The 138691-nt window shown below is 35.3% G+C and overlaps 21 protein-coding genes, 1 long non-coding RNA gene and 1 other non-coding gene across 31 annotated transcripts; 9 read left to right on the plus strand and 14 right to left on the minus strand.

The window, feature by feature from the left end:
- Positions 1-352: 352 nt before the first annotated feature.
- Positions 353-6993, minus strand: LOC105951924 (NOL1/NOP2/sun family protein). Of its 2 annotated transcripts, none has more exons than XM_088812214.1 (13): positions 6879-6993; positions 6628-6746; positions 5535-5853; positions 5096-5243; positions 4839-4976; positions 3495-3557; positions 3148-3269; positions 2741-2906; positions 1950-2161; positions 1662-1762; positions 1476-1557; positions 1033-1094; positions 353-739 (listed from the first exon to the last, which is right to left on the minus strand). In XM_088812214.1, exons 1-13 carry the CDS (start codon positions 6957-6959, stop codon positions 625-627), a joined length of 1728 nt encoding a protein of 575 aa, XP_088668340.1. In that variant the 5' UTR covers positions 6960-6993; the 3' UTR covers positions 353-624. The 2 variants fall into 2 exon arrangements, with proteins under 2 accessions (XP_088668340.1, XP_012830858.2); XM_012975404.2 differs by having other exon boundaries at positions 1950-2164.
- A 1022-nt stretch (positions 6994-8015) lies between these two features.
- LOC105951925 (aspartyl protease family protein 2) lies at positions 8016-10371 on the minus strand. The gene has a single exon (XM_012975405.2). The coding sequence runs from the start codon at positions 10019-10021 to the stop codon at positions 8423-8425; it is 1599 nt and encodes a 532-aa protein (XP_012830859.2). The 5' UTR covers positions 10022-10371; the 3' UTR covers positions 8016-8422.
- Positions 10372-12565: 2194 nt separating this feature from the next.
- LOC105951837 (putative glycosyltransferase At3g07620) lies at positions 12566-15812 on the minus strand. Its single transcript, XM_088812024.1, has 4 exons — positions 15408-15812; positions 15086-15315; positions 13742-14093; positions 12566-13602 (listed from the first exon to the last, which is right to left on the minus strand). The coding sequence occupies exons 1-4, from the start codon at positions 15702-15704 to the stop codon at positions 12928-12930; spliced, it is 1554 nt and encodes a 517-aa protein (XP_088668150.1). The 5' UTR covers positions 15705-15812; the 3' UTR covers positions 12566-12927.
- Positions 15813-18254: 2442 nt separating this feature from the next.
- On the plus strand, positions 18255-20416 carry LOC105951926 (period circadian protein). The gene is made up of 4 exons (XM_012975407.2): positions 18255-18414; positions 18519-18618; positions 18931-19320; positions 20038-20416. The coding sequence occupies exons 1-4, from the start codon at positions 18308-18310 to the stop codon at positions 20164-20166; spliced, it is 726 nt and encodes a 241-aa protein (XP_012830861.2). The 5' UTR covers positions 18255-18307; the 3' UTR covers positions 20167-20416.
- Positions 20417-21235: 819 nt separating this feature from the next.
- LOC105951928 (uncharacterized) lies at positions 21236-30503 on the plus strand. 2 transcript variants are annotated; one of them, XM_088812215.1, is made up of 16 exons: positions 21236-21742; positions 22545-23260; positions 24197-25429; positions 25567-25842; positions 25956-26027; positions 26241-26321; positions 26461-26495; positions 26626-26713; positions 26788-26940; positions 27843-28034; positions 28363-28442; positions 28561-28633; positions 28722-28823; positions 28959-29067; positions 29509-29596; positions 29940-30503. In XM_088812215.1, exons 1-16 carry the CDS (start codon positions 21370-21372, stop codon positions 30124-30126), a joined length of 3858 nt encoding a protein of 1285 aa, XP_088668341.1. In that variant the 5' UTR covers positions 21236-21369; the 3' UTR covers positions 30127-30503. The 2 variants fall into 2 exon arrangements, with proteins under 2 accessions (XP_088668341.1, XP_012830863.2); XM_012975409.2 differs by having other exon boundaries at positions 28962-29067.
- A 1986-nt stretch (positions 30504-32489) lies between these two features.
- Positions 32490-36341, plus strand: COL9 (CONSTANS-like 9). Of its 2 annotated transcripts, none has more exons than XM_012975410.2 (5): positions 32490-32831; positions 33619-34274; positions 34443-34661; positions 35107-35417; positions 35740-36341. In XM_012975410.2, exons 2-5 carry the CDS (start codon positions 33714-33716, stop codon positions 35867-35869), a joined length of 1221 nt encoding a protein of 406 aa, XP_012830864.1. In that variant the 5' UTR covers positions 32490-32831; positions 33619-33713; the 3' UTR covers positions 35870-36341. The 2 variants fall into 2 exon arrangements, with proteins under 2 accessions (XP_012830864.1, XP_088668342.1); XM_088812216.1 differs by having other exon boundaries at positions 32605-33004.
- Positions 36342-36535: 194 nt separating this feature from the next.
- LOC105951838 (Rrp15p protein) lies at positions 36536-39374 on the minus strand. Its single transcript, XM_088812217.1, has 8 exons — positions 38720-39374; positions 38537-38638; positions 38350-38434; positions 38209-38228; positions 38041-38101; positions 37667-37746; positions 37441-37548; positions 36536-36960 (listed from the first exon to the last, which is right to left on the minus strand). The coding sequence occupies exons 1-8, from the start codon at positions 39251-39253 to the stop codon at positions 36895-36897; spliced, it is 1056 nt and encodes a 351-aa protein (XP_088668343.1). The 5' UTR covers positions 39254-39374; the 3' UTR covers positions 36536-36894.
- A 3417-nt stretch (positions 39375-42791) lies between these two features.
- On the plus strand, positions 42792-44630 carry XERICO (RING/U-box superfamily protein). 2 transcript variants are annotated; one of them, XM_012975412.2, is made up of 2 exons: positions 42792-43013; positions 43877-44630. In XM_012975412.2, the coding sequence occupies exon 2, from the start codon at positions 43897-43899 to the stop codon at positions 44362-44364; it is 468 nt and encodes a 155-aa protein (XP_012830866.1). In that variant the 5' UTR covers positions 42792-43013; positions 43877-43896; the 3' UTR covers positions 44365-44630. The 2 variants fall into 2 exon arrangements, with proteins under 2 accessions (XP_012830866.1, XP_012830865.1); XM_012975411.2 differs by having other exon boundaries at positions 42794-42985.
- Positions 44631-45616: 986 nt separating this feature from the next.
- LOC105951856 (uncharacterized) lies at positions 45617-46550 on the minus strand. The gene is made up of 2 exons (XR_016029322.1): positions 46349-46550; positions 45617-46045 (listed from the first exon to the last, which is right to left on the minus strand). It is a non-coding gene; the product is annotated as an uncharacterized LOC105951856 (long non-coding RNA).
- Positions 46551-48273: 1723 nt separating this feature from the next.
- On the minus strand, positions 48274-50845 carry LOC105951931 (uncharacterized). The gene is made up of 2 exons (XM_012975413.2): positions 50484-50845; positions 48274-50351 (listed from the first exon to the last, which is right to left on the minus strand). Exon 2 carries the CDS (start codon positions 50321-50323, stop codon positions 48575-48577), a length of 1749 nt encoding a protein of 582 aa, XP_012830867.1. The 5' UTR covers positions 50324-50351; positions 50484-50845; the 3' UTR covers positions 48274-48574.
- Positions 50846-51727: 882 nt separating this feature from the next.
- Positions 51728-51801, plus strand: TRNAI-UAU (transfer RNA isoleucine (anticodon UAU)). Its single transcript has one exon. It is a non-coding gene; the product is annotated as a tRNA-Ile (tRNA).
- Positions 51802-52510: 709 nt separating this feature from the next.
- LOC105951934 (WD repeat-containing protein 26 homolog) lies at positions 52511-56783 on the plus strand. The gene is made up of 5 exons (XM_012975416.2): positions 52511-52718; positions 53060-53930; positions 54915-55016; positions 55455-56084; positions 56391-56783. Exons 2-5 carry the CDS (start codon positions 53157-53159, stop codon positions 56655-56657), a joined length of 1773 nt encoding a protein of 590 aa, XP_012830870.2. The 5' UTR covers positions 52511-52718; positions 53060-53156; the 3' UTR covers positions 56658-56783.
- A 150-nt stretch (positions 56784-56933) lies between these two features.
- On the minus strand, positions 56934-64227 carry VPS34 (vacuolar protein sorting 34). Of its 2 annotated transcripts, XM_012975415.2 has the most exons (18): positions 63887-64222; positions 63532-63631; positions 63338-63434; positions 63080-63238; positions 62777-62986; positions 61881-62059; positions 61175-61322; positions 60568-60663; positions 59875-60010; positions 59659-59780; positions 58994-59188; positions 58718-58888; positions 58491-58628; positions 58252-58406; positions 57865-58008; positions 57555-57702; positions 57301-57466; positions 56934-57208 (listed from the first exon to the last, which is right to left on the minus strand). In XM_012975415.2, exons 1-17 carry the CDS (start codon positions 63996-63998, stop codon positions 57329-57331), a joined length of 2448 nt encoding a protein of 815 aa, XP_012830869.2. In that variant the 5' UTR covers positions 63999-64222; the 3' UTR covers positions 56934-57208; positions 57301-57328. The 2 variants fall into 2 exon arrangements, with proteins under 2 accessions (XP_012830869.2, XP_012830868.2); XM_012975414.2 differs by having other exon boundaries at positions 56934-57466; positions 63887-64227.
- A 998-nt stretch (positions 64228-65225) lies between these two features.
- On the minus strand, positions 65226-67593 carry PDS1 (4-hydroxyphenylpyruvate dioxygenase). The gene is made up of 2 exons (XM_012975417.2): positions 66187-67593; positions 65226-65569 (listed from the first exon to the last, which is right to left on the minus strand). The coding sequence occupies exons 1-2, from the start codon at positions 67497-67499 to the stop codon at positions 65395-65397; spliced, it is 1488 nt and encodes a 495-aa protein (XP_012830871.2). The 5' UTR covers positions 67500-67593; the 3' UTR covers positions 65226-65394.
- A 2127-nt stretch (positions 67594-69720) lies between these two features.
- LOC105951936 (anaphase-promoting complex subunit) lies at positions 69721-79412 on the minus strand. Its single transcript, XM_012975419.2, has 20 exons — positions 79142-79412; positions 78887-79046; positions 78497-78618; positions 77645-77879; positions 76741-76918; positions 76530-76608; positions 76342-76427; positions 75178-75307; positions 74975-75007; positions 74185-74433; positions 73894-73971; positions 73529-73788; positions 72898-72957; positions 72703-72770; positions 71915-72020; positions 71679-71820; positions 71027-71125; positions 70535-70799; positions 70268-70335; positions 69721-70109 (listed from the first exon to the last, which is right to left on the minus strand). The coding sequence occupies exons 1-20, from the start codon at positions 79310-79312 to the stop codon at positions 69936-69938; spliced, it is 2763 nt and encodes a 920-aa protein (XP_012830873.2). The 5' UTR covers positions 79313-79412; the 3' UTR covers positions 69721-69935.
- Positions 79413-80897: 1485 nt separating this feature from the next.
- SWAP70 (Pleckstrin homology (PH) domain-containing protein) lies at positions 80898-85614 on the plus strand. Its single transcript, XM_012975420.2, has 10 exons — positions 80898-81154; positions 81241-81345; positions 82161-82222; positions 82317-82400; positions 82530-82561; positions 82764-82845; positions 83108-83336; positions 83525-83752; positions 83844-84136; positions 84979-85614. Exons 1-10 carry the CDS (start codon positions 81131-81133, stop codon positions 85322-85324), a joined length of 1485 nt encoding a protein of 494 aa, XP_012830874.1. The 5' UTR covers positions 80898-81130; the 3' UTR covers positions 85325-85614.
- A 527-nt stretch (positions 85615-86141) lies between these two features.
- Positions 86142-89867, minus strand: LOC105951938 (centromere protein O). The gene is made up of 12 exons (XM_012975421.2): positions 89534-89867; positions 89244-89292; positions 89100-89148; positions 88915-88985; positions 88705-88763; positions 88485-88589; positions 88139-88196; positions 87578-87714; positions 87440-87496; positions 87250-87347; positions 86740-86939; positions 86142-86644 (listed from the first exon to the last, which is right to left on the minus strand). The coding sequence occupies exons 1-12, from the start codon at positions 89630-89632 to the stop codon at positions 86577-86579; spliced, it is 1050 nt and encodes a 349-aa protein (XP_012830875.1). The 5' UTR covers positions 89633-89867; the 3' UTR covers positions 86142-86576.
- An 800-nt stretch (positions 89868-90667) lies between these two features.
- On the minus strand, positions 90668-93562 carry LOC105951857 (protein JASON). Its single transcript, XM_012975315.2, has 7 exons — positions 93285-93562; positions 93135-93189; positions 92843-92919; positions 91969-92189; positions 91291-91756; positions 91121-91203; positions 90668-90997 (listed from the first exon to the last, which is right to left on the minus strand). The coding sequence occupies exons 1-7, from the start codon at positions 93345-93347 to the stop codon at positions 90886-90888; spliced, it is 1077 nt and encodes a 358-aa protein (XP_012830769.1). The 5' UTR covers positions 93348-93562; the 3' UTR covers positions 90668-90885.
- A 4077-nt stretch (positions 93563-97639) lies between these two features.
- Positions 97640-100848, plus strand: LOC105951858 (uncharacterized). 2 transcript variants are annotated; one of them, XM_012975317.2, is made up of 9 exons: positions 97640-97792; positions 98412-98566; positions 98649-98737; positions 98909-99047; positions 99403-99477; positions 100047-100168; positions 100251-100326; positions 100415-100474; positions 100580-100848. In XM_012975317.2, exons 2-9 carry the CDS (start codon positions 98453-98455, stop codon positions 100706-100708), a joined length of 804 nt encoding a protein of 267 aa, XP_012830771.2. In that variant the 5' UTR covers positions 97640-97792; positions 98412-98452; the 3' UTR covers positions 100709-100848. The 2 variants fall into 2 exon arrangements, with proteins under 2 accessions (XP_012830771.2, XP_088667987.1); XM_088811861.1 differs by having other exon boundaries at positions 97647-97792; positions 98442-98566.
- Positions 100849-101839: 991 nt separating this feature from the next.
- On the plus strand, positions 101840-105691 carry LOC105951940 (BTB/POZ domain and ankyrin repeat-containing protein NPR1). Its single transcript, XM_088811991.1, has 5 exons — positions 101840-102195; positions 102321-103097; positions 103231-103987; positions 104354-104551; positions 105217-105691. Exons 2-5 carry the CDS (start codon positions 102534-102536, stop codon positions 105471-105473), a joined length of 1776 nt encoding a protein of 591 aa, XP_088668117.1. The 5' UTR covers positions 101840-102195; positions 102321-102533; the 3' UTR covers positions 105474-105691.
- A 14384-nt stretch (positions 105692-120075) lies between these two features.
- Positions 120076-121983, minus strand: LOC105951941 (xyloglucan galactosyltransferase XLT2). Its single transcript, XM_012975424.2, has one exon. It carries the CDS (start codon positions 121773-121775, stop codon positions 120315-120317), a length of 1461 nt encoding a protein of 486 aa, XP_012830878.2. The 5' UTR covers positions 121776-121983; the 3' UTR covers positions 120076-120314.
- Positions 121984-124074: 2091 nt separating this feature from the next.
- On the minus strand, positions 124075-131579 carry LOC105951939 (DExH-box ATP-dependent RNA helicase DExH6). The gene is made up of 14 exons (XM_012975422.2): positions 131059-131579; positions 130785-130875; positions 130387-130696; positions 130214-130288; positions 130031-130075; positions 129596-129686; positions 129432-129490; positions 128986-129147; positions 128554-128606; positions 128343-128376; positions 128142-128231; positions 127040-128047; positions 125258-126502; positions 124075-124936 (listed from the first exon to the last, which is right to left on the minus strand). The coding sequence occupies exons 1-14, from the start codon at positions 131240-131242 to the stop codon at positions 124445-124447; spliced, it is 3939 nt and encodes a 1312-aa protein (XP_012830876.2). The 5' UTR covers positions 131243-131579; the 3' UTR covers positions 124075-124444.
- Positions 131580-132277: 698 nt separating this feature from the next.
- On the minus strand, positions 132278-136837 carry LOC105951942 (WD repeat-containing protein 26 homolog). Of its 3 annotated transcripts, none has more exons than XM_012975425.2 (5): positions 136614-136837; positions 134770-135648; positions 134454-134555; positions 132797-133426; positions 132278-132707 (listed from the first exon to the last, which is right to left on the minus strand). In XM_012975425.2, exons 2-5 carry the CDS (start codon positions 135556-135558, stop codon positions 132465-132467), a joined length of 1764 nt encoding a protein of 587 aa, XP_012830879.2. In that variant the 5' UTR covers positions 135559-135648; positions 136614-136837; the 3' UTR covers positions 132278-132464. The 3 variants fall into 3 exon arrangements, with proteins under 3 accessions (XP_012830879.2, XP_012830880.2, XP_088668118.1); XM_012975426.2 differs by having other exon boundaries at positions 136569-136743; XM_088811992.1 differs by lacking the exon at positions 136614-136837 and adding an exon at positions 136451-136542.
- Positions 136838-138691: the final 1854 nt, after the last annotated feature.

A 138691-nucleotide genomic window follows, 5' to 3' on the forward strand; every position in this document is an offset into this window, starting at 1 on the left:
GTGACTGGTGCTTCGATGATATCGACAATGCACAAAATTTCGACTGGCTCGATTTGGTGGAAGAAGAATCTCCACTCTGCAACGATATGTATGGAGGGATATGCATGGAAGATATGAATCAAGTGTTTGACATACAAGACTATTCCCTTTCTCACACTCCAATTGTGTATGATGACATTGGGTACTTGGGCTTGTGGCAAGAGAATTAGGACACACACACACACACACACACACACTATTTAAGGGGTAAGAGAAACGCCCCTTCATTGTAACACTCGTATTTCATATGGTAAGAATGCAAGTCTCGTGATAAGTACTACTTTTGCCGGTAATATAAATATTAAATGATCCATTTCACGAACAGCTTAAACTTTTAGATGAAAGTCGTCATTCAACCGGTCCACTTCGATTGGATACACTTCGATTATTCAAATCTCGATATAATAATGAACTATAAATACAACAACTGCATCAATAAAATCTCGATACAATAATGAACTATAAATACAACAATTGCATCAATAGGTCAATGTACGAGTTATTTCTAGTTTTAATAGAGAGAGAAAAGAATGCTTAGCTCGTTAGGTTTGGGAATATAATCCCGAGGCATGTAACTTTTGTGAGTCAGACATCTTTAGGACCGACATTGAACTTTGCAATAAAAAAGCCCATAGTATCAAGTGGCGACGAAGGATCAAATCTCTGAACGAGGTCTTCTTCACCAGGTCTTAACCATTCCCTGAAAAACGGGACATGGAAATCAGTTACTCGAATTAAAATGGGAGAGGATTTTGACCAAAAACTAATTAAAATGATTATATAAATTGGACAAACATGTATTAATAAAAAAAATGCGTGTCCCATGTCGCGCAATAGAGTCAAACAACCTCCAAAACCTATAGCAGGTATAGCAGGTACATTTGTATTGACGAAATAATGAACATTTAATAGAAATAACTCGATATTTTGATTCAATAGAATGCATTTTGATTCTACAGTGTAAACTGATATAAATTGACAGATAAGACTTACTCCTGGTATCCATCGGAAAATTGACAACTGCCAATAAGGCCAGGTCCCCCGACTTTAGGATGCTGCATGAATTTAACAAACAGATGTGACAATCAATTATGAATACGAGCGTTAACTAACATAATACGTATTTAGTCCGCATGTAAAAACTGTTTCCGAACACGGTGTGACATATTCAACGTGTTTGGTACAAAAATATATAGTGAAGCACCGTCAACATAGACAGAATACAAAGAAGTAGATTTCGAGTAATTACGATGTATGAGAGCTTTTAACTCAGTCACAAAAAGTTGGCATAAAGAAGTACGATTTAATAGAATAAATTCGTGCAGTGTGTGCACAATTGGAACATAACTAACTTGCATCTACCATAACTGAGAGAATTCATTAGAAAACAATATCGATTTTGCTAATTTCTGTAGAAGTTTAAACTTCGAGCTAACCTGTGTTGCCAAGGAGAGAAACTTGTACGTGTCTAATGCGTATCTAACCAACGCTTCATTCTCACCGGGGTTTATTGTACATCTGCAGTTTGAAAACACTAGAAAGTGATAATAATCCACTCACATATGATTGGGCTCACAAGCATAACGAATGCTACTAACTTAGGATGAGATAAGACAGCTTACGTTGAGTACACCAAAACACCACCAGGACGAACAAGCTGAACAGCCTGGTCAAACATCCCCCTTTGATATTTGGCGTTGGCTCGTAATGATTTCATAGTGTCCTACAAACAGAAACAGACTTATGTAATGAATAAATCAGACCCAGATGATATATATAATACAAGTTAGATGCAGCTTGCGTCGACATTATTTGAAAAACAGAGCCTGAAGAATTACAGATGCGTGTAAGCACCATGTAGATGGTAGAAAAGACGAAAAAAAAAGACAGATTAAGCAGATATGCCTTGCCTCTCCAGCAAACAATCGAGGTCTCAGACCAAGAGCAGAACAAGGAGCATCGAGGAGAACCCGATCAAAGCTGTTAGGTAAGAATCCTTTAGACCTTTCAACTCTTCCACCTACAGAATCATGTCGTCCTACTCCATTTTTCATTTTACCAGAGTTTTTCCGGAGCTCAGCTTTACTGGTGCCATTTGCATTCGTTAGTTGCTCACTGCTAGCTACTTTATCCGGTTCAGAGGAGATGTAAAATTAACAGAAGAACGAGAATTAGTCTGCTTTTAAGCATGCATCAAAATAACGGAGTTAATAAAAATAAACAAAGAGGGCTAATATACATATGCTTTGTATAAAATTTCTTCTTTGCCACTGGTATTTCTTCTTTGTATAAAATTTCTTCTTTTCATAATCTGATACACTAATGCATATGCTATAGGTCTCTTCAAGTTAACATACTAAGCAATAGTAGTATTTAAACCGCTCGATGCAGTTTTAGAAATTGAAATATAAACTAAAAGTAGTCCCAACTTTCTGGAAAAGCCCCCTCGTAGTCCATAGAGATTGTTTCGACCGTATTTAAATTGATGATATAATACATAAGGGCCACACTACCAAGAGTCCCGTGATCCTGATATGGAGATTGTTTGTTGAAAAATCTTTTTTCAGTAATCACACTGTTGCTGCATGATATTGCAACAATTCACCAATATTCAGTTTATAGTTGATTAGTATTAGTGGAGTTTGAGATATAAACTCACCACGAGTAAAACTACGAGCTGTATCAGATATTGTATCCATACCTGGTGTTGATGATTCTAATCTTTGAATGCTCTCACTCTCCACACACTCTCGAGCATCCTGGCGATCGGATTCATCGATTTGCCTAACAGATTTGAGTGCATCGAGTTTGTAACAAGTTATACACTTTAAGCCCATCTCAGCCACCAAATTCTGGATGTCAAGCACCTGGCGAGATGTGTCAACAAAGTAATGAATAGATAAACAAAAATAAAAAATAATCAGAAAAGCGACGCTTACACAACGACACAAGAAAAGAAATGCAAGTGAATGCAGGAAGTTCGTATAGATTGCAACAGTAAGAAGACCTGTGTCTGATTCTTTGCATGATATTTCTGTAGTCTTCTTATCTTATAGAACAAATTGATGAAATATAGTAATATCTGAGTTTATTTATCAGAATGTAAACCTTATTGTGAGATCGGTCAGCTGCAATAACCTCTCCTTTGTCCTTCATGAGGATCGCAATTGCAGTGGTTTTCCCTCCAGGAGCTGCGCACATATCTAATATCTTCTCTCCTTCTTGAGGATCTACAAAGAAAGACGGCATAGGGACAAATTAGCAACAAAAATAGATAATCAGATATATTTATGCAAAATCAGTTCAAGACGAAAATTTAATTGATAGTTGTTAGTACATAGTTGAGCGGAATATCAATCTGCATTGAATGGAAAACCACATCGTGAATACAAGACCTAAAAAGATCGCAAATGAATAGTTACAACTAAAACCGACATGGATAGTTCGTTACATACCTAGAGCATGTGCAGTGATGATGCTAGGGAGGTTCTGAAGAAATATGTCCCCCTCGAGTAAATCTGTAATCTCAATGAATCAGTTATGGTAAAATACGACATTCTGACCACATGACCATTACGCAAAAAGAATAAGATTATGAAGTTCCAAGCAGAAAACAATTGCTTATAATGGTAATCATATTTTGCATGGAAAAAACGAAAACTGCTACTTAAATAGGGGCAGTATTAACCAAGGTTGTAAAAATTGGTAATCGGGTCGGAGGCTGTCAGGGACCGATTCACGATTAATCAGTGCGACAGATTAATCGGTAATAAATCCGAAATAAATCGGCTTTTAAAATTTAATATAATATATTTCTAGATATTATTTATAAATATTCAAAACATATATAAAAAGATATTTAAACATAGTTAAATCTCTATCATGTATATATCCTGATAAAATAAAAAAAAATTAACAATAATAAGATAATAATACATAAATATCCTTATAAAATATAAATACGAAGGCAATTTTTTTAAATTTACATTTATTTTTGAACATTCCTTGCATACATTATTAGTTTTTCAACATAACATTTAACATAAACAAATTAAAACATAAAATCATATTTTATTTATTAAAATTCCAACTTTTATTTTGAATTATAAAAAAAAAAAAAAAAAACCCATTTTTGACCGATTTTTGCCACCGAAGTTTGACCCGCCATATAGGTTTGACCGCCTCAAACCGCATCAGACCGCCTAAAACCGCCCCACAGGCAAAAAACCGATTTTTCAAACCTTTACACTAAAATCGTAAAGGTTTTTGACCGCCTCCGCCTCGGCGACCGATTAATCGGCCGCCTCGGCCGATTTTTAGAACACTGGTATTAACAATATGTGCACATGAACAGTTCTTATGAAGTTAATGCCCAATATGAATGTCTCCTTCACTGTTCCTAAGAAAAAAAAAGAATATACGAAGAAGCTCAGAGTGCCCAGACTGAAGGTACAATTTCAATGGTGGTATTCATATATATAAAAGGTGCCAGTAACGCAGCAACACTAATGAAGCTGCAAAACACAAACCGCGCTAATTTTTTCATGCTAATTGTGATACTTGAAACTTCTATATTCTTAGTAAGATTCATCTTTATCTCAATTAATCTTAACTTTCAATGCATTACATTTTATTTTTTTCCATATTTTTCCACGAACCTATTCAAAACCTCTGAAGAAATGTATATAAACTATAGAACTATGTCCTAAACAGCTAAAATGCAAATAAACAAACAACAAGAAGTGCATATATTCAAACACCTAACCAATGTATCCTGTCAAAAAGAATAAAATCTGTACCACGAAATGATGGTAGATTAAATACTCTGTTGGTCATCTCTAAAGCAACTCCATTGGGTTCCCGAAACATCCCAGCTCTCGACATCGTAGTGGTTCCTTGACCAATGTAGAGGCCGTTTCTTTCAAAATAATAAGGATCTACAAAAAAATTAAAAACAGCATCCAAACCAAAGACCGGAGAGATATAGTAAATTGGTCGTAATGAAAGAATATAACATACTACAGAAAGTAAATGCGGTCCAATGGGAATCTATTACCTGTTTCTGATCCCTGTAGTGTAGTTCCACGTGTAAAACCAACTCCCCATCCACCTTCAGTGCCAGGTCGCTCCAGAGCAACTGAAACTGCAACCGGTTCCCCTTTCTCCACATGAGCACTACATGCCAAAACACCAGGAACATACACCTAAACATACAATATCAAATTGGCAAGGCAAAAATTCGCATTTCATTACACTACCACTTCAGAAGAAAGCTACACAGAATAAGTTACTATAGTAAAAACTACATAAACGAGAACAAGAAGTCAAGAACCAAATGGAACTAAGACAAAAAAAAAATGCATTGAGCAGATGGGTCTAATCGAATAGTGGTTCAATACCAGAAAAGTGGGTTGGAGGTCACTTTTTTTTCTTTTGCCACCTCACGTTTTTCAAGAAAAAGTCAGTTCATGGTAAGGCAAAAATTGGATACTTACACGAGCACCACGAAGAACTGCTTCAGCACATTTTCGACTCACAATCACCTCTTTAGGAGGGTTTTCTTCCGTGTACCCGTAGTCAATTGTGTGTGGTCCTGATCCTTGGACGAAAACTACATAGTCCAAATTGGGTATCTTACACTTTGAAATAAAACTATTTTTCTCAAGGCCATTCGATTCTCGAGGAGAACTGGCTCCACCAGCAGGATTACTTTGCCACCCGCTCTCCTGTAGTAAAACCGATAGCTTCTTGATAACAGTATCAGTTGTTGTCTTGAGCGTATTAACCCGTACACAAGAGTAACACGAAGGCCGCCTAAAACAAAACACAAAGAATTAACTTGCAACAAGACGTAACTTGATTGGGGAAACCAGCATTCCCGATTCTTATACAACTACACGCATGGTGATAACCCCAAATCAAATTCTTAGCAACAACATATCAGAAATACAATACTACTATTTTGTAATTGTAATTATTCCATATTAGCCATTGCTCGATGAGGTTTTCATACTGAACAGAGAAACAAGAGAAACGGGATATACCAAGCTCCACAGAGTGACACGACTTCTTCACTAAGACCCCAAATTTTCGGGAAAAACCACAGCAATAACTAATCATTCACATAAATGATAATCTTGTTCTTTCATGCATTCAGTACTATTGCTCTTTCACATATATGCAATTACTGCCTGATATTTTGAAATAATTACCATTGAAACACAATACATTTGAGACAAATTTCCACACATACAAATATGATCATGCAATTTTTCGTTTTTTTTTTTTTTTTTAAGAATAAACGGCCCAAATATACTACTGTGCTTCAGAAAAACGAATATTCCGAAATTACTTTCACCGACAATCAAGCAACAACATGTTTCAATTGAATGCAATTGCACCCAATTTTGCACAAGAAGTTGGGTTTCTGCTCATTAAATCCTCCTCAGAAACCCAATAGCAAAAATTAAAAGTAAATTCGACTACCAATTACCAAAATATTAATACAAGGAAACTGAAAATGTTATGAAATTAACCAATAGAGTAAGCAAAATAATTATTTAAAAAAAAAACAGAGGTGATACATACGTTAGGGCCTCGGAAATTCGAGAAAAACGGTCAGCTCCGTAGGCTTTAACGAAAAATTCTTCCACTTCACTGTTCCAACGCAATGTCGGCTTGTAACAGTATCTTTCCGATGGATCCATCTGTAAATAATAGATACAATCAATCAATCAAACAACACGTACATATACATACATATGCGTATATATAAATATATATATATATATATATATATATATATATAGAGAGAGAGAGAGAGAGAGATGAATGGTTGCCTTGGTGATGGAGGGTTTATGGTGGTGGAGAGTGAGAAAGGTTCTGCTGAGGGTTTTGAGCAAATCCCTCTCTTTCTTCATTCAACTTTTGTCAAACCCCAAACTATTATAATATGCTATATATATATATATATATAATTTGTAATTTCACTATTATTCCTTTTTATTCTCAAAATTAGAAAAATCAAAAATTATAATTTTTTTGAAATTCTAAATGAAAAATGTTGTTCCCGATTTTTGGATCGAAATTGGAATAAATTTTTCGAAATTTTGAAATTGGTGAAATTCGACAAATTTGTTCTAGGTTAAGAAAGATGTCATTTTGATTTATTCATTGGCTAAATATATCATTTTGTGAATTTAATTTTAAACTAAAATATTCTAAAAAAAATAACTAATGAGCTAGACATGATTTCGAATTCGAATTATTTTTTCAATGTTTTGATTTATACAATGTTGTAAAATTGACAAGAACTCTTTTTGTAGCATATATGTTAACCTTCATGTAATCAATATAATTCATCATAAATTGATATATAATATAATAATATATGCTAAATAAATATAAAAATAATTATTTAATGAGTAAATTAAATTAATGGAAAAAATCGGATTTTCCGGATTCCGGTGATTGTTCCGAACATTAAGTCATCTTCATGACCATTCCATTCCGACCTCATGATATATGCTTACACTTTCTTGCCCGTAGATTTTCCGTCCATTAGAAGACCCGGTCAATACGCGTGTGAGGTTTGTGGTCTTGTTCGGAGGCAGATTTTTCAGCTGATGATACCATCTTTTTCGCATCGTACTTTTTTCGTCGTCCCTTAATTCTTCGAACCCTTATTGTCTTTTCGGTTAGGTTTACCAATTCTGTTACAAACAACACATATTTCCACGAGTTTTTTTCGTAAGACAATACATAGTCGAGGGGTAGTTGTAATTATCCAAACATGAGGAATTCTTTTGTAATTTAAGTTTAAGTCAGGACGGTGGCCGTAATTTGACCTCTATATTTTTAATAATTACGTCCACCCCTGCAATTTGTAGATTTCTTACAAATTTCAGGGGCTGAATGTAATTTTTCAAAATTTTGTAATTACACTTAACCTCAGTGTGTAACTACTAACAACACAATGAATGTAATTATCTTGTTTTATAAATTATAATCCTTTACCTCTACTAAATAAACTGTGTTCAAGTATCCCATTGTTCTTTACAGTTTCCCTCCAAACATCCAGAAAAAAGAGGTTTATTGCATTCGCCACCCCTGCATTTTCTCTACTTGTTAAAAAAGTCCCCATATTACCGTTATTAGCCAAAAAACCTCCTATGATTCAATTTTTGCAGCAAACTACCCCTAAAAACTCATTGTTTAGGGGTTGTGTGCTGCAGAAACTGCATTATAAAGGGTCTTTTTGCTAATATTAATAATACACGAGAGCTTTTTAGCAGTTAGATACAACACAAGGGTAACTAAACACAATAAACTCATCCAGAAAAAAAACCTATACACTAATTCAAAAAAAACAAAAAAAAAAACACTACATATCAGCACACTTTGTAGGTGCGAAACCGAGCCTCGACCGTTTCGTATCGTACATGATATGAAAATTCTGCTGCTGATAATTCCCGATAATCGACAAACCCGACCTAGGCGTGCCGAGCATAGCCAAACACACCACATCATCCGGCTCCAATTTGATAAAATAATTCTCCACCGGAAAATTCCACACGGCCCCATCTCCGAACACGATCCCGAACGAGGGCAACTCCAACTCCCCCACCACACCGGACACATTATAACAAGGATCAAGAATCGGGAAATCCTCCACGATTGGATACCCTTTAACCTTCCTCAAAAACCCCTCCTTAATAATTTTATAAGCGGGGTCCGCAAAGTAGCTAAGCGTGGTTCCCGAGTCCACTATAGTCCCTCCGGAACCTTCCGAAGACAAAACCCACATCTCTTCCGGAATGTTCATCGCCTCACCTCCGACAAGAATCGATTTTATCTGCACATAGTAGAACGTATCCACCGGAGCACTCTCTTCCTTTCCGACTATCAATGTAGTGAAATTCAAGAAAGGGTGTTTTAGTAATTTCTCGTCCTCTCCGAAGATCAACTTGCTAGTAACACTAGAGTTGCTATTCCGATCGACTAGGCAATACGAGAACGAGTGGCCGTACAAAGATTGCAGCTGCGAGGAAAAAGACAAAGGGCCTCTACCTAGTCCTAACAAGCCGGACGCACCGTGGAACAAACCTCGATTCCAATGCCCGCATCCGAACATTACATTCTCGACTTTCTTGAATTCGGGTTTGCCATTACTAGGGTTCGTTAGGTTGACGGTGAAGGTCTCGAGCGCGAAATCTCCGGTGGTGTTCGAGCTGTCGCCGTACCAGTAGTAGTAAGGGCACGTTTGGTTAAGCGTTTTGCAGGGGAGTGCCGGGGGCGAGGGGGGAGAGACAAGGTGGCAGCGGGGGTCGCTGCACGTTATGTTCTTGTAAGAATTCGATTTCTCCGGGTTGTAGTGGGGCCCGCTTTGCTCGAAGCAGTCGTGGCAAGGGAGGCATTGTATCCAGTTCAGATCACTGCCGGTGTCGAGGATCAACGAGAAGTGCTTCGGCGGTGTACCGATGAATACATCCATGAAGTACTCGCCGGAGCCGAGGCTAACGCCGGACTCCAGCGTGGCCATGAGCTGGCCGGAGAATTCTCCGGAGGTGGAATTTTCCGGCACGGCGGCGATGGCGTTCCGGTGATCGGCGGTGGTGAATTTGTTGTTGATCTTCTTGTTGAGAATCCTTGATTGGAGAGTGTGGATTCTGGAGAGGTCCTTTGCGGTGGACGCCGCGACGGAATCCGACGGGTTGATTTGTTTTCCGGCGGATCGGTGCTTCAAATTGAGGACTAAATTAGGTTTAACTTTGGGATTTCCGTCGAATTTGATTGGGTCTGAGTTTGAGAAGGTGCAATCCGAAACGGCGCCGTTGAAGGTGGGCATTTCCATGGCGGTGGCGGTGGAGTTTGCTTCTTCGGCGAGGGTTTGAATTCCACCGCCGCCGTTGGCTGAAACGGCGGCGTATGAGAACAAGTAGAAGAAGTAACCCACAGTAAAAATTAAAGCTTTTGACGCCATTGGAGTACAGAAATCGAATCAGCTGGGTTAATATTAATAAATAAAATAAAATAAAAAAATTGAAGAACCCAAAAAATCTGAAGCTAAGGAGAAAGATTCAAGCTTTAGACCTTCAAAGTTGAAACCCAGATCAAAGATTCAATCTTTTTTTCAAATGGGCTACAAAAAAATAAAAATAAAAGTTTCTCTCACTTCTTCTTGAAATTATAGAGAGAGAGAGAGAGGTTGGAAAAATGGGGTGCAGTCGTCAGTGAAGAAGAAGAAGATGTTTGAAACAAAGACTTTTGAATATATTAATATTGCAAATAAATACCTTTTTCAGGTTGCCCAATGCCACCATTGACGCGGTTTCACATAAGAATGCTGTAAGAATTATTTTATTATTTATTCTTTTGTAGTAAGAAAAATATTATTATTAATTCATAATTAATAATAGTAAAAAAAAAAAAAAAAAAAAAAAAAGTGGGAATTTTTAGAATAATTTGACTAAACCCAAGAAAATATTGGAAATTGCAATTTCTTGTTATTTGCTAAAATTAAAAAAAATAAAATAAACTGATTAATTACTTTTTTATTTTTGTTTTGTTTTGCTAATTTAAGGATTTTTTTTATGATACACGTATTGAATTAATTTGGATTTGGACTGTATTATTTTTCTAGTGAATAAATTAATTAGTTAATAAGATGTTTGATTCCGCTTTAAAGAAAGAAAAATGTTTGATTCCTTGTATTAATATTTGTTATTTCATTAATGAGATATTTTTTTTATTTATATATTTTCGATGAATAATTCTAAAAATATCCCAACTATCATGAGATTTTAGCTTTTGGTTGTCTATTACATAAAATATATAGTTAATATGCTCTATTCTTTATGTTTTAATAAAAAATAATAATTCTCTAATAGTTTATAATTAATTAATAAACAATTTCTATATGATGTATGTTGGTCAATAATATTAAAAATGGAAAGAAAAAAAAGGAGTAATAAAATTGGGAATAGGTAGTTAGAAACGAGTCAAAAAACAACAATTATTATTTAATACAATAAATCAACAAATATTATTCAATAGTTAATACAATAAATAAATCAACAATATAGGCATGTTTGGCAAAGATTGAAATTGGATTAGTCAAAGGAGTAGCTGGTTTGCCTAAGACCAATATATTATTTATTTATTTAATTAATTAATTTCAAGTCAAAACACAAAAACTATTTGAGAAACTTCAAATGAAACTTCTTGTAATAAGAAGACCAATGAGTGTAATAACATCATACATAATATGTAGGAAGAATACTTCAACAGTCAACTTAGAGAGAGGTCCATTGGGCCAAAGTCCATTAAGTTTGGTGATTGCAAAAACTTTTGAAAAGTGATTTTGACTTTTTTTTTTTTCAGAAAAACTTCTCTTAAAATAACCAGCAATTCTTCATGTGCGGTGTATGGAGTAGCATTGCTAAAGGGAGTTTTTTTTTTAATTATATGATCATTAAATTGTATTAAAAACAAAATTACACAATATTAAAATAATTGATTATGAAATTTAATTTACTAAAATAACATCAATATTCATACAAAATGAAAATATGAACATTCTTAGTGGATTAGGGTTTTGCTCGCCAATTTGCAAATCTGATTTACTATGAAATCGTCGTTAGAGAAAACATACTGAAAAATAGGAAATGAAAAAAAAATAATAATAAATTTTATAATAATAATAAGGCTGCGGTAATATGCAATACTAATTTCACTTGTGCAAGATCAAATTAAAGAAAAATTCCAAAATATTTTATTATATTAAGATGAAATGACAAATATACCCATAAATTAAATTGGCTTTTTTTTTCTCATGCAAGACCAAATACAAATAATGAGGGGAAAAAAAAATAGATGCGTGAATTAAAAAAACAAACAGCACCCCCTCCTCAAATCCTACATGCGCCCACCTTCTCCGCCGTCAAAGCTCCGCTGCCCAAGCTTCGCCGCCTAAGCTCCGCTGCCCAAGCTCCACCACCTACGCTCACCTTCCTCATTCTGTTCAACCTTACAAAAAAAGAGGAAAAACAAATTAAATTTAAAACGGGTAAAAATCGACATTGACATTTCGAATTTATAGCACAAATTCGACATTTCTAAATGTCGAATTGTATGCCTCAAAATCAACATCTAAATGTCGATTTTTACCCATAAAATTCGACCTGTACTTGTCGAATTCGTTTGCGCGGGATTTTTTTTGGAAAAACGATATTCTAGCTAAATAACCCATAAATGCATACCTTCTTGGGTTCTTCCACCGTAGAATCTTCTATTTTGATGTCTTCTGACTTCATACTTACCATCTTTGTAAGATTTGTTGAGTTTTGATTATTTTGAATGTTTAGGTTTTGTGGGTTTATGAAGGAGGAAGGAGAAAGGTCTTGTGGGTTTTGGAAGATGGAAAAGATGAGAGTTGGTCTTGTGGTCTTGTGATATGGTTTTTTGTGTTTTTGAATTTTTGGTCTTGCACATTTGTAATTTTCTATTTTTTTAACAAGTAAGGATATTATAGTATTTATACTGTGAAAATTTTAATTTGATCTTGCACAAGTAGTTTTAGTCTTGCATATATATGACCCAAAATAATAATCGACACATCTCAAGACACGCACAATTTAACCCTCGAACCGCGCACAATATGACCTAAAACACGGTTATTGAGATGTTACACCATGTGATTATTAACCGTTGATATGGTAATCAAATAACGTGCCACTAACCTGCACACATACATATACATAAGTGTATATGTGATTATGTGTAGATCGACGGTTAATAATCACCCAGTGTATTTCACCGGGTGTGCAGCATCAAAAAAACCCTAAAACACATCCACCACACGTGTGAACAAACACACACACACACAACTTAGAGAGAAGCATGCAGCCTAAGATTCAATCTCCTAAGCCAAACAGAATGAACAATCATATGAAACAAATCAAATCTCTTAGGATTTCCATTCACAACAAAATGCCTCTGCACTTGCTTCACCCTCTTCTGCATCTTCAAATACCTACCCTCCGAAATCCCCATCAGAATATTCTTTATGTTCGGAATATCCTCCACCGCCACCACCACCGCAAACTTCTTCCAATTCAACACGTCGCTAAAAGGCGGCACGTAGCTATCCGATATCAATACAGGCACACACTCCGCGTAAATCGCCTCCACAACCCTCGGGCTCGCCACCTCGTACCCGCTAGGGCAAAGACAAAACTTGCTCGTTTTTAGCATTTTTTCGTACGACATGTTCGATGGTAGCTTTTCGTAGACTTGTATGTCTTTGTCTTGATTTTGATCTCTCCAATGGTGTAACAAGAGGTGTCTGATATGACCGTGGAGACCTCCGGCGAAGAAAGCTAGGGTTTTCCTCTGCGAAGGGGGCGGCCCCCCTAGGAGGCCGGTGATTTCGCCCGTTTTGAGGTTGATTTCGGGTAGGGTTGCGTCTTTGAGAGGGTTGAACCCTTCTGAAGTGTTGGCGTTGCATAGGACTCTTATCGAGTTCTTGAATAGGAGCGGCACGTACGAACTTGTGTGTGGGCCCTACACAAAAGTGGTCGATCGATGAAACCTTTTTCAATCACTAAATTCCGATTTCCGAAATTCCGATCCGATCTATCTGATCAACAAAATTATAATTTCACCGGAATTACGAAAGGAAAAAAAAAAAAAAAAAACTTACCCAATCGTGACAAGAGAGCATGAAATGATCGGCGCCGAGGCTGCGGTTCCAGAAGGGGTGCTTGTGAGAGATGGTGCGAACGTAATCAGCAAGGGTGTTGCCGATGGGGTTCATATCGAGTGCACCGGGCTCATACAAATACTGGACCATCACAACCACACTGAAAGGCATGAAGTACACGTGGGCTTCATCTGGATCGTTGGTTCTATAATGATTCCCAGGCTTTTCCATTTCGTTGATGAACCTTCCCTCACTAGAATATATACTCCTGCATGGGCCGTTGTGGAATATCGGAGCTTCTCCTTCTTCGTACACGTATATCTTGAACACCTTCTCCATTTCTCTGTAGCTCCTGCATGCATGCAAGTACGTACAAAATTAAATATAAATTAAACGAGAAATTACAGTTTCATCCATCAAATTTGCACTGTTTTCAGATTTGATCCCTCATATTGTTCCAATAAATTAACAATTTTTGTTATTTTTCGTCAATTTACCGTTAGTCTGTTAAGTTAGTTAAGGTAGTGATGGGCACACGGGAAATTGAAGGAAGGGACTAAAAATGTTGAAGTTTTGAAACATAAGGGACCAAATGTGAAATCGGTGCAAACTTGATGGGCAAAAACTGTATTTTTTCCATAAATTAAATATAAAATGTAGTGACAAAATAAAAAAATAATATATTCATATTATGGAATAAATAAATTCATAAAAAAATGTAAAAGTCAACCAAACAAGTAGTCACATGAACATAGCGCAATAAATTAAATATCAAATCAATAGGTCAAACTATTGATTTCAATTTTGCTTAATCTAATTTTGCACCCTTGAAATGTAAAATTTTGACACTTTGCACCTTTAAAAAATATTAATAGCACTTTACATTTTCGAAATACAATAAATCATTAATAATATTGCACATTGAGTTAAATATTTAAAATTGAATGAGCGTGATTTCAATTTTTTTGGTCTTTTTATTTCCAAGGTGCAAATGACAAATGAAATTGTTATTTTTCTTCTACCCGCAACATAAATTCAAGCATACAAAATGCAAAAGGAATTAAAAAACAAAATCAATAATGAATTACTGAGAATAAAAACTATAATTTCTTACAAAAATAAAATTTCTCACTAAATTATTCAAGTGGTGGATTCGAGTGGTGGATCTTTTATTGTAATTAGTGAAAATATTTCGTAGAAAATTTTAGAAGAAAATATAATTTTCAAATAATTAACTTGATAACAAAATAGCGAAGGGTTTTTGTTTCTCGTAAAATATTTTTGTGTGAATTAAAATCCCGTTACGATTACAAAAAAGCAGAAACTACTATGTATATAATATACCGATAAAAGGCGTTGGCATTTCGGTAGATTGGCCCCTGAGGCACATAGCCAGAATCGTGTTCGATGTCTGACGAGTTCAAGCTATTGTTTCTAGAAGCTTCTCTAATCAAACGACGAGCGTTCGCCAAAACAGCCTCAACCTTTTCCGATTTACTGTAACTTCTACGTAAACCGCTGTTCACAAACCCCCGCCATTCTGCGCTCGATAAATCGTGTTTACCCTCTTTCTTCTGATCACATATAGTAACAAACAATAATTATCTATTATTATTTTTTCGAAACAAAATAAAATATATAAGATATATAATTATACGAGACTTACTATTTCGTGATGCAATAGAGAGCCACTCAAGACGATAGAATCGGATACGTTAGTGGAAATTCGACTATTTTGATCTTCGATAGTATTATTGCCGAATGAATTACCGAGAGAAAACGAGCTTAAAAACTCGAGGGATTTCCACGAAAACGATGAAGTAATAGATTTTCGAGGACCTAAATTACATGCAATAATTGAGAAGAGGAGCAAAGGGGTTAAAAGTAAGAAAATTAATATGGAAGGAGAAAATGAAAAATATGAAGACCAAGGTAGCTTTCTTGATGATGATGAAGGCCACATCTCTCTAGAGAGAGAGAGAGAGAGAGAGAGAGAGAGAGAGAGAGAGAGAGAGGACTTGAAAATCCTTATAGTTTCTCTCACTAAAAGGAGTATTGATCAAGAAAGTTTGTGTGAATAATGGATAAAAAGAAGTATATAATCGTAGGAAAATTAAAATATAAATAAATTAATTAATTATATGTAACAATATTTATTACTTGGGTGGTGCAACTCATGCAGCTAACCCTAAAAAAAAGCTATGATTCTTTGCTGCATCACAGAATTATTCTCGTGATCGGTTAAATGAAGAAGCAAATATGGAGCAAAAAGGGGTTTTGCAGATATTTATTTATTTATTTATTTATTATTAATAAATAATAATAATAATAATTTTGCATGGGGATCTTCAATTCGTCATGCAGAAGCTAGCTTAGAGCTCAAGTCCACTGATCTTCTTTATTGCTATTTCCATAATTTAGGGCTCATGATCCGATCAATACACAATCAATATTCAATATTATATTATATTTAATTTATGATGAATATATCTACATATTCAAACTATTTTTATTTTTCTTCTTCCATAATCGGTGCTCTAAACCTCGTCCCATGAAATCGATTGAGTTAATTATCATATTATAATATTTAGGTGGTGTTTGCAAAAACTTATTTAAAAACATAAGTTAGTAACCGTGAGTTAAGTTAATATTAAGTGTTATAATTCTAAAAGTTGGATTGGAGGTGTTTGTAAAAAATCTGAAAAATCAATTTTAAATAGAAACAAACATGTACATGAGTGCTTTTAAAATTATAGCTTAAAACAACTTATTTTAAGAGAATCTAAAGTAAAAGTCAGTTTTGCAAACACCTAAAAACAGATTATATGAAAAATGTATTTTAATTAAATTTGGTGTGCATTTACATAGAAGTCCAATTGCTCTTTGGCTCGCCTTATCCCATCTAAATATAATATATAACTGCACTCCGTCAAATAAAATTTTGTGTAATTCTGATGCAGTCCGTCAAATCTACTCCACCCTCACTTCCGTTGCTCCCATCATATCGTCGAAACTATGCCACACAAGCGCACACATAATCACACACTTACATACATGCATAAACAACCACACACATGCATGCATGTACACATACGATTTTTTTTTATTTTTTTTTTTAATCTAACACAAATATTCAAGTTATTATTTGTTCTTAATATAAAATGGTTGCTTGTTATTCCACGTGCAATGCCAATGGACATATGCTTGGAGATTGGAGTTTGGATGATTCGTTAAGGCAACGAAAGTGCTTTTTTTCCTTACTACAAAAGTCAAATGATTAATTTTCCTTAATTATCAACTACTTATCATCCATTATAAGACGTTATTAATTATGCACGTGATTAATACGTAATAGCTAATTAATGCTTGTGAAAATAGCCTCTCTCTATATATTTAGGCTTGTAACTTATTACTCCATATAACTTGAATTAATTTTCGACTAAGCTGGTGTTTGCAAATGATTATTTAAAAACATAAATAAGTGATTGTGAGTTAAGTTGGTTTTAAGTGCTCATTTCTATAAGTTGGGGGTGTTTGCAAATATTCCGAAAAATGAACTTAAATAAAAAAAAACAAATTTTATGGGTGCTTTTAAAAATATAGCTTAAAGTAGATTAATTTAAGAGAAACAAAAACAAAAATTGATTTTGCAAACAACCGAGAACAGATTATGAGCAAAAAAAAAATCTCATAATCACTTTCAAAAATCTTTTGGAAACACCACTTAATTAGTTATTTAGTTAGTAAAAGATGTTCGGTTCGTTGAATGATTATATTTTGTATTTAAATTGTTAAATTCAAATAATATTATATGTGACTTGTTGTAAAAACAATTATTTAGACACTAAAATATCAATTTAAGGATATATAAATGATTACATTTATGTATTTTCATAAATTTAAGGATAAATTAAGCCTATCCTCCAGAGATAATATCAAATTACGAAAAATCTCTTGTATTGAGTAACTACAACCATCTCCTCACCTATTAGTTTTCTTATACGTCCACGCTTATGGTGTTAGATTCAACATAATTTTATAGATTTCGTGGATAATGTACTCTAGTTTGTACTTGTTTGTGCAAAAATGTAAGTTTATGATGCACTACAATTTGATATTTACAAATCGAGAGACGCAGCTTATGATCATCTTTTTGAAAATAGAGCTCGAACGGGGAAAAACGATAACAACCTGAAGAATATTCCACATAGTCTTGAAGATTCTAGTAAATTTGACACCACAAGGGTGAGCGTGTAAGAAGATTCATAATTAAGGGATGGTTGTAACTTGTAATTACCCAAACATGATGGATTTTTTTCGTAATTTGACACTACCTAGGGGGTGACCGTAATTTAGCCTAAATTTAATGAAATAATGATATTTAACAAAAATGACAACTTTTGTAGAAGAAGTCCTTGTAGTTTTTGATTAATTTCACTTTCATCCTCAATTATATTTCAGCAACGAGTTCAGGTTAAAACAATATGCTTTGACCAAAATACCCTTCAGCCATATATTTATTATTAAATTAAATTAAAGCTGATATTTTTACAAAGCATAGAAAAAATGAAGGTCGCCGAGAAAGTGATACTCCTACTCAACGGCGGCGACGCCCTCGCAGCCGCCGTATCCGGCGGTCTCAACCCAAACCCTAACTCAAATTTCCAAACGCTGTGAGTACTATTTGAATTTTCCCCTCATTTGATAACTTTTGTTCTTTATATTTTCCGTTGTATTGAACAGAACACTGTGAATTTTCGATTCATTTTTTTTCCAGAAAGGATTCCTTTGGTTTCCCGTTGGAGAGCTACGGAATCGAAGATCGGAAGGCCTCCGGTGAAATCATTCATTTTATCGATTCCGATGGCCATTATGAGGTAATTAATTGCCGGAGCTGGAAAAATCTTTTGAATTTATTTAAATACCGAGCTATTTTATTTTTCGATTTATTTATAATTTGATTTAAATCTACTATTCATGGCTGCTCAATTGTTCTGAGGGTTATTTTTGAAGAACTGAAGGGATTTATAATAGTAGATTGGTTATTGGTTTAATCTGATATGTGGAAACCTAAAAAAAGGGATTCATAATTTGCTCACTGTTTCGAAGTGTTGCTATTCTTAGTAATTTATCGACAATTGTTTAAGCTTCGATATATTGATATTTCAAACACTCGATATATTTCTCAGGTGTCGATTCTGCTCTTGCAAAGTTATGAACCGCCACTCTTAGCGTGTGCTCTGAACGAAGTTTTGTTGAAATTAGCTGGAAACGATTTATCTACTATGCCAACGCTAATAGCCCCTTTCATCGTGCCAGAATCTAAGCTTAAACAAGAAAACAACTATTCACGGAAAAATGACAAGGGTTCAGTTTATGGCATCAAATTAGGTCACACGACGGATGTAACCGAGGCATTGAGCTCCAGATTGCCAAAATCCCCACCTTTTTCGCAGATTAATCACGAGGGTTTGGCTATGTTGCTTCATTTGGTAAACGTCATTAAGATTCCTACGGTTGTGCTGATTGGCTTAAGTGACCAAAGTGTATCGAATAAAAACTCCAAAGAGGAACTCGAGGTACGTTAATCTTTTCTTTCTTTGAATGTCAGTGTCTTTTGTGGTGCATATTTAAAGTCGTTTATCCTTTAGGCCTCGTTTGGTTCGCACGATAAGATTATGCAATTTTGTGAGAACCCAATTATATATTTGGACCACGAGAGATCCAATGTACAATTCTCAATAACCCTATTGCACTAACCAAACATCAAATATGACCTAATTATTTAATTAATCATGTTATCTTCCCAACCAAATTACGTTTACGGACCTCAAGTTTTACTCTTCTTTTTTTCTTCTCAAATTGTTGCATCCGTGACGCAGCGTATGAGCATATTATAATTTATACATGCTCAAAGTAGCAATTGCCTTAAAAACTAGAATGTGTTATATGTTGCTTTATATAATCCCATTCTCTGCCACATTTGGTGAATTTGTTGGTTGATGTTGTACATCTCGATTCTTGTTTTCTTGAATTGAACAATCTCGTGAAGTAATCAATATTTTTTTTTTACTGGATGTTGAAAGTTAAAACTAACTTGAAATATGTGATGGTACTACTATTACACTATCCGTAAATTGTGGTTGGCCAAGCTTCTGTCTTGTGTATTTTCCGGTAGCAAGTACACCTGCAGATACATTTTGGTTTTACAAAACTGAATTTTTCTTTTCCTTCTTACAGGCGTGTTTTGCGCTTGTCTTTACTTAATTTTGATTCTAACGAGGAATTTTTGTCAGGTAATATGCGAGATAGGAGATCACTTGGCGAGTGTTTCTTCTCTCGTTTTTTCGAAAGAAAAGATGGTTCAAAATCCAACCAAGATTTCAAGGGACGACAAAGAGGCTTGGCGTGCACTGTACGGATGATATCGGCTTTTTACGCAGTTGCAGAAGAATTACGATCTTCTTTCCTTAGTTTTAGTTTTGTTTACGAGACCGTCTTCTTTAGGTCGAAACTTTGTCACTTGTTTTAGTTGCAAATTACTCTGTAACTGCTTTTGTGAAAGTCTTGATAGCTGTGTAGCTCAAGTTGTAATAGAAAATTCTACACTTTATTTGTGCTTCTGAGTTAATCGATCTTACAAATTATATAAACAAAATAATGGTTTGATGAAAATTGTAAGGCTGCACTTGGGTAATTACAAGTGGCCCTTGACTATATATTATTTTACACGTCAATCCTTATAATCTCAAATTTACCTACTAAACAAGGGGGGATTACGTAAGATAATACATAATTTAGGGGAATGGTTGTAATTATTCAAACATAAATGATTTTTTTGTGATTTGACATTACCTTAGGGGTGACCGTAATTTGCCCTTTAATTTAACAATAATTTAATTTAAAATTCTTCCGATAATTATTTTCTCAAATTCAAATCATTTAATCCTAATTATTCCTTAATGCATTAGTAAAAAATAACAAATACAATCTAGGGTAAAGTACGGCCACTCCTGAGTTAAGGTTAACTTACGATAAAAACCTTCATTTTTTAATTGCAACAACCCCTCTCAACTATGAATTTTTTTACATGTCCACCATGGCATTGTCAAATTTAGTGGAATTTTACAGATTATATGAAATATTCTCAAGTTTGTACCCATTTTATCCCATTCGAACCCCACATTTTGAAGCAAGATTATCATAAGATGTGTTTTTTGGCTTTTATATATCAGATTCTGGTGCATCAGGAACTGCATTTTTGCACAAAACGAGTACAAACTAGAGAACGTTTTACGAAATCTAGAATATTATGTTGAATTTGACACCATATGAGTGGACGTGTAAGAAGATTCATAGTTGAGGAGGTGGTTGTAATTATCCAAACAGGGGGTTTTCGTAATTTGACCTTACCTCAGGGGTGGTTGTAATTTACCCTTGAATTAATTGTATGTACCATTTTCATATTTCTATAACATAAGGGGTGGAAAATACAATTTCCAAATGTTCTACATCCGAAAAGCATTCAAAGCAAGAACGGCCATTTTCCCTCCAAAAGAGGCGAGGGGCAATTGTAAAACCCTAGCTCTGAGAAACTCAAAACTCAACGAAATTGCTCGCCAGTTTCCATGGATTCTAAGGAGGAAGCCAACGCCGACGGCCACCGCCACAATATGCCGACCGAAAACTCCGACACCATAGCTCTGCAGAAGAAGCGGGCCCGCAGGGTGAGCTTTGCCGAGATGACGTCGATTCACTTCTTCGACCGCGACGAAGAGTCCAACGGGACTCCATTGGCGCAGACTGCAAAACTCGGCGAAGATTCTCCGGTCCAGTCAGGGCTCTTCAGGCAGCTGGAGCTTGATAAGGAGTTTGAATGCTCCGATGACGGAAATGGCATTGACGAAGATGAAGAGATGGAAATGCAGAGGTCGTTTCTCCGGCCAATTGGGTCGCCTTCTCCGGGCGGGAGCACTTTCGGCTCCGCCTCTTCTAATGACGGCAAGTTAACTAATTTTTCACCTCTAATGGTTCATCGAAATTATTTCGATCAATTTCTCTTGGTTTTTACTTTCAGTCTTCTGTCAACAATATGGTGCAAATTTATGCTACAGTTACTTGTACTAGTTCAGTTGTGCAGTTTGAATTTGACGTACGAGCTGTTTTAGTTATTGTTATAGACGTTTAATATAACTTCAGACTGGTGCTTATTGCATATAATTAGATGTTATAGATGTTTAATATGATTAATCTGCACACTGTAGATTGTTAAATTACCGGTGCAAATTTTATCTACCTCGTTATTGCATATTGGCATTTACCTCTACATGTGATGGTACACAGTAGCAGGCAATTCTAGAGAGGACTAATGCAGAAAGTTTAAAATCTGGAATGTATGAATTGGATATCTCACAGTTGATATGATAGCGAAAATTCTGAAGAACTGGGACTCAATCATTTCTGCCGTGGGACCTAATTTGATGCCAACACTAATAACATTTGCTCTGAACGTATTGATTATATTCTATTTTTAGTTTTGGAGTTTTGCCTCGCCAAAGCCTTACTTCTTATATGGTATTAGTATCTCGTAGTTGCTCAAGTATCAACTGTCAAATGTTTTTAAGACTAAAAAATGAGTTTACTGCTGTAGACATTGAGAATTTTGGTGCCGTAGCAGGACTTTGGTTTCTGATTGTATCTTATTATGAAACTCCTGATACTTTTACGTCCCTTCGTTCTTACAGTTTTTCTTCTTTCGGAAATGTTAATCACTAACATTTTCCTCTGAATTTTCCTCAAGCAGAAGATAATTTCTTCGGCCCTGTATCAGCCAATTTTATAAGGCCCGGCCGATTGTCTGACTCTGCAGCTTCTGATGACAATCATGATGTTACAATGGATTCAACAGCTTTCTCCATGCATTATCGCAGTCTTGCTAGATCAGAGTCCGGATTAGATCTAAAGACACCTACAGGAGGTCCACTCTTCTTTGAAGATAAAACACTAACAAATGCAAATACCATAGGCTCCACGATTGTCGCGTTAGGTAAAAATCATATTGCCAAATCTTCTATGCCTGTCACTGAAGTAAGTGGCAGTCACAACTCCAGTGAAATGAGTATTGTAGGGGAGAACTCTAACAAGTATGACTACGAGAAACTATCACCGGGATTGGTTGCCCTCCTGGCTGAGAGCAGGGACGACTTCCTTAATGCTAGTGTCATTACTTCACCTTCGCCTACACGTAAGGAAAGTGAGGTTCTGCTTTCAGCTGATCAACTGGATAACCTTGTCGATGTAAGTGACTCTGTAAGGAAGGGAACAGGTCTGATTAATTCCCACAATTTGCTGAATGGGGAAGAATCTGCTGCTCACAGTGAATTTGTGGAGGCAAATGGTCCTCATAGAACATTATCTAGTGGTCCTTCTCCTGAAAAAAAATCATCCAATGCATTGGTTGCTGTAAATTCCAACAGAGATAATCACAAACCAAATAGGTCCCCGTCGCAGCTGAGTAAAGTAAGAATTGGTTCCAAAGCACTGCGTATCTAATATTTCTTTGAATTTATGCTCCTTATCTGTATAATCTGGCATTTTGGAAAAAAAATCAGTGCATTATTTGATTTTAGTTTTTTGAAATATCAGTATGCTTATTCCTTTAATGCTTCATTTGTCCCTTTTTTTGTGCTCTCATACGTTCGTGAAGTTCTCTGCTTGAAAGATATTTTAAGACAGAATTGATCGTTTTGACTCCACTTGTTTCTAGCATTTGATGATTGTATACAGTTGTTTTTTTATGTAATTATTTACCATTTTATGTAGTCAAGAAAATAATTATCTTCATCAAATTAATTTTTCATGCGATTGCTCATTCTGCATGTGTAATTGAGATATACTTGGTCATAAAGTTTAACCTATCAATTTCATTATAGACTCTATTTCTCACCATTTAACCATAGTTTAAGATTCTTGAGCTTAAACCAAAACAAGGATAGCTTGACTAGTGGCGAAAAGATTTAGGCACTAGTTACCCTGTTAATAATACTTAATTCTTCACCAATATTTAGCATTCCTAAAATTAGTCTTACAGGAAAAGATTTTATACATTTTCCAATCCTTAAAGAGAACAAAATTGCTATTTATAACTAGTCGTGATAAATATGCTTTGCCTTGTGCCATATGCCATAGTGGGTTGTCTTGATATAATGAATGGGGGCAATTGTGGTTGATCTCTGTGTCAAAAATTATTTCTTTAGATTATCAGCGATTTAATTCTTAAGGGAAATGAATTGTCCCATACACCATCCCCCCCCCCCCCCCCCCCCCCCCAAAAAAAAAAAAAAAAAAGAAAAGAATAAAAGGGAGAGAGAGAGACTGGTATTTTAGAGTACTAATTTCTGGTAATGTCCTTACATAATTTGATCACGAGTTGATAGGTTTAAATTGTTTGTACAGAATGAATCTGACAATTCGTTGGTAGCATCGACATCTTCTCCAGTCAAACTGCAACAGACTCTTCTGACTACTGCTTCTCCAGCTAACTATTGGAAAATGGCAACTCCTTTGCTAGAACACCCTGGTTCCTTAATGAGAAGTGAAACCGTAGAACGTCAAGAGACCGAAACATCCATCCAGAAAAGCATTTCTAAACTGGAATTGCTCGAGAAATCTGCCTTCTCTTCTAGTTACAGGGCTAAAGTTGACAGTTCCACCGTAAAATCTCTGGATTTTTTAAGATCCCCTAATATTGATAGCTTCTTTGGAAAAATTCATAATATTTCTAGAATCAACTTTGTTGAAGATCCAGTTACTGAAGAGAAACTTTTCGGTGTTCATCCGAGTAAGAGTTATGCTTTCAGCATGCATGATGCCAGAGCTGAGGCTCTGAATCACACCAGTGGTGAAAATCATTTGGAAGAACATTTGGGTCAAATTATGGGTGGAAAGTTGCCAAATGAAATGATTCCCAAAAATATCTCTACAGATCAATCAAGACATGGGGGACCTGCTGCTTCACCCTCTAAGATCACATGGTCTGGAAATAAATTGATGGATGGTCTGTTTCCATCCAAACACTCAAATGAAGATGCACCATCAACTGAAACTGAGTCCTTTCTGGCTGAAATTGCTTCAGGTGAAGGTAGAAAAGCAATTGTTACTCCTAAATCCACTTCTCCTGCAGGAAGAATGGTAGAGAAGAAATTATCAGCTTCACCGGGTCTTCTATCTTTCCAATCTAAACCTTTATTGCTAAGGAGTCCACTCAAACAAATTTCAGACTCTGACAAAGGCCATGATTCAACTCCAGAGAGAAATCTTGCTGATACTAACCTCTCAAATGCAATTGACAGGGATGCGGTATCTAAGGGAATGACTGGAGAGTTAAGCTCACCTTTTGTTGAAGCTAACTCCCTCAAAAACTTAACTGAAGTAAATGCAATGGATAAAGCGGAAGTTGATATTTGTAATGGGAAGGAAGTAGTTGGAACCATTGACAACTTCAGTACTCCTACTAAGGAGAAGAAGTTCCAGTTCATGCATTCCACAAATCTGGACGAAGTTAACATAACTAACAGGAACATCTTGAGAATTGAGGACAACGTACCCAGTACAGAATCCAGAGCTATTTCTCATGGTTCTGTTTCTTCACCTGCCTGCAGTAATTTAGAGGAGCCAAGGTTGCAGAAGGTTAGTTATTTTCCAGAGCCGTTTCACACTTTCAAATACTGTGTCTTTTTTATGTATCCGAACCAATCTGATTGCATTTAGAGGCCGAGATGGTTTCTAATTGTGGTTTCTTTTGGTGCTCACTATGGTCATATCAGTGTGCAGTTGAGCCCCCTACAGCCAGCCCTTTAAGGAAAAAGCTTGGTTATAAACAGTCCTCCAGAATATCCTCGCCTAAAACTACTCAGCTGAGTGGTTCTGCGAACAAGAGAAATGTAGAATTGCTGCTGAGGGATACACAACATAGGACTGAAATGGCCATAACACAACGGAGTCCCAAACTTCAGAAAGCTGGGAGTTCTGATGGAGAGACAATATCGTATCCAAATGAAGGTAGAACAGCGCTGGCTGGCCATGAGAAGAAGTGGAGTGATGTATGTTTGATTCAAGTTCTACTTATATGCTGTTGTTTTTTGTCTAGAGGGCTGACTGACACGATAGCCCAACATTTTTTTTGTCTCACTCAATCTTGAATCTGAAATTGCAGAGTTACTCTAAATTCTCAGTGGATATGAAAAGGTTAATTTCTAGATCGGCTGATCAGCTTAATCGTACAATGGTATGCTGCCAGTTTCCAGTCATTTCTTATTCTAATAGTAAAATACATGGAAATCCACTTTATAACTTCTGTAAACTATGATAATAACATAATGGTAGTCTTCTTTATTTTATAAGATGATTTTTTGAATATTTTCTGTAGAACTATAGTTGTCTTGTTTTTGAACTGTATGTTATTTTTGCTACGGTATTATTAATATCTTTCATACTTCAGATTGATGTGCTGGAAGATGTGTTGGTTCATCAGCAGCGGTCAAAAATATATGAGATGCTTCACCTTGGAGTTATGCCCCAGGTCTGCTTGGTCATTGTTAAGTGCTTTTCCTGATGTGATTATACCTATGAAATTTTTGCCTCTGTATATTCTTAACTGCTTTGGTCACTTAATTGCTAGCTGCACCGCTCTGAGTTCATTTATATGTTCCTATTTTCAGAATACAACTGTTCTTCACGATGTCCAACTTGATAAGTAAGTACTTCCTTCTGTAAGCGATTGAAACAAAACGTCTGTTGCATCTGCATGATGTTTCTTTATTCTGGTTCAATGATCTAAACTTGCTTTTAAAAATGGTAGGCCCGCTTACATATTTTTGATGCAGAATAGCTGAAACAAAATCAATGTTGCATCAAGTTGTGTTCGGAAAAGCAAAATTGCAGCTGAAGCATGCGAAGAGGGATAGATTGTTGGTACAGTTTGTCTTTGTTTTAGTATGTATACTTGTGGTTTAGTGTTTGTCACGAGTGTAGTCTATCTGTTGCAGAAAAGATTGCAGCTATTGAACTCTACGACCAAGGAGTCACAAATATTGAAGGAAAATATTGTGTCACAGCGATTGAAGACATCGACTGTTAATGACTTAGTTGATGCTGTTGGTGATCGGTCGTTGGCTGTCAATTCAAAGAAGGGACATGAGGTATTAAGTCAGACTTAATATGCACCTGCAAGATATGCAATTTACTGTTTGTCTTTGGATTTATTTTTTAATCTTATTTGCCGGCATAATTTGCCTCTCTATCTACATTATGCAAAAGAGGAGATTAAGATCGTTTCATTGCAGCACGAAATCTACCATCTTTGTTATGCCTTGCATCATGTTTTTGTATTTTCCGTCCTTGATAAGATAGTTCTGGCCTTCTGGGTGTTAAACCCATTTGTTTCACGCTGCTGCTAGTATTTATCAAGTAACTAGTATGTGCTTGTAGATAGACTTTGGTAAAGTTCAATATTCTCTGTCTTTCTAAATGGGCTGCATTGCAGATTAATTAATTAGTATATGTTTTAAGCCCACTGCACACCGGCCTCTGCATCCAATTGATGCATTATATACGGAAGGAATTGTAAGAAAGAAATCTTCATCACCACATGCAGAATGCCACAGCCAACTTGTGGTGGTATTATCACTTCAATCCGGACACAGCATCTGTGACATAGGCATGTTGTATCCGTAACACAGGGCTGGTTTATTAGCTGGTAAATTCATGGGTTCAATTTAATACAAAAGATGGACTTGCTAGTATGAAAGCCTAAGCTCTGTTTGTTTGGTTTGGTTTCTCTATTTTTGGCCTTAAGTCAAAAGTTCAGATTATACCTGAAAGAGCAGATGTGGCAAGCTCCAAGAGTACTATCTGGGTTTTTGATTGGTGTTATGTGTTTAGTGCTATGAGCTATTAACGTCTAGTTATGACAACTACTTATTTGTGTGTGTAAACATCTAGATACTGTTTTCTATCATATTGTATTGAATGTATTATTGTCAAGATATTTTGTAAATTTTAGAAGCTAAGCTTCGGTGTAACACACAACTTATGATTCCAGGTTTGCCATGAAAAATTGACTGCAATGAGCCAGTCCTTAGAAGCTTTAGATGGAAAGATTTTGCAATTGATAGGAAGTTTTCATGCATGCTGCAAGATGAAAGCTGAACCAAGCTGTGTCGACACTATTGCCTTAGTTAATAAACACTTGATAAAAAGGGCTTCTTTCAGGTTTCTTCGTCAGGATTTGCAGGTTCATACTCTTGCTTACTACCAACTACCAACAGTAATGAATCTAGAAGAAATTGTTTTTTGTTATCTTACTCCTTATAAGCTTATACTGCGTCTTTATGTTTCACATTTTTTCTTGGTGGAAGTGGATTTGGTGTTCGGTTTGATTTGGGGAGACTGCAGCCTTAACAGTATGTAAATCTTTGTGCAAGGATTGATAGCTGATGTTCAGACACTAGCTAAATGTTTGACTGACAATCCCCTTACTGAGTGTGAAACAGAATATGTATAGAACAGTAAAAGATAAGTCTTGTCACTCTTACTGCTAGTGATCTGTTCTCTTTCTCCAGATGTGGGTTGTCCAAAGTGTGAACTCTACGAATGGTCAGCTCAATGTTGTACTCAGCTACCTTGACTTCATTGTTCAGAGGTTTGCATGAAATTTTCACTTTTCGCATATGCTTTTTTAAGCTGCGATGATAAGAAAATTCTCTTTTCTGCTTCCTCTCACCCTTTCAACTCATAAAATTTTACCAATATTGTTACAGTATAAACATTATCGTTGGTACTACATCAAGTGTCGCAACTTCGTTTAAATTGAATGAGACAAACATCATAAAGGTGACTGCTGTAACCTTAACAGGTTTAATTTTATGCTCTTTCAGTTCTCATGATCATACCTTAATGCAAAAGCCTCTATGCTTCGCAGAATTTCCCAAATATGGATGCTTGCACAGCATTTGCTTTTGTGTTTAATGATGAGAGAGCTTGCAAATTTGTTGGTGCTAAAACTTTGGCATGGGAAACCCAAGTAAGTAAAAATTGTGCATCATCATCTCTTTCTGAAATTGAATAGTTGGAATGAGTGGCAGTTTAGAAGCTAGAATGTTAACTTTTTGCATAATATAATTAGTCTCACTTCTGTTCTTTCCTTGTCACTGATCAGCAGATGACCGGTTCGCTTCTCGGTACCTTGGTTGATGTGGTTGAGGAGGTACAATCAGCACAGATAGAGTTCCAAGATCTGACTCAGTCAAGCTTTTGTTCGCCATCCGGTAAGTGTGTTCATTTATATCCCTGCCATTTTTATTTATTTATGATTTGTAGTCTTCTAGGTTCTCGGCTATAACCTAAATTTTTTGTAAAGTGGATTTATGGTAAATGGTAAATGGTAATTGGTAATTTCTTCTCTGCTCAATACATTTTGCGGTCCAAATTTGTGATTTATGTGTATACCACCTGTTGTGTGGTCCTCTTCGACCTTCTATCAATACAAACAAGTATCTTATTTTGACAACTTGAGTTCGATTTGAATCTTTGGTCCCAAAAGATATACGAGCACTTGTTTATTCTTTAATATTTAAAACTCGAATCATGTTCTGTTCTTGAAAAGTGAGTTTATGCACTCATAGACCACATGTTTTAGATGGAAATGAAATTACTGATAAATCAGGTAAATTATGCCTCTAAATCACAATTATAACTTTTGATTGCAGCTGAGAGGCTTGATCTGATGCTTTGTTTCCTTAATTATAACTCGGGGAGGAAGGTGTTCCTCACACTTGACATGTCTTGCTTGAAACGGTTAGCCCTATTCCCTTATTTATTTATTTATTTTTCTGTGATTTATTCACTTGTGTAATGTATTTCAATTAGCTGAAGAATTGTCCCACCTACGGTTTAGTTTATAACTTTAGCGTTTGCCAGTTGGAATATTTGAGCCACGGATAGTAAAGTAGGCTTTGCCTTTTTCTTGAATTCTTACGAGTTAATAAACTCTGTTTGTAACGGTTTTATTTCATGCACTACAATAACTTGCACTGTAGAAACTTCCGATATTAGATTAGCAGTGTTGTTTCTCCCAGGCTACATTCTAGCAAATCCATTTTTCACTAAATTAATTTCTACGTTTTTTTTTTGGCTGCAGCGGAATCTATCCTTCAGAGATCCTTCCAGTTCAACCAGCATCGCCAGCTGGCGGTCGCAATTGTTCATTCTCTAAGCAAATCTTTGATGAAATTAGAGACGCAGCTAAGCGTATCAGACCTGGATACACGAGGATTTTACGGCTCTGCAGGTGCATTTCCCAGGTGGTTCAGTCTTCAACTTCATAAAACGGTAAATAAAAACGTACACGAGAATATATCATCTTGATTTGCTTGAATTGATAGTCGATCTCGTGCTTGTGCAGTTTTCAAATTTGCATTTTGTGTGCCTATTAAAAATTACAGCAAATGTACTAGTTTGCTAGACTTGTTTGTCATTGCAATGTGTTTACTGATGCTAATTATCGTTAGGGACTGCTAATCTGTTTACAATTTAATTCTTTTGCCCTTTATCACGTACTACCTATGTAGCATGGAAACTTCATCTTCTTAACATTTCCGCGTTTCGCTCACGTTTTGTGTCCGACACTCGAGAATACCTGTTGGACACCTTATGGGTCAATTTGCAATTTCTATAAAGTTAGAGACATATTTGAATGGCAAAATTTTTCAAATATTTTTGTTGCTTCCCTAATAAATTACATGATTTAATGATCAGTTGCAAATCGATAATAAAATTTATTCTGAATATGTTTGTATGAAAATATATAAAAATAATTTATACATAAATAAAAACTTGTATATGTTTATATAGTATATTTATAAATACACCCATATATTTATAGTATTTACACGTTTCCCTCAAGCTTCCGTATCCCAATTTTTAGGACATTGCCGTTTTCCCGCGTCAGTTTTCCTGTTTCCGTGTCCCTGCTACATAGCGTACTACAAAAATCTTACTTTGATACCCATCCTTTGTAAGGTGTAATGAATTGACCTCCCTAAACCTATTTAATTACAACCAGATCCCTTTAAATTCTATTAATCTCACAAAAGAAGACTCTTTAATTTCATTTTTAGTGAACTAATGGAGTAATAATTAATGAATATCACATGTCTCGTCGTTGTTTTGTGAAGTAGTTAGTGCTAATAAAAAAAGTGCCTTATCTTAAACTCCATTTCTTATTAAATTGTTAATTGTCAATTTTAGTGATTATAAAACCTTTTCGGCCAAAGAACTCATGCAAATTGCTTCATGCCTTGCCTTCATCTCTTTCCTTGCCCCGCCACGTGTCCGTACTTGACATGTAATTTACAAGTTGATCATAAATTTGGAACCTAATTATTTACGACAAAAATATACTATACTGCATCAATGAAATACAACATGTAAATTTTTACCATTTACATATTACATGTACATGATTAAATGTAAAATTTTCGACCCATAATATTTTTACGTAGATTCATTGATCAACGAACCTATTAAAGTTGGCGATCATGCGAATCCAATCCATATATAATTGGATTAACTCGTTGTCACTTGGTAATATGTTAAAAGTCGGTTGATCGGATAAAAATGATAAATTTTATTTATTTATTATTCATCAATTTTGTTATAGTTGCTTAGTTTTTTTTTTTTTTTTTTTTTTTTTTTTTCAATCTTCTACTTTAATTCTCATTTATCATTGTAGTACTTTTTTTTAAGATATGATGGTCAATACAACCCATGAACCGAATCAACAAACTCGGGTACCAACCACCATCCAACCTCCTTAAATTGGATTGTCAATCGATTTTTTTTATATCTATCAAAGTCGATTGATGGTTAGGATTGGGTTGACATTCGATAATCAACTAACCCCATCCATGAACCACAAGTACGTAATAGATTGTGGAATCTTATATATTTTACTAAAAATGTAAATCACAGCAGGATATTATTTCAGAATCACCAAACGCGAAAGCAATCTGGTAAAGTCTTGATCGGAAGATTGAAGGCCTCATCTAATCAAATCATCGAACAAATCTATAGCTTCTCATCGAACCCTAACCCAGTGATATTTCTTAGTTTCATGCTAGCTAATTGACGGGAATCAGACTTGTTATGACTGGCCGATTTGTTATAAATACGAAACACCGTCGAGGAGGTGAACCATAGTACTCAAATGATCACGTTAATTTTTAAATGTTTGCACATTGTGTATTTTGTGCCCATATTTCGCAAAAAAATCTATTTTCGAGGCAATGTATAAATCGGACGGGTCAGAATTAGCACTCACAGAAGAATTTTAATTTTCTTCACAAGTTACAAAATTAATTCCAATTCAGTTAAAAAAATTGACAATCAAAATTTCGAAAATTGGAATTGCAGAAATTCGAAAAATATAATTATTTAATCACCAAAAATATAAAATACATAATAACATCGATATCCTATTTGTAATTTACATAAAAAAAATGCAATCTTCATAAGTTTTTCAAAAACTTCCAAAATCAAAATCTAATGTACACTCTAATTCTTATCCAAAATATTTAAAACAAAATTTGCAAAAATCTGAAAATGTACAGGTGGAAATCACAAAGACTATTCCAATTTCAACCCATAATTAAGACACAAAAAAGAGTGGGCCCCACCTCACATCCTCTTCGTCTGAAAAAAAAAGAAAAAGGAAAAAAGAAAGAAACTTTCTCTCTCTCCTGCACTTTTTAGCACTTTAATAATTAATATAATATTGAATCTCTCTATCATACCTTAAAAGTTTCAGCCTAACAGATTTCACTTCACCCTCATCTTCTTCGAGCTGCTTAGATAGAGAAAGCTAGAGAGAGAGAGAAGTAGAGAGAGAGAAAAAAGGCCTCTTGTAGGAAAAGTGCCATCTATCTTTCTGTTGTTTGTTAGGGTTTATAAGTTAGATTCGAAAAAGGTGCAGAAAGAAAAGCCCATGTGCTTTTTCTTCTTCCGTCTTCTGAATTTCGGATTGCTGAGTTAGGTAAACACATCACTTGTTGAAAATTCGGTTATTCTTTTTAGCTCTCTTATAATTTAAAAACAAAAAATTATTTTTTATTTTGTGTGTGTTCTTTGGATATGAGTATTTCTGGATTGGAAATGGTCCGGATTTCCCAATTGTCAGCTGCAAATCTGCTAATTTTTCTGTCGATGGTACAATTTTCCATTTTTGTTTGTGAATTACTACTCTCTCTCTATTTTCTATTTATTTTTATGAATTACTAATATCTCTCTCTCTCTCTCTCTCTCTCTCTCTCTCTCTCTCTCTCTCTCTCTCTCTCTCTCTCTCTCTCTCTCTCTCTCTCTCTCTCTCTCTCTCTCTCTCTCTCTCTCTCTCTCTCTCTCTCTCTCTCTCCAATAGAAAAGAAAATGTTTGCAGATAATCTTGGTTGTGTTGAACTAGAACAAGTTGATTTTATTTTGCTTAAATTCTTGACTTGTTGTTTGGATTCTTGATTCCCAACATGGTGGGGACTTGGAGTAACCTTTTCATCTCCTTTTTTATCTGAATGGATTTTAATTTTATTTTTATGACACCTATTTATTTTATGGTGATATATATCAATAAAGAATATGTTCTTGCAAAAATTTTCCTCTAGTAAAAGTAACCTGGCTTTATGTATCATAAAGGGAATATTGCTATCGATATTTGTTATTTACCGAAGCCCCGTTGCCAAGACTCGTATTCCTTTCGTTTCGAATAATGATGGGTAATCTTTTTTAGCATTCTTCTGATAATATTTTTCGTTTGCGCCATTTAACTGCAGAGAATGATACATCTCCCGATAAAGCTGCGGACCATCGTTTAACTTCTTTCTACCCGTTTGAATAAATTATCGGAACTAAAGTTCGAATCGCGATAATGGGTTATCTGTGCGAGTTCTGCGGAGAACAGAGATCCATAGTTTACTGTCAGTCCGATGCAGCGAGTTTATGTTTATCATGTGACCGAAATATCCATTCCGCAAATGCCCTTTCGAAGCGTCACTCGAGGACACTTGTTTGTGAAAGATGCAATTCTCAGCCAGCTTTCGTTAGATGCGTCGAGGAAAAGGTATCTCTTTGCCGCAACTGCGATTGGATGGAACATGGTAATGGTTCGAACGTAAATACTGCGCATAAAAGACAAGCTGTTAATTGTTACACCGGCTGCCCTTCGGCTTCCGAACTTTCGGCGAATTGGTCTTTTCTCTTAGATTCCACGTGCGAGCAGGGAATTAATTTATTGAGCATTACCGATAAAACGCCGCCGATCACTTGTGAAAATTCCGCAGGAAAGAATAACAATAGTCAAGTTTTGGGGGAATCGAATAATGTGGATGCGGATAAATCAACGGAGTGGATGGATTCACTAACTCCTTTGCTTGATCATAGGCTGAATGTGGACCATCGATCTGGATCTACGAGCTCTTCTGCGCCCAAGGTAGCAATCTTTGCGTAAACGTTCGATTGATTAGATTCTTGGGTTTTAATTCGTTTCTGATATTCTAGAACATATGGCTTTTACGATAAATAGCAACTTATTGGTGGTTTATTATTTTCCTCCGTTTTATTTACAGCACATGAAAATACTCTCGTTTTTCACGTGCAGGTTTTCTTATCGGGAGCAAAGGGACCTGCTGTATGCGAGGATGGTGGTTTATATGATGATCTTTGTATGGATGAGGTCGACTTGAATATCGAAAATTATGAAGAACTTTTCGGTGTAGCTTATGATAATCCGGAACTTTTTGGTTACGATGGTATCGATGAAATATTCGGGACAAAAGACATGTCCGGATCCAACTGTCACGGTGCTTATGCTGCTGAGGTATTTCCTCTTAATTAATACCGTTTAACAGTAGAAGATTAACTTTGTTACTATCATGAAGAAATGTAAGGAACATTAATGAAAAGTCGAAAATACAACGATAGTTGCGGATGAACTTTTGCATCTATGAAATATTTTTCCTCGTTGATTTCCGCGCAAGATTGCTTTTAAAATTTTATGCAAATTCTTAATAATTTACGTAGGCACTGTCTTCTTTTCGTGTTCGCTGCTTTCCTAAACACAATTTTCAGTGCTTCAATTGTTGTATAAAGAAGCGTTAAATATTAGTACGGTGGACGACTTGGTATATGATCGAACTTATACTAAAAGATCAATGAATAATACAAACGTATTGGCATTGCTTGTAATATTTTTCATTTGTGCCAGACGTTCGACATATCGGATTATTATTCCACACTCATAAATATTGATTAATACTTGCTAGGGGTCGTCAATTGGAGGGGCAAACGTGATGCAATCAGCTTGCAGTAATGCCGAATCTGCAGATTCATTTGCTAGCTGCAAAACGGAGCCAAACTTGCGTTATTCAAGACAGTTGCATCAAACCCTTTCGTTTTCTGGGATTAATGGTGAAATTGAAATCAACGGTGGAGATTTTCAAGATTGCGGAGTTTCTTCATCAATGGCAATCGCAGGTGAGCCGCCATGGTACCCTCCAGGTCCCGATAGTTCACTGCCTTCCACTAGTAGAACTGACGCCGTAATGCGTTACAGGGAGAAGAAGAAGGCGCGAAAGTAAGTTTCGTTCCTCTCGTTTTATTTTTTTCCTTCCACTAGTAAATTTTTTTTCCGTTTTCCTCTAAAAGTCATCCTTCATTTAAAATTGCTAAAAAAACTCCCATGTTATTAATATTTCCAAAAAACCCCTTATAATGCATTATTCTTTTAGCACATTACCACCAAATACCGAGTCTTGACCCCCTAAATAGTGAGTGTTTAGCGAGGGGCAGTTATAGAAAACACAAGTTTTTGAGAAGCAGTGGGGGGGCCATGGCCCCCCTAGCCGAATGATGGTTTAATGTTTTTTTGTCCTTTCCGTTTACGATTGAAATGACAGATTCGAGAAGAAAGTAAGGTACGAATCTCGAAAGGCGAGAGCGGATGTAAGGAGGCGTGTTAAGGGGCGGTTTGTCAAGGCTGGTGATGCTTACGATTACGATCCTTTAAGCCCAAGCCGAAGCTTCTGAGTTAAAAAAAAAAAGGAAAAGAAAATCTCTTTGCTCAAATTCATCTGAATTTGTCACAGGGGGGGGGGTTAAAATTGCAAAGTCACAGACGTTGGTCGATAACGAAAAAGAGAGAGGTAAGTATTATTCGTGACTGCATTTACCATATGGTGTAAATTATTATTCGTGTATGTGGGGAATAGATACATATATAACTTCCCAATATATTTCTTTCTATTTTCTGCCTTTGTGGGCAAAAAATATCGTGGGACGGCAATTATACTTGGCAACGTAGTAATTACGTCCAGTATAATGTCGGATTACGAGAAAAACGAAAGTATGTGGCAGCATAAATACTCGTGTTCATATGGAAAAAGCTTTGTTATGTAATCTTAGTGACTTGTATTTTTTGTCAAAATTTGTAAGTTGTATCAAATTCATTATGCTACACTCGGTGAAGTACATATTTATGGATGAGTTTTAGATTTGTATATATCGGCACGTACAACGTGTGTCTTTCGAACGAGTTGAAATTTGTTGCTTAATTCATTGACTTTTGTGAGTTGTGACCTAAAGTTAGTTAGCCTAACAAGGGATTCATTACATGACTAAGTGAGTTGTTACCTAAGGTTTGTTAGCCTAACAAGTAGTGAAGAAATAATATGTTAGCATTGTGATTTACAAAAATAATATAAAATAAATAATAAATAAATAAATAAAGTTGACCTTGTGACATTAACATCAAGACAGCTAAAGCTTACTTTGTTTGTTTAGGACAAGAGAACATTAACCAAATTTAACAAAAGTGAAGAAACCTGGTATTTTGATTGAACTGAATATTCATATTTAATAAAACACTGAACATGGATTTTCTTCCCTTAAATCTACATTTGGATAATCAAACGGCGGTCGGGGGTGTAATTTTCTTTACTCCTGGAAGTGTTGAACAAGATCACCCGTAAACCTAGTCAACTCGCTCCAAGTATCAAGAACTCATTTCGCCGTTATATAGAGTAGAAAGAAATTGAAATGTCAAAACGAACGCTTTAATCGTCACCGGACGAAGAATCTGCGTCTGATTGCCTCCCGAATTCGTCTTCAACATTTGTATCCTAAAACCACAAAGAACACAATTTTCACATGATGAAAAGACAAAGAAATTTTAAAGGCAACAAGTGATTGCATCAGCTTTTACTACAATATAAAAACAGCTCTAGTATTTCGAGAAATTCATTTCATTACAGACCCCCCTAGTTTCTCAACTTAATTCAGTCCCCGAGACTGAAATTCATTATCGAAACTCAAATCGTGTCACTATTTTTCAGTCAGCGCACCACTAAAAATACGTATACATGGGATTGCTTGCATTTGGATATTAAGTTTTTGCTTCACCCAAAATAAAACCAAAGATTAAATACCATTTTCCAAGTCCACTCTGAGACGATTTAAATTAGTGAACATGTTCGCATATGTCCATGTCCATCTACAGTTGGATCTCGACAATCATGACTTACCCAAAAAGGTTGATATTTCAGGGACTTCAAAGTAAGACAGTTGAACATATAGGGACTATTAACATAATAAAACGTTACCTGCATCTTATCCCAATCTTTCAACTTGGGGTTCGTTAGCATGTAATTATCACGCAGAGGGGCCCATGCAGGACCTTCACCATCAGCAGAGCCACCGGACGTGCCAACCTACAATTTGTCAAACCAAGATAAATTTCATTGAGATCGCAAGTTCATCATCTCTTAGCACATAAATCATCGGTCGTATAAGCAAATGAACTTTTGGGAGAGCTAAAAAGAACAGAACCTTAACAGCAGTTCCAACGGATCCCGATGGTGTCCTGCCCAACTCCGAGAAGAATGCTTCCTTCCTTCGCTTCTTTAATACTGACATAATATGGAACAGAATCTCAACATATATATATATATATATATATATATATATATATATATATATATATATATATATATATATATATATATATATATATATATAACAAACATGCTCAAAATTGAAAATCATATGGTGTGGAAGAAAAACAAATATATGTCGATAAAAACTTGAAATAAATTTTAAAACGACATATAATTAGTAGCTTCTAGTGGCTCTTATTACACCAAGAACGGAATTGTAGGAAACAGAAATAATTTGATATAAGAAATTAAAAGCTATTGAAATACCCTTCTCATCTTTCGATCTCGATGGATTTAAACCGTTCTTAGCATTCTGAGCCTTATTTACCTGCATGAAACATATAGTAGTTCAAAACAAAAAGCGGGGAAAAAACAGAAGCGATTAAATAGTGTTAATACATCGGATATTGATACAAAGTAGGCACATTAACTTACAGCATTGAAAAGCTTGACCACTGATCATTGTAGACCATCAAACATGCATTACAACAAAACAACAATGAGTCTCCGAAACACGTAAATGCAATTAATTTAAACATGCAGTGCAATTTCATCAACCGAAAAATAATTGTTTACCTCCTTTTGTTGCTATTCCCAATAGAAACTTTTCATGGGCATCCAAATGCTTCGGAACCTCCGCCAAATGCCCCTTCTCTCGTATCTTTCATCAAATGAATAGCAAAATTAAAACCAAAAAACCAACCATCACAGAGGAACAATTATGGAAAAGCAAAAGAGTTGAATAATTACAAAAATCCAATACCAAATGTTTCTCCTTCTTCGCCTCGCCCTTCACTTTCTTCTCCGATTCTTCTTCAGCTAGCTTCTCAGCTACTAGCTTCTTATTGGCAGATAATACCGGGCCCTGCAAACAAATCAAACTTCATAATCAAATTTCCCCTTTTTCAAAAAAATAAAAAATACATTCTTGAGAGATTGATTTTACCAGTATATCTTCATCACCACCACTCTTCTTAACAATTTTCTTAAACGCCAATCTAAAAGCATTAATTCCCTCCGCAAACTTCGTAACACCGGGCTGAATCCCGCCATTTTCGTCTTCCGAAACTTCCTCCGCATCAGCCCCTTGATCCTCTTCCTCCCCATCATCCGAGAACCCACCTTCGAATTCATCGTCCTTCTTCTGAAACTTGTTATAAATAGTCTGCCGGGGAAACTGCCCACGAGGAGGCCGCTCCTCCCCACCGCCGCCGCCTCCTCCGTCCTTTCTATTATATCCAGCTGCGCCGCCGGACTGGCGGCGGCGAGGCTGCTCGTCTTCCTCCTCCTCGCCGGAAGAATTGTAATCCCTAGCCCTCTTCTGAAACATTTTTTGCATTTTTTTGTCAACTCGAACCTTGTTATCGGCACCTTGCGGCATCACTCTCTGCCTTTTCTTCGACATTTTTCCCTTCTTCTTGCCTGAGTTCCTTTTCCTGCCGGAAGTATTGACATCAAACGATTGCTTCGTCTCCGCCATTACACCTCTAACCTCTCGAGTTTCAGAGCAGCGTAAATAATTTCCCCCCAAATCGAAGGTTTTCAGTCGGGATTTAGGGTTTAAGGATTTTGGATTTTCTTAAAAGGGCCGAGCCCATCTATATTTATGGGCTTTATGCACCCCTACACTATTATTTATTTATTTATTGTCAAATTACGAAAAACCCCCTCATGTTTGAGTAATTACAACCACTCGTTAACTATAAATCTTTTTGCACGTCCACCCTTGCGGTTTCAAATTTAGTGGAATCTTTGAGATGATATGGAATATCATCACTTTTCTACCAGTTTTATCCATTTCGATCTCTACATCTTGAAGCAAGATGATCATAATATATGTTTTTTGGCTTGTATATATCAGATACTAGTGCATCAGAAACTGTATTTTTACACAAAACGAGTACAAACTAGTGTACATTCTACGAAATCTAGATTATTATGTTGAATTTGACACCATAAGAGTGGAGATGTAAAAAAATCATAGTTGATGGGTATAGACACGGCCACGGGCCGGTTCGGGCCGGTTCGGGCCGGTTCCGGGCCGGTTCGAACCGGTTCACGGTTCACAATGCCCGGAACCGGAACCGGCCCGTGGAATGGGCGGTTCAGTGGGCTGGGTTGGCCCGCCGGTTCGGGCCGGTTCCGGGTCGGCCCGGAAATTTTGAATTTTTTTTTTTTTTTTGAAATATTTGATGAATAAGTAAATTAAAAGAAGTACTTTTAAATAGAAAAGGGAAAATAAATAAATGAAAAGTCAATTTAGAAGCACAAGTTTGAAATATTTGATGAATAAGTAAATTATAGGAGAAATTGGGGTGTGAGCGTATTTATAGGAAAAATTGGGGGGCAAAAAAAATTCAAAAAAAAACAAATTTGGGGTGTGAGGGTATTTATAGGAAAAATTGGGGGGGGGGGGGGGGAAATTCAAAAAAAAGCAAAAACGGCCGGTTCACCCGGCCGGTTCACTAGCCGTTTTTGCTTTTTTTTTGAATTTTTTTTTTTAATCCGGGTGAACAGCCGGGCCGGCCCGGCGGTTCACGGTTCACCATTTCTGAGAACCGGGCCCGTCCCGTGTAGGACGGGCCGGTTCACTCGGTCAACCGGCCGGTTTGGGCCGTCAACGGGCCGGTTCGGGCCGATTCCGGGCTCAAAACCGGCCCGTGGCCGTGTCTAGATGGGTAGATATAATTATCCAAACAAGATGGATTTTTTCGTAAATTGACCATACATCAGGGGTGATTGTAATTTAACATTTATTTATTTAAAGGCGAATTATGTTTTTCTTACTAATAATTTCGGTAATAATAATTTCTTCAGGTCCCAAATTTAGAATAAATTATATTAAATAATTAGTTTAATAATTTAATATTCTGCTAAATAAATAATATTTTACTAATTGTGATTGTATTAATTTGTAGAGGTATAAGTGCATCTGTGTATGTAATCTCATATTGCTATACATACATTCAACTTGCATATAAAAAAAATAATAATGAAGAGTTTAGGGTTCGTGGTATTGAGTTAGATATTAGTATTACTATATTATTAATTTGTTTTTTTTTTTGTTTTTTTTTTTTTTTTTAATTTTTTTTAAGAAATGGCCTTATGGTCTATGGATGATGGTTATTGGTTACAACTAAAAACACATACCTAAAAAACATCATTATTGACCCATATGAACATTTAAACATGGGCATAAATTATTATTTTATGTACCAATAATTTTATTTTTCAATCAAACGATTAGATATATCAATCAAGTACATTAAAAGCAATTAGTAATACATTAAAATGTATTACTAATTAAACTCTAAATGTAACAAATCAACATCAATCATGAACTTGTTTTCTTAAATGGCTTATTCAGTTGAACAATCTTCTTCGACTTTTCTATGGTTTTCGATAGTTTTTCGGGGAAAGTTTTGACTCGGGTTTTGCTTAAGCTTTTTCTTTACGAATAGTATATAATTTCTCATATTCTTCCTTTTTGAAGATATATTTGTATCGAATAAAATAGATTTTCTTTTAGGAAAATGAAACCTTGTATATACTAATTTTGATTTCCAGATTTGTTATATATTTGCATTATTTCGATTTCGTTTATGTTTTTAAATGTTTCTAGTTCATTGATGACCTGCCAGATTGATATTAAATAGGATTGAACGAGAGGAGATTTTTAGTTTGAAGTTATGAAAATATAGTTTGTGATTGTGGGAACATGGACGTGATACACCTCGTATATATAGCCCTTAGGGCTTGACCTAAACACTATATTAATAACATGTTCTGAATGGAGACATCGAATTTGAATTTAAATATCAGGTTGTGGATCGTCTAAGATAGCACATTGTGTGGATTTTGCCCTAGAATCATTTGACAAATCGAAGCATTCCCGTTAGACCTCTCATTGTTACATTTATGATTATATGTATCTATATGTTTACGATATTTATTTGTTTCCCGTTATTAGGGTTAATCACAACTCCATTCGAATTACAATCGAATAGATAATATTAGTATAATATGATAACATTGCTCAACATCAGGTTTTAGGTTCATGTGGACCGATATCTGAAATTCACTATTCTGCAGAATATGATATTGTTGTACACTTACGACTATTTATACATAAATTTTACACGTATCAACAACCACACACATGTGTGTAATTGCATAAATTAGATAGGGTAATTTTAACTAATAACATTCACCGAGCATAACATCAAACAAATAAACCTTACCACAATTGGCTAAAGGCCAACCCAACCCATATTACTATATTATGTACCTTAAAATTTATGGACAACTTAGTAACAAAGTTACCAACATGTAGAATATCAAAGACATGATCTTGTCTATCATTAATAAATATTTTCTTTGATACCCAAATCTTGGAAAGGATTTGGTTGTTGGGTAATTAAATTAATAGATGGTTAATATATTACATAAGCTTTTAATTAGTACAATCAAATGTTTAACTATATTAAAGATGCATGTTACATACCAAATGTCTAACCATGTTTCTAGGCAAAACACATGGAATTTACACATGGCCAAAAAAAAATAAAAAATGCTTCAAATCCACTCAAATTAATAGTAAAAACATCATTCACATGTCCGAAGTAGTAAAAGAGTAGAAAATCGTTCGCTGAACTACAAAACAACATAAAAGATTAGCGCGACAGTCACCGTTCAGCGCTCGAAAGACAGAAACCGATATTAACTCAAGTTGACTCAACTCGTTTAATCTCAATGTGTTGCAATATTGCTAACTCCTTGCCAAAGCCATTTATTGTTCTAGTTAGGTATTCTCTTTTAATCTTTGTAATAAAACTTTAAAATTAATTTTATATTTATATATATAAATTAAAAAAAAAAAAAAAATTGAGAAAGAAAATTAAACAAAAGCTAAAGTAGTGACAAAAGTAACATGGGGAAGGGGAGGAAAGTGATAATAATTGTGGTGGGGGTCAAGACTCAAAAGAAGTCACTTTCACTAGCAATATAAATGCAAAGTGTGAAACTTTGAGAGAGAGAAAATTGACAGAATTTTAGAGAGAGAAACAACTACAAATTGTACGCCATTGATTGTCAAACAAACAAACACCCCCAAACTCTCAACTCTTCTCCATTATCTCTGCAATTTTAACCTCTTCTGCACAATCTTCACACCCCCAAGAAGATATCAATTTTAGCTCAATCTCATCTTTTTGTAAGTATATATTAGGGTTCTTGATCTTGTAAGTATATATTAGGGTTCTTGATCTTGTATTTTCTGCAAAAGAGAAGCCCTAATTATTCTTTTGCACTTGTTGGTTTTCTGTGGTGTAGCTTATACTATTTTTTGCTTGCATTTTTCTTGGTGGGTTTTCAGTTTTTGAGGTTAATATTGTGTGAAGATTGTCTTTTTTTTTTTTAATTTGATGAAGTTTTATAGTTTATGCTTATTTGCAGTTGTGTTTCTTGATCTTGTTGTAATTACTTAGTGCTTAAGATGGTTGATTAACTTATATCTGCATCTAATTATTCATAGATGGTTCTGAATTTTGTCCTTTCTAACTAAAATTGAGGACTTCCCCACAAATTTATTGGCAAAAATTTGATCTTTGAGCTTTTCTCGAGTCTTTTGAATAAGAAAAAAAGAGTATTTTCTTGGTGAATAACTAAAATTGTGGACGGTGATTGTAATTATCCAAACAAGAGGGATTTTTTCGTCCGTAATTTGCCCAAAAAAGAATAATGATACATGTTGATGTTGTCTTGTCTCTTAGGGTTATTTTATTTTATTTATTTTTTTAAATAAAATGAAAAAAAAGGGTGTTGGATTCCAGAAGTTTCGTTTGAAGCATATCTGTCAATATGTAATAGTGTTTGGTTTGGTTTGATCAATTATTTAGGTGACACTTCATCTTAAAGTGAGCCCCGTGTTTGATGTGTCGTTATACAATTGATTAGATTTCTTTTGCTTGATTGTTTATTCTTATCATCACCTCTTCAAAAGTATATTCTAGGATAATGTAATAATTTCTGGCTATAAAAATTCAATCTTTATGGTTTTTCTTGTATTACTTTATCTAACTCGAAACCCTCCGTTTTTCTTTAGGTTTTCGGTCCTTGAAAGAAATGGCGATTTCGTCTTATCCAACTCCATCAGACGCAGGGGTACTCTGCGTAATTCTTGCAAACACAGCAATATCCATCTCGATTGTCAAAGAAATTCTCCGCTCCATCCTCCACGTAATGGGCATCCACATAGCATCTTCGGAGGAATATTCCGTGGAGCCCACAAACTCGTCCGAATGCCACAGCAGAATCTCATCAGATTCCTACGTGGAGGAGTTCAGAAACCGAACGCCATCAATGAGTTACGCCTCGATTTTCGTGCACGAATGTCCTAAACAAGAATGCTCGATTTGCCTGTCTGAATTCGAACCGAAATCCGAGATTAACCAACTTTCTTGCGGACATGTTTTCCACAAATCGTGCCTCGAGAAGTGGTTGAACTATTGGAACACGACATGCCCACTCTGTCGGAATTTGATGATGCTGCCTCAAGAAGTTGAAGAAGAAGAAGATTCTTGTCCTATGTGAGTATAATCGAACGGAATATTCCATGAGGAAAGTCGAGTTTCGGGTGGTGTGTATAGCATAGTGTGCACATAGTATTCTGTAAAATTGCCTGTTGTATTTTTAGCTGCCAATATATGCGTCCTCTTTGGAGCGACGGGTCAGCTTTTCGACTGATGATATATATCTATATATATCTCTATGCTGTATATATTGTGAAAAAAAGGGCTTTCTGAAAAGTCGATGTACTTTTGAAGTGATTAAATAGCATTATCGTGCTTTAACTTGTACCCTTTTTTTTATGGTGAGTTAATCGAGTGTTTCTCACATCGGTTTAATCTTGTCTGAAATGTATGAATCAAGATCAAAATTTTGTTTACGTGTCCAGAATTTTTGTCCATCTACTCATCAAGAAAATGCAATATACGGTGTTTTTTAGCCAGAATGATCGAAAATCGAAACTCGCTTTTTTGGTATAGTTCAATTTTGACACGACGATTCTTTAGCAGATAGAAGATAAACAGAAAAGGAAGAGTTTTTCTTTCCAGGTGGATAATTCTGCAACCGAAAGCTCTGCTTCTTCGTCACTCAACAGGTTCTCGAATTTATTTCTTGTTTTCCGTTACGTAATTGCATGGATTCTTTTGAATATATTCTAAGGTAGTACTTATATAATCCTTGTTTCGAGGTGAAATCGGATGCGATTCTTGTATATACTGCATGTAGTTTTGTGTAGGATTTTTATGTGGTTATGGAAATTGAGTTGGCTAAAACTAAGTAAAATTGTCATCTTCGAAAAAACTAATCAAACCTCCATTGAGGTTCACTCTCGTATTTGATTCGATCTCGTTTAGCAAACTGCCCCCTAAAAACTTAGTATTTAGGGGGTGAAGTGCAAAAAAAAAAAGCATTATTAGGGTTTTTTTTTAGTAATTAGAGAAAGCACAGGGGTGTTGAATGCAATAAACTCCGGCAAAAATCCGTAACCGATCCAATGTTCGTTCGAGTTATTATAGATCGATAAACTGAGATATCATATCAAAATAATCTATATACAAACACACAATAACTTTTATTACAAACTTCATAGGACTGAGATGTTCATTTGAACTCCGAAAAAAAGTTAAAAAAAAAAGAAAAGAAAAATCGACAAACGGCACCACACAACAAACACACGATATCTAACCGAACACTCCCTCTCTTCACAATCATGCAGGTTCTTGTTTTTCCGTTTTCTTTATATATATATATATATATATATATATATATATATATATATATATAAATTTTACGAGCCGTGGTTATGGTGCCCTGCAATGGTGATCTGTTTGCGCAAGGTGTCGCCGCATGTGCCGTTGGATTTATCCGCCGCCAGCTCAGACAGCTTCGATCCAACGGACATGCTACTGCGCATGAGGTTCGATGAAGAGTTTCTGTGGTGTCTGCACCTGAACGAGCCCGCGTGTGTCGTCGGTGAACATAGGCAGTTGCTTCTGATACTTGCCGCCTTCCTCAGACCCACCGGTGAAGAGGGAATCGAACGCGACGTGGTTTTTGTTTTCGGCACGTTAAAGGATAGATCCGGTACGATGATTCTTGTCGGTTTCTTGAGCTGTTCCTCCATCTTCGATTCTTCTGCCATTTTCGTTTTTTTTTCGTATGGTTCTTGATTAGCAGAAAAATAAAATCTCTGAATAGAAGAAAGCTGGTAGAATCAAGAAATGATCTGTTAGAAGAAATAATTGATTATTTATTTATTTAATTAATTAATTAATTTTTATTTTTGAATTTCAAGAAGATTTATTTGTTTATTATTGGGTAGAATGAATCATTAGATACAAGATAGATACATACATCAAACACATATAAAATCCATGAATTAATTGCTCAAAAACAACAAGAAATCTGGGAAATTTTACAACAAAACAAAAAATATGAAATTAAAAATAACAAAAATAAAATAAAATAAAATAAAAGGAAATATTGAAAGAATTTAAATAATTGTTACCTGGGAAAAAAATTTGTTGACAAGTGGTGAGTTGCAGAAGCTGTCTGAAAACTATGTTAATGCTTTTTGTTTGACATGATGAATTAGTTTTGGGATTTTGGATTGGGAGGTTGTCAGTCTATACAACATGGGACTTGGTTTTTTTGTTATTTATTTATTTTATTTTATATATTTATTTATTTATTTAATATATTTAATTTATTTTATTTATTGACTCTTTCTAGTTTACATTCTGAGGTTGCTGCAAATCCTAACTTTTAGCCACAAAATCTGTTTCTGTTTTGAATTTATTATTGGAAGAGAATGACCTAGCCAAGGGGCACATGTCATTTTGCACTATGCTAATTTATTTATTTAGTAAATTGGAACTAGTGTTAATATAAAAAAAAGTTAATTGAAAAAAAATAATATTGTTTGCAATTTAATAGAAAATAACTAGGTGTTTTATAGTTGTGGAGTATATTCGAATATTTAGTTGGGATTTAAATTTTTAAGAGAAAATTGGCTAAAACTCCCTCCGAAAATAGTTTGTATAGCTAGCAGTCCGCTCGAATTCTGAAATTTGTTAAAAGTCCATTGTGACAACTTACAACTTAGATTGATATACGACTTAGATTGAAAATAGACAACTTAGTTGAATGGTTTAAACTGAAAATAGACGATTTAGATATTAAAATGGACAGCTTGGTCGGACAACGTCGACTGAAAATAGACATTTTTGATGAAAATAACCTTTTTTCAATGACGTTGTGGTGAAAATTAGGCGGTCGGTGGAATAGGACCAATAGAGAGAGGCAGAATAGTGGAAGAAATGTCATTTCGTTTAATGGATATGGTTTTGAGGATGAATAAGTTGGATGACGATAATGTATTTTTGATATAAAACGACAATTTTTTGTCTAAACTCTCTAACTGAGCTGCCTAATGAGCTTTTAGTAAAATACGAGAATATGATTGCCCTGATTCAAAATGGTATTAGTGCTCGGGGGTGTTTAGCAAATTGCCCCATCCTTCTATTAGCAAATTCCATTAAATTGAGTAACAATTTATATTTTGCATTAAATTGCAATGGCAATTTCCAATTGAAGTATTTAATTAGAATAAAATAACTTATTACAATGTCTTGTAAGTAGCTTATCCGATTGTAATAATATTTGGAAAATAATAAAATAGTAATAATAATACGTGCGTACAACTTAAATGAGCCAATAATTATGTATTATTATTATTATTCTTTGATATAAAAAGAAAAAAAAAATTGTACTGCTTTGTCAGTGCAAACACAGAAAGAAAGCTACTTGCATCCATGATCTCATCTCTCTGGAAAATCAAAATCTACTTAAAACAAAAATATCAATGTTGCCCCTACAAAACTAGATATTTCTAATTCCGCCCCTAATAACTTGCTTATTTTCTTTCTTAGGTCTCAAGATTATACTTGCTTGCTTGTTTTTTTTTGAATTTTAAACAGCCCTATTCTTTTGACTAGTTATTGATTGGTGGTATTATTTTCCATCAAATTTGTACTGATTTCATATTTGGTCTCCATATTTACAAAAAACATATTTGATCCCTCATATTTGAAAAAATCAACACTTTTAGTCCTCCTGGTCAATTTCCATTAGGAACAACAGAATCAAGTGCCCACGGCTGCCTTAACTGACGAACTAACGGTAAATGACGGAAATGACCAAAAATATTAAATTAATGAAACATGAGGGACCAAATGTATTTTTTGTGAACACAGGGGACCAAATGTGAAATTTGTGCAAACTGGAAGGATGAAAACTGTAATTTTCCCATTTTTTCTTCTATATACACATATCACATATGTATAGACATCAAGATAACTAAATCCTGTGCCCAGAAAATCATAGCAGCTACAACAAAAAATAACAACATCTAACGAAAACGAAATAAAGGGCGACGAAATATAAACTTTGCTAATGAAAATTCGGATGGTGCAAAGCAAGACCCGATACATCGAAAGTAAAAACTGGCAGCACAATTGGAAATTAGTTCAGTTTATAAAGATACCAAACAAATGAAACAAATCTATCTGTTTCTTTCTAAAACAAAGAGCTTCTTAAATAAAACTTACCATAATCAAAGAAAGAAATAAATAAACTTCTTGAAAAAGCAACACAAACGGGACATAGGGCGGTTACCTCAAACTAGCATCGACGTGTACGGAAGATTACGAAAATGCCCTTTATACGTAAAAAACTAACTGGTAGAAGTGCATGTATTGACCCCATCTTTGCAATCCTTTGTGAGATCATTAAAAGTCTCAATCTGCTTCTTCCCCCTCAAGAAAACTTCGGTGTCGACGGATATCCTCATGTAACCATCAAAGTCAACCCCGACTCCATTGTTCAGCTTAGTCGTCTCGGAATACCAATCACTGTTCGAATCCCACAAATCTTTATACTCATCAAGAAAGTGTAACGAGTACTTATCCTTCAAAGGGTCGAAGAAGGAGATTTCCGGCTCGTTCGTTGCCACGTACACATTCCTCCCATCTTCGATTTTGTACTTCAAAGTCGACAAAAGTGCCTCTGGAGAAGTGTCTTTATCAAGATTCGGCCAAAGCTCCTTGTTACTCGCCTTCTCCCCTCTCTCGATGTGAACGGAATCGAAATCCCAACTCATTCTCGATGCAATAGCCGAAGCAATATCCAACAACCTTCTCGATTTCCACACCATATTCCAAGGCCTTTCCACAGCCGATTCTGCCTCCCCTTCACAAACTCGGTACCAGTAATTATCGGGCTCCACATCTCCAAATTTCCTCACAATCAAAGTGTCGTCCACTTTAGCAAGATTCATCGGGGTGACCCTAAAATCCTCGACGAGGTGGAGATTTAATCCGTTTTTTTTCTGCCATTTGTTCCAATCGGACCAAAACTGCTTCTGATCAAGAACCGATGCCGAGTCCATCAAGTGCTCGAAGTCGAAGTAGTACCTGAAATCTTTGCCTTCCTCATCTTGCCCCGACGAAGTGTACATTTTAGACAAACAAACGCTCAAATCCATAACGAGTGTTCGGTTCAAATACTGCGCCTCCCCCAACATACAAGTGAAACTCCATAGATATTGATGCATGCTCTTGCACCTATCTCCACCGTCCGAGTATATCAAATACTTCCCACGGCCAAACGAGCCCTCCGATTCCACAATCGGAAGAGCATCTTCCACAGTTTCTCCAACATCCGGTAGGGCAATAGGGTTATCATCAACTTTCGTCGGAACCTTCTCGAAAACCTCTTTATCCTTCTCCCTATTCTTTCCCCTCCCTTTCCCCTTTCTCTTTCTAGCTTTCCCACCCGAGTGATACTCACCGATCCCACTTACACTAAGCGTGCAATTATCGGATTTCTCGAGGGTAAAACTCCGATAGTCTTTGTAAAAAGCAGCCGCCTTTCCTTCTTTAGGCCTAAACCTCCACGCCATGTGGCAAGAGCTGTCGTTATCGCCTTGCACGGGCTTTCCGAATCGGTAGAAATGGATATCCTTAAATTTCTCGATCGCTGACCTCATCAAGAGATGGAAAACATCCGGATCACGGCAGTTGATGGGCCCCTCGGTATTGCAAACGGCCCCCTCCTCGAGGGTGGTTTCGGCCCCCTCGCCCCCTTCGGTGGGCAGTGCCGCTGCATCGACATCGGTTATGTTTATGAAGGTGGCGAATGCGGTTTGATTGGAGGCGACGAAATCCTCTCCGGTTTTCACCACTCCGGTGTCGGATTTGAAGGTGGCGTTTGAGTTCGATGTGAGGAAATTTGTCATCTTTGAGGAAGGGTGGAACAATGGGTCTTCTGGTTGGTAAGTGGCGGCTATTATGGTGAAAACCAAAACCCCAACTACGAACATAGTGAAACAGAGGTTTCCGATCAATGCCAAAGCATTCTGGCCTAGGTTTTCTGCCCTGAAACTTCCGTTTCTGGACAGCGAAAACGACGGCCGTCCCAACATTTTCCTTTCTTACTATCCTTAATTAATACTGTAATAAAACCCCCAAAAAAAACAGCAAAAATGGAAATTAGATTACAGAAATTAAAATTAAGCGCAGAAACTATGAAAATAAGCTTCAAATTGAGCGAAATTGGAGTTCAAACAATGGGGGGAGGAAAACCTGGAGCTGAATTAGATCTGATTGGTGTGTGTATATATATATATATATACGAAGATCTGTATGTAGATGCAGGTGGAGACTACGACTTCATGCAGTGAGAGGAGAAGGAAGATCGTCAGCTCAGTGGCATTTTTCTCTCTCTTCGGACTTTGTTTTCAGTGTTCTTCAGTGTAGAGAGAGAGAGAGAGAAGTGGGAGCTTCTAGTATAGAAAATTGGGAAGTAATAATGGCGGAATTATAAGATCTGTTGCTAAAATGCGCCGTCGGTGATGACTGGGTTTTTGACTGCCGGCTATCTCTAACGTACGCACTAGCGGTGCATACTTCTACTAGAGAATAAATATCAATATTTTAATATTATTAATATTAATATTTTAATATTTTTATTGATGTAGATCTGCTACCACCCACCATAAGCTGTGGACTATTATTTTTTGGCCTAGCCTACTTTGACTTTGTCAAAATAATTTAATTAAAATAAAATAAAATTAAATTAATAATTAAAACAATTAAAATAATTCCTTCTAGCAATTTCTACATTCCTTATATAACACTAAGGTAAGATAAAGCTAGCCGGGAAAAGATTAAATAATTTAATAAAATCCAATTATTTTTATTAGAGCTTACGCCGTCCAAAAAAAAAATTCACAAGAAGGCAAAATAAGCCATGTATATATAAACTAACTATGATATACTTCTTGCTTTACTAAAATAAAAACAAAAATTAATTTTCAATTAAAATGGGTAAATATTTTTAAATAAATTATTAGCTAATATTAGTATATTTTATATGATTTCTTATATATACATCTAAAAATGCCATATTTGTTATCTCAAGTTCAAATTAAATGATGTAGCTGCAACTTACCCCTCAAAGTTTTTAATTATTGCACTAAGCACCCCTACAAACACAAAAATAGAGAAAGCCCCTTGAAAAATAAAATTGGTTGTAGTTTACCCCATTTTATATTTTACTCAAGAATATTGTCAAATTTGATTAATTACTAAGGGTTGATTAGTGATTATTTTAATTTTAATATTTAATTTATACATATTTAGTTAAATATAATTGATAATATATATGAATAAAAATATGCTATAAAACTCATAACAATAAAAATAAATTTTAATATTTAATTAAATCATATATCAATAGAGTCAATACTAATGATTTGTTGAACCTACATAAATAAATACCTATGAATATTTTATTAATATAAAAATAAAAGAATAATACATATATTAGTCCCGTAGCTCAGTTGGTTAGAGCGTTGGTCTTATGAGCCGAAGGTCGCGGGTTCGAGCCCCGCCGGGACTAATTAATATTACATTATATATAAATAAAAAAATGCAATGTAAAATAATAAAGTGCTCTTAGATATTAGGTGCACTATGGACCCTAGGTTGTTTTTATTTATTTTTATTTTTTTATGTTACGATTTGTTTCCTTGTGTATTCATAAGGTTTTTACGAGGCCCTCTGTACTTCAACGACAATTATACTATAAATTTCCCTTTTTTGCCAAAAAAATAAAAAAGAAGGGAAAAATAAATAACATGTCCCCTTAATTACATTATATGCAATTGGAAGAATAAGTTGCATTAATAATCCAAAAAAAGATATGAGATACATTACTAGGGCAAACGTGCAAAACTATTTCATACATTTTAAGGGGGCTTTGTTTCATTTATATATTTATAGGGGGTTTAATGTGACAGATTATAATTTCATGGGGTGAAGTGCATTTTGCCAGTTTTACAAATATACAGTTTTCATCCCTCAAGTTTGCACGGATTCCACATTTGGTCCACCCATGTTCACAGAAAACATATTTGGTCCCTTATGTTTCAAAAATTCAACACTTTTAGTCATGTCCGTCAATTTTTCGTTAAAAATAACGGAATCAAGTGTGTGTCCGTCATTGCCTTAACTAACAGACTAATGGTGAATTAACGAAAATGACAAAAAATGTTAAATTATTGGAACACGAGGGACTAAATATGTTTTTGTGAACTTAGGGGACAAATGTGGAATCGGTGCAAATTTTAAGGGGTGAAAAGTATAATATCCCCAATTATATTAATATGGGGCAAATACCCATTTTCCGGGTCGGATCCAAATCCATGATCCATCGGGCACCTTCTGCCATTATATTGAACCTTCCATTAATCCTTTTTCGGCTCTACCGCTTCTTCATCGCGCTTGCTTCAATCGGCGCTCTCAATTCAATTTCATGTGAGTTTGTTTACATACCCTAGTTTGATTTGCTTACCGCCGGAATTTTTATTTGCTCCGATTGGATAATTACCCGTGTTGTTGGATCCTAAACGGAGCCCGGGTAATCGGTTTCCGATTTTCAGTTCTTAAGTTTCTCATTGTAATTTTTTTTTTCAGTGGGTTTTACTTTGTTTGATTGATGCTGCTGGTAAATTCGAATCAGATGACTTATTTCTCACAAATAAAAATTCGATTTTTTTAAGTGAACTAATTAATGGGTTATTTTTTGTTGTTGTTGTTGTTGTCTTTATGCTTGCTGCATTGTTTACATCCGTGTTTTTTGTTTTTTCTATTTACAGAATTTGATACGTGATTTATCGAATATCGAATATTTGCCGAGAAAGATCCTTGATTTGTTGCTGTGGTTTTGAATATATGGGCTGAAGTGAACTTTTCATGGGAGGTTTCGAGGATGATGATGAACCACTGTCGAAACGTGTGAAAGTTATGTCTGGAGAATCGGGAGGTTTTTCCAACGGTTTATCGGGTAGTTTCTCAATGGCTAGGCAGTTATCGTCTCAAGGGGATAACGTTGAGGCCATTGGCTCAAAAGGTGTCGTAAATAAAGCTGAACTTGTTCGAATTCTGGCCGAGGCATTGTACTCTCTTGGCTATTCCGAGACGGGGGCTCGTCTAGAGGAGGAGTCGGGAATTCCGTTGCACACCCCTGTAGTAGATATGTTTATGCGTCAAATTCTAGAAGGTCGATGGGATAAAAGTGTTTCGATGTTGCATGAAATTGGTTTAGACGAAACAATAATCAAGTCGGCATCTTTTATAATATTGGAGCAGAAATTCTTTGATCTTTTGGAGGGAGAAAAAATTATTGATGCTTGGAAGACTCTGAGGACCGAGATTGTTCCTCTTTCAGTAAATGATGAGAGAGTTCGAGTTCTTTCTTCCTTCATTATATGTCCCTCGAGAAATTTATTTGATGGATCTTTTGGTAAAGAGTCGAGACTCGGGTCTCGTAAAAAGTTGCTGGAGGAATTGCGGAAGTTGCTTCCTCCTGCTGTGATGATTCCAGAAAAGAGATTGGTGCATCTTGTTGAACAGGCGGTTCTCTTGCAAAAGGACGCTTGTAAGTTTCATAATTGCGAAGTTGGGAAAATGTCATTGCTCACTGATCATAAGTGTGGATGTGACCATATTCCTTGTCAGACGTCGCAGGTAATATTAATCTTTTTGTTGTTTGCAGTTGTTGGAGAAACTTAAACTGCTTATCGGTACTAAGTACTAACATATAGTAATATCAACACGGTCTTTCATTATACTCCTGAGTACTTAAATATGTAAATGCCATTTTTAACGTTAGTCGGGATTAGTACTAGTGGCTGATAAAGAAGACTAATAAAGAAAGTTACTAGAAACAGAAAATAAAAACAACAAAAAGAGAAACTCAATTTTGTCTAATGCAAAGTTCCGTATTGCTCGTAAAATCTGAACTATGTTAGCATTGTGGGCTTCGTCCCTTTTATTTGCCAAGTAATGTTGTAAACTACGTTGTCTTTTTATGAGTTGTCGGATGGGTTCACAAAAAGGAACTTTTGAAACTCATGCCAACAAAACACTGAATCTTATGAAATTGTATCAAAAAACGTCACCTAATTCTAGAGTTTGACCTGAGAAGGGTGTAGTGTTTATATCAAGATTCGGATTGATATATTTTCTTTGATTCCATTACATTACATTGCTTTGCAGATTGCAATTGGTAGTAAAAGGACAACAATAGGTAAACTAGGATTATTTTCACTATTGTTTAGGTATTTGAACACTAACTTCCGAGTAATTACATGATTCTTCACTAGATAATGAGGTATTACTTGAAATGTGTAGTGTCATTTAAACCCGTGCTTTCAGTTATGTTTTTGTCTTTTTTGAATATGATAAAATTCCTTGTGATTTTAGAATCTTTTAGTGATTCTTTTCCTAAATAAGGTCAAACGGAAAAAAAATCTGAGACTGGAAATCTGTTTGACCTATTAGCCCGAAAAACCCTCTGTTCATAGTGAACCTTAATTATGTATTCTTGAAAATGTTCACATTTCTGTAGAAATCATTGAAATGCCGCAGAGTATCTTCTTCTCAAAAGTTAATATTCTATTATTACTGCGACCATTTACGATTTCTTCTGTTCGTTTTTGGACCCTATAGATACTACAAGAACACAATGACGAAGTCTGGTTCTTGCAATTTTCACACAATGGGAAATACTTGGCATCTTCATCTGGCGATTGCCTTGTGATTATATGGGAGGTAATACTGCCTTTTCTTTCATTTTACTTGCTAATTGGTTTAAGTTTTATTTAGTGTTCGTGATCTCTTATAATTAGCAGCCATTATGGTAAATTCATCTGTATATGAGTATTCATCATTTTATATACAGCTGTCAACCGCCGAAATACCAATATATCTTTGGTCCTTGGATGCAATTTTTGATACTATTCTTTTAAGCATTTCACGTTGAACTAGTTTCCAGAACACTTTGTAGGTGCTCTACAATTTTATCGATGTGTGAACATTTTGTTACAAGCTCTTTACGTTGTGGAAATAATGCTCAATATTTGTCAAATGCAAATTTTATATTCTCAGCTGTGCTTATGATAAACAAATATAGTAAGACAAGCATGTAAATCAGTTGAGCCTATGTTTAATTGCAAAAATGACAGTGATGGTTGTTTTGCTTTTTCTTAGGTTATGGCTGATGGTCACGTTTCTTTAAAACATAAATTATCCGGTCACAAAAAACCCGTCTCATATATTTCATGGAGCCCCGATAACAATCAGCTTCTAACATGTGGAGTAGAGGAGGCTATTAGACGATGGGATATTGGCTCAGGTGAATGCTTACATACATACGAAAAAAGAGGTCTCGGTCTTGTCTCTTGTACGTGGGCCCCGGATGGTAGGAGTATATTCTCTGGCGTTTCCGATAAAAGCATCAGCATGTGGGATCTTGAAGGAAAAGAGTTAAAATGCTGGAGAGGGCAGAAGACTACTATGATTGCAGACATAGGGATTACTACAGATGGGAAAGAGCTTATAACAGTTTGTAAAGAAACAATTATACTCTTGTTTGGTTGGGAAACGAAATCCGAGAAAATTATAGTGGAGGATCATCCGATAATTTCGTTTGCACTTTCGGAAGATAAGAAGTTTTTGCTTGTTAGTTTATTGAATGAAGAACTTCATGTTTGGAATATAGATGGCTGCACCAAACTCGTAGCTAAATACAAAGGTCACAAACGAAGTCGTTTTGTTGTGAGGTCTTGTTTCGGTGGATTGGAGCAAGCATTTATTGCCAGTGGAAGTGAAGACTCACAGGTAATTTTGTCATCTTACAATTCCAATGAATCATTAATTCCACTCTTTTTCAATTTTGCCCTTCATCTCTCTGAATTAATCGAAAGATAATTAGTTGAAAATCAATTAACGGTATGGGTATTTTATTAATTTTTATGTCGTTTGTTACAATCCATGCACATTTATTGAGTTTCTTAATCTGTGCGTACAAACACAAGTGACAATTAATACGGGAAGGAGGGAGTACAAATGTGGTTCCGTCAATCGCACCCGATTTCACTTATTGTTCGGTTTTTCATTTGAGTTTTTTTTTTATATTTGTTGTAGGTTTATATATGGCACAGGCTCTCAAAGGAGCTAATATTGACACTAGCCGGACATTCTGCAACAGTTAACTGTGTTAGCTGGAACCCCGCCAATCCGTATATGCTGGCTTCTGCAAGTGATGACCGTACAATACGTATTTGGGGACTAAATCAGGTAAATATGAACAAAAATGGGGGGCAGTATAGTCATAATAATAATAACAATAATAATAGTAGAAGTAATAGTAATGGTGTCAACTACTGCAATGGTGTATCACAAGTTGGATAATTGAGTGATTCCACTATGTATCAGGCCCGACGAAATCCTCGTTTAAACGAAAACAGAGGAATTTAATCGTTATTTCTGTTTTCTAACTCGTTTCATGAATGTAATTAAATTTCCATTTAGTCGCAATTCTTTCTCTTGTTTTTGCATCTATATAAAATGAAATCGCTTCTATTTATAACAAAGATGCACTCATAATTATTGTATTCTTTCTCTGTCTCTTTGTATTGTTATTATACTTTATTTCGTCGAACTTAAAGAGCAATACGAATAGGGCGATTTACAAGAATTTGGTTAGTATTAAAGGATTGGACTTTACTAGCTAATTAGTTAGTACAAAATGAATACAATTAATTCTATCTAAATATTATTAATCTAACATATGTAAAACAAGTCCAAAGAATAGAGCTAATCAAAACAAGTCCGAATCATCTCTAAAATTAAGTTATATACAAAGCCATTAACAAGTCATGTTGCAATTTATATACAATGTTAACTAAATGGTACGTCTTTTTCTTCGGGCTCCAATTGGCAAAGAATCATAAGTCGGTCATCTTAAAAGAAACGGTTCAAGTTTAATTTGAAGGAACGAGGATTTGCTAATATTATATCATAAATACAAGAAAAATAAAATTGTTCCGCCCACCTGAAATTTCTACACCGAATGCGTTTAATCACCGCCAATATTGTGCCCATCGATGGATGGTTTCCACCATTTGCGGGAATAATGCACTGACACTCTCATTGATAAGATCCTGGAAAAACTGTATCGACTCCTCATCATCCAAGTCCAGACGGAACTTTTCTTGAAGCTACACGAAAAATGAACATGTAATAATTAAGAGGGTGAAAATAGAAATCGAAAGGTGGTTATATATAAATTATTCATGGAAATTTCACCTTAAGGATGCCTTTTTCAGGATCAGAAGCTATGTCAGGAATGTTCGAACCGGCCATTAAGTGAAACAGATTTAATATTAGATTGCTCGATTTTCTGAGAATGTTGTAAGCTTCACAGCAGTAGGATTTGAATCTCGTGTAGTATTGACTGCAATGAAAGAGAGGAATAGAAGTGAGAAATTATGCTACGAATTAACAGCTGATTTCTTTATCTTGTTCCAAAAATATTTTAGCTCGTATAGTATTAGACATAAACGCGTATGAAGAGCAAAGAAAGCCGATTAGAAGTTATCTTAGATGTGTCAAATACCTTTCTGCTCCACCCATAGCTTCAACCATTTCTTTACAAAGTTTCATAGGTGGTGGGAAAGGCTTTGGATCCCGACCAAGTATAAAACCAAAATCAACATGAAATAGGCGACCATCATCTTGTAGCAGCAGATTATCAAGGTGCCTGTGGACCAAGAAGATAAATAAATGCTTCGTTCGTAAATGTCATCAAAATCAGTTGCTGAAATGACAGGCTAAAAAAAAAAACAAAAAATCATTCTGTACTCGTCTCATCACACATATACAAATTAAGTAATCAATAACCTTGTCATCCCAAATATAAAGTTATAAAGATGGTTAATGCTACTAATGCATCAAAAAAAGAACATAGTAAGTTTGAGAAAACTAGATTTCAACTGATTGTCACCTGTCACCGATGCCCAGTATATACGTGATAACTGAGTAGCCAGCACAACTTTTTATGAAAGTGTCCAGACATGTTGCAGTTATTCCAAAAGGTTCGTTATCATCTTGGTGAAACTTTTGCAGGTAGCTTGTAATACTTCGATGTTCCGACAGAATCTGGAAGTTCAAAGGTTAAGTTCGATTCTATATAAATTCAATTGTTCGGTATTCCAAAATCCAAGCAATAGGATAGTAAATTACCTGCGCTAAAGATTTGGACGGAATGAATTCCAGCATGCCTTCATCATGCCCTGTTGCTAACACTATGTAGGGAGTTAAATGCAGGTCTAAATTCTCCAGCTTGAGCAAACGATCCATTAATGATACCATTTGAACAACCTGAGTTTAACTTGTCACATTACACATCTGAAAAATAAAAATAAAAATCACTTTTTAAATCAATAGCGCGGCAAATAATAGACACCTACCAACTGGTCTTGCCTAAGATCATCTCCCTTCTTAAATATGACCTTACAGCTTCCTCCACTTGCTGTTCGAAAAGAAAGACGCAATGGATGCAATGCACTTTTGAAGATTGATGATTCTGATGGTATGATCCCTGTTATAAGGACCTTCGGTGCCAAAGGTGATCTTCTTGGCTGAAAAAATAGATTTTTTTATTTTTATAAATCTAGCAATAATAAACACTAACTATTTGTAGTCAGAAAAAACATAAGATGGAAAATTGCCATGTTTGCAAGTACCTCACCAAAGTAGGTAAGTTCACTAAGAAGCCCGGTTAAAAGATGCCTAAGTTTTTCGATCTTCTTTTGGGTTCCGCCCCTTACATTTCTTACATCTCTCATTATTGAACACAGCTGTGCGGTCAATTCTGTCTGACGCACCAAACTCTGCCAAAGCTCAACACCGTCTTCACCACCACTTGTAGCGGGCCCCAGCTGATATAATGCATCAGTCAGTCAACACCTATTATAGCCCAAGAAAGGAGAAGAAAGAACGAAACCCAGAGATAACAGTAAAAGCCCTACATTAGCACAAGAACTACTGGCTGTTTTTCTCTCTTTCTTTTTCATTTTTTTTGGTGATAATACAGAACCTTCAGTATGAGACTTCTCCCAAGCCCGACAACTCGAAGACAAACAGATAACAGGTTGAGGACATGAAATTCCAAAACAAGTTTAATTGAAACTAGTAGTTATATTCATCAAGAACAGAAAGCACAGGATCAGATCATTCAGGTCCTCGATATATCCTTAAAAATACCTAATGATCTCAACCTGAACACAATTCAACTTTATATCAAAAAGATCGGTGTTTTGATTCGCCATCTAGAGGTTCATGGCTATCAACAAAACAGTATAAATATCATAAAATTATGAGCAAGAGAGAGAGAACGAAAATCCCAAACCTGTAACATACTTTCTTGCAACATCTCATATGTGCTATAAAAACGTATTGCATATACAGGATCTTGGAGTTCCACTGCTACATACCACCGCAGAAAGCTAGCCAATTCAATATTGCATAACGCTGCGGAATGAGAAAAGGATTCAAATGAGCCTAAATAAGTTACAAATTCTCACAACTATTCAGAGAATTATATTCTTTTTCGGGTCAAGCTTACATCGTTGTACAAGGAAATGACTAAGGCGAGACTTGTCAGAACGTTCAAAACGAAGAGCTTGAACCAACTGAAGTAGGTAGCACTGGAGCTCTTCATCATCAGCTCTTTCAAGAACGCTTACAGCATATGCTCGGACCTGTAAAAGAGGTTCATAATTAGTGATAAGCCAGTTGACTTACTGTAATGATAGCATTTTAAATCCAAAAAAAAGAGAGCTGACACACAATGGCTTGTAAACTTGAACCACTAATAAAGAAGTTCGAAAATATATGATGCATCAGCCCACAAGAAAGAGCTATTTGGTATATGTTTCTTACAGAAAGCAGCTGCCAATGTTTTGCTCTTGATATATCATGAGAATGCAACTCAATCCAAAGAAAAATAACCAGAAAGAGAATGTGAAGATCAAATTCACCATAGATATCTCTAGGATTGTGCAACCAACTTCCAACTGATAAAATTTTAGCACACTGTTTAGTACTACTTTCAGCCATTTTCTTACAAGTTGAACAACTAAATTTACCCAGATTGGGTTGATCAATAATTCGATTTTGAAAACATTAGTTTGTCGAACTATGTTGTGTAGATGGCATGGAAGTATTTAAGCTAGATTATTGAAAGATAATCTACAGAAAAGTTCTAGGTTATGCATAGGAAAACATAAAAAAATGCAAACAGGTATAGACAATTAACCTCTTCACTCTCAAAAACTGGAGATAGAAGCTCTAGTGCATCAGAAACATCAATTGTCTGCCACTTGCCCATCAGTTCTAATGCCTGCTTAGCTTCCTGTAGACAATTATCATAAATTGTTAATGTGCTATGTAAGATTGTTAAAAACGGAATGCGGAAAAAGGAGATTAAAATGAATCGAGAAAATGTAAGAAGAACGTAAATTGAGGGGTTCTCCCAGTAAGTTGAGAAAACAGAAAGAAAGAGACAAGGGATTGAATCTAGCTCTCCAAAGAGCTAGAACGAGGATTGAAAAAACAACAAGGTATACTCGACATGATGAAAGAAACTTCCCAACTAATAATTTATTCCATCATTCAGGTTTTGCTTAACATAATTCAGATAACCCTCTGGAATCCTTACTCTTTTTTAATGCTCATAATTTGAGAATTTTTTAAGTAGGGATGTAGAGCTAGAGTGAGATATCTGGTGTATAATCGCAAGGAAAGCAATGCAGAAAACAGCTTGTACAATATTATTAATTCTTACAAGCAGAAAACAATAAAATGTTCAACACATAAAGATTGTGATTAGGATGTTTTGCACCTGAAATTTACCAAAGTTTTACCTGAACATCACTCCATTCAACACAACGCAAGAATTTTGTCAGAGCCCTTTTCTCAGACATCAATGAGAAACGAAATTTCCAGAGGAGCTGCTTCTCCTCTCCAGTCAAAGTCCTTGTCGGTGGATATCTTAATATCCTTTGTATAGACCTGTCGCATATCAGACAGGCTAGCTGAGTAGCGAAATAGTGAACCATTCAACAGTATGTAAAGTTTGTTCAAGTAATGACATGTGATGAAGAATTATATACAGAGTTTCAGCTTATATGAAGAAAGTTGGATGCAAATGATTAAAACAGACTATATAGTCTCATAGATTGGATAACATTTGCCACACTAGAAAAGAAAAAAAAAATCTTCGACTTCCCTGATTTTGTAGATTGCTAGTAATGGAACTGAACAAGAAATTGTATGGAAAAATAATAGAAACCAGTACACATTCAATCCTTCACAATTGGCATTCTTAGTTTTTCATAAACTGATTTCAGGATCAAAGAAGAAGAGATCAAACAATTGTAGTTTCATTTTTATCTTTCTCAGTCAGCTGGCAAGCCTGTGCTGCTGTGCATATATAAACTTATTACACAATTGGGCACATTTTAGCAGACTACAAGACAGACAAGCATGTTAAACAATGTAATATAAATTATAAGAGTAATGCAACATATTAGAAAAGAAGGCTTAAGGTCAGATTATAATAAAGCTTACTTCCTTTCTGTAATGCTGGGTTTAAGATCTTTGTCAATTATGCCACGATTCAAACTTCTTGCCAGCTTTAGTTGCTTGTGCTCAGAGGGGTTAATTTTTCCCACTTCAGGGTCCCATACTGTAACCAGTTCATTTGTTGAAGCTATTGGGGATGGAATCAAGAAATTTGCTCCAGACTCCTATACATCCATGCAATATTATCTTTAAACTCTATGGGAATCCAATTATAAAAACAATACTACTAGTTTAACAGGATTCCAGGAAAATATGATCACAATTCTAGATTGAATTCCCAAATATCAAGTACAGATAACTGCAGAAAAAATTGAAAACTCAGATTGCAGTACCTAATGCAGTAGAAAAAAAAGATGCTTTAATATGTTCAACTATTGGACATGATTTTGAAATACAGAAGGGAAAAGGAAACATACGAAACCATATCAAAGTGTTTATATATTATTTGCTGATATAATGTAATTGGTTTATCAGCACCGAGAACTTGCAAGAACCGAATCCAAAATGAATTTAATAACTGATAATAGTTCAAGGTGTTCGTGTATAAAAAAACATAATGTAGACAGTAAAATCTAAATGTTTCTGCATACATAACTTCATAGGAAAATCACAAACCTAATGAGGAGGATACAAAAATTGGACCAGAAAAGAAATTGCAACCCTTTTACCTTAACTTCCACATTAATGAACTGGGATCAAACAAAATCAGAACTTGATGCATTTTTTACTAATTAATGACAGTGTCAATGAGCCCATGTCTTTCCATATTAAAAAAAAAAGTAGGAATATAGATAGACCGCGTGAAATCTCAACCAAAGGATCCACAAAATTTATAGAGCATTAAATGGATAAAGAAAAGACTACAGGTATGTCGAAAGCACCTGGAAAACCACCCGATGTTCAAAGCTGCAGAAATCAACAATGATGTACAAATGAGAACTTCCATTTTTTATGCTTTCACGTTCCTTAATTTTCTCCATCGCTTTGAACGCAAGCCGATCCAGCCAATCAACTCTTTGAATTTGTCCTCTCTCATACTTGTTTACAAGCTTTTCCAGACGCTCTAATTCTCCTCTCTCGTCTTTAGGTACCTATCATAACCCAAAACATGACAATAAATACACCTTGAACCCTAAGACAAAACAAATTCTGTATGACGGAACCAAATAATTGTATATTAATACCTTCCCAGGGGTAGTTGTGTTTATAGAGCCATCCGCTTCTTTGCCCGCCCAAAGCCTAAGCTTATGCTTCCCACTCTTGAGCTGTTTTTTCATGTTAAACAGATGAATGGTGGCCCCACCAACCACTTCCTCGTTTTTCCCACACGAAACATCATAAACCTATATACACAATAGAAATCAACAATTTATGGAAATTTAAAACCCCCCCCCCCAAAAAAAAAAACTTGATCAAAATGGAATTCACAGTAGAATACTTACAGTAAGAGCAAGCCGTGAATTTGCTGTCAAATCACGATATTTGGTACTCAGTGTTATAAGTTCATTCCAACAATATGATGGACCTACTGATTCCAACCTACATTTTTTTCACAACCATCTCAATACACAATCACCCAAAAAAAATTCCGGAAAAACATTTCAAAAACGAAACGAAAAAACAAAAAAATTAAAACCTCGTTCTCATGGGAAGCCCAAAGGGTGCGCCATCGATATACAACAAGCACTCAACGTACAACTCCGGCTTCCTCTCCTCTACCGTACAATCACCATCAGCTGAACAATCAATACACAGTACCATAAATTCTCATCTCCAATCAACAATTCAATAAAATTGACCATAAACTAGTACCCAGAAAGTTCAAATATCACCATGAACTGAATAATTTAATCTAGACCACTATATACTATAAGAACCCTTCATCTCCCAAAAAAAAAAATTACTTCAATTCCGCAGCAACAACAAATACAAAAGTTGACAATTGATTGAAACATCAAAAATAATATAAAATTTGAATTAGAAAATAAAACCTGAATCAGGGGGCTGAAGCGGAGACAATTTCCCGTCCAATCTCTCGATTTTGAAAGTGGCAGGAAGATTAATATCGCACGATAAGAAGAACCGAAATTCGTTACCGCTCATCGCAATTCAACAAACACTGCGATGAAATTTCAGATAATTTTTTTCGATTATGTTTCAGCTATGGATTTTCATGAATTTCTTCCGAAAATCAAACGAGAAAATTGTTGCTACGTTGAAGTTTTTTTGTAGGTAGAGTCGTTTGAAGCAGCTGACGAAGTGACGTGTACGCGTACGAAGGGAAGTAGCGATTTTTATGTTACCTAGTAGCAACTTTGCTTTTCTTTTTCCCTCTTTCTTTTTATATGGTAAATAAATTAGGGCCGTGTCCCTCAAGTAAGATTAAATTACGAACATTCCCATCATGTTTTGGTAATTATAATATTTCCCTCGAGTTTATAATGGCTTACACATTTACTCTTACGGACGTACATAGGCAAATTTACCAACTGAATGAGCTAGTTTTCTTTAAGGCTGTGAAAGAGTCGAGCTCGTCTGTTTTAGCAGGATCGAGTTCATTTTGTAGAGCTCGAGCTCGAGTTCATTTTATCGAGCTCGAGCCCAAATTCATTTGGTTTTTTTTTTAATAATTTTTTTTATTATTAAAAATTATTTATATTATAATTAAAAAATAGAAAAATATATATAATTACAGTTTATTATTTATTATTACAAAATATTTATATTATAATAAAAGAATTTATAAAATAAACATTAAACTGTAATTATATATATTTTTTAATACTTATATGTTCTTTTTATATTATTTTTATATTACTATACATTATTTAAATAAAAAATTAATATGAAAAAATAAAACTAAGGCTTGCGAGCCGACTCGTGAGCTCCCTAACAACTTAAAAAAGGCTTGAACTCGAAGAACTCGAATTCGAGTTCGAGCTTTTTTTCGAGCCGGCTCAACTCGTTTACCACCCCTAGTTTTTTGTAAGACAATACATAGTTGAGGAAGGTAGTTGTAATCAGCAAAACATGATGGGATTTTTCATAATTCAACTATCCTAATAGCAACTTTAGTTATTTTCTTGACTTCAATTAAGTTGAATTCTAATAGATTGTTGTAAACTATAACAAAACAAGCTCTGTCAATTTGAAGACTTCATTTTGAGTAAACATGATACAATTTTCAGATGCAAAGAAATTTTATCAACCCCTCGCCCTATGTTGGCTCCATCACCATTTATAAAATACAATAGAGAAAAGTCGAAAACATTTCGTGTTTTTACGCATCAAAAAATTCCGCGATCTCGCTTGAAAAAGATACCTAAAACGTTTAAAATACAATCATTATATATTTATTCCAACGGCCAAAGTCGTTCGTCAAAGTGATTATTACAAACAACGATATCTGCGACTAAGTAGAGCAACATATGTTCGAACTATATAGGCCTGCCTTAGAATATATATAGATATAGATATAGATAGATATAGTTGTTTAGAATCAAGAGTCTTGTTTTGCAGATTCGAGTGTTTTTTCATATTCTTCGATAGATTTAAAGAGTTCGGAAAAATTCCCCTTTCCGAATCCTCCACATCCACCCTTCTGGTACGTCTTTCCCTCCTCATCTTTCAGCATACAACCTACTCGCTGAATTATCTCTATGAATATAGTCGGCCTGCACAAATAAAAATTACACAAGTTTCAACTAAAGTAAACTTCGACGAAAAAAAAAAAAATTTATAATTTTCTTCAATACTACAAAAATAACAAACTCTTAATATCAACAATCACAAGTCAATAAAATTTATCGACATTTAAAAACGAGTCCGTATTTCGATCGAGCATGTGAAGATAATTAGTCAAAACTCAGCCCCTTTCATCACAGGATACTTCCCAAACACAAAATCGATCGATCCTATCGACATTGTAACTGTGACAAAATCGATCGATCCTATCGACATTGTAACTGTGACAAAATCGATCAATCCTATCGATATTGTAACTGTGACAAAATCGATCAATCTTATCGACATTGCCAAACGAGGCCAAAGAAGCTAAATTCCCAAACATCATACATATCTTCAAACTATCGTACGAAACAATTAGCTAACTTTAACATATTCAACCATCACAAGATTAAGGGATAGTAAATTAATTAACCGGTCTCGTAAGTTCCCAACGATACCTATCATAAGGGACAATTAACTATCGAATAACATCATTAACATTAACCACCACAAGATTAAGGGAACAACAATAATTGATCGGATTCGTAAGTTTCGAAATCGTTACCTATCACCGACAGGCTTGGTGAAAATCTGGAGCAAAGTTCCTTGATCGTCTCGATCGACCAAGATCCCCAATTCCTCGCACTCTTCGATCTGTTCGTCGCTCAAAACATCTCCAGCCCTGCTCTTCAAGTTCCTGTAATAAGTAGGCGGAGGAGATGGCATAAAATCGAACCCTCCAATGCAACTCCTCTTCCTCATTTCTCGAAGCGTCTTGAAAATATCTTCGCTCACTAATGCCAAATGCTGCACACCCGCGCCTTCGTTGTGCTCCAAATACGTCTGGATTTGGCTCTTTCGCTTTGTGCCGAAAACGGGCTCGTTTAACGGGAGCAGAACGTTTTCGTCGTTGTTTGCGAGAACCACCGAATTTAAGCCGCTGTCGGCTGTGCCGACGTCTTCGGCTGAGAATTCGGCGAATTCGTGAAAGCCGGTTAGCTTTTTTAGGTAATCTACAGCTGGTTCGAGTTTGGGTACATTGCCCACGGCGTGGTCGAGTTTTCTGATTCCGTAATCGAGATCTTGGTATGAAATTGCGTTGTCCAAGGGTTCGAAATCGGGTAAAAAGAAGCCGTTCGAAGCTGATTCAATGTCGTTGTAACTGACGAATCGGAGCACGGCGTCTCCGTACAGATGGACTTCGGCGATGGAGGTTTTGTTGTCGGAGAGGAGGACGGGAGGGGATATGGGTACGGCACCGCGGGAGATGGCGGCGGAGTAGGCGGAGAAGGCGGATTCGACCTGGATGGCGACGGCGCGGACGGCGAGTCCGTGGGAGGAGGTGAAGGAGCGGTGGGCGGAGAGGGAGAAGCTGGGGATGGAGGCGGAGGAGGGGGAGGAGATTGAGGGGGAGTAGGCGGCGGTGAAGAGGAAGTTGAGTTGGCCGGAGCGGAGGAGGTAGGAGGCGTGGGCGGAGTTACCGGTGGAGAGGTCGGATTTGGCGACGAGGGGCATGCCGAGGCCCCAGGAGAAGCGGCGGGCGGTGTTGGTGGCGTCGCCGCACCAGAATTCAATGTGGTGGAAGCGGTGAACGGGGAAGTGGTCGGACCTGGGGTTTGCTCGGACGAAGTTTTTGAAGCCCACCAGCTTGAATTCTGCATGCGCAGATGTGGAATCGGATGCTGCGGCGGCGGCGGCGGCGGCGGAGGTGGTGGAGGATTCTTTGCCCATTGTTTGGTGGTGTGAGTTTGTTGGTTTTGCCTTTACTGCTAGAGTTAGTCCACGGTGGTGGAATCTGTGGTGGTGGTGGTGGTGGTGGTTGTGAGGTGGAGCATTTAGAGAGAGAAGAAAGTAGAGAGAGAGAGAATTACTGGTCATGTAAATGAGATTTGTTTGTTCGTATTGTTCCAAGGGTTTAATAGTAAATTCATCTACCTTGGTTTTGTTGGGTATCCAATTAAGTGGTCACCAATTTGAATGGATATTTGATTATTATATAATCTATTTAATTAGGTAATATTAATATATTTATTTTTATTGATATATAGTTTCATTATTGCAAGAAAGGTGACAAGGAAATTGAAATATTATTGAATATGGAAAGTGAATGCACATTATATAGAATTAGCAACACAGTATACATCATTTATTTCTAATAGAATTATCAATTATGTTTAGGCGGCGGATATATACAAACCCATTTTTTTATTAGTTCAGACCTCCAACCTAAAAATACTAATTTACCCTTAATGAAATTCAAAATCAAATAAAAAACAAAAATCATAAAATAAAAAAAAAAAAACAAAACAAAAACAAAACCGGCGATACAACACCGATTTTGACTTGTAAAGTCGACGTTGTGTCGCCGATTTGGTTAACAAAAATCGGCATTGTGGCGCCGATTTTCGTGTACAAAATCGGTCTGCGTAAACCGATTTGGAAAACCAATGAAAACAAAAACAAAATCAATTTCAATCTCAATTTGTTTTTCTAAAATCGGCTAAAGTATTGCAACCCAACAAGAAGTAAGCATAGATTAATATTCATCCACGCATATTTATCAAGAATCGATGCTCGATTAATGTTTTTGAATTGACAAACAAAAGTTTAGTAAAAAGGACTTACTTGTTGGTGGTAGTGGGGTGGTGGTGGTGATGGTGGGGTGGTGGTGATGGTGCGGTGGAGGTGGTGCGGGGGGTGGGTCGCTGGTTGTCGCTGACGTGGTGGAAGTCTCGCTGGTCGGTGTCTCGGCGGTCTGGCGTCGGCAGTTGTGAGTTTTTTTTTTTTTTTTGCTTTTCTTTTTGTTTTTTTTTTAATGTTTTTTTAATTTTTAAAAATTTTTTTTTTGATCTTGAACAAATTAAAAATAGGGGTTGTTTGTATTTGGGTATTATTTATTGATACAGGTATATTCGTCTTCTTTGTTCTTTGGTCTTGATGTAATAAAATCAGATTAATTTACGGGCTTGAACTAATAAACCCCTTTATGTGGGTTTAAACTAATAAAAGAAATGGGCTTGCATATATCTGCCGTCTTATGTTTAACCATAAGGAACCTTGTTTTTATTTTCTAAACTTGTCAATTTAAATTGGTTTATACTTTATTTCTTTAACGATAAAATATATACAACGAGCTTTGCTTTGTTGTTCTTATAGTAAATATAATATTTTAACTACATTAAAAATCTTTTTTTTTTACTTAATTTAGAGGTGATTAATAATATTTTAAAGCTAATCAAATCAACCAAAAGAGTCCTTAGTACATATGACAAAGTTCTTGGATATATATAGGATGTGTTGTACACACATCATGTAACTTGTGGATATATATGATCAATTAGAAATCAATTTCGACATGGATTTTAGGAAGAAAAAGAAAACAGAAAAGGGTAATAAATAATTAAAGGTACAAGTCATGTAACACATAGTACGATATATTGGATATGTAGATAATAAGAAAATAATAGAAAGGGAGAAAAGCAGCATGAAGAAATGTCACAATCTAATTAGTTGTATATATCTTGTCACCAAACCAAACACGGTACTAGTTCCGGACCATATACGTAATAGTTAATCAACCGTTACAGTACCAAATTTAGTGGAATTTTCTAGATTATGTGGAATATTCTCCCGTTTGTATCCATTTTACCCCAATTCGAGCTCCACATTTTGAAACAAAATGATTATAAAATGTGTCTCTTGGCTTGTAAATATCAGATGGTGGTGCATCATAAACTACATTTTTGCACAAAACAAATACAAACTAGAACATTCCACGGGATCTAAGAAATTACGTTGAATTTGACACCATAAAGGTCGAACGTGTAAGAAGATTCATAGTTGATGGGTGTGTTTGTAATTACCCAACAAGAGGTGTTTTTTCGTAATTTGACCTTACCTCATGGGTGACCCGTAATTTACATATATATATTTATCATGTAATGATTTTTAGATTTATACCAACTACCACACAAATCAAAGTTCCACCACCAAATAAATAAAACTTAAAAGAAGTCACATGTGTACGCCAAACCTAATTCTAATAATAAACATGCATGAAATTATAGCCCAGATAAATGCACACAGATATTCACGGTTCTTTAGTGTAAAACACCATGAATTACGTGATTTCTATCATATCAGAGAAACCAAACTTATCTGCTAGTCCATATTTATATATATAGTTCACAAAGAAGAAACAATACAAAAAACTTCATACGACATGATAATTACATGCAATGCAGACACCACAGCGCCTATAAATAATGCCGTTACTACAAACTCGATATTTTGTACGTATTTATCTGAAGATTATTAGGACTTACTTGACAAAATATTGAAGAAAGAATCACCCGTATCTTGTGGATTCTCGTATGCCGTAATATGCTTCTTAAAAGAATAAGCAGCTTCTTCCCTCTCATCCAATTGCCCCAGCTTGTCGTAAACAATGGCCATCAGGTAGAAAGCTTCCGATGCTAATTCATGACACTGTAGCACAAGCAATACGTCAATCTTATAATATAGATTATTTTGGAATCTCAATCTTTCGTATCAAGACAGAGATGTTGCCAGTGAATAAAAGATCTTAGTTTTTTATTTTTATTTTTGTTAAAAATAAAATTGTCTTCTAGTAACTAGTAACCAACCTCCAAGAGCTGAAGTTCTTCTGAAGCTTGTCTTAAAGGTTCCAGCACCATCTCTGGATTGTCTGAAACTATTGGAGAAAAAAAAAACGTGTTAAGAACCTAAGGAAAGCAGAAAAGAAGAACGGCTATTGCAATTTCTTTTGCGTCTGATTTCTAACTACCCTTTTAATTGATAGACTACAAAGTATTTCAATTCAATTTCTTTCAGACTGACATAACCTAACCCACATGAAGAAGGAATCGCAAATCATCCTGGTTTTCGAATACCTGAAAAGGTTGGGTCTGCTAAATAGCATTTTGCTTCTGTAATAAATGCTCGAGAACGAAGCTCCAAACCACCATGACCGAGAAGCATAGGAAACGAACTATGTAAAAGGGCCAAAGCCTTTTTCGCATGATTTGATCCAAGAGAGAGCCATAACTCAGCCAATATTAGTGTTGCAGAGGCTTTGAGAAGATCCAAGTTAAATGACTGACAAAAAGAAAGGCTAGCCAAAGCGTAAGGAATTCCTGAAACAGCGTTGCCTGACCTCTGAAACGGACAAAAAATAAAACAAAATGAATTTCAGCAAAAGAAAATGACTCGAGATGGTCGAAAAACCAAATGCTGTCCAGAGAAAAAGTGTTTGATGCATATAACCTGTTTAATTTGGCTACATAACATATAATAACTTGTTAGTGAAAATGAAATGGTCGATGAAATTATCATAGCGAGAAGAAAGTTGTTAAAGGGTTACAGTACCGCCAAATCGTATATACCTTGTGTATCTCAGCAAGCAACAGAAGAACAGTAGCATTTTTAACTTGCATATTAAACTTGTAACAAGTGCAGAACAGAGAGTGTGCAACAGCTGCTGCCTGCAAGAACGACTCACATAAGAGACAAATAAAAAAAAAAATAGGGAATCTGATATGCAGGTCTGCTTATGTTATTTCGTGAATGACACATTAAATTTTTGTGAAAGAAAACTGCAAACAAATCAAAAGGAATGCACGAATTAACAAAATATTTGCATTTATCATTTTATTTTCTTTTGGGAATCTAAAATTGTACATGGACAAAGGGGAAATGCAGCAGCATAATATTCGTCCAACTCCAATACCCTGTCTAAAACAAACTCAATCCTAGACCAATTATGATAAAAGTGTAAGTTTTGTTTAATTTAAGGATTTTGCACTCGATCTTGAAGGATTTGGTTTGGACTAGGATTTTTTTGTAAATGGGGTCACTTGTACTAAGATTTTGCCTCGGTTTTTCCTGGTATCTGAATGTCTTCGAGTTTATTAGGATATTTATCATTCAGTAGTATCATAATATGAAGCACCGTCAAAAAGCCTAAAACAAGTACCACATTCGAGATTCCTACTGTATTTTATAAAGCATAAAAATAAGAAAAAAAAAATACTAAACCTGTGTATACTGGTTTGCAGCAAGTAATGTTCGAGCATTACGGAGACTAGCTTCTGTCTTTAGCTCCATGTCAACACCAGTTACAGAAGACGCCAAAACCCCAAGCTCGTTACAGAATTGCTGAGCTAGTTTTAAGTGTCCCCTGAAGGAGAAGTCAAGAACCAAGTAAACAGTGAACTATCTTTATGTGGTAATGTAGTCATTGGATAATTAATATTAAACGTACTATACTATACCTATGTAAAGCACAGTCATGCAGCAACTGCAGTTTCAGTATCAGGATTCTGGACTTTGAAACACACATGAACTTCTCTTCTGCTATTTTCAGTGCAGCAAAAGCATCTGCAGATACACACAGATAGAATGGAATAAGCAACAGGAAGCGACAGCTGTACATGAAAGCTTGTACACATGTTTTACTGGGAAAATAACACGTGATGGGAGATAAGATAATCTCTCTCAATTGTAATATTTTGTCGTTGGGGTGGGGGTGGGGGGGGGGGGGGGGGGGTGGAGATGGGGTTGCAACAAAATCATATCAGAAATTAGCACGAAGGCATCCTAATGAAAAGAAGAAATGATCAGACGCAAAAAAAAAAAAAAAAAAAAAAAAAAAAAACTCAAACACCAACTATTTTTCTGGAGCTTTGATTAGTTATGCAATACAATTCGCAGACAGCTATTTTTCTTTATGTAAACCACACTTCCATTTTCATCATTGCTTTGCGTTAAATAGTAACCTTGCCTTTTTGTCAGGTAAATAATCTTTCCGGGAGATAGAGAAACAACCAACAAGCTAATTGTAGAAATGATATTTTTTCAGGATATTAGAGAACAGCAAAGTTGGTTCTTCCATTTAAATAAACCAATAATTAAGAGATTATGGCAATTATAATAAAACTAAAACATTAAACTAAACCTTGACAAAACAGCTAAAAGTGGTAATTCTAGCAATAACACCAGTGCACCTCATTGGCATCAGAAAAGAAAAATAGATCTAATCAAAATATTCAAATTATCCAACCTTTGTATCCTTTATAGACAGCCATATGTTGGATGAGCTTGGAGTATGCTAATGCAGCATCAGATAAACTGCAAAAAAACAAGATGATAGTCTTTTTTATGGTGTGACAGTAATTAGTAGATATATGAGCAGCAGTTGAAAAAAGGCATTAAATAGCAGCAGCAGCTAATAGAGCCCGGCAGTTGTCGCAATTACCTTGACGAATCTGCAAAGCATGTTGAATAAACCAGCGCATTCATTCGAGCTAGAGGAGCACTGGATCAAAGAGATGGAGAAATATGAGAAAATCGCAATAGAAAATTGAAGATATCGCATAAAAAGAGAGAATCCACATAGAAATGGAGAAATGACACTGCATGGTCATTACCGCTTTGTTACAGAACGATAGGATGGTAACGATATACTGTAGATAACTTTATATAACAGAGACACTAAAAATTGTACATAAATCTCTAAAATTCAGCATTATTCACTAATTTAACATTGTTACAACGCTAAAAACACAATAAAGTAGAAAAAACAAACTTGGGAATCAAGTCACTGTTCACATTTCTGCAAGAAATTGTAACAGATAGATCATACTTGAAAAGAAGAGATCTTTAATGCCCATTGTGAAAAGGATAATTTAAATACAAGGCCCGGTAGGAAATGAAGACTCGGCATAATTTAAATATTACGCGTATTAGCATACTTGAAACTATGCAAATCACATACACATACAGGGTACAAAGATACATGAATGAACATGCATGCCATTGATCAAAGGAAATGCAAAATTATCTCTAACTTGAAATACTGATGATATGTAGGGAATCCAATAGATCACCTGCCATACATCTCCCAAGAACTAGCACGAACCAAATAAGAAGACCCTAATAACTGTAACACTGATCCGGGAATTGAACTTGGCTGTGCAGAAAACTGGAATGCGTCATTGCTCCTGGTTTCATTTTCTTGGGTGAAAATTAATGAGCCTGTTGGCTTCTTCAAACTATTCAGCCATGATGCGCAGAAAGCACCATCAACAGTCATGACAGAACTTTCATCACCAAACTCATTAATTAGACGAGAACTCAACCATAACTCCTGCAGCAAACATGAAGACGATATAAAAAAGGCACCTTATTCTTGTATTTAAAAAAAAATCCACTGAAGAGTTTTACTAAGCATGAATCGGTTGAAGCATAGAACCTTGTAAACATTGGCAGGGCTTGTTCTAAGCTTCATTGAAGCCTTTGGGCCAAATGAAAGTAGTGGTCTTTGAACATGCTGCAAATACAAAATGCAACCTCAATAAATGAGTGGAGTCATGAAGAAAAGAGAATGCCCTTTGATTCTTATTACATGAATGATGAACCCCAGGCTATAATAGTTTCTTTGGATTTATCCAATATCCAATCAAATTTAAAACACCAAGTAAAAACATACCGAACTTTTTTTTGCAATACAGCCTATACAACAACAAATGAAAAACATTCTCACCGTAATTTCATATTTAGCAATTTCAAGATGAATAGATGCCACCAGTCGTTTCAACTTTAGACCTTCAGCCCTCTTTAAGGATCTCCGTAGCAGCACAAATAACTGTTGTTGTACAGATAATGAAGTGCCCATACCAGCAACAGGCCAGTATGATGATCCAATAATTCCAGATGTCTTTGATATTCCAACTTCAGACAAGAGATTAGAAATTGCCGCCAGTGTATATGCGAGGCATGTGTCATCACTGTACTGCACATTTTAGAAAAAACCAGAAAATCAGAAGAATGCTTTCATAAGCTAAAATAAATTAGGAATTTATGTTAAGGTAATAATGAATATTTAAATATATTAAATTAATGCTCAAAAGGGAAGAGACAACTGAAGCGGAACCTAACGGTGACAATCTAAGCCTATAAAAATATAAAGACTGAAAACAAAATTTTCAAGAACAATCATGACAGAACTTATGCATATTTGAATCAAAGTTAATCATTTGGCGAAGGTTTGGTCTTTTACTAACACTGGTTCCAGTTATCGTTTAGGTTAAATTCCAAACAAAAATATAAGTTTGGTAACATCTATTTGGTAGACAAACGTTACCAAACTGTGTCACCGTTCATTTGATTTGCTCATCATGTTACTTCTCCGTTTTAAAACAATAGAACAGTTGGCTGGAGATGGATAAAAACACCCACTTACTAAGAATATAGGAAAGTGCATAACCTACTCCAGTTCATCAAAAGAAAAATGTGAGAATAAATAAAATAGACTTTGAAATATGAATATGCACCTGCTGAGAAACTCGAACTGCTTCAGTTAAAACCTGAACATGTGAAGAGAAGGATTAGTCATTTTGTCACCATCAGAAGGATAGATCCTTAAAATATCATTTGCAACATGCGACACTCCCGACAAACCAAAACAGTTGGCAACAAGAAAGAGAAAACACCAGAAGATGAGCAGAGTGGAGGTGATTGAACTCAATATGCTTACTTCCAAAGCTTGCTTCGGGTGCCCCAAATGAAAATGCATCATTCCTAAACATAACAAAGCAATTTCATATCTCCCAAAGCTACTGGATCCAGATGCAGGGGGTCCACTTTCGATTCCTTCAGTTCCTGCACTTTATCATGAATAGTACCCATATAAGGTGATTTCCAAAAGATATCGTCAAAAGGATAGGGAGAATACCAATATTCAACTCCAAAACGATGAGTTACCAAATAGTAAATGTTCATATGTGAACTTCGTCTCAATGTCATACATGACAACGAAGACTTTACCATATGAAAAGGCGGTGATGATAACATTATAGTTTATCCGATTAAATTCACACTCTTCAGCAAAAATATGTTACCTACTACTATAAGAATGTAAATCATTGAACAGTATTTGCTACATTGACACAAATCCAGCACCAAAAGGACAAAATTTACAGAATTTTTTTATATTGATGATTCTCAGACATCTGGTATAGATAAAACATTAGAATGAGAAACTAAAGAGGACCCATAAATTTTGCTGAACATTAGATGTATGATATCATCAGCTACCTAAAGTGGTGTTCGATAACATAAAGCATTCAAGTTTTTTATGTAGTATCGATGTGAGCTTAACAATAGGTACAAAAGGGACCATAATTTAATATGGTACTATATGAGTTTCAAATACTAACAAAGTTTAAGAATGAGAAAAAATATTTATTTCATTCTAAATTGCATCATGAATACCACATAGGATGCAAATATACCTAGTGTCCATTATACGTCTTTCCCTGTACTTGTGGTCACTGTGGAAATATCAACCTATATACTCTATCTGGAACTTAGGTTAACAGTTAACAACATTAGATTATTTCATTGTGATCTAAAAAAGAAAAATCAGCACAATTAGGAAAATTATTCTATGGTTGATGTATCAACTACATTTTCTTGTCCCCTCAAGAAATGCTCTTATTTGGATTGATCCAGTTACATTTTCCCTCTCACTAGACCTAAGCCAAACAAAATAATGCATTTCTCATCCATTAATTGCTTCCTCATAAATTCCCTTTACGTTTGATTGAGCCTATAGGCTTTTCTCTTCTCCTGAAATATAATTATCAAATTTTCATGGTTGCAAATTAACAAGATGAAAGCTACATGCATCAATGCATACCTATAATCAAAATAACGGTGAAGGTTCTCCAATGCACTCGGATAGTCATCGTGGTGAAGGCTATTCAAATAATTTAAGTAGTGAACCTGCAATTGGAGATGGAGACAAAAATGTTGTCAAAAGTCCAGCTAAATATATTTTTTATTCAAATAATAAACAAGTTAGTATTAGACCCATAAGCAACTCACCCGATGTAATTCGGGTGCCAATTGTTGAAGATTTTTTAGCATAGACTCAAAAGCATTGTGCGGGAAGGAGCTTCCACGCCTGCCACAGAAAGAAAACTATTGAAACCAGTGACTGTGAAATGAAATCGCAGAAATAGATTTTATCGAGTTTAATAACCATAATTGAAGATTTCATTTTAATCCATAGAAAATGAGATGAAAAATCACTCACTTCTCAATAGCATCTGCTTGCTCTGATAGGTAGCCTTGTACCTGCCAATTTGTATGTAGGAAAGTCCCATTACTGGAGTCGCTACTCCTCGATATATCACTGGAAGAGAACGCACAAGAAGTGACTTCTGCATTCCTATCAATATGTCCTAGCCTTGAGCTCGAAGACATATTAGTATCTATGTCCATTAAAATGAAAATATCAAACGATCGTATCTTGAACTAGTAAGCGTAAAAAATAAGTAGTATTGGAATCACAGGATCAGTTACTCAAATAGCCATAACATTGTGCTGATGCTAAAACCTCAAACACTAAGCGTCAGTTACTCTAGATAGTAAGAAAACCCATAGAACTGTCTAAGTAAATGAGACAAGATACATTATCATTTATCAACAGTTAGCCCTTGTTTGTTATAAAATCATATATCTGGAATTGGAATAAAAGGTAAAAGTAGAACTGACAGAAAGAAGAGAATACATATTGAGTGAGTATATCCCTGCTGAAAGCTTCTTTTCATGAAAAGAGAGAATAATAACAAAATGTTAACATTTATATAATTTATATGTATGAGCTCCGTCAAGACTACAGTTTCATAAACCAGATGGAAATTCAAGCGCATTGTAGATGTGAGATATCCTTCTGCCACTATATAGTCTTTTGAAGCAAAGAAGGATTGTAGAAGAAAAAAGAAAAGCATCTGTTGCCCAGACTTCCAGGTTGGCCACAAAAAAATTCGTTAAAAAGTTATTCATTTAACACTTTATCAATTTTACAAAGATGGGAGAAATTTCTAACCCGAGTAAAACAAAAGTATAACATTTAACAGGTCATGGTAAATCCTTCATACGAGTCAAAGAACTTCGATCTTGCACACATGAAAATATTATATAATAGAGTAATATACCTTCATCTAATTCAGAAAAAACTTTGGATGCATGCCCACGGTAAGGAATTCTTCCGACTTCCATGCTACTTTCCTCAAAATCTTCACTATCTTTCTCGTAATTAAAATTTTCCATATCCATATTCTCAAACTCTGATGGAACATTTGGATCATTAGAGGAATACTCATACGGAGGGTACCCTGAGAGGGATTCCTTACAATATGACCCTATATTTGTTAAAAGGTGGCAGATACCCTGCAAAGAGAAAATAGTTTTGAGATATGTATTTCCCGAAGTATCAATCGTAGAAGGTCTGACTTTAGTAAACTGTACACATAATGGTTGGTATTACAGGAAGTACTCCCTCACCAACATAAATTTCTTGACCATATACTTTCAGGAATTTTGCACTGTTTCATCCACTTATCAGATATAGTACCATACAAATGGAAAACAACGAATAACAGCTTAATATCAACGTATCATAATGGAAACTTTGAAAAATGACCTGTTTTGGTCACAATATGTTCTCATGTACTGTAGCAAGACATATATATGGCTGGTAACTACCAAACTGTTTACGAAAAACTGATAAGCATAATAACTAATGACGCAAAATGTGAAGCGTATAACTGTATGTCTTATGATGTATAAGCTACTCTCATGCCCTTATATACAAATACATCCAAAAACATAATAGAAGGACGGTGTGGCATCTACATGCTCTAAGAGAAGCTGCACATTTGACCTTGTTGATTTGTGAGGTTGATATGATTGTGAGTTTGAGGAGACTGTATGGGAGGCGTTTCCCCAGAATAATTACCTCGAATATCAGCATGTTCAAATGGAGACAAAATGTTGAATATAATTACCTCGAATGACATTTGATTGAAGGCAAGCAAGCAACGCCTTATAAAGATGCCAATATTACTGTTAGGATCCAACATAATTTGATCATCGTCCATAACATTAGAGTCAGAGCCCCCTAAAATCCCTGATCATAGACACTAAATCAGAAACACTTTCTTAAATATTCTAAAGCAACAGTAGCAAACGAAAATCACAACGCCAGGAATCAAATTATAACCATTTGAAGAACCAATCAAGTACACCAACATATTACTGCTAACCATCATTTTGGCAACGATTAGCCTTAAATTTTGCAACAAAAATAATAACACATCAAATTCATAATCCCATTCCAAATAAAAACAGGTAATTAGATTCATAATGCTTTCAAGATAATAAGAAAAGACATTTACCTCGCAAATCAGCAAAGAAATTAAACAAGTCATCCGGTGATGACAACGATGAAAGCCTCCGAGTTAAGTGATCACTCAACCAGTGATTGAGCAAGCCACCAATCTCCCTCAACTGATCAATCAGTTCATCTACAGTCGGCTCAAAAATGCCATCACATGCCTAAACAATTCAAAAACAAATAAAATTACCTGAATTGCCCATTTCCGGATGAAGATAAGACGATAAATATCAAAATTATTAGCTGAGATTCAAACCTTTGTGAGTGATATCAGGAAAATGCCGAGGCTGTTGTGCTGGGAAACGGATGAGAAAGGAAACGGAACGGAGATTTGAGAAGGCGGCGCGTACACTTGAACCAAAATGCAGATGGAGAGCTTGTGGGGTGTGATGGCGAAGCTCGCCGGCGGCTTGGAAACGGTGGCCATTGCCGGAGGGGAAAACGGATTGGGAATGGGCGGGAGGGTTGTATTGTATCTAGGGTTTTTGAATGGGGACTGTTTTTGTGATTTTATGAAATTTGAGGCATTTAAAGTGGATAAATAATTGTATTTTCTGCCCCTCCATCTTCAGTTAATTCAACTTTAGTCCATATATTTTCTGGCCTCCATGCAATTTTTTTCATTTTGGAAAGCTCCCGATAAATTCATATTCCAAAAGTACCCCAGAGAGTTTCAATTGACATAAGTCCACCGTCGAACCGTCGGGATTCCACCAACGCCGGAACGTTTTAGTACTTAGTACTATAAATATTAAGGTGGTGTTTGCAAACGCTTTTTGTAAGTGATTATGAGCTTTTTTTTGCTCATAATCTGTTTTCAAGTGTTTGCAAAATTAACTTTTGTTTTTACTTCTCTTAAAATAATATGTTTTAAGCTATTTTTTGAAAAGCACTCATAGCCCTGCTTTTTATATTTAAGTTCATTTTCCAGAATATTTTGCAAACACCCCCAACTTTTAGAAATAAGTACTTAAAACTTACTTCACTCACAATCACTAACTTCTGCTTTTAAATAAGCATTTGCAAACACCACCTAAATTTGGTATTAAATGAGATTTTCTAACAACATTTTACTTTAATATATAAGGGTAAATTACAACCACCCCTGAGTTACGGTCAAATTACGAAAAAACTCTTCTTGTTTAGATAACTACATCTATTAATCTTCTCACACATCTACCTTTATGTTGACAAATTCAACATAATCATCTAAATTTTGTGGAATGGTCTCTAGTTTGTACTCGTTTTTGTGAAAAAAAAAATGCAGTTTATGATGCGCCACAGTCTGATATTTACAAGTCAAGAGACACATCTTATGATCATCTTGTTTTAAAATGTAGAGCTCGAATGTGATAAAATATGTACAAATTGGTAAATTTTCCACATAATCTAGAATATTCCTCTAAACTTAACACTACGAGGGTGAATGTGTAAGAAGATTTATAGTAGAAGTTAGAAAATTTTCCACGTAATCTAGAATAATGGAGTGTGTAGTGAAGGGTATAGTTGGAAAGACAATATTTGATACAATATGGCTAGTAATTTGATGGAGTCCAAAATGTCAACCCCAATGTTATTGGGTGAAGTAAGGTTAAATTACGGAAAATCTTTTCTTGTTTTGGTAATTAAAATCATCTTCATTAACTATGAATCTTCTTACACGTCCATTATTATGGTCTCAAATTCAGCATAATCTTTTAAATTATGTGGAATGTTCTCTACTTTGTACTCATTTTGCGCAAAAATGCAGTTTCTGATACACCACAATCTGATATTTACAAGACAAGAGACACATCTTATGATCATCATGTTTCAAAATATGAAGCTCGAATGGGTAAAACGGGTACAAGCTGAAAAATATTCATCATAATCTAGAAGATTCCACTTAATTTGACACCGTAAGAATGAACATGTAAGAAGAATCATAGCTGAAGGGTGGTGTAATTACCCAAACATAGAAATATTTTTTCGTAATTTGATCTTACTTCAGCGCTGGCCGTAATTTATCCAATAAATAAATTCCACTAATAAATTAAATTGAAATAAAAAGAAGTTGTAAGAAAAGAAGAGAAAATAGCAAAAAATAAAATTAAGAAAGAGAAGTAAAAACCCACCGAACAGGTCCAACAACCGAAACAGCAGATCATCGTTCTCTATCTGCTTTCCCCAAAACCCTCACTAAATTTCACACAGAAAAAACACGCAATCGAAGATTTCCGATCAATAGTTTCGATCAGATTCCACCATGGCCTCCAATGGAGCTCCACTCGTAAATTTTGTTTTGTTATTTATTAATTCGTGCACGTAATTTTGATTTTCCGGTCAAAATATTTGGGTTTCGAAAAAATTGTGCAGGGAGATGCGGATACGAAGATGAGCTTGGATAAGATCAAAAGACAGCTGGCGTCGAGCTCCGGCAGAAATCTTCTTCAAGGACCACTCCTCAAGCGATCTGAAACGGTAATTTATCTTATTTTTTCAGTTTCACTGCTTCTGTAGTTCTGTTGCATACGGCTGCATTTATTTATTATATTTTTTCTGGATTTTTTTTTTTTTGTGAAATTCGAAATCACTTAGATATGGGGTTTGAGCTTCCATTGTTTTTTTTCAATGTAATTTTGCTAATTGACTGATTATTTTCGATCAGTGAGGCAGAAATGGTGTGGGTGGACCATGGCAGTGGGGGTTGACTTTTTTATTTTCGGTTATTTTCTTCTATATTTATTATGTGCCATGTTAGAGTTTGGCTTGTAGCTTTCGTCGGCTTATCATGTACACAACTTGGGGTGCTGAAAGCTCTATTTAGTTTTTAGCTGACATGTGATAGAAGTACATCGATTTAGATTGAATCAAAGATTGTGGTCGGGTGGGAGTTTTGGAAAAAAACTGGAAAACTTGGGATAAACATGGATGAATTTCTGATAGAGCTACATGCATATATGCAATTCATTTTGTGATAACTGGTAAATTTAGAAATCGTGTTTACTGGAAATGTCTATTGATTGACGCAGAGAAAACATCGAATGTTTATATACAAACTGATATTGTAATGTCCTATTTCTTGATGGTTTTGGATTCAGTTAGAAGAGAAGTTAAAAATGAAAAGCCTAGGCGATGAATATTGATTTTCAGTTAATGTTGCTTTCTCGGGCACTAGGTAGTCGATTGTTTGGAAGCATGGGGTGGTCATAATATATAGAGGGAGAACACGATGTAGGGCAGCAAGAGAGAGATAATTAAAATGTGTGTGTTTCTTACTTTATTCTTGTTAACAGCTGAGGAAGTGGAACGAGAGGTGGGTGATTTTAGACCCGACCACTGGGAAGATGGAATACAAGTAAGAAGCTGAATATGACCCTTTCTCTGTCAGCACTGTTTCTTCTTGGTTAACGAAGCCTTTTAAAGAAGTGTTTATTGATTTGCATCTATAGGGTCAAGAGAAATGAGCCAACAGTGAAAGGAACCATGGCATTTGATGCAAACAGCACTATAACTCTTTCTCCTGTGAACTTCCAGTGAGATTCGTATTTTTATTTCGTTTATACTGTGCTGTATAAGGAATTATGTTATTCATATTTTGAGCAGATTCATTTTCATGATAGATTTGTCATCATACTTACATTTGCTTCTTTGTCTTGATTCAGGGGACTACCAAAGTATGATGGCTGTTGCTTTTGTATCCACGTTGATACTTCAAATTACATCTGGGCTTTTTATGTTTCTTATATCTTTGGAAGATAGAAAAAATACAATGCGTGTCTAAGGCTGTGAGAAGCTGGAATTTGGAAATTGAATAAAGTTTTAACTTATTCCTTTTCATTCTTATATGATGAAACTTGATACCACTTATCCTTTTGGATTCTTAACCTGGTTCTTAGATATTGGGACACCACAGAAAAAGGATTATTTCCTCTGTGCGGAAACTCCTGCTGCTACTCGAGCTTGGGTATCTACTCTGCAGTAAGTGTTCAACTTTATCACCCATGTTATATGCTTTTTGCAACTTACTTTGCAATTTATTTCAGTGGTAACTGTGGGAACATACTAGTTAAGACACATTTTTAGCTGCTTTTGAATTTTATTGTAAATATGGGCCAATAGTAGAACTTAGAAGCTTCGAGTTTCTCTCACGTTAACAGGTTGAAATTTCTTCTCGAACACTCCCCTCTTTTTTTAGTGTGTGTGTGGTCTTCCAAATTTTGGTTTCCCCTTCAAAATGCAGTGCGACGCAACTGGTTCTGAAGGCTCATAAAGATGCAGTAAATACCTTAAGTGGAAACGGATCTACAAAGTTAGGAACTGTTGCCGCTGTTGTTGCTGCTGCTAATTCAACAGCCTTGGAAGCTTCTAAAGAAATTGAAGCTGCACTGCATATTTCCATGAAGAATGCCTTGGGAGCTATGCTGAATAAGACTCCTGATTTTCCTATGGACGATTTATCAATCATGAAGGTAAGAAAATCATTCTTGTGTGTGTGTGTGTGTGTGTACCTGAGCAGTTTGCACATTATCATTACTTATGTCCGATGGAAAATACGATCAAGTAGCAAAGGCAGGTATCCTACAACTTAAAACGAACAAGGAAGAAAAGTTAATTTAATTAGCACTTCATGTGAATTATTATTTTATCTGTATTGAAGGAAACCCTGAGAGTGAAGGACGAAGAGCTGCAAAATTTAGCAAGGGATCTTCGTGCTAGAGATTCCACTATAAAGGAACTTGCAGAAAAACTATCTGAAACTGCTGTAGCCGCTGAAGCAGCAGCATCGGCTGCTCATACCATGGATGAGCAACGACGAATTGCATTTGCAGAGGTCGAACGCCTAATTAGAGATTCAGAAAAACAACTGGAGTCATCTAAACTGAAGGCAATTTCTAGATTCTCGTAGCCTCTAAAGTTTCATTTTGAGATGCAGTCAATTTTTACTTAATTAACACTGGAATTTATTTATATAATAGATGAGAGAATTGGAAGAAAAAGTTCAGAATCTGAGCAGAGAGAAAGAACAGCTTACGAAACAAAGGGACTCGGCCGTTCAGGAAGCACATATGTGGCGTTCGGAGCTTGCTAAAGCTAGAGAACGTGGTGTGATATTGGAAGGAGCAGTTGTTCGAGCAGAAGAGAAGGTTAGGGTTGCAGAGGCTGGTGCTGAAGCTAGAATAAAGGAAGCAATGGAGAAAGAGTCAGCTTCTGCCACTGACAAACAAGAACTACTTGCATATGTAAATGTACTACAGGATCAGCTCAAAAGGTTAATATCAACATCTTTGATAAATTTAACTTGCTCTATGTAGGTAGTTTGCTCGTGGAATTTTTTGCCTGCCTCCTTTCCCGGTTTTTGTTTTGCCTAAGTTTTTTAACTGAAATGTTAAATGTCGTTTCAATTTTATTAATACCGTTTTGACTTCTGATGTGATTTTGACCTGTTTCTAGTTTGATTTTGGCAAAATTCAAAACACGGAAATTGTAGTCCTTTGAGTTAGCTTTCTAATCCAACTTGAATCAGCTAGATTGGATGTTGGTGACAAAGTTATGAATGAATGAGTTACATTTTGAATATTAGATAACCCAAAGCATGAGTGTTATGGGCAATGTTAATTGATTCATGCATATCTCTCTCACGAGACATCCGATTTTGGTGATTCAAGTTGGATTAGAAAGCTAACTCAAAGAACTACGAATTCCGTGTTATAAGTTTTGCTGAATTCAGACTAAAAATATGGTCAAGATCACATTTGAAGTCGTAACTGTATTATTAAAACTGAAACGACATTTATCACATCCCGTTCTTTAATTATTGCTTTAAGAATAGAAAAAAAGGTCAGGATTATCCAAACAGAATACTACGGAAAAAGCCAGGATAGTGAGGACATTATTGAATGAGTCAATGAGCCCACTTTCTTATCTATATAAGAGATTAGAAAAGAGTCCTAATAAGGAAATAATTATTCCCAAAACAGAAACAAATTTCGTAACGAAGATGGACACAAATAACCTAGCTGAGATTCCTATCGTAAATAATCTGTTGAAGTATTCTTGACTTAGTGTGTAATTCATAATTTACTGAAATTTCTTTGTATTCTCGTTTGGCAGGCAGCAAATCGAAAAGAATGAATCTTGTTCTAGTATTGGTGGTGATTCACCACTAACAAAGTACGTGGATCCATCACAAGAGAATGTGGATAAAGCATGCCTAAGTGTCTCAAAGGCAACGACACCTGGACATTCCGAAAGTGTAGTTCATCCACCAGTCGAACAATCGGATCTCCATTCTATTAGGGAGAGCGAATGGAGTGATATTCAAACCACCGAAGCTAGGATAGCTGATGTTAGAGAGGTGGGATCAGATGTGGAAGGGAACACCGCACACGATATTACTGTGGTAAATTTCCCTCTCAATAGTCACCAAGATCACGGCTCTTCTCATAATCAGCCTTGAGAGAATTTTTTTTTTTTTTTGTCGAGCCTAATTTCGTAGAAGCCTATTTTTCTTCAAAAGTATGTTGCACTCACTTGTGATTGTTTGGTTCTGTTGATAAATGATTTGTGTTGCTGCATGTTTTTCTTATCAACTTGACGTAGAAAATCGGGATTTAGGGGATTTTTCGATGAACTCTTCTTCGACATGTTTCATTGTATATTTAATAGTTATGTTGAGTCTAATATGTAGGCCATGTATCTATACGGATTTAAATTGTTATGTATTATAAGGGAAGAATATTATTACAAGAGAGCATGTTTAGTACATTTGACATTAAGAAATCGAGTCACATATATATATATATATATATATATATATATATATATATATATATATATATATATATATATATATATATATATATATATATATATATATATATATATATATATATATATATATATATTGACGTTAATTTGGTGATGTGATTATATTTTCTTTCAAATTGTTGTGTAATTGATATTACCAAAATGGTAATTTCCATTATCTATGAAGAACTGATCATCACCATTTTCACTCTAAATATTTGAGGACGTCGATTTAGTGAATGATTAGAGATCCAACGGCGGAAATCACTTCGGTAATACTGTGATGAAAAAAAAATTGGCTTTTAAATTCTTGCAAGTTGTTTTTGATATCTGTGGATTCAAATTGCGTACTCCATTTAAAAAATCGAATGGAAGTATGTATTACCAAAATGAATCGGAATCAGCAGAATTCAGAAATCTCGTCCTAAATTCTCAGAAAATATCAATTTTCAGATCCAAGAAACAGATACAGTAACTGATCAGATCAAATGAAAATAAAGCATACTTCATCAATACAGAGGGTAGTATAATAAGTTCACCAAAAAAAAAAAAACCACAAATCCCATGAGCACACAAAGACTAGAATGCCCTCTCAAAAAATAATGATACTAATGCAGAAGCATTTTCGACGACACATCCTCGTGCTAACCTAAGATAATATGGCAAAAGTTCCACTGTGCAGGCATCGGTTTTTGTTTTGAAGCTACACAAAATTACACGTCATGCGCGAGCCAGGAGAGAACCATAACCCGAGATAACATTGATCCTCCGTCTTCAGAGAATATTCCCTTTCATTTTTCACCCCTCGTTTCTTTGGTGTCGGATTTACAATTTCAAAAATAGTTTGTATTTTATTTACTCGAGTGTTTTCCTTTACTATACCCGGCAAAAGAGCATGAGAACTATGGAGATTGATCTGGGAATATTTCTTTTAGAGTTTGAGGCATGCTCAAAACAATATCTGCAAAAGCTGCAAGAACGAAAAAAAAAAGGAAAAAAAAAATAGTAAATGGATAAAATTGTGGGCGCACGCACATATATACACAAGGCATGTGCAATTAATACCTTCAGGTAAACTCATTGATCGCAGTGCATCCTCAGCATGTACTAAACGAGATGGAATGAGTTGATTTCCTAGGTTTCTGTTGATCGGTAATAAACCGGTTCGAAGTCTCTTAGGTTGCTGCATGGGCCATGCAAGGACACTGATTGTTGACGGAAGTGTAGAGACGAGATCGGCATATCTAAGGCTCACTGTTACTTTGCTGTCGAACGAATAAAAACCAAAATAAAAATAAAAAAATTAAATGTAAGCACTTAAAAAAGGCATTAAAATAAAATAGTCAACCAACCTATCTATTTAATGCAAGAAAAATGGATAATCATTAATTAATTATTACTGTGTCGTGCGTAAGGCTTGAAAGTTGAAACAGATGACAAATATGCAGTGAATTTGTTCCAAAAGATTAGAGAGAGAAACAAATGTGCAAGCTAAGTCGAGGAACAATTATAACCTGAATTGCGTGATAAATAAAATAAAACTGATATATACACTGAAATCAGGGCTTTGCCTACCAATCAAAATCTGCAATCACAAATTCAATCATATGATATGGAAGACTACAATAAAGTTCGCCTATTTGATTTCCGTACAACTCCTTTATGAGGCGAACCTGGAAAGAAACAATAGAACATGGTGAAGAAGGCAAGGGAACAACTTTTATGAATGCCTCGAAGATTATTTTTTTTTAAATAAAAAGCATACCTGTTCCCGTCGATCAACATAAGACTGCAGTAATTCTCCCACGTGGTCTATGAACTTCTGTTAAGACAAATAGAAATATAGGTACTTTTAAGGATTCGTAATTCATTTATGACATAATTTTAATGCAGCTAATCTTACCATTGCATTCGAAGAGAGATAATCATTTTCCACCTCGCGTATCGGCAAGAAAAAAGGGATTGTGTGCTCAGTAACTGTCATTTTCTCAAGAAACGACTTGCTTTCTAGAACACAATGGAACAGCTCACAAGGTTCCCCTGTAAAATTTAATAACTGTCATTTTTCTCTGTAAAGCTCAATCCTTAAATTTACAAATAGTTCTTTTACTTTATTGTATAAGTAAAACCAAATTGGCTATAACCGAAAATTTAAGTTTTGAATCTACTAACGAGAACTCTAAGCATCAGAAAATTGAGTGCCAACACATTCCTATGCATTCAAACAGGGTAAACTAGCTTGAAGAATTCTATGACATATATCAACTTTTAAACCGAAAAACAACAGAGCTAAGAGAATACATTATAAGTGAATTTCTATCATCACTTGGCTCCATTGCGATTAGGTTGAATTGTGAAACATACCAGTCAGCTAATTTAAAATTGTAAATTCGCAAAGAATATTAAACACCTTTAATTTCACACAATATGATTTGCATAAATATGTTAATAACTCAGTGGCTACCTGCAAATGATGTCTCGTATTGAACTCCAATTCTAGCTCCATCCAAACAACAGATCATCTGATAATGGAAAATATGTATATATAAGAAGCAAATCACTGTCTTCAACTAATTATCCAAAACTACTGTCAACATTACAGTATGTCGTCTTATCAAGGGTTCCCTTGTAGGTGATTCAATGCGTTAATAGTTTATAGTTATTGATACGAGTAGAAAATCTATGCAAGGTGGAATTTTATTTTTAACTCAACGTATTGATTACTCCAACTGTATCATTTTAGATTTCGAATATAGGTCGGAATTTGGAATATGAAATCAAAGAGCAATTAATCATCAATCGTGATTTACTTTATTTCCAACTTTGTAAGTTATTTTTTCCTGAAAAGGAAGAATTGCCATTGCAGCTGCATCGCCTTGCACTTGCGTTGCTTTTCTTTCAGCCTCCATGTGAACCTGACGCAGAAAACAATCATCAATTTGAAATTCACATCACAAACAAAAAAAAGAACATTTACAATTAACCTTAGCATAATAAACCCATAGATTGAAAAACATAATAAAACCATACCCGTTCTCTTACTGTAGCTAATAACCCATCATTCCATTGCTCACCATCTAAACATATTTCTACAAGATAATAAATACCGTATTACAAAATGAAGGCTATTTAAAGATATACTTATTACCGTATTAGAAAACAAAGGCTATTTAAAGATATACTTAATTTGTGTGCGTAAACCCTTAAACATCTAATAAAAAGAAACGGGCGTAAGAATACCTTGTGTTTGAGAAGCGTGTGCAGCTTCAAATTCTCTTTGCAAACGCTCAAAAACAGTCTTATCGGAATCCCTACGAAAAGCGCGCCTACTTTTAGAACTACTATCTTAAATTATAGTTGACAAAAACCATCCACTTACATAGAAATTCAAGTAGCAGAATCAAAAAGGAAAATATAATTTATACCTAGAAAGTTTTTCGGTTAATTCTCCGTGCCTTTTAAGGACATTCGATACTGGCAAAGAAACGAAAGGTTCCGTTAGTAATCCTAAGGAATCACGAGTATAATATCTGAATAAAAAGCGGGAAAAAAATGCAAAAAGTCAATACATCTTGCACGAGTAGTCTCCAACCGTACATCCTCAGCTTGCGCAAAATTCTGATATAGAGGAACAATTTCAGTACATCAATCAACAGATGAATTTAAAGATCAGAATTAATCTTTTCTTAATCCACTAAACTAGCTAATTAGACTAGCTAATTAGAAACATATACTGTATATACATAATGAGAGACAAGATCTAGAGAGAATTCACACTTAATTTAGTGATCAAATTGATTAAATACAAATTTCACAACAATGTAATTTCCGAGTAAAGTACAGGTTTAAGAGCATTTACCACTTCCCCCATACTCATGGTTCGCCGGAACGCCGCTATAGCTGCCGGAACGGGGTTGCCGGAACCGGAACGGAGGCCACTGGGACAAAATTCGGGCATATAGCTGCTGGAGTGTTCTAAAATCTAAAAGAAGCGATTTATCCGCCGGAATATGCGGCTCTCGCGCACCGTGACGGGGATTTATCTGGCGGTGTAAGTGTGTTGTTCGTGGCGGCGGAAATGGATTTAGGGCCGGTGATGCCGACTATTGAAGGGAGGGGTTTCTGATTTGGGGTAGGGTCGATTGCAGGAATGCAAATCTAATTTAAGTCACTTAAGTTTTCAAAAGTTTCAATTTGGTCCCTAAGTTTTATGATTTCTAGTAAAATAAAGAGATATATTGAGAACTTTATACTTTAACCCCTAAACTTAATTTTTCTGCATTTCCTTTTTACCCTTTTTGCAAATTTAAAGGTTTTAAGGGGATTGTTGTAGCATTGATATAACATTATTTTTTTATTGTAATATTATTTTGTAAATTATTATATTACAATTCCAATATTAGTAATTTATTATAATTTTATGGGCAAATTGCACATCACTCCCTTAAAAGTGAATGCCCCCTTCAAAATATTACTTTTGTTGCATATTGCTCCGATAGCAAAATTCCGATGGATTGTTTATCGGCATTGAGGATATTTATTGCATGTTGCCCTTTTAAATATTTTTTTATTGCACGTTGTCCCCTTAAAGATATACATTTTTTTTTGCACATTGCCCTTTAAAATGTTATTTTTGTTGCACACTGCCCTCCAAAAAATTGGCTTATGGGGCAAAGTGCAATCAATATATTATTTCGAAGGGGGAATATCCATTTTTTTAATTTTTAGGGGGGAAAGTGCAAAAACAGAAATTTATGGGGGCAAAGGTGCATTTTGTCCTAATTTTATATAAAAAAATATAAAATAAATAATTAAAAAGCTGGCTGCTATTCAGCTTTTGAGCTCATGAATAGCTAAAAATGGGTTTGAGCTCAAGCTCATGAAAAAGATAGAGCTCGAGCTTTTGTCGGGACGGCCTATCGAGCTCTCGACTCATTTACACCTCCAAATAAAGATAAAGTTCATCAGGTGTAGGATAGATGGAATAAACAAGTTAGACAGTAAACAAATATATTTCAGTCCAAAAAACCCGTTCCAGTTCTATGAGGTACAAACCGAGGACATCTAACACTCATGGAAAACTAAACACGGACGCAAACCATGTGCAATTTCAAAGAGAAGCCTCTTTGTTTTTATATACATTCATAGAATACAAAAAAAGCAAACAACGATGAAAAAACGTAAAAACGAAAACAACGGTCTCATTCTTCATTAAAATGATACAACGGATTTGATGTGGGCTGAAGGCTGTAGATGTGATAAAGCAGTATCGCACTCTTCCGTTTCTTTGAACTCTAAAGGGGGTTTTCCGCTTGTTGTCTTCCTGCTAAATCGAGACGTTTTAATTTATAAATATGGCAAATCAATTTTACAAATTTTTTTCGTTGTGGAAAATTTTAGTGCAAGGATTTCATTAACCAAAAAATCGTAAGCAACACAATATTACCTCTGAGATATAAAAGTTTCTTCAGAAAGTGCCTTTTCTAGTCTCTCCTCAAATGGTGTTGCATGCCAACTAACTTTCTGATCCTGTTAAGTTAACTTAATAAGTCTCGATTTGGGCAGTTAGACAAAATATTTATTTTAAAAAAATAAAAAATATTGAATCGAGATTACCTCTTTGTACTTGTTGGTAGAATTTGGGATTCCATTCCCATCCCACCATTTAGGTGAAATATGAGTCGTGACATCATCGTTCCAATGGGCTGCCACCATCCCTATTATAGGCCTATCTTTAGGAGTTTTCCCTTTATGAACTTTCTTACCATAAACGGAACCAGATTCTTCGTTACTGCAATCTCGTTTGTCTGAAACCGGTTTGAACCAGGATGACAGGCTTGATTCGCTATTAACATCTTCGTTATCTTCATCGTTTAGCTTAAGTGGTTGTTCTCTAAGGTGGTTGGAGTCGGAACTTTCGCATTGTGCACTAGGTGGAAAATTCCGAGAAGTAACCGATGAAGTTTCGGAATGAGTTTCACTATCAGACATGTGCATGGTTGTTGTAATAACATTCTGAAAATCTCTTCTTCGGACAGGGCTGTTAGACACTCTTCCGGTGTTACCTCCATCTGTCATGCAGCTAACAAGCAGAATACAACAAATATACACAAAAATAAGTTTCCAACTCTTAAACTTTCGGAACTAAAAAGTAAAATAACACATTTCAATAAATTTTACAATCCAATTTCATATATCAATGCTATTGCATTTACTGTTAATGCCTACGAATGTGAAATCGTATATTTGTGAAGTTTTTATTAGAAGCAAAAGCTTGACATTAGATTAATATACCTGTGACTGCTAGAAGAGTCCACCGTAGAACCTGATCTTGGAGATGCATCAGATTGCTTCTCCAGTTTTGGTTTCTCTATGGATGAATCGGGAAGCCATGAATCGAATTCAACAGATTTTTCTTCTTTGTTTTGAGCTGACTTATCCTCCCATTTGTCCAAGGTTTTTCGAATTTCAACAGGCGTCTCTGGTAAAGTTTCACAAGTTTTGACAAATTTGGCCTACATAATAACAAACTTCGCATTTTAAATAAAGGACATAATTTATAATATCAAGTCCCAAAAACGATCCGTATCCTGAGTGTTATTCTTTAACTAGGCGATCGTATTTACATCACGTGAATTTAAAAAGATAAACCAGGCACATGGAATTAGTGCTGAAATCAAACACCAAGTATTTGATACTTCATTCGAGTTAGTTCGTTAAAATCTCAGTTTGTTAACACAATGAACCAAACTTGAACACATATTTTCATTTGATAAGCTATGAAGCTCCTCAGCTAGGAAAAAACATGATAAAAATATGTAAAATCAACCTAATTCAAGCTCGATTCGTGTCCGACTCAATTAAAGCTCGTTCGACTCGATTGATTATCAAACCAAAACTTAAATACAACTCTGAAAGCTGAATAAAAATTCAATCAAGCTTCAATAAACATACGTTTAGCTTGATTTGATTCGATTACACCACTACGTGGAACTAATGGTGCCAAAGACAGTACATTCATCAATTCATCCTACTAGCAAACCAGCTCAAGATTAGTTCCGGATTAAAATTAAAATAAAATCAAAATACAAATTGGTTTAATGATAAAAAATTTAAAAAAAAAAAAATTCCTGCTATTTTTTCTTAATAGATTAGCAAAAACACATACCTCAATTTTTAGCTCACTGACATCAAGTACCGGAGCCGGCGTTTTCCGACCTTCCTCCCCCTTTCGAACCGAATCATCTTTCGATCCATAAGAAACAAAAAAATTAGCAGTGAATCGATCAAAAAATCCACCAAACACACACACACACACACACACACACACACACACACACACACACACACACACACACACACATCAATTCCAATAACACGATACAAAATTCCTTTCTTAATTTCATTTTTTTTTACCAAACAGAAGCATCAGGAAAGAGATTCACAGAAAACGAAATTACCATCGCATACGAACAATGACGACAGCGCATTCTTACTGCTAGACGTCACATTCTCCTGCAAAAAAAAATTAAAAAAAAATTATTTCCTCGACAGTAGAAAGAGAAAATAAAGCATCGAACATGAAAATTCAAAAAAAAATCAAATTGTACCCGAGGAGTAATGAGATTAGAGTTAGGGTTTTTGATACGAAAACAGCCGAAAAAGCAACCCATAGCTCTTCCCACCGCCGCCGTTCTTCTCAGGCGAAAACCAAGGCCATACCCCCAATTACTCTCTCTCTCTCTCTCTCTCTCTCTCTCTCTCTCTATCTGTGTTTTTCTCTCTCTACATTTACATTTATGTGTCTTTGACTATCTATAAATGTAAAAATGTGAATTATTGAATTGGGGTTTTATTCAGAGCAAATTGAATTGGGGATTATTATTCTAGAGAGAGAAAGAGGTGGGATGTCACTCACTGTAGCTGATGGCTCCACTGCGTTTTGAAATTCGAATAGAGAGGGAAACTAATTTAATGCTCTCTTTTTTCACTATTTACATTTTTATTATCTCGCACGTGCCAATTAAATTATCCTTTTTTTTTCAATTTTTTTTTTAGACGAGTTTTTATAAAATAATATATAAAATCGTGCATTGAACTTTGAATTATCATGATTTGATTACAACAAAATCATATTAAAAATAAGAACACTATGATAGATAAACTTGTGAGAATAATAATGTTCCCTATGTTTTAAAATATGTCCTTCAATATTAAAATATGCTTAATTCTACTTTGCACCCTTAAAATATAGTTTTTTGGCAGTTTGCATCCTCACATTCTTTTTATAGCACTTTGCACCTTAAAAAACATAATGAATCATGCATAATCTACCCGAATGAATTTTTTAAAGCTAACGAAAGTAATTTAATATTTTTAGTGGTTTTTTTTTTTTTTTGATGTGATGTATGATGATGTAAAATCAATGTTTTTTTATTCATCAATCATTTCGAAACTATAAAATGCAAAATAAAACATCTCGTCAGCATATTAAATTATTTTTTTTCACAAAAAATATATTTTACAAAAAGCAAAAAGAACAAAAGACATCTTTCAGCTATTTAGGTATCAAGTTATTTGAAAATTATATTTTCTTCCAGAGATTTCTACCGAATATTTTCACTAGTACAATTAAAAATCAATCAATTGAATAATTTAGTGAGAATTTTTTTTGGTAAGAAAAATAAAGTTTTTTCAGTAATTCGTTGTGACATTTTGTTCGCTCTAAATTATGTTTGGGGTGGAATATAATAATAATTTAATTTTATTAGTTTGCACACCCAAAATAAAATAAAATAAATTAAATTACCCTCGTTAAATTTTAAATATTCAATTCATGATGCATTGTGATTGATTTATTGTGTTTCGAGGTGCGAAGTGCTATTATTTTTTTTTCAAGGGTGTTAAATGTCAAAGTGCCACATTTTCAAGGGCATTATTTTTACCTCGCGTACAGTTATTCATTAAACTTTAAAACTAATTATTTGGGTAAAATAATTTATATGAAAATAATTAGACTTTGTTTGCATATTAAATATTGTAAACTGAGAGAAACTTGTTTGCATATTAAATATTGTAAATTGACTATAACTTAGCAAATTCTATTACAATATTTCATATATCGTGAGAGCATGTCTGCATGTGACAATTAATATATTACTACATGACTATTTTTTATTTTATTTTTTTCTAAAAGAATTTAAAATGACGATATAATAATTAACTACATTTTTCAAATGGTTGTATATAATCTTGGATAAATTACAATCACCCCGAGGTAAGATTATTTACGAAAACCCTCATTATTTTTGAATAATTACATCCACCCCTTTGTAATTTATAGATTTCTTAAATTAACACCCTTTTGTATGGGTGGATGTAAGAAATTTACAAACTGCAGGGGCTTAATGTAATTTTTCAAAAAAAGTTTTTTTTCGTAATCATAGTTTACCTAAGGGAGGTGGTTGTAATTCACACCAGAATCTTTTAAATATGTGGTGTAATAATTGAAAGGGGTAAATTACAACCATCCCTGAGGTATGGTCAAATTACAAAAAACCCTTTTGTTTGAATAATTACACCTCCACTCTTATGGTGTCAAATTGAACATAATCTTCTAGATTCCGTAGAATGTGCTCTAGTTTGTACTTGTTTTGTATAAAAATATAGTTTCTTATGCACCAAAATCTGATATATACAAGCCAAAAAACACATCTTATGATCATCTTGCTTCAAAATGTGGAGCTCGAATGGGATAAAACGGATACAAAGTGGTTATATTACATATAATCCAAAAGATTCGACTAAATTTGAAACAACAATGATGGACGTGTAATAAAATTTATAGTTGAAGGGAATAGTTGTAATTACCCAAATAAAATGAGAGTTTTTATCATTTGATCATGCCTCAGTTGGTGATTATCATTTACCGTAATTTAAAAGATAAAAAATAAATGAACAATAATTATTAGTTTTAAATATAGGTATGGTGTAGCAATTGAGACAGATTGATTATATGAAATAAATTATGATGTCGGGAAAAAGTTCAAACCTTTTTCAACAAGTTTTCAAACTTCAAAATCAATGAATTTGCAAAATTTATATGATCTTTAATGACCTTAGTTATGTGGAGGGTCGACCCTATGATTTAGGTCATATACTAAATTAAATTTTTTATTTTGGATATAGGAAGATGGGAAACGTCTAAATATTTAAAATATAGGGGTATATTCGTAATTTCTAGAAAATATTACAATGTTTAACTCATATACTTATCGTCAATTACATATTTGTATCTACAAATTATATATAGATTTGCAAGTTTCATCCGAATTATCATTCTACAAATTACATTCCAACCATATAAACATATTTTTCGTATTGATTTGAAAGAATATTAGACAATCATTAGAAGTGAAAACGAGAAATATGATTTGAGGGGTTTTTTAAACATAGGCATTCCGAGTCTTTATTTCTTTTTGGGTTGAAACGCATTTTTATTTTTTTTATTATTATCAGAAACGTCCCCGAAACTTTTGAATATTTATGGAAACGACCACGAAACTTTTCTATCATGTGTTGTCATATAAAAATCCCTCGTGTTTGAGAAATTACAAGTTTGTTATATTTCATCAAAATAATTTTAGAAAACCCGAAAATTCGATAACAATTTAGAATTTTATCTTACATAAAAATACCATATTTAATTTATTTTATCTTTTAGACCCTATAATTTGAGCTTTATGCAATCACTTTAACTAGTGCACACACCGGGCCCGGTATGCAATTTGAAATAAAGCACGAATTCATAACTTTTTTTCGACATTTTTTAATCTATGATTATTTAGTAACTAAAAAATTTTGAATCAAGATCTTCATTTAATAGCGTAAATTAATTTGTTAATAAAATATGTCGAGTTTGTCGAATTTCAGTTTGATATTCAACCCACGATATCATCTGACTTGAGACTATATTACTTTCTTTCATACAAAATATATATGATTTTATAAATAAATATTATTCAATAATATCCTATCAACCGAGACCATGATGTAGTAAATTAATGTCTCAACTAAAATTTTAAAAATATGGAAGTAGTTTTTAATTACGTTATGTTATGAAGCCAAGTTTTAACGGCTTCATTTCGCATTGGACCCTTAAAATATATCATTTTAGCATGTTGTACCTTTGAAACATAATAAATTATTCACAATACGTCATGAATTGAATATTTAAACGTTAAAACTTAGTGCGGGTAAAATTTTTATTGGTTATTTATTTCCAAAGTGTAAAATAATAAATTAAATTATTATTTTCTTCGTCCTCCAACATAAATTCGAGCGTAAAAAAGACAAAAAGATAAATAAATAAAAAATCATAACTAATTACTCAAAAAACAAAAAAAAATTAATATTTTTTTTAAGAAAATAAAACATTTCTCACTAAATCATTCGATTGACGGATCTTTTACTGTAATTAGTGAAAAATGTTTGGTAGAAAAATTTGAAATAAAATATAATTTTCAAATAACTTGATAACAAAATAGGTGAAAGATTTTTATAATTTTTATTTTTTGCCAAATAATTTTTTGTGCAATATTTTTCTTATAAATATATCGATGAGATATATTTTCGCATTTTGTAGTTTCAAAATGATTGATGATGAATATAAAAAATATTTGACATGTGACATCCTACAAAAAATGCTACTAAAAATATTAAATATCTTCAATAACTTTAAAAATTCACTCAGGATCATTATGCATGCTTTATTGTGTTTTGTGTGCACAAAGTACTATTGATTATTTTCGAGGGTGCAAAATACTAAAATAAAAAACTGTATTTTAAGGGTGCAAAGTGGAATTAAGCCAATTTTTAAGCAAGAATATGCAATTACTATTTTGCCCCTTTCATGCTCCGCATTTGAAGGAAAAGAATATATAAACCCACAAATAAATATATACTTAGCTTTCACACTGTGTGAAGCAAAACGACAATAAAATAAACAGAGACACAAACATATAAACTCAGCCATGGAAATTCAGACAAGCGTCAATTTCATTTCTCTTACACTCAGATTTTGTCCTCTGATTTTCAGCCACCTTCTCTAATTTCTCTGGTATGTTTCGCTCCGACCACTCTTTTTTTTTTCTTTTTTTTTTTAATTAAATTTTTTTAGGATTAGATTTTATTTAGATCCTCTGTGTTTCTCGTTTGCTACTGCTACTTTTTTTTTTTCTATATATTTTACATCGGTAATCCGACTGTGTGAATTGCTGTGTTTTTATTCTTTGAATTCTCGCGCTGTAATAAATCCTCTATTATTGGTCATTTGGTTGGATAATTTCTTAGATTTAATATTTATTTATGTTAATATTTATTTATTTTAATAATTTTTTATTTTAATATTTTTTCTTCAAGTATTAGATGTGTGCCCTTTTTTTTGTAATGACAAATTATTTTATTTCTGTATGTAGTTTGGTTTTGTTGATATGATTTTCAGCTAGTGTGTGTGTGTGTGTGTGTGTGTGTGTGTGTGTGTGTGTGTGTATGTGTGTGGGGCAAAACTTGATTTGCAGAACTTTTAAATAGAAGAAATAAGTTCTTGTACTATTTTAATCCAAAATTTTAACTACGGTTATTTATTATAATTATTATTAATTTTCCGATTTTCCGATTTTCTGTATTGTTAGTATTGAATTCGTAATTAATTTGAAAAATATGGAACAATTCTGAAGGAATATACTTTGATGCTTCCGATTCCGAAGGAACTAACATCATGCTGATCGAATATTACCAAAGCAAAACCGAGCTGTTTCTTAAGAACTATGTATCGGCCGATCCTTTTCTCGTTTACACCTCTGTCGTAATCGGAATTATCGGTTGCAAAATGGTAAGCAACAATTTCGTAACTCGTATTTTCAGTTATTTAAATGTCAATGGATTTTTATTTCGATTTTTTGTTGAATATTCAGGTATACGATCTTAGCCAGCTTTTTAGTGTTTATTTCTTCAAGAGCTACTTAGACCTTACAAATTCTCGACAAATTGAGTGGAGCAACCGGTGAGTCGATATTCGTTTTTCGTTCCCTATATATATATATATATATATATATATATATATATATATATATATATATATATATATATATATATATATATCTTCAACCAATCCTTTTTTTTTCTTTTTTTTTATTAATTAATAGTTTTAGCTATATTTACCGATTTCATGCAGAGCCATATCTACATTTCATGCCGTGTACATTACGAGTATGTCGATTTACTTCATTTTGTGTTCGGATCTTTACGCCGATAATCTCGATCGCGGTCCTATTACTCTTCGAAGTTCAATATTATCCACATCTACACTAGGAGTGAGTAATTCTCTCTCTCTTGACGTTTTTTTAATCACGGGCTTGAAACGTAAACCACATAACATGCGATAACATCTTGATTACGCGTGATTATATAGTCCGTCAAGCCCTATCATTATTCCCAAGCGAGGCCTAATAGGACAACTAAATATAGAAACATAGATTATGGTATCCTAAATGTAAAATCATCCCACACACTGTAATTTACTTTTCTTGCAACGACAAAAGTTTTCGGCGTGTGGACGACTATTTAAACGAAAAATTGTGTCTACTATTTTTACGTATTTTTTTTTTGTATCTATTTGAGAAGTATTATTACCTTAATCACTGTCTTCTTATCTTCTATCTTCGATAGGTTTCTGTCGGTTATTTCCTCTCGGATATTGGCATGATTATATGGCGCTATCCTTCGTTAGGGGGGATCGAGTATGTAAGCACACTCGCTTTGATCTAAATATATGATTAATTAATACCCTTTTATTTTACTGTTTTCTTGCTGTTATTATATTGTGTTTATTGCAATTAGTACCCCTTTGTTATATTGAATTGCTAACAAAAATACCCTATGTTATTTTTATTGGCAAAAAAACCCCTATGATTTAAATATAGCAATTAGAACCCCTATTTAGGGGTTATGTGCTAAAAAAAATTCAATCATAGGGGGTTTTTTTGCTAATAAAAAAATATGGTGTAGTTTTTTAGCAATTCGATATAATACAAGGGTACTAATTGCAATAAACAAATACTAATTTCCCGTTGCGTAGCTGTAATATTTAGTACCATAAGACAGCACTTCTGTTATATGAAATGAAACAACTATCAAAGCAAGCATTCCGTTTCGATTTTTGTATCTCGTTTTTTTTTCCCTTAAGGGTTCGAGTGAGTATATTAATGTCTTAGTAATGAAAAGAAATTCTAATTTTTACTATTTATATTTCATGAATTTTCTTGATTTATTTGTGTATAACTTATTGCGATTTTGCCACCACGCGCATTCAGATATTTCATCATCTTCTCTCATTGGTCGGTGTGACGTATACTATGCTGACTGGTGAAGCGCAGATTTATACGTACATGGTTTTAGTATCGGAGGCAACTACTCCTTCAATCAATTTAAGATGGTAAAAGTCGGAATACGGTTTAATTTTCGGTTATAAATTATTTGCATTTTTATTTAAAATCCGAATCTTGTTTTTTGTGAAGGTATCTCGATGCAGCTGGAATGAAGCGATCAAGAGCATATATTATAAATGGAGTAGTAATGTTCGTCGCTTGGTTGGTAAGTTAAAGGATTAAAATAATTTAAATTTCTGTTCTTCTATCGACATATATTTTTTTAATCGGTAATCTTGTTTCTTTCGTTGCAGGTTGCGAGAATATTGTTGTTCGTTTATTTGTTCTATCATGCGTACATATATTATGATCAGGTAAAATCGAATAATTTCCGAGTTTTGAGCTATTTTGAGTAATATCGAGTTTTAGCATGTAAATTAAATGCTCGTTTCAATATTTGATCGGCCATGTGTAAACAGGTGAAGAAGATGCACGGTTTCGGAATCCTGTTGACGCTCGTTGTTCCGGCTCTACTTTCCGTGATGAATTCGATTTGGTTCTGGAAAATAGTCAAGGGGTTGAAGAAGACAATCACGAAGAGAGATTAAATACCGTTTGTCCCGAATTTATAAAAAAATTTAAAATAATAATAATAAATTGAAAAAAAGTTGAGAAGATACATGGAAGTGTGTTTTAAAAAAGACTTGGTCACAATTAATAGCACTTTGCACATTCGAAACGCAACAAATTAAAAGCAAGATGCGTAATACTAAATCGGAAAATGTTGTCATAGAAAAGGCACCCGGGTATTGTCAGCATGACGACCCCTTTTGTGAATTTCATACGGGATTTATATGAGTTTTTTTGGGTTCAAAATCAGTTTTTTTTAACATTAAAAAACTGTTAATTATTTTGGAAAAACGTTTGCAAACACCACCTTAAAACATGTATAAATTAATACATTCGAGACTACTAAAAATCCTATTAATTTAGCGAAACATTAAATTATCAAACTAATAATTTAGTACGTTTTAACCTGAAAAAATTATTATTTACAGTGACGTTATTAATTTATCGAGGTTATACTGTAAGTATGTAACTAACAATTCTATTTGACATTTATAACTTCCTTTTCTTTTATCTAATTTCATTTTATTTGAACACCTTTTGATATTTCATCCAAGTAAATTAAGAATGAAAGTTGAGTTGTAAATAGTGGTGTGCAAAAAGAGAAAAAAAAAACGAAAAAAAACCGAAAAAACGAGCCATTATATACCGTCCCGAGTAAAAAACGGTATATACGGTATTTATTTTCTCAAAAATCAAAAATATCGGCACGTACATGGTGCATAATGACTCAAACCGCGCCGAATTCTCGAACCGAACCGAAAGAATGCAAGAATACATTTGTTAATCCTCAAAGTAATTTGCTGAAAAGCCTAAATTCAAATTAATCAAATATCGGTTTTGCGCCAAACCGATAAGCAAAACCGAAACTCATGAATTGATACCGAAATCGTAAACCGAAAACCGAAAACCAAAAATTCGATTAACACCGAACCAAAAAAACTTGACATGTTTGGTTTTTTAAATCTGAAAAACCGATATTATCGGTATTTGTTTGGTTTCACCCGTGCCCCTAGTTGTAAATACTTAATATTACTGTTTAAAGAATTTGCAAAAAAAACCCTAATCTACAGAAGTTTTTGCAAAACATCACCCAAAGTCAGTTTCCATTTATAAGTGAAACAATACTAAAAAAAGAAAGAAAACAATCAGATCAGCTCTCCCATATTATAATGCAATTTGTCTGAATAATTAAAACAAAAATTAGTTGCATTGCACCGCGTCACACATACTTCATACATGGTGCCCATTGAAGCAAAAAACTTCAACTGAAGAAACACCCTAGTCAAGTCAACTATCCCCCAAATCAAATTCTTATCTTGTTTTTCAATTCCGAGATGATGATTTTCTTGTAGAATTCCAACTGGGTTTTCCTCTGCATCAATTTTTATTGCAATTTCTTGAACTGGGCAGCCGGTTTTTCTGTGATTAATCGACAGTTGGGTGGAAAAAGTTGAAGTTTTTACAGGTTTTTTTCTCTACTCGGCGGTTAGATTTTTGTTTTTCATTGTATGAATAAATATATTGTTGTAGTGATTTTGAAGTTGTATAAGCTGAGATTGTAATTATATGGGAGGTGTATTGATTTTGTAGCTGCAAGGATGATAAGATTCATTATAGAAGTTTGAAAATTTGATTATGCTTGGAAGATTGCAAGGTGTTCGATGAATTGTCTCTGTGAAGAATTTGGAAAAAAAATGGTGTCACGCTGATTTTTTTTTCCTTCTTGGGGTAGAAATGTTTCTCTTGGGCACAAAGGTTTGATTTAACGTGAAAAAATAGAATAAGTTTGTTGGATCGTTGACCATGGAGAATGGCGCTGACCTGTCTTCATCCTTGAGCTTCGCCTCGTCTTCGTATTTATCGAATGGCTCTAGCGGACACGAAATGCCTTCCACAGCTGGCTTCGAAGTAGGGGCGAATCTGGAATTATTGAGTTTGAGTAGATTAAGTTCGAGTCTTGAAAAGCTAGTGATAGGCGGTGCTGAATATGACTACAGCGATGCAGAAATAGAAGTCGAGGGAATCGCAGTAGGTGTCAGTCGATGCATATTAGCCGCAAGATCTCATTTTTTCCACGAAATATTCAAGAATAATAACGCGGAGAGTCGATCTTCCACAAAGGAAGGTAAAAAGCCGAAATATATCTTGTCTGAACTGGTCCCGCATGGGAAAATAGGATACGAAGCTTTTACGGTGGTTTTGAATTACTTGTACACTGGAAAAGTGAAGGCATCTCCAGCTGAGGTGGCGACGTGTGTTGACGAATCGTGCGCTCATGATGCATGTGGGCCCGCCATTAACTATGCTGTTGAAATGATGTATGCTTCTGCCACATTCCAGATTAAAGAACTTGTGATGGTTGTTCAGGTAATAAATTTCGTCGTTTTATCCTTTTTTTTTAATGAAGACGATTAATTTGTTTGATTAGCATACACTAATCGTCTTCTTAATCTCTCTCCCTCTCTCTGATATTTCCTAATCTCTCTCTCTCTCTCTGCAGCGCCGTCTCCTCAATTTCGTCGACAAAGCATTCGTCGAAGACGTAATCCCAATCCTCATCGTAGCATCTACTTGCAACTTAAACGAACTCCTGTCACACTGCCTCCAAAGAATCGCACGCTCTGATCTCGACAATACTATCATCGAAAAGGAGCTCCCTTACCAAGCCCAAAACGAAGTCAAAAGCCTCCGCCTCAAATCCAACAACCAAGAAGAAGAACACGACTCCATCCAAGCGGACCCCACAAACGAAAAAAGAATCAAAAGAATCCACCGAGCGCTCGACTCCAACGACGTCGAGCTGGTCAAGATGCTTCTGGAAGAATCCGGAATCTCGCTGGACTCGGCTTTGGCCCTACACTACGCGGCTGCTTATTGCAACCCTAAAATCGTGGCCGAGGTTCTAAACCTAGGATTCGCTGATGTCAGCCTCCGGGACCCACGGGGGTACACCGTACTGCATGTTGCTGCGCGTCGGAAGGATCCTTCAATAGTTGTTGGACTGCTTACTAAGGGTGCTTCTGTTTCGGATAGGACTAGGGATGGAGTGACAGCTGTCACGATTTGCAGGAGGCTGACTAGGCCGAAGGATTTCAATGAGGCGTCGGTGCATGGTAAGGAGACTAATACGGATCGGCTTTGTATTGATGTGTTGGAGAGAGAAATTAGGAGGAATCCATTGGCTGGGAATATGTCCGTTTCGTCGATGATGGTGGCTGATGATTTGCATATGAGGCTTCTCCTTCTTGAAAATAGAGGTAATTTTTTTATTTTTTATTTAGTTTAATTAGCTAAATATTTTGCTTCACGATTCCTACATTCCCTCGTTTTTTAAGTCGAATTGGGCCTTGTTTGGTTAACAAGAATTTGTGCAATAACTTCTTTGAGCTGGCCGAATTTCTTTTTCTGCATGAGAATGAATTCTTGTCGTGATTTATAGGAGAATTGTGTATAATTTTATTGGATTTTTTTTTTCGCGAAAATGGACAGCGCTAATACTGGAAACTAAACGAGGCCTAAATGCAAGTGTGTAGATCTTATGCATGCTTTCACATAAGGCTTATTTTTCCCCTTAAAAGGCTAGCACTAATGTCGGTTTTACATATTTGGTTATTTTGTGACAGTTGCAATGGCACGTACGTTATTTCCACTCGAAGCGAGAGTGGCCATGCAGATAGCGCATGCAGAATCGACTTTCGAATTCGCTGGATTATCGGCTTCAAAAGGCTCGTATGGCAATTTTAGAGAGGTTGATTTAAACGAAATACCGTCCGAGCAAGTCAAAAAGCTCCATTTGAGGTTGCAAGCCCTGCAAAAAACTGGTAATTTTCAAAACTCAAATACTGCTCGACTTTACAGAAACGTAGTCGTTCGACAAAACTGATATGGATTTTAGATTTGCTAATCATCATGTGGAGAAAAAGTGAACTTGCAAACGAGCATTCTTAATCAGCATAATTCCATTACAGAAGTGCTAAACATCGTTTCAATTTTACCGGTACCGTAAATCCAAGATTATGCATAATTTTTTTCATTCAACGACCAATTTAGTTGATTCAAGTTGTGCTAGAAGGCCAATTCAAAGCGCTACGTCTTTGATGTTTTAAGTTTTCCCGTATTAGGACCGTAAGATGGTCAAAATCACGTTTGAAGTAGAATTACTGTAGGTTAGGGCAGTGTTCATTCATTCGTTCATGCATAATTCTCTCGCACGACATCAAGTCACCGATTCAAATTGGATTAGAAAGCCGACTCAAATAACTACAAATTTGGAGAGTTTTGACACAAATTCAGAAAGACAAAAACAGTCAACATCACGTTTGAAGTCAGAACGGTACCAGTAAAATTGAAACGACATTTATCAATTGTCATTTTTACACCATCGCATTTTAAAACACGTAAATTTGATTGAGGTCGAAATTTAAAATGATGACGGATAATTTAGAAGTTCTTCAATTATATATATATATATTTGCGTTGATTGCAGTTGAGACAGGTCGTCGTTTTTTCCCCAACTGCTCGGAAGTACTTGACCTACTCTTGGAAGACGATACACTAGGCGATTTATTACTCGAAAAGGGCAGCCCAGAGGAACAAAGAACTAAAAGAATGCGTTATATCGAATTAAAAGAAGATGTGATTAAGGCATTTAATAAAGATATTGCCGAACATAATAAGCTGAGTGGCTTATCTTCTTCTTCGTCACGCTCTAATTCTCCGAGGGTTAAGGTTAGGAGAAGGTAGAGTGGATATTTTATTTTTTTGCTTCAAAAAAAAATATTGTTATTAGTGTTTTTAATTTTAGGCCACGAATGTCGTCGAATGTGCAGCGATTTTTGCGAATAATGTTATATGATTGATTCTTCTTGTAATTGCACGTTGTTTTGTTCGCGTGTACTTGGAACTCGTTTCGTGTAAAATAGCGTCGATTTTAAAAGAAAAGAAAAATAACTTGAACTGGATTTTTGCTTTTGTACTCTTGAGTAGAAATGGTGATATTCTTGATATATATATATATATATATATATATATATATATATATATATATATATATATATATATATATATATATATATATATATATATATATATATATATATATATATATATATATATATACTAGTAATGAGCACCGCGCAAGGCGCGGTGCCCAGCCCCATGCCGATTCCCGACTATTTGTGTTCGATTAAAAGATCGTTTTATGTCCGATAGTTAAAGATTGTTTGGCAGAAGGAATAATGTGGACAATTCCCAATGCGCACTAAACACAATTTGCAGAGTTATTTAAACAAACGATAAGGGAAGTTTCTCATGTATATAGGAGTGCATACACTAACCTAGGATGCCTATGCACGGTATAATATCATTTACAAGTTTGATGAACAAAAATTACACATTCAGGTGTGTGATGTGGACTTGCTCAACAACAGACCTACAATTCTTCAATCTATGATGTGCCTTTACGTGCACAGAGGCATTTGCAAAAACGATGAACTCAAAGGTACGTCGATAAAAAAAAGGCCTAATGTAATTCAACAGGTAACATCCGATCTTGTAAGAAATCAGAAATCAACAACTTGATCATGCAAAACCCCTGCAAACCTCGAACCTTTAATGTCGTAAGAAAAAATACAAATAAAAAATTAAAAACCAAAGAACATGGAAAATCGAAAGATAAATGAGTGTTTGTTAACTTCGAGAATCACAAAGTGATAAGTAATTAGGACAATATGAGAAGAGCATGCAACCGATATTTAAGATTGAAAATTGTCATTCCAATTACTCCGGGCCATAATATTTTACAGCAGAATCAAGACTTAATGGTCCAGTTAATCATTTGGCATCCATACACCCGAAAAGTATAGGATATTGTTAGAGAATAACTTTGATTGAATGAGTAAAATTTGAATGGTTCCAACACGAGACCCACAATAGTTCTATAAAGGATGAAAGTGGAATTACTATTGGCTTCGATCTGATAACGTACCACAATAGCAATTGTACAAGGGCAAAAATTTCCATTCGTGTAATAAGAGACCGGGTCTTTCTTCGAATTCCAAGTTGAAGAGCTTTTTTTCCGGTGATGAGAACATAGAAAGACGTTGCCTCCATGTCCAATGGCACCGCCCGAAAGAAAAGGACTGAAGAAAAATAGAGATTAATTCAAAAAGTTCTTGAGGAAAAAAAGACGACGAAGAACAAATTAGAGCAAAAATTCGAAGTTGTTTCTTAACGCTGTTAAAGTTTTCCTGTCCACATTCATAAGTCATAACTGTATCATATTCATAAGGATATTAAAATATATCCTCATTATGAGGGGAGAAAGTATGTATATGGTAACATATAGCATAAAACTAAATGCATGCGAACTGGTTACCTTCCAGCCTTATATGAGCGGAGGACGTATCATTTACAATAGACGGAGACAGAGATATTCAAAACCAAGATAAAACAGGATAATACGCGAAAAAAATGGCAATAATATTTCTTTTACGCTCGTAGTTCTAATGTGCAAGATGAAATAACTTTCTTATAAAAATCAACTATAACATAGAAGATGGGAAAGAAGATGTTGCTGTCTACTAATTTGCTAATAAAAGACGTGCATATTTGTACTCTGGAAACCTGCATACTTCCAGAAATCCGGTAGCAAAATCAGAAATCAAATTTACCGCGATTTTCCATAACTGAAAAAGTACATGGAGTAGCAACGCGACTTTATCCAACTTGGCCATACTAAGTTGCGTATAGGGATGGGCATTCGGGTCGGGTCGGGTCGGGGCGGGACGGGTTATTCGGGTTGGGTGAACGAATTGAATCGTAAGATTCGAATCGTACATCATAAGATTTTAAACTCGGTATTGCGAATTTTCGTAAATGAGTCACATGCGATTATAGCTGAGGAGGAGTAGAAGCATACTGAGAGAGATTTTGTGCTCGGTACAAATTGACCTCCACTTGGGGCATTTCCGGTTTAAGGACCGATATTAGAAATGGTATATAATACAGGGACCAAATCTGTAATTATCATAAGTTTATTAAAAATAATATAATAAATTAAAGTTTTCTTAAATCTTAAATCGTAAAATTTAATCATTTTGTTGATATTTAAATGATTAATTTATATTCAATATATAGGATGTATATGAATGGACAAATTTATCCCTCCAAATCTCACGTGCAATGCACATGTTTTAGCATTCCGGTCAAAATTGCCGGAAAATTTAGTTCAGGGGGCACCGTGCAAGGAATTCACGAGTTTAGATAAAAACGTGCAAATTTTTTTTGTTTGGGGGGCAAAGTGCAAAACGGTCATTACTTTAGGGGGCAAACTGCTTTTTACTCTTATTAATAACCTTGCAACTACTAATTAATGTAATCTTATATGTCCAAATGCTTCCCATTAAGATTTTACTCTCCATTTTTTTTGCAACTACTAATTAATGTAATCTTATATGTCCAAGATGCTTCCCATGAAGATTTTTCTCTCCATTTTTTTTATTTAAAAAAATGTAATATTTTCTTCCTTGACAATTTGGCAGAATGGAAGAAAAAAATACAGTCATCTCTTACAAATACGATCGGGGTGAGAACAAATAAGCTAAGTTGACCAAAACAAATACACCAGTTTCGGCACACAAGTTAAGTAATGATCTTAAATACTACAACCGTGCTGTTGAGTTATCTCATCATAACTATATTAAGTATATGTTTTATGATGAGAAAGAAAAAGCAATGTTTCATCAAAGGTATAAACTTACACTTGAGAAGTATATTAACAAGTTGAAGTCACGAAATGTTCCCGAAATGCCCTTGTCGAAGTATACTAAAGACGAACTTCAAGAGAGTCATTATTATATGAACCCGTTGTATAGGTCGATAGTTAAACAAATGGTTAAATTCATAGTCGACCAACATACTGATGGTTTTTCGTTGACGAAGTTTAGAATGAAAAATATAGTATTCGTAGAGGATGTGCTAAAGTTTTTGATGTTGGATTCCGTGCTGGCTCAGAAGCCACACGGGAAAGAAGCCACACGGAAAGAAGATTTCTTATGTTTGTCTAAAATAGTTAAAACAATATTCGGCGAAGTCCAACAGCCGGACCTAGACGAGTTTCTCACAGTGATGGGTAATCTTGATGGCAAGAGGTAGACACGGCCACGGGCCGGTTCCGGGCCGGTTCAAACCGGTTCACGGTTCACATTTTCCGGAACTGGAACCGGCCCGTAGTATGGGCGGTTAAGCGGGCCGGTTCCGGGTCGGCCCGGAAATTTTGATTTTTTTTTTTGAAATATTTTGTGAATAAGTAAATTAAAAGAAGTACTTTTAAATAGAAAAGGGAAAAGAAAATAAATGAAAAGACTTGATCTTAATTTTAAATTCAAAATTTTAAAAATTTCGAATTTAAAATGATTTTTTGAAATATTTTATGAATAAGTAAATTAAAAGAAGTACTCTTAAATAGAATAAGGAAAATGAAATAAATGAAAAGACTTGAACTTAATTTTAAATTCAAAATTTTAAAGATTTCGAATTTTAAATGATTTTTTGAAATATTTTTTGAAAAATTGGGGGGGGGGGGGGGGGGGGGGGGGGGGGGAAATTCAAAAAAAAGTAAATAACGGCCGGTTCACCCGGGCCGGTTCGGGCAGGTTCACTAGCCGTATTTGCTTTTTTTTTGAATTTTTTTGATTTTTTTTTTTGTTTTTTTTTTGTTTTAAATCCAGGTGAACCGCCGGGCCGGCCCGGCGGTTCACGGTTCACAATTTCTCAGAACCGGGCCTGTCCCGGGTAGGACGGGCCGGTTCACGGGTCCGGGCCGGTTCACTCGGTCAACGGGCCGGTTTGGACTGTCAACCGGCCGGTTCCGGCCCAAAACCGGCCCGTGGCCGTGTCTAGCAAGAGGTAACATACACCTTAAATTATATACTAGTATGAGTTCCCTTTTTTGTGTTTATATTTTTATTATCATTTAATGTAAACATTATTTCATTTGAAGCCAAAATGGTGGATTGGTTCTCCTACATCATTTGGCGATCATGTCGCCAAGGGAGTCAGTGCAGTCCATCATCTCTTGTCACGATAGAGCGTCATTTCTCGATTATCATTTTAATCCTTTCTACGGATCTGCTATTAATGACATGATCACGATTAACGTGTAACAACTGGAACACGAGGTTCAATGTTGATATAAGCAATGAACGACCCGTAGACAAATGCTTTAATAAGCATAATGATATGTGCCTTAATAATAGAAGTCGTGGTTATGATTACATCTGTTATAACAACGAGTTTCCTATTGGTTATCGGGTGAAAACAAGTTTGTTGAGGTGTTGCCGTAATCTCGCGGTGCACCTCAGAGAGAATGTACCCCGTAATGTTCCGATGACTGACCTTGATCTTGAAAGGATGATCATATGTGTCTTCGGTCCGGAACTACATTCATTTCAGTGGGCATTGGCTAAGCACGCGTGTTTGTCACCATTTGTACGACATCATTGAAGTTTAGAATTTGTACTATTTGTAACTTTTAATTAAAGATTGTTATGTTGATTTCATGTTTTGTAATGAATGAATTATTTTCTCTCTTTCGGAGAAAAAGAAGAATATTATTAATTTTCCAGCAATTTGTATTTGTTTTGTAACATATGCTACATAAAGGAACTATCTGATATTAGCGTATGCAAGTAGTATCTTTAAGCTAAATCAGATATAAATTGAGAAAGGTTAAAGAACAATAAACGTCTTTTAAAATTTACCAGTTTCGGCACACAAGTTAAGTAATGATCTTAAATACTACAACCATGTTGTTGAATTATCTCATCATAACTATATTAAGTATATGTTTTATGATGAGAAAGAAAAAGCAATGTTTCATCAAAGGTATAAACTTACAATTGAGAAGTATATTAACAAGTTGAAGTCACGAAATGTTCACGAAATGCCCTTGTCGAAGTATACTAAAGACGAACTTCAAGAGAGTCATTATTATATGAACCCGTTGTATAGGTCGATAGTTAAACAAATGGTTAAATTCATAGTCGACCAACATACTAATGGTTTTTTGTTGACGAAGTTTAGAATGAAAAATATAGTATTCGTAGAGGATGTGCTTAAGTTTTTTGATGTTGGATTCCGTGCTGGCTCAGAAGCCACACGGGAAAGAAGCCACACGGAAAGAGGATTTCTTATGTTTGTCTAAAATAGTTAAAACAATATTCGGCGAAGTCCAACAGCCGGACCTAGACGAGTTTCTCACAGTGATGGGTAAACTTGATGGCAAGAGGTAGACACGGTCACGGGCCGGTTCGGGCCGGTTCCGGGCCGGTTCAAACCGGTTCACGGTTCACATTTTCCGGAACTAGAACCAGCCCGTAGTATGGGCGGTTCAGCGGGCCGGGTTGGCCCGTCGGTTCGGGCCGGTTCCGGGTCGGCCTGGAAATTTTGATTTTTTTTTTTTTTTTTTTTGAAATATTTTGTGAATAAGTTAATTAAAAGAAGTACTTTTAAATAGAAAAGGGAAAAGGAAATAAATGAAAAGACTTGAACTTAATTTTAAATTCAAAATTTTAAAAATTTCGAATTTAAAATGATTTTTTGAAATATTTTATGAATAAGTAAATTAAAAGAAGTACTTTTAAATAGAATAAGGAAAATGAAATAAATGAAAAGACTTGAACTTAATTTTAAATTCAAAATTTTAAAGATTTCGGATTTTAAATGATTTTTTGAAATATTTTTTGAAAAATTGGGGGGGGGAAAAAATTCAAAAAAAAATAAATAACGGCCGGTTCACTCGGGCCTGTTCAGGCCGGTTCACTAGCCGTTATTTGTTTTCTTTTTGGATTTTTTCGAATATTTTTTTTTTTTTTTTTAATCAGGGTGAACCGCCGGGCCGGCCCGGCGGTTCACGGTTCACAATTTCTCAGAACCGGGCCCGTCCCGGGTATCGGGCCGGTTCCGGGCCCAAAACCGGCCCGTGGCCGTGTCTAGCAAGAGGTAACATATACCTTAAATTATATACTAGTATGAGTTCCCTTTTTTGTGTTTATATTTTTATTATCATTTAATGTAAACATTATTTCATTTGAAGCCAAAATGGTGGATTGGTTCTCCTACATCATTTGGCGATCATGTCGCCAAGGGAGTCAGTGCAGTTCATCATCTCTTGTCACGATAGAGCGTCATTTCTCGATTATCATTTTAATCTTTTCTACGGATCTGCTATTAATGACATGATCACGTGTAACAACTGGAACACGAGGTTCAATGTTGATATAAGCAATGAGCGACCCGTAGACAAATGCTTTAATAAGCATAATGATATGTGCCTTAATAATAGAAGTCGTGGTTATGATTACATCTGTTATAACAACGAGTTTTCTATTGGTTATCGGGTGAAAACAAGTTTGTTGAGGTGTTGCCGTAATCTCGCGGTGCACCTCAGAGAGAATGTACCCCGTAATGTTCCGATGACTGACCTTGATCTTGAAAGGATGATCATATGTGTCTTCGGTCCGGAACTACATTCATTTCAGTGGGCATTGGCTAAGCACGCGTGTTTGTCACCATTTGTACGACATCATTGAAGTTTAGAATTTGTACTATTTGTAACTTTTAATTAAAGATTGTTATGTTGATTTCATGTTTTGTAATAAATGAATTATTTTCTCTCTTTCGGAGAAAAAGAAGAATATTATTAATTTTCCAGCAATTTGTATTTGTTTTGTAACATATGCTACATAAAGGAACTGTCTGATATTAGCGTATGCAAGTAGTATCTTTAAGCTAAATCAGATATAAATTGAGAAAGGTTAAAGAACAATATATAAACGTCTTTTAAAATTTACTAATTTCGGCACACAAGTTAAGTAATGATCATAAATACTAAAACCGTGCTGTTGAGTTATCTCATCATAACTATATTAAGTATATGTTTTATGATGAGAAAGAAAAAGCAATGTTTCATCAAAGGTATAAACTTACAATTGAGAAGTATATTAACAAGTTGAAGTCACGAAATGTTCCCGAAATGCCCTTGTCGAAGTATACTAAAGACGAACTTCAAGAGAGTCATTATTATATGAACCCGTTGTATAGGTCGATAGTTAAACAAATGGTTAAATTCATAGTCGACCAACATACTGATGGTTTTTCGTTGACGAAGTTTAGAATGAAAAATATAGTATTCGTAGAGGATGTGCTAAAATTTTTTGATGTTGGATTCTGTGCTGGCTCATAAGCCACACGGGAAAGAAGCCACACGGAAAGAGGATTTCTTATGTCTGTCTAAAATAGTTAAAACAATATTCGGCGAAGTCCAACAGCCGGACCTAGACGAGTTTCTCACAGTGATGGGTAAACTTGATGGCAAGAGGTAGACACGGCCACGGGCCGGTTCCGGGCCGGTTCAAACCGGTTCACGGTTCACATTTTCCGGAACCGGAACCGGTTCGTAGTATGGGCGGTTCAGCGGGCCGGGTCGGCCCGCCGGTTCGGGCCGGTTCCGGGTCGGCCCGGAAATTTTGAATTTTTTTTTTTTTTTTTTGAAATATTTTGTGAATAAATAAATTAAAGGAAGTACTTTTAAATAGAAAATGGAAAAGGAAATAAATGAAAAGACTTGAACTTAATTTTAAATTCAAAATTTTAAAAATTTCGAATTTAAAATGATTTTTTGAAATATTTTATGAATAACTAAATTAAAAGAAGTACTTTTAAATAGAATAAGGAAAAGGAAATAAATGAAAAGACTTGAACTTAATTTTAAATTCAAAATTTTAAAGATTTCGAATTTTAAATGATTTTTTGAAATATTTTTTGAAAAATTGGGGGGTAAAAAAATTCAAAAAAAAGTAAATAACGGCCGGTTCACCCGGTCCGGTTCGGGCCGGTTCACTAGCCGTTATTTGCTCTTTTTGGAATTTTTTTGATTTTTTTTTTTTTTTTTTTTTTAAATCCGGGTGAACCGCCGGGCCGGCCCGGCGGTTCACGGTTCACAATTTCTCAGAACCGGGCATGTCCCGGGTAGGACGGGCCGGTTCACGGGTCTGGGCCGGTTCACTCGGTTAAGGGGCCGGTTTGGGCTGTCAACGGGCCGGTTCGGGCCGGTTTCGGGCCCAAAACCGGCCCGTGATCGTGTCTAGCAAGAGGTAACATATCCCTTTTTTGTGTTTATATTTTTATTATCATTTAATGTAAACATTATTTCATTTGAAGCCAAAATGGTGGATTGGTTCTCCTACATCATTTGGCGATCATGTCGCCAAGGGAGTCAGTGCAGTTCATCATCTCTTGTCACGATAGAGCGTCATTTCTCGATTATCATTTTAATCTTTTCTACGGATCTGCTATTAATGACATGATCACGTGTAACAACTGGAACACGAGGTTCAATGTTGATATAAGCAATGAGCGACCCGTAGACAAATGCTTTAATAAGCATAATGATATGTGCCTTAATAATAGAAGTCGTGGTTATGATTACATCTGTTATAACAACGAGTTTTCTATTGGTTATCGGGTGAAAACAAGTTTGTTGAGGTGTTGCCGTAATCTCGCGGTGCACCTCAGAGAGAATGTACCCCGTAATGTTCCGATGACTGACCTTGATCTTGAAAGGATGATCATATGTGTCTTCGGTCCGGAACTACATTCATTCCAGTGGGCATTGGCTAAGCACGCGTGTTTGTCACCATTTGTACGACATCATTGAAGTTTAGAATTTGTACTATTTGTAACTTTTAATTAAAGATTGTTATGTTGATTTCATGTTTTGTAATAAATGAATTATTTTCTCTCTTTCGGAGAAAAAGAAGAATATTATTAATTTTCCAGCAATTTGTATTTGTTTTGTAACATATGCTACATAAAGGAACTGTCTGATATTAGCGTATGCAAGTAGTATCTTTAAGCTAAATCATATATAAATTGAGAAAGGTTAAAGAACAATATATAAACGTCTTTTAAAATTTACCAGTTTCGGCACACAAGTTAAGTAATGATCTTAAATACTACAACCGTGCTGTTGAGTTATCTCATCATAACTATATTAAGTATATGTTTTATGATGAGAAAGAAAAAGCAATGTTTCATCAAAGGTATAAACTTACAGTTGAGAAGTATATTAACAAGTTGAAGTCACGAAATGTTCCCGAAATGCCCTTGTCGAAGTATACTAAAGACGAACTTCAAGAGAGTCATTATTATATGAACCCGTTGTATAGGTCGATAGTTAAACAAATGGTTAAATTCATAGTCGACCAACATACTGATGGTTTTTCGTTGACGAAGTTTAGAATGAAAAATATAGTATTCGTAGAGGATGTGCTAAAGTTTTTTGATGTTGGATTATGTGCTGGCTCATAAGCTAGACACGGCCACGGGCCGGTTTTGGGCCCGGAACCGGCCCGAACCGGCCCGTTGACGGCCCAAACCGGCCCGTTGACCGTGTGAACCGGCCCGGGCCCGTGAACCGGCCCGTCCCACCCGGGACGGGCCCGGTTCTGAAAAATGATGAACCGTGAACCGCCGGGCCGGCCCGGCGGTTCACCCGGATTTAAAAAAAAAAAAAAAAAATAAAAATAAAAAAATTCAAAAAAAAGTGAATAACGGCCGGTTGAACCGGCCCGAACCGGCCCGGGTGAACCGGCCGTTATTCACTTTTTTTTGAATTTTTTTTCCCCCCCAATTTTTCCTATAAATACCCTCACACCCCAATTTTGCTTTTTTTTGAATTTTTTTTGCCCCCAACCCCCCCCCCCCCCCCCCCCAATTTTTCCTATAAATACCCTCACACCCCATTTTTTCCTATAATTTACTTATTCATCAAATATGTGCTTCTAAATTGACTTTTCATTTATTTCCTTTTCCTTTATCTATTTAAAAGTATTTCTTTTAATTTACTTATTCATTAAATATTTCAAAAAAAAAAAAAAAAAAAAAAATTCAAAATTTCCGGGCCGACCCGGAACCGGCCCAGTTAGGCCCATGAACCGGCGGGCCGACCCGGCCCGGTGAACCGTGCACGCCACGGGCCGGTTCCGGTTCCGGAAAATGTGATCGTGAACCGGTCCGAACCGGCCCGGAACCGGCCCGAACCGGCCCGTGGCCGTGTCTATCATAAGCCATACGGGAAAGAAGCCACACGGAAAGAGGATTTCTTATGTCTGTCTAAAATAGTTAAAACAATATTCGGCGAAGTCCAACAGCCGGACCTAGACGAGTTTCTCACAGTGATGGGTAATCTTGATGGCAAGAGGTAGACACGGCCACGGGCCGGTTCCGGGCCGGTTCAAACCGGTTCACGGTTCACATTTTCCGGAACCGGAACCGGCCCGTAGTATGGGCGGTTCAGCGGGCCGGGTCGGCCCGCCGGTTCGGCCCGCCGGTTCCGGGTCGGCCCGCCGGTTCCGGGTCGGCCCGCCGGTTCCGGGTCGGCCCGCCGGTTCCGGGTCGGCCCGGAAATTTTGAATTTTTTTTTTTTTTTTTTGAAATATTTTGTGAATAAGTAAATTAAAAGAAGTACTTTTAAATAGAAAAGGGAAAAGGAAATAAATGAAAAGACTTGAACTTAATTTTAAATTCAAAATTTTAAAATTTTCGAATTTAAAATGATTTTTTGAAATATTTTATGAATAAGTAAATTAAAAGAAGTACTTTTAAATAGAATAAGGAAAAGGAAATAAATGAAAAGACTTGAACTTAATTTTAAATTCAAAATTTTAAAGATTTCGAATTTTAAATGATTTTTTGAAATATTTTTTGAAAAATTGGGGGGGAAAAAAATTCAAAAAAAAGTAAATAACGGCCGGTTCACCCGGTCCGGTTCGGGCCGGTTCACTAGCCGTTATTTGCTTTTTTTGGAATTTTTTTTTTTTTTTTTTTTAAATCCGGGTGAACCGACGGGCTTGCCCGGCGGTTCACGGTTCACAATTTCTCAGAACCGGGCCCGTCCCTGGTAGGACGGGCCGGTTGCTTTTTAAGAATAAAAAAGTCAATTAACAGTTAAATTACTGTCTTCGACAGTTAAATAACTGCTGGAGACAGTAATTTAGCAACGAATACAGTAATATTAATTAAAAATATTTTTTTTAAGAATAAAAAAGTCAATTAACAGTTAAATTACTGTCTCCGACAGTTAAATAACTGCTGGAGACAGTAATTTAGCAACGAATACAGTAATATTAATTAAAATATTTTTGAAGAAAAAAAAAAACAGTCAATTAACAGTTAAATTACTGTCTCCGACAGTTAAATAGCTGCCGGAGACAGTAATTTAGCAGCCAAGACAGTAAAATTAATTAAAATATTTTTTTTAAGAGAAAAAAAAAAAAAAAAAAAAAAAAAAAAGTCAACGCCGGAGACCCGGCGGTCAACGGCCTTTGACCGGCCGGAAAAAAATTTCAGGAAAACAAAATTCAAAAAAAAAAAAAAAAAAAAAAAAAAAAAAGACAACGCCGGAATCTGGCCGGAAAAAAAAATATTTCAGAAAAAAAATTATTTTCTGAAAAAAAAAAGTTTTGGGGGTTAATGTGATATATTTGTTAAAATCCGGGGTCAATGTGTAATATTAAAGAAGTTAGAGCATAATGGGTGGAATTGTTAAGAATTATATTATTGAGGGTATTTTAGACTAAAGACATGGGGATGGGCTTAATTGAGAGACTGTTTTTTTTGTGGACTAAAATGCATTTAAGTCCTATGTGATGGGCCTTTTTGCCATTTGCCCATATATATATATATATATATTAATCAAATAATCGAGATATAAAAATTAAATAAAAAGTCACTTTCTTCTTTTATACAGTTGGAAAAAGAAGTGGAGAATGGGACATAACAACTACACTAAGCTACATAATTAGATATTTGCCATTATTTACTTGATTGCCATTGCTTTCATCTTTCATTTTAACAATTTGGATTTGATTTACATTAAAATCTAGGTTAAAATACTACTAAATATCATGTAAAATAAAACATGTTATATAATTTCTGTTCGGCTTAATTCCACTTGACACCCTTAAAATATTGCATTTTGCACTTTGCACCCAGAATTGAATTTTTAAATCTTAACGATGGCAATTTTATTCTTATTGGTTTTTCTTTCCAGGGTGCGAGATAATAAATTAAATTATTACTTTTTACTACCCTTTAACTTAATTTCAAGCGTACAAAGCGCGTACAAAAAGTTACATTGAGTTACTTAAAAAAAATTATTTAAAAAATGTTTGAAATAAAAATGAAGTTTTACCATGTTCTTCTTAGAAGAAAAAAATATTAAAAAACTGAAATGCTATTCATAGAAAATATTTTACTACCTTGCAGTGCGACTTTATTTCATTTGTAATTTTCAAAGAAAAAAACCACAATTCTCTCAAACTCTTTTCCAACTATATTTCGTGCATGAACATTTTGTATTCCCTAACACAGAATGGATGAAGGCAATTCGTGCAAAGAAGCACGGAATAGTGATTTTTTACGATACCCGAAACCATAAATTTATGTTTTTTTATACATTTCGTGTTGTATTGCACGAAATGAAACATTGCATTTCGTGCAACATAACACGAAATGCCTTTTTTTCATAAATTTGTTTTATTTCGTGTAAATTTACACGAAATACAAGCATGCATTTCGTGTAAATTTACACGAAATAAAACAAATTTATTAAAAAAAAGGCATTTCGTGTTATATTGCACAAAATGCAATGTTTCATTTCGTGCAATACAACACGAAATGCATAAAAAATGTCAAAATTCGATACAAAGAAAATACGTTCTTTATCTCAAAATCGAAGTAGGTTTCTTCCGTATTGATAATTATTGTGTTCTTATTGATATTATCGGAAAAAAATGACGATTTGGTAAGTTTAAAAATTCGTAAGTTTGAGAGAATTTGGAAACAAGTTATAGGATTTCTGACAAATGAATTATTTTGCACTTTAATCGGAAAAAAAATTACACTATGAATAGTAAGCCCCTTTAAAAAATTGTACCATTTATTAATTTTCTTTACAAAACAGATCGTTGGCTATGCTTCGGCCACGTAGACACACAATCATCGATGTAGAAACACAACCTTGAAGTATGGATCCAGCAAACTTTTTAATTTTTTATTTACTTTTTCGTCAATGATAAAATATTTAACTTTTTTTTTCAATGATAATATATTAAATATTTATTGTACTAATTAACACTTAATTTAATTTTCTTAATAATAATAATTGATTACGACGTGCACGTTTTATTATTTTCTTATAAGCTGGCAATTTCGTCTTCTTTGTGTGGCTTTTTGGTCCCAACTTTATTTGTTTTTGTCACTATATATTATTGGGATGGTGACAAATATACCCAACTATTTCATTCATATATACAACTACTTATAGAAAATTATAGGATCAACTCAATTTTAAATATAGAAGATATTAAAAGAAATTGTATCTTATTTACATGGCTTATAAATTTTGAATTAAGGGAAGAAATGGAACGGAATTCTCGATTCGAATTCGAGAATTTCCGACTCTGCAAAATTTCGATATCTGATTTTTCCTAACTTTATTGGATGAGTTGGAATATATATAAATTTTGGTTTTCGATCCAATATTTGTTTCTCACAATTACAGTTATAACATCAATATTATTAGAGCAAATTATGGTTAACCCTGAGTTATAGTCAAATTACGAAAAAAATCCCCTTCTATTTGGGTAATTACAGCCACCCTCTCAACTATGTATTATCTTACAAAAATATCCCTCTAGAGATAATTTAGGGATGTTAAATCGGTAAAATCGAACCGAAATTTTGGTACGCCAACATTTTATACCGTTTACCGAACTGAATATTCAATATACGATATGGTTCGATAAATAACCAAATTACATTATGTAAAAATATTTAGAAGGGTGTAGCTGTAATTACCCAAACAAGAGATTTTTTTTCGTAATTTAGTCATACCTCATGAGGGTGGCCGTAATTTGCCCTTATTATTATATATTTTATATTTTATGCGAATAATAAATGGAATTTAGTCCCACTAATCAAGGATGGATGAAAGACTTTTGAATTTTGATCATCTCAATTTAGTAGTCAAATTTAGGCAGCCAACTTTTTCATACATGTATGCATCACAATCAAATGTATATAGATTATAGTAACAAATAATTAATTAAAAAAAGTCAATTGTTTAATTACTAAAAGACCCTACACATAAAAAAATAAAAAAAAATAAAAATAAAAAAACATTTTAAACTTAATAAACACTCCTCCACTATGTGAATAGTGAACCCTCTTACAACAAGAAAAGAATAAAGAAGATAAAGCACTCAAAACCAAAATTGACAAATTAAAGGCAAAAAAAAGTTGATACTTTTTATTCAAAGTTCATAATTAAAAGCTTGAAGAATACATTTGGTATATCCATAAATGAAAGATCCAAAAAACAAAAATCTAATCAAGTATTATTTCAAAATGGATCAAAGAAAAACTATACAACAAATTGAAGTATATAAGAATTGAAAAACAATATGATATATCATTACAAAAAAATTATAATTGTAATTAAAAAAAAAGTCCAAAAAAAATCTAATCTAACCTTTTAATTTTGTCCATTTTTTGTTGCTTAAACCTTCTCAACACACCATCCATAGCTATATCGAACGCGTCTTCGACGCTTCCTAAATCCGTATTCGATCGAGAATACAACAACCTCGGCAAGAAATCGACGATTTTCTCTCTCATCCTCTCGATATCCTCTCTACTAAACTTCTCCAACGCGTTCCTAATGATCGAAGTATCGTTCCTAACGCTTCCGTGGTCGATAAATACGGAGTAACTCAACGCGTCGCGAGGCAAATGCCATTCGTATTGATACTCGAAGCTCCCCCTCCAGAAAAAGACGGGGATTGACCCCGCCAGCATGCAGTCGAAAGCGGATCTGCGGGTAAACCCATCCCCTTTCGGCTGCAGGCAAAAATCCGAGTCGAGAAACGCCTCGAGTATAGCCGGCGCCCCGTCGTAGCAGCGCGCGACGGAGCAGTCGACTAACCGACAGGCGGCCGACTCGTTTTTGCAGTAATTCATTAGTACACCTCGGAAATCGTTCCGGATTTTTTTCCGGGTCGCCCCTACAAAAGTGAAAAGACTCGATCGTTTACGGGTTCGGATTAGGGTTTGCCATTGGCGGATATCGGGTTCGGATCTCGGGTGGAAGGATGTTGGGTAAGGTATGCTGATTTCCAAGTCGTCCCATTGACTTTTCTCAACGGCTAAACGGAGGACGTTCTTCATTAACGGCATGTAGATGAACTTGGTGCCCCACTCGCCGTTATCGTCCGTTAGTCGACGGAAGTCCCACGTTAACCGACCCAGCATGATGAAGTGATCCGACCCGTTTGACTTTTTCCACGGGTCCTGATTCGAGACCCAGTTCAGCATCTCGGCGGCGTGGAAATCGCGGTGTTTGGAGGTGTAGTTGAACCAGAGGAATTTTCCGACGGCGAGTCCGGCGTAGAAGGGGATGTAGAACGCCGCCGCTTGGCTCCGATCTAGGGTTCTGCACTTGTAGCTGTTCATACGGTCGTGGTAGATCACCTCGGCGGCGTACATGTCTGTCCAGTACCAGGCGGGGGTGAGGTTCTCCGGAACGACGCCGGAGAGGCCGGTGGCGGGAGGACCGAATCCGCCGTTGGAGACGGCGGTGCAGCGGGAGCTCCATGGGTCTATGTCGTGGCAGTTGTCGAGGAGGTCTTTGTTGAGCATCGGGGGGAGATCGTAGACGTATATCCGTCCGTTTTTGCAGGTTCGATCTTCATCGGCGGATTCGAAGTGGTGGTGGTGGACGGAGGGGGGAGGCGGCGGAGGAGAAGCGCGGCTGAGGAAGAGGATGATTAGGAGCTGTAGGAGGACGGTGGCGGAGAGCCATGCACAGTGGTGGGCGGAGATGTGGGATTTGACGGAGTGGAGGGTGGTTCTGAGTTCTTTGGGTTTCTTCGGGTGGTGGTGGTGGTCGGGCGGCGGCGGCGGAGGAGGAGTACTTGGCAGCATGGAGTATGTAATATAATGGGTTGAAAGTGGAAGTTGATATTATTAAGAGGGGTTGCGTATAATATGGGAAAAGGAGGAGAATTTGAGAAGATTTGATTTGTTGAAGAAAAAAATATTGAATCTAGGGGTATTTTGGGGAATTTATCATAACTAGTTAAAAATGGAGTTATGGAAGAATTGTCAATAATTTATAGTAATTCATAATCTACTATATGATACATTATCATTTAAAATCTATGTAGCACGGATATGGAAAAATGGACACAGGCAAAACGGCAAAAATAGAGATACAGGAATTTGAGGAAATATGTAAATATTAAAAGTATATAGGTATATTTATAAATATATTATGTAAATAAGTATATAAGAAGATCTTATATATATATATATATATATATATATATATATATATATATATATATATATTTCCATAATCATTATCAACTATCAATTGCCAATTGAATATTATAGTTGAGTATTATCAATTATTCAAATATGTTTTTAATTTTTTAGAAATTGCAAATTGACCCATAAGATTTCCGGCAGGTGTCCTCGTATACGGAACACGGATACGTTGAGAAATTAAAGTTTTCGTGCTAAAAAGTTTGAAAAACATTCAACAAATCTTTCAGTATAATTTGAATTGAATCTTAAAAACAAAATTCATACTCATCTTTTTTTAGATGCAATTTCCGGAACTACCCTTGGGTTAGATCCAACTCATTATAATGGGCATTTCGTGCTATATGATGCCTTCACACATGGACCCATTAGTTTAATAAATCATAGATTAGAGTGTAATAATTAATTGATTAGTTTAATCAGTATTTTAAAGTAGTATTACTGATCTCGAGACACTGGACCTTGTCTAAGATTAATTATTTAAAAAAAAAAAAAAAGACAAGTGGGCACTATTATTTTAATTAATTACTACTTTATTTAATTGGTCACTTGGACCAATGAACATCAACCAAGTGCCATGATATAATTGATTATGTCAAGAATTGTTTTTAATAATAATAATAATAAAAGGGGTAACATAATTTGATGAATAAAAAAAGTTATGGCATCAAAAGAAGAATAATCTTTCTTCTTGGAATAATATAATCAATATAGACAAAGACTAATATTTTAGAGAAAGAGTTGGAAATATTTGACTCCATTTTCTATTTAGTAAAAATATAGATACTGAATAACTAAATTATTATTAATAAGAATATTCAAGAAAATGCCTCTCGGGGGTAGAAGAAGGAAAAATGTTCGATTTGGGTACTTTTCTTATCGAAAAGTGAAGATACTATTGCCTCTATAAAATTATTCTTATACAAGCCAAGTTAGCATGATCTCGAATACGAAACTTATAATTACGATTTTAAGAGGAATATTATTTCATTATTTTGTATATATACTTGTATTAAAGTTCACTCACACACACATTATATATATAGAAAAATAATTGAACATATAATGTAAATAGGGACCAAGAGAGATTAGATGGATGCTATAAATAAGGATGTTAATGACTTAATAGTAACATATACCTACACTCTTCCATAGGGCAATTATGTAATTCAATAATTAATGCATATAAATTCTATTAAATACTATAGTGTGCTCAAGCTAATAATGTAACTAATAATAAAAACATGGGTAAATTCCACTTTACCCCTCGTACTCTGCCTGAGAGTCACTTTACCCCTCGTACTCTCAATTTTATCGATTTACCCTCTTGTACTTGTACAATTTCCCAATACAGCCATTTCCTTCAATTTTTGTCAATTTTGACTATAACGCCATTTGGTCAACTCTGTAAATTACAAAATTGCCACTGCCTATAACGCGTCGTTTCTCCTCCGTCAATATTGTCATTTCTTCTTCTCCCACCACTTCCCCTTCCAAGATATCCCCAAATTGAACCCCTAACTTAGTAAAAATCAAGACCCAAAAATTGATCGATTCCACCCAGTGCAAAGAAAAAAATATATGAATGTGTGAAACTATCTCTTTTCTAATCTCGAGAGTCAAAATCGAAAAAATTCAATATTTACGTCAATATTTTGACTCTTGACCAAATGGCGTCAGAGTCAAAATCGAAAAAAGTTGACGAAGAGGGTTGTATTGGAAAATTATACAAGTACAAGGGGTTAAATCGATGAAATTAAGAGTACGAGGGGGTAAAGTGGTTCTTGGGCAGAGTAAAGGGGGTAAAGTGGAATTTACCCTAAAAACATTTATAGCTTTCAAAGTAATTAAATAAAATTATAAACCACCTCCCAAACAATGGTTTTTTGGCACAAGATTATCCAGCAGAATTGATGTCCATTGTATTATAAATAATCCATGTTCATCGACGAAAACGAAATAATCATACAACGTACATAAACTGTATAAATGACGAACCGCATATATATCCTATATACGGAACCAAAACCGAACCCAAAAATCTCAAAATACTAATAATGCATAAATCAATTATGCACTAAAGAACCAAAAGCACAGCCCCCCTATTTGTCGACAATCGATAGTCTTCACCCAAGGGAAATAGATTTCATAATCGTTAAAGATTATAAGATTATATATTAAAAACTATAACACGAATAATATAGTCTTGAGGGAAAATTAAATTAGAAAAAAGAAAAAAAGAAAAAAAAAAGATTCATCTAAGACCATTACCAGTGTTGTCCACGTCGTCGTTTTGGAAAGATTCCCCGTTCTTGTGCTATTCCGTGCGCAGTCACAGGGTAACTTTCCGAGGGAGGCGTGTGGAAGCGACTTACAGGTTGTCTGTACTGATGATACTGTGGCGGGTAGTTTTGTTGACGTGGTGGAGCCGGGTAGTTTTGCTGACGTGGCGGAGCCGGGTAGTTTTGCTGATGTGGCGGAGCCGGGTAGTTTTGCTGAGGTGGCGGAGCCGGGCTGTTGTTGTGGGGCCTACCGCGATACATTAAAGACTTGAGATAACTTTTGGGCAGCTCTTTAGTTGTAGCGGTGGTTTTCTTGGCATCTCCTCCAATATCAGCATCACCGACACTTGTAGTGAGAGAGTCCACTGGCTCAGTTGGCAAAGAGACACCGCTCATTCCATCATTCGCTAATATACTTGCGATTGCGTATACAGACGCCTCCAAATGTTCCGGAAGTTCTTCATTCGAATGTGTCACCTAAAAAGAAAAGAAAAAAAAAATCAAGATTTACCCTGTTTTTTTACATATTCGACACCCTTGTATTTACTCTAATTGTTAAAAAAAAAAAAAAAAAAAAAAAAAAAAAAAAAAAAACCGTCCGCTGTTTTTATCACAACATAAACCCCCGTAATATTGAAAGTCAAAAGTCAAACGAATATGGGGATTTACACTAATAAAAATAACAAGACACGTTTTCTTTTTAGCAATTCGAGAAAACATAACGGGAGTTTTTTGCAATTCACTCCTAGACTAATTTAAAGGGAAAAAGAAAAAGGAGATATGAAGACGAAGAATTACTTTATACAAAATTGCCGCTGATAGCCTCTCCCTCAGACAGTAAATTTGAGCAACATCGAGCGCTTTGCACCCAAAAGGTAGCCACCGATCAATGACAGCCTTAACATCATTTTCCGGCGAAGACATTATTTTCTCCCCTTGCTTCGATTCCGACAAATCGGTAATCTCTTCTTCATCCTCATCACTACCATCATCATCTTCACAGTTGCTATTATCACCATCACTATCCCCATCACCATCCCCATTCCCATCCCCATCACCATTCCCTTTCCCATCACCATCCACGTCACCTTTCCCATTCCCATCACCATCCACGCCACCTTTCCCATTCCCATCACCATCCACGTCACCTTTTCCATTCCCATCACCACCACCATTCCCATTCCCATCACCATCATTTTCACATGTCGGAGCAACTACCATCTCATTGGCTAACAACAAAAGCGGAAGCGAGCCCACAACATTAGATTTCCTAATGTAAAGCCCAGCATCTCCACGAGTGATCTCATCAAACATAACAAAAGGCTGACTAGTACAATTCTTGAACAACAGCCTCGAATTGACCGAATGAGGGTGCAACCTAACCTTATTCCCATCCGAAGTCTCCACAACAAACTTCTTACCCTTTGAAATCACCCTCCCCACCATTGGATACAAACCCCCAACAAGCACAGCATGCAATATCCCAGGCTCACGCGCATTACTACTAAAACGAGACGAATCCTTTGGCAAAAACCCATTCCTAAAGAGCTCCCTTTCGAGCTGCTTTCTCATACCCGATAGCATAACCATAGTGCCCGAAGAAATGAAGTACTGCGAACAAAAACGAGCTTCTTCGCCTTTTGACTTAGCCATTTCCCAACACTCGAAAGCCGCCACGACAGATAATTGGTCGCCATGCCCACCGTAAAACGAAGCCAGCTCAGATATTGCAGTATCGGCTTTCTTTCTTTGTTCGGGTAGCATGGGTATGATGAATGGGTCTCTATATTCGGAAGCACAGGCTAGAGTCAAAGCGGGGCCCAGGCAGTTCAATAGTATCGCGAGAAACAGCATCTTGCTCGTTACTGGATGGGTAGGCAGAGATCCGAACTTCTCACCGAGTAGTGTGAGTTTCTCCTCGGGGGTCAGTGCGCCTATGTCTTGAAGAACGGTGATTGCGTTTTGTAATGTCTCAATTATGGGTGGGTCCAGCAGCTTGTTCAAGAAAGTTTCAATTTTGCAAGATGGATCGATAAGCTTTGCCTGTGTCGATCAAACAAAAGCAGCATTACACATTTTTTTCCACAAATAATTGGGGTTTATTGCATTCAGCACCCCCAGTGCTATAATTGTCAAGCAAGTCCTCGTGTTATTACTATTAGCAAACAAACACCGCTATAATTCAACTTATTTTTGCAAACTACCCCCTAAAAGCTAAAACCTCACCATTTAAGGGATTGTATGTTTAAATAAATGCATTATAGGAGGATTTTTGCATTCAGCAACCCTCTGTTTACTCTAATTATCAAAAAAAAAATCATTTTATTAATATTAGCAAAACCCTCTATAATGCAACTTTTTAGTTTTTTAGAAACTACCCCCGAAGACCTCACCATTTAGGGGGTTGTATGCTAAAATAAAGGCATTATAGGGGGATTGTCGCTATTATAATAACATGGGGACCTTTTTTTAGCAATTCAATATAATGCATGGGTACTAAATGCAATAGACTCTAAACAACTGATAAGGAGGGGGGGGGGGGGGGGGGGGGGGGGGGGAGAGAAGATGATGACGAAATACCTGCAGGCATAGTTCTTCAATCGGCATTCTCTTAATCTCGGGAACTTGAAAATCGGGCAGTGAATCTGCCCGGAGTTTCGTATAAAGATGATAACAAATACCCGGTTGGCACCTTCCCGCACGACCCTCTCTTTGCTTCATACTTGCTTTCGAAATCCAAGAAGACTGAAGAGTGGACACGTTGTTATAAGGGTCGTAATTCTTTTCCTTCATCCGCCCACTGTCTATAACGTACACAACATCATCAATAGTAATAGAAGTCTCTGCAATGTTAGTGGAAAGAATAATCTTGCGGCATCCAATAGCTGGGCGTTTGAATACTTTCTTTTGCTCCACTGATGGAACCATAGAATGAAGGGCAAAGACAGCGAATTTAGACGAATTGTTAAAGAAAGGGCTAGCTAATAATCTATCTTTCGTTTTATTTATATCATCCCAGCCAGGAAGGAAAACAAGAATAGCTCCATCCATGGAGTCGTCACATATTTTCCTCAGTAGCTGTTCGATAAGCACAATATCGACTAGTTCAGGGTCGACTTTCGATAAGTATTCATCGATTAATTTATGATCCTCCTCGGAGAATGTAAATTCCTTCTCATCATGCTTATTGATAATATCGGCAGCTTCTATTTGATTCGCTTGTGCAGCGTATGTGTAAGCGGTTTTTCCTTCGTTGCATCGTAAATTACAGTCTACACCGAGAGAGAGAAGCATGCAAATATCACTGACTCTTCCTTTTCGGGCAAATACCATTAGTGGTGTTATTCCGGTTTTCGAATGCTGGTAATTAAAGGCCTTTCGGTCCTCTGTTTGAGATATTAACTCGACGAGAGGGTCAAATTCGTCATTTGATAAAGCCAAGTCGATAGCTTCGTCGAGAGCAACTCTACATTCCTCGATTAAGGAAGAGGTTTTGATGGCATTAGTTTTAGTTTGCTTCGCACTTTCATTTTTTTTTATGTCTAATCTCAATATTGATAGTACATCTTCCAGGTAGAATGATTTTACCTGGAAAAAGAAAATACAAATTTCTTGAAATGATATACTAAACTTACAAAGAGAGATATTAAAAAACACATAAACCGGGAGCGAAGAAACCTACGGGATAGGTAAAGCCTGGTACTTGAATAACAGGGCAGCCACCAAAGTAATTTGAAAATCTATCTGCATCGATTGTGGCACTCATTAATACCTGGTCAAAATCAACTACCATCAAATTTGCTGTATCAAGAAAACATTCAAAATCTTCGGAAAATGTACATTTTAAAAAAAAAAAAAAGGTAAGGATTATAATTATACTAACCAGACGCACAGAGGGATAAGACGGAAGCATGTCTCTGAAGAAAAAACACCAACGAATTCAGCAGAAATTTTAGCCATAATTTAAAAATGCAAAAATTGCATGAATTTGCACATTATATAAATAAATATACTAAAAAAATTAAAAAGGCGTGATGTGTAATAAAAAAATCAGATGTATGTACTTTCAGAAAATGTTGTCATAGAAAAGGCACCTGAGTATTGCCAGCATGAAATCAGAGAAGCGGTCCCTTTCGTGAATTTCATCCTAAAGTGAAAACAAGTTTGTCAGGCACAGACCATTAAGAAAGTAACAAGAAAATGTGGGATTCAAAATACACTAACGGTCGCAATTGGATTAGGAGAAAGGAATAATCATGAAAAAATATATTATATCGTTTTGTCATAACTGAAAGCAACCAAGAACTCTCATCCCATAGCCAACATAGGGAATGCAAAAACTAGAAATTTGTTCTGAGGCGACGAAGAAGAATGTGAAAGAGAGTCAATCAGAATTAAAAAAAAATATATACATATAGTTTATTTCCCCTCTAACAGGACAGTAACAAAACAAAATCTCCGGATGATAAAATACTAACTGAAACTTTTTTTTGTCAATAAATGTATGTGAAAAAAGACAGCCATACCACAACTATGTGAGTTATCTCCGAGAGGGCATTTGGCTTCTTTTTTTTGGAAGATTTTGTCTTCTTTTTGGTACTTCCTTTCTCAACTAGAAGCCTCAACAGAACCCCATTCGTGCAGAACACGAGAGACGAATTCCTCCCACCTTTGGTCTCCAGCCGAATCTAGCATTTTTCAGTAAATAAATCGTCGTGATATTAAGTTTAATGTGCATAGCTAATATTCACAAAATAAACGAAAGTACTTCACATAAACGGTGAATCATTCAAAACAATGTAGTACTAATAACCATTAACAATAATATTGATGCAAAATCATAAGGCCTAGAAAAGTATAGAAATGCTGACATGTAATTTTAGAACTACAAACTTTAGATGGATTTTTTTATTAGGAAAACGATGAAAAAATCATAACTAGCCATAACGCTAATTATTGGATCATGCAGTACCTTGTATCCAACAGAATCGCCTATATATTCAGCTCTTTCTGAAGCAATTCTTTCAGCCACTGCACTTGAGACATGGAGTATAGGCATTTACTCACATTTGAAGATAAATAAACACGATAAAATCAATATAATATACATAATCAAAACGTAGCCAGATTTAGTACCTGATGTGGCAGAGATTCGCCTAGGCTGAGTACAAACTATTTTACATAGCTGTCCTTTACTCCATGCATGATCCAGAATAAATTGTGGGACCTGAATTACGTGTATGATGATATAAATTATATATACATTAATTAAAGAAATACAATCAAACCAAAATATTAAGAGATTTATTTCAGACCGAAAAAAAATTTAAACACTATTCAGAATTATTCGGAGGGGATCAGGAAAAAATAAGCTTAACATTGCAGAAATCAGAAGATAAACGAGGAGTGTGTACGAAGACGTTTCAAGTTTTCATTCTAAGAGCAAATAACATGATACAGTTACTATGAATATTCTTATATGATCTCAAAATACATTTTTACCCTTCGGTTCAAATAGTACACAAATATAGCTAACAGAACAGAACAGACGAAGGGTGCAGAAATAAACACCTGTGTCGTTTTCCCACAGCCGGTTTCACCGCATACGAGCACAACCTATTTTGGCGAGACAAATAAGCAATAATCAGTAAGAGTCAACTGATACAAGGTACAAATTGCAAATTAGATACAAAAAATGGTGAGCTATACGTGAATATCAAAATGTGCATATAATTGAATTTAAACAAGAACTACCTGATTAGATTCTATTGTAGAAGTAATATTATCCTTGAAAGATGCAATTGGAAGCCTCGACCTAGTCTCTGCTATCTGCAGTACGGGACCACGATTACTTGCATAACTATCACAGTTCCACATCGTAAATGTAAGTAGCAAACAAAAATTAAAAAAAAAAAAAAAGTTCGGACCTTGATCAATTGACCCTTCTCCATTTTTGAAGCAAGTGATTCCACCTTGCTTGCAATTTCAGACTCGGTCATTACAGGTTTGCAGAACATATCATCTCCTATTGCTAATACCGCACTAGATCGTCCACTACTTTCTTCGACTTTCTTCTCCGCCATTTCCACTTCATCGGGCGGGTATCGAGAAAATAAATCCTGTAATACAGCCTTCGAGTCTTCCGAAAATTTAAAAGAAACGAGGTTTTCCTTCCCTTTTACAGGTTCTACTGCACTTTTTATCTTGGTTACAGAAATTCGTCGCTTTTGTCCCACCCTAAAAAAAAAGCGCCGGTAATTAGAAAATTTATAAAATCGCCTCGTAATAACCGAATTACATAGTTAACTTCCGATTCAAAACTTACCCAGAACTTTTCGACTTCATGCCCATTTTACTGCTTAGCATGTGCACAATAGCTCGCTCATCCCTTGGCAGAAAACTTTCAAATGTGTGCACTGCACACAGAAATTTGCAGGTCAAATCTTTGTTTATACAGAATAACAGTGAAGTGCCGAGAAAAAAAAAAAAGCAATTTTTTAAATTCCCGATGTCATATTTGAGTACACTATTGTTTAGCTAAATACAACATACAGCACAAACCCTAATTTATTTTTTTTGCAATCGGATTTATCACTAACCCTCGTCCTTGGAATTGCGAAATTGCTCGAGAATCTGAGAAACTCGAATGCGAGTGGCTTCAGAATTACTTTTGCTCTGCTGTCGATTTTTTCCGCCATGCTTATGCTTCTCCCCTGAGTTGTTTCCCTCATTCTTCTGCTTCTTTTTGCCGCCGTATTTTCCTTTTCCTTTACCTGGAGCCATTCTTTTTCTCTTTTTACTTTTTTTGCTTTCCTCCAGTTTTGTGAGTCGGTGTTCGAACTGAAAGTTCGACGCTCTTCTCTCTGATTTCTGATAGGGTTTTTTTTTCCCCAATTCGTAGCAGAGTTTTTAGAGCAGAGGGCTGCAAAGCGATGGAGACAGGGAAAACCTGAATTTTAGAGAGAGAAAGAAGAGAGAGAGAGAGAGAGAGAGGGCTTGGTTTGGGTTTTTCCTTTCAATTATTTCTCTCACTAATAATATACGGCGGTTTTCTCTTCTTCTCAAAATTAGGGGTTCATGTTTTTTTTTTTTCTTTTTTCTTTTTATATTTTGTATCTATAAATTAAATTCAAATTGGTAATTTTAATTACTAATTATTATATGTATATCCATATTATTATAAGAAAAAAGAAAGGTGGGGATTACAAAATTTCATACTAATACTAATTTTTTTTTTTAAATTAGTATATTTTGATAATCAAGTCGTGTATAATTTTTTAATTGATACTGGTTATTTGACTAATGCGAAATTAAATGTTACACTTGATTATTTACATAAGTGATAATCAAATCGTGTATAATTTTTTAATTGATACTAGTCATTTGACTAATGAGAAATTAAATGTTACGCCTGATTATGAAGAGCAAGACTATCTATATTACATTTACATAAGTGGATTCAAAATAAACTTTATCTATATTACATTTACATAAGTGGATTCTAAATAAACTTTATCTATATTACATTTACATAAGTGGATTCAAAATAAACTTTATCTATACTACATTTACATAAGTGGATTCAAAATAATCACACAAGTCCATGTACATATTTGCTTAATGGGTACTTTTGTTATTAAATCTACGATTCAAATTCACTGTCGTAAATAATCAAATGTAACATCTAACTCACCGTGCATAATCCTCTAATTTGTACCATGTTTTAGTAGGGAATTTATGTGAGAATTGTTATTTATTTTTTCTTCATTTCACGAATATATATTCAACTAATTAAACAACAAATAAAAATTCGACAAATAAAAAAAACCCGAAAATACTAATATATTAAAGAAACAAAGAAAGTAGAGAATAATATCATCAAAGTGAATTAAAATCCATAATCCTAGAGCTCCAAACAAATGTTGGATTATTACCATAATAAAAGTTAAAAAGAATTTACATAAAAGCAAAAGGCTAAAAAGAATTGAGCATTTTCCTTCCAGCTTCAAGTCCCTCCTCCCCCATTGCAGTAGTTGACACCATTATTATTATTATTGTTATGACTATTCTGCCCCCGACTGCAGTTCATATTTACCTGGTTTAATCCCCAAATACGTATCGTACGGTCGTCACTTGCAGAAGCCAGCATATACGGATTTGCGGGATTCCAGCTAACGCAGTTCACAGCTGCAGTATGTCCGGCTAGAGTCAATATCAGCTCCTTCGATAGCCTGTGCCATATATAAACCTACAACAAATATCGTCGAAAAATCATTAACAAATGTAAACCGAAAACCAAGGCTCCGTTTGGTTTATAAGGAAAATAATTTATATTACCTGTGAGTCTTCACTTCCACTGGCGATAAACGCTTGCTCCAATCCACCAAAACAAGACCTCACAACAAACCGAGTACGTTTGTGACCTTTGTACTTAGCTACCAGCCTAGTGCAGCCATCTATGTTCCAAATGTGAAGTTCTCCATTCAATAAGCTAACAAGCAAAAACTTCTTGTCTTCCGAAAGCGCAAACGAAATAATCGGATGATCCTCCACAATAGTTTTCTCGGATTCCGTTTCCCATCCAAACAACAGTATGACGGTTTCTTTACAAACTGTTACAAGCTCTTTCCCATCTGCAGTCATACCTATATCTGCAATCATAGTAGTTTTCTGCCCTCTCCAACATTTTAACTCTTTACCTTCGAGATCCCACATGCTGATACTTTTATCGGAAACGCCAGAGAATATACTCTTACCATCCGGAGCCCACGTGCAAGAGACAAGACCGAGACCTCTTTTTTCGTATGTATGTAAGCATTCACCGGAGGCAATATCCCATCGTCTAATTGCTTCCTCTACTCCACATGTTAGAAGTTGATCGTTATCGGGGCTCCATGAAATATAGGAGACGGGTTTTTGGTGACCGGATAATTTATGTTTTAAAGAAACTTGGCCATCAGCCATGACCTAAGAAAAGCAAAACGACCATCACTGACACAATCAAAGACAAAAAATCATGGCAATAGCATACCTATGATCAAATAGCGGGGCAATATAGCATAAGTTTGAGCAATCGTTCCAAGACTTTGACATATTTACTTCCATACGCAACATACCTTAAAGTATGTCTTCTACAAATTTTGAGTTCTTTTATCCTTTAGCTTGTTCTTTTTCTAACCAGAACAGGACTACAAAGAAAGTTTGTGCGACTCGAACTAGATTAAACTCCAAGGCCCCGTTTTGTTGGGGAGATTAGCCATGATTAATGAAATAATTGGACTTTGTTTGATGTTTGGCAAACCCAATAATTTTCCGGCTCGGCCCGGAAATATTATTTTATAATATCAAGAATTCAAGTTAAATTTTAGATGGTTGAACTATAATTCGCAGGATTCGAAGTTGAGGTAGATGCATCCAGTGATGGACATGCTCTTGTTTAGTTCCAGAAGATATTTAAGGTTAAAATTTATGTTCACAATTCATGCCTCCCAGCGAAAACAAATTGCTATTGAACTCAATATCAAATCTGAACTAAAGAATATCACTAAAGAAACAAGACCATTAGAAAATATACAAGCCTAACAAAGCCTATCCGTGCTTTGCGTTTCAGTATGTTCTTGAGAAACAAACATTACAGGGAGCATGGAGCTTGACTTCTAAAAGGATTTACCAGCGAGTTCCAAAGAAAATGACTGTAATTTAGAGGGAGCCAATCTCAAAGAAAGAAAAAAGGACTACAGAGATAGAGGAATTTATCTAGCTTGAACAGACACCTGACACATCATAACAAAATGACCAGTCGAATATTTGCAATGTGTTGTGGAAACTAGTTCAACGTGAAATAGTTAAAAATAATAGTATCAAAAATTGAATCAAAGGACCAAAGATATATTGGTATTCAGAGGTTGACAGCTGTACATAAAATGATTAATCCTTGGACACTAAATGAAACTTAAACCAATTAATAAATAATATGAAAGAAAGGCAGTATTACCTCCCATACTATCACAAGGCAATCACCAGATGATGATGCCAAGTATTTCCCATTGTGTGAAAATTGCAAGAACCAGACTTCATCATTGTGTTCTTCAAGTATCTGTCGGGTTCAAAAACCAACAGAAGATGTCATAAATGTTCGTAGTAGAAATCCTGACTAAACTTAAAGAAGAAAATGGAAATAAAAGATCGCATTTATATGTATCAGAACTCAAAAGTATATCGAAAGACCATGTTGTTTTACCACTATGTTGTTACCGATAAGCAGTTAAGTTTCTCTCCAATAACTACAAACAACAAAAAAGTAGCATTACCTGCAACGTCTGAGAAGGAATATCACCTCCTCCACACTTGTGATCGGCAAGCAGTGACAGTTTTCCAACCGAGGAATTGTGAAACTTACAGGCATCCTTTTGCAAGAGAACCGCCTGTTCAACAAGATGCACCAATCTTTCTTCTGGAATCATCACAGTTGGAGGAAGCAACTTTTGCAATTCCTCCAGCAACTTTTTACGAGACCTGAATATCGACTCTTTACCGTGAGATACATCAAATAAATTCTTCAAGGGAGATATAATATATGAAGAAAGAACTCGAACTCTCTCGTCATTTATCGAAAGAGGAATAATCTCGGTCCTCAGAGTCTTCAAAGCATCCATGACTTTTTCTCCCTCCAAAAGTTCAAGGAATTTCTGCTCCAGTATTATAAACGATGCCGACTTAATTACTGCTTCATCTAGACCAATTTTATGCAACATTGAAACACTTTTATCCCATTGACCTTCTAGAGTCTGACGCATAAACATATCTACTACAGGGGTGTGCAATGGAATTCCCGACTCCTCCTCTAGACGAGCCCCTGTCTCGGAATAGCCAAGAGAATACAATGCCTCGGTTATAATTCGAACAAGTTCGACTTTCTTTATGACACCTTTTGAACCAATGGCCTCATTATCCCCTTGAGATGATAACAGACGAGCCATCGAGTCCCTCAATGAGAAACTACCCTCGTTAAGAGATAAACCGTTGGAAAGATCTACCGATTCTCCTGACAAAACTTTCACACGTTTTGACAGTGGTTCATCATCCTCTATACCTCCCATGAAAAGTGCACTTCAGCCCATATATTAAAAGCGTAAAGAGCCAGGATCTTTCTCTGGCAAATATTTGATAAATCCCGTATAGTATATATTCTGTAAAGAAAAAACGAGTGTGTGTTACTAATGCAGGGAGAATAAAGTAGACATATATCTTTGGAGTAAGAAACACAGAAAATAAACCAGTTAGTTCTCCTAAAACACTATGCTACTATTCCATTAAATGAGAATCTCTACTGCTACACGGAAGATTTTCTATGGCTCAATTACAATAACCCCATCAGGTTTGACACAGAAATAAAAAACCGAATAATAAAGTATAAACGTACGGTTTTTAATCAAATTGATTTTAGCATTACAAGTTCCCCCTCTTCGCATTTATGTGTCCAACTTACAGATTGCATCTGCTAATTTTTAACGGTAAGGTCACCCAAAAATATAATGGGGAAATCGTAATTTGCCCTCAAGATTCCGTTGATGAAATATAACGAGACAACAATGTCGTCGCGACTAACTGTAATGCTTTTTCATATACTATAGCGACTAACTGTAAATATTTTTAACTAGAAGCATAATCGCCCGAGATCCTGCATTAGCAGCTAAATGCCCGATATTTCGACGCAAAGACAAAGTAGCATAAACACAAACATAGCTATCATCCAAATATTAAACCAAACTAGCAAACTTATCACATCAAACAAAGTAAAACCAATTGTCAGGGACTAAATTAACATATAATATCCATAATCAGTAAATTTACATGCAACAACCATGATTAAACAAGAAGGCAAAACCAATCAAACTGAAAACAATACATATATATATATATACATCAATTCAACTTAAAACAGAAATTGACAATCGAAAATCCACAAGGCCCAAGGGGTTCATCGGAAACCTAATACGGACTTCGTTTCTGATTCAAAATAAAACGCTTGATTTCTAGATAAATATTCGAAGAGTAAGCAAATCAAATTAGGAATTTGTAGTAACCCAAATGAAATTAAATAGAGCACCGATTTAATTAAAGGAATCGCAATGAAGAGAGGTCGATCCCAAACCTAGCAATGGCGGAGCGGTTGTGGATCCGATTCGGGAAATGGGTATTTGTATTTGTTTGGATTTGTATGCTAAGGATAAAATTTTACTGTGTTTTTTGGATATATATATTCATAGGAAAAAGGAAGGAGTGAGGAGCAAGATTACCTTGGGCTTTCCATTTGGTCCAATAATCTTAGGTAAATTACGGCAGCTTTACGAGGTAAGGTCGAATTACGAAAGAAAACTCTATTTTCTGGTAATTACGATTATCCTCTCAACTATGAATATTTTACACATTAATTTTCACTGTATCAAATTTAACGGAATCTTCCACGTTAAATTACGAAAAAAGAACCCTTATTTTTTGGTAATAACAGTCACCCTCTCAACTATGAATCATCTTACACGTTCATTTCACGATGTCAAAATTAACAATCTTGTAGTTCATGTGAAATATTCTCTGAAACAAGTATGATCATAAGATGTGTATTGTGTGTATCTGAAACTGAAAACTGTCTTTGTCTATAAAACGGATACAAACTAGAGAATATTCCACATAATCTTATAGGTTATATGGAATATTATCTGGTTTGTACCCGTTTTACCCCTTCGAACACCATATTTTGAAAATAAGATAATCATAAGACTCTTGGTTTGTAAATATCAGATTGTGAGCATCTTAAACTGTCTTTTTGCATAAAACGAATACAAAGTAGTTATTCCACGGAATCTAAAACATTCGGTTAAATTTTACCCTGTAATAATGGACGTATAAAATGATTCATAATTAATGGGTGATTGTAAATTTCAAAAAACGAGAATTTTTTAATAATTTAACTGATGCGATCTCTTGAGTATCATAAATATTTCCTACGAAACGTAAGATCTATTCTTTAATATTTTTCTCTTCATAATCAAAACCCTAGCACAATACGACCATTTAAAGAGAATAAAACCCTAGAATCCTAATTTAACTAGAAAACATAATTACCTATACTAATAAAATACTAAATATCTATCCTAACCTAAACACACGGCTATGTATATAATAAACCTAAACAAACTATTCTAATTAATTAATAATAAAAATACTAACTATCTAATAATTAAACGATATATATTAATATATCGTATCAAACCACCCCTCTTGAAATGAACCTTGTCCTCAAGGTTCAAGTCAATTTGGTCCCTCTTCCTTGCGTTTCCACCTATGTTTGACTTCATCGATTTGTTCATTGACTTGCTTCCGAATTAACTCCAAAAAACACGATAAAAAATCGAGCTCTTTTCGAAAGATAAACCTATCTGCCCGAATTAAATTTCTCAATCTCTTTCCCGACAAATCGACCTTCTCAATTGCCTTTTCAAATTTCATCTCCTTCACAATCAATATCATGCTTTTATTTTTCTCAGTCGTCTTTACAGATCCGGGCTCATTCAAAGTCACCAAATCTTGTTCGTCTCCTTTCTTTTGCACACCATGGAAATCTCCCAATATCCCCTGTAGTTCTTCGTTCTCTTCCTTAGTTAATTCCTCTTCTTCGTCCCAAATTACCTCAAGTGAATCCGATAATTCATCTTTCGGCGAACTCACAAAAAATTGGGGTTCTTCGAAAAAATCATTGTCGTCATCTTCCTCTTCCTTTTGCGGTAGGCTTGGCATTGGCGGCGGCAGTGGATCTTCGAAAAAGTCATCGTCGTCCTCTTCCTCCGGCGATAGGCTCGGCAGCGGCAGCGGCGGTGGCGTAGGGGGTGTTTGGCGGCGGTCCCTTCGGCTTTGATGATGGCGTTGACGTCGTCCTTGACTTTGTTCGAGCAATTTCTGAAAACTAATCCGTAATTTCTCTACGGATTTTTCCAGTCGCTCCAACCGTCTTGTTTCTGACATCATGATTTTCACAAAGTTTTGATGTGATCTCAACTTTGCTCCAGCTTAGCTTTGATATAATCGCTGCTTTGCTAACGAAGCGTTGGTGTTATCGCAACTTCGCTCTGATACCAATTGATGCGATCTCTTGAGTATCATAAATATTTCCTACGAAACGTAAGATCTATTCTTTAATATTTTTCTCTTCATAATCAAAACCCTAGCACAATA

This window comes from Erythranthe guttata, chromosome 13 (assembly GCF_056151865.1).
Source record: "Erythranthe guttata isolate IM_541 chromosome 13, IM_541, whole genome shotgun sequence".
Lineage (NCBI taxonomy): Eukaryota > Viridiplantae > Streptophyta > Magnoliopsida > Lamiales > Phrymaceae > Erythranthe > Erythranthe guttata.

Coding starts and splice junctions, on each gene's coding strand:
- LOC105951938 (XM_012975421.2), bottom strand. CDS start 89,632: ATGCCCGAATTTTGTCCCAGTGGCCTCCGTTCCGGTTCCGGCAACCCC. Junction 89,149..89,243: donor GGAGACTACTCGTGCAAGAT/GTATTGACTTTT, acceptor TTTCTTTGCCAG/TATCGAATGTCCTTAAAAGG. Junction 87,497..87,577: donor ATCTCTCTTCGAATGCAATG/GTAAGATTAGCT, acceptor TTGTCTTAACAG/AAGTTCATAGACCACGTGGG.
- LOC105951936 (XM_012975419.2), bottom strand. CDS start 79,312: ATGGCCACCGTTTCCAAGCCGCCGGCGAGCTTCGCCATCACACCCCAC. Junction 72,771..72,897: donor TGCTTTGCAGATTCGTCAAG/GTAATTGCGACA, acceptor GTTTTTTTGCAG/TTTATCTGATGCTGCATTAG. Junction 71,821..71,914: donor CATGACTGTGCTTTACATAG/GTATAGTATAGT, acceptor CTTCTCCTTCAG/GGGACACTTAAAACTAGCTC.
- LOC105951931 (XM_012975413.2), bottom strand. CDS start 50,323: ATGTTGGGACGGCCGTCGTTTTCGCTGTCCAGAAACGGAAGTTTCAGG.
- LOC105951924 (XM_012975404.2), bottom strand. CDS start 6,959: ATGAAGAAAGAGAGGGATTTGCTCAAAACCCTCAGCAGAACCTTTCTC. Junction 4,977..5,095: donor ACTACAGGGATCAGAAACAG/GTAATAGATTCC, acceptor ATTTTTTTGTAG/ATCCTTATTATTTTGAAAGA. Junction 1,095..1,475: donor TTCTCTCCTTGGCAACACAG/GTTAGCTCGAAG, acceptor AAATTCATGCAG/CATCCTAAAGTCGGGGGACC.
- SWAP70 (XM_012975420.2), top strand. CDS start 81,131: ATGGCCTCCAATGGAGCTCCACTC. Junction 82,401..82,529: donor CTTTCTCCTGTGAACTTCCA/GTGAGATTCGTA, acceptor GTCTTGATTCAG/GGGACTACCAAAGTATGATG. Junction 83,337..83,524: donor ACGATTTATCAATCATGAAG/GTAAGAAAATCA, acceptor TCTGTATTGAAG/GAAACCCTGAGAGTGAAGGA.
- XERICO (XM_012975412.2), top strand. CDS start 43,897: ATGGCGATTTCGTCTTATCCAACTCCATCAGACGCAGGGGTACTCTGC.
- LOC105951857 (XM_012975315.2), bottom strand. CDS start 93,347: ATGGGTTGCTTTTTCGGCTGTTTTCGTATCAAAAACCCTAACTCTAAT. Junction 93,190..93,284: donor CTAATCTCATTACTCCTCGG/GTACAATTTGAT, acceptor TTTTTTTTGCAG/GAGAATGTGACGTCTAGCAG. Junction 91,757..91,968: donor GACTCTTCTAGCAGTCACAG/GTATATTAATCT, acceptor TCTGCTTGTTAG/CTGCATGACAGATGGAGGTA.
- LOC105951934 (XM_012975416.2), top strand. CDS start 53,157: ATGGGAGGTTTCGAGGATGATGATGAACCACTGTCGAAACGTGTGAAA. Junction 55,017..55,454: donor GCCTTGTGATTATATGGGAG/GTAATACTGCCT, acceptor GCTTTTTCTTAG/GTTATGGCTGATGGTCACGT. Junction 56,085..56,390: donor GTGGAAGTGAAGACTCACAG/GTAATTTTGTCA, acceptor TATTTGTTGTAG/GTTTATATATGGCACAGGCT.
- LOC105951940 (XM_088811991.1), top strand. CDS start 102,534: ATGGAGAATGGCGCTGACCTGTCTTCATCCTTGAGCTTCGCCTCGTCT. Junction 103,098..103,230: donor AACTTGTGATGGTTGTTCAG/GTAATAAATTTC, acceptor CTCTCTCTGCAG/CGCCGTCTCCTCAATTTCGT. Junction 104,552..105,216: donor GCAAGCCCTGCAAAAAACTG/GTAATTTTCAAA, acceptor CGTTGATTGCAG/TTGAGACAGGTCGTCGTTTT.
- LOC105951941 (XM_012975424.2), bottom strand. CDS start 121,775: ATGCTGCCAAGTACTCCTCCTCCGCCGCCGCCGCCCGACCACCACCAC.
- LOC105951928 (XM_088812215.1), top strand. CDS start 21,370: ATGGATTCTAAGGAGGAAGCCAACGCCGACGGCCACCGCCACAATATG. Junction 21,743..22,544: donor CTCCGCCTCTTCTAATGACG/GCAAGTTAACTA, acceptor TTCCTCAAGCAG/AAGATAATTTCTTCGGCCCT. Junction 29,068..29,508: donor AAGCTTTTGTTCGCCATCCG/GTAAGTGTGTTC, acceptor TTTTGATTGCAG/CTGAGAGGCTTGATCTGATG.
- LOC105951858 (XM_012975317.2), top strand. CDS start 98,453: ATGCTGATCGAATATTACCAAAGCAAAACCGAGCTGTTTCTTAAGAAC. Junction 98,567..98,648: donor GAATTATCGGTTGCAAAATG/GTAAGCAACAAT, acceptor TTGAATATTCAG/GTATACGATCTTAGCCAGCT. Junction 99,478..100,046: donor CGTTAGGGGGGATCGAGTAT/GTAAGCACACTC, acceptor ACGCGCATTCAG/ATATTTCATCATCTTCTCTC.
- PDS1 (XM_012975417.2), bottom strand. CDS start 67,499: ATGACCAGTAATTCTCTCTCTCTCTACTTTCTTCTCTCTCTAAATGCT. Junction 65,570..66,186: donor ACCAAGCCTGTCGGTGATAG/GTAACGATTTCG, acceptor TTATTTGTGCAG/GCCGACTATATTCATAGAGA.
- LOC105951942 (XM_012975425.2), bottom strand. CDS start 135,558: ATGGGAGGTATAGAGGATGATGAACCACTGTCAAAACGTGTGAAAGTT. Junction 134,556..134,769: donor TTCCTTCTCAGACGTTGCAG/GTAATGCTACTT, acceptor TGAACCCGACAG/ATACTTGAAGAACACAATGA. Junction 132,708..132,796: donor GTGGAAGTGAAGACTCACAG/GTAATATAAATT, acceptor TATTTGTTGTAG/GTTTATATATGGCACAGGCT.
- LOC105951838 (XM_088812217.1), bottom strand. CDS start 39,253: ATGGCGGAGACGAAGCAATCGTTTGATGTCAATACTTCCGGCAGGAAA. Junction 38,639..38,719: donor GTGGTGATGAAGATATACTG/GTAAAATCAATC, acceptor ATTTGTTTGCAG/GGCCCGGTATTATCTGCCAA. Junction 38,229..38,349: donor GGGAATAGCAACAAAAGGAG/GTAAACAATTAT, acceptor TACAATGATCAG/TGGTCAAGCTTTTCAATGCT.
- LOC105951939 (XM_012975422.2), bottom strand. CDS start 131,242: ATGGCTCCAGGTAAAGGAAAAGGAAAATACGGCGGCAAAAAGAAGCAG. Junction 130,697..130,784: donor ATGAAGTCGAAAAGTTCTGG/GTAAGTTTTGAA, acceptor CTTTTTTTTTAG/GGTGGGACAAAAGCGACGAA. Junction 124,937..125,257: donor CAGCGGCAATTTTGTATAAA/GTAATTCTTCGT, acceptor TTTTCTTTTTAG/GTGACACATTCGAATGAAGA.
- LOC105951926 (XM_012975407.2), top strand. CDS start 18,308: ATGAAGGTCGCCGAGAAAGTGATACTCCTACTCAACGGCGGCGACGCC. Junction 18,415..18,518: donor AACTCAAATTTCCAAACGCT/GTGAGTACTATT, acceptor TTTTTTTTCCAG/AAAGGATTCCTTTGGTTTCC. Junction 19,321..20,037: donor ACTCCAAAGAGGAACTCGAG/GTACGTTAATCT, acceptor AATTTTTGTCAG/GTAATATGCGAGATAGGAGA.
- COL9 (XM_012975410.2), top strand. CDS start 33,714: ATGGGTTATCTGTGCGAGTTCTGCGGAGAACAGAGATCCATAGTTTAC. Junction 34,662..35,106: donor ACGGTGCTTATGCTGCTGAG/GTATTTCCTCTT, acceptor AATACTTGCTAG/GGGTCGTCAATTGGAGGGGC. Junction 35,418..35,739: donor GAGAAGAAGAAGGCGCGAAA/GTAAGTTTCGTT, acceptor TTGAAATGACAG/ATTCGAGAAGAAAGTAAGGT.
- VPS34 (XM_012975414.2), bottom strand. CDS start 63,998: ATGAGCGGTAACGAATTTCGGTTCTTCTTATCGTGCGATATTAATCTT. Junction 58,407..58,490: donor CGTCCAAATCTTTAGCGCAG/GTAATTTACTAT, acceptor TTGAACTTCCAG/ATTCTGTCGGAACATCGAAG. Junction 58,009..58,251: donor ATACTGGGCATCGGTGACAG/GTGACAATCAGT, acceptor CTTGGTCCACAG/GCACCTTGATAATCTGCTGC.
- LOC105951837 (XM_088812024.1), bottom strand. CDS start 15,704: ATGTGGCCTTCATCATCATCAAGAAAGCTACCTTGGTCTTCATATTTT. Junction 15,316..15,407: donor CTCTATTGCATCACGAAATA/GTAAGTCTCGTA, acceptor ATATGTGATCAG/AAGAAAGAGGGTAAACACGA. Junction 13,603..13,741: donor TGCTCTCTTGTCACGATTGG/GTAAGTTTTTTT, acceptor ACTTTTGTGTAG/GGCCCACACACAAGTTCGTA.
- LOC105951925 (XM_012975405.2), bottom strand. CDS start 10,021: ATGGCGTCAAAAGCTTTAATTTTTACTGTGGGTTACTTCTTCTACTTG.